The following is a 144179-nucleotide window of genomic DNA, read 5'->3' as shown; positions in this document are numbered from 1 at the left end:
CGGGAATTGAACCCGGGACTCCCGCACGCCAGGCCGACGCTCCACCACTGACCCAACCGGCCAGGGCCTAAACACCTTTTCTTTTGAGAAACACCTTTTCACAGCTGAGAAACAGAGGCTTGGAGATGAGTGACACAGCTAATGGCCTTCCGTTCAGAAGCGCTCGTGCTAAGACTCAGGTGCACATCTGTCTCATACCAAACTGAGGTTGGTGATCAAATCTGACGTTAAAAGGAAGAGAGGAAGGAAGAGGGGCAAGCCATATAGACCTGGGAAACATTTAAAGCCATAACGTACATCAAATAAATAGAATATAGAATAAGCAAGCATGTAAAATAGGTATAGAGAATGTGCGTGCCGCCAGCATCTTCTCCCTCGCTGATGGACCCAGGCGAGAACTGAATAACTAACACTGGAGAAAGTTGCAGAAGAGATTTCTTTGTCCTGGGGGAGGGGGTGCTCTTAGGTGATACCAGGTCCTGTCCAACTTTGTTTCTTATACTGTTTTATTAGGGCCAGTCACCAGATTTTCTAATAAAGGCCCAGGTGATTTTGGGGAGACGGTCTCTCGTTTCCATCCTCTTACGTCCTCTCTTATTTGGCAGCAATGCTTCCCAGTGGGACACAAATAAAGCAACAATCAGAGGAGATCCAGCAGCGGTGATGGAACGAATGAATCATGGGAGAGGCCACTGGTCGCGCTGCATTACTGAAAATCACGGGTGTAAATGCAGTCCCACAGGTTTCCTGCAGTTCTTTTAATAATTAAAAGTTATGCCATTAGTAATACCTCCAAGGCATTCTGCTAGCTATTAACGACAGCTTTGATTAAAGAAGGTATACCCATAGGTAAATGCTGGGGTATACTCAGAAAGTAGGACAGGCTCAGGCTATCCAAAACGTTGATGCAGTAGTTGATTTGTTCTCTGGGACTTACATGTAGAATAAGTTGGATAAAACCAGCTGCTAAGTAATTCAGGAATGTGGATATAAACTAGAGAGATCTAACAACTGTTGCAATTTAGAGCTACATAGTGTCTAAGTGCAGCCATCTTTGCCCTTACTTTGAGTTAAATCCTAAGGAATGAAGGTTGGAATGAAAAGTGAGAGAATCCACCTTGCTCAGTCTTTGACTATTTCTCAGGCCCATAGCTAAAGAAAATTGTTCCATTCTAAAAACAGAACTTGATCTTTTATTCCTACATAGTGAATCCCATGGGCACTAATGTTAGAAATACTACCTGTAGTATTTAATAAGGAGAAATACAATTATGTGATGACTGTTAGTAAGTTTTGGCATTCCAGAGTAAAACAAATATCTTGGATCCTCATAATATACATCTATAAAAAACAGTCTTTCTTTTCACCTATTTTATTTTTTTACCTACTGTCGCATTTCTTATCTAGACCTGCAAAGCCTTTACTCCTACGAGCAGCACAAAGTAAATACGTCAGACAGAATGTAAGGTATCAAGTTTAGAAAGTTCTGGCAAAAAAAGACAGAGAGGCAATTCCTCCTGAGAAGTCTCTTGGGAGACAGTAATAAGGATTGATTAAACTGATACTCCAGGCACTCTGCACACAAAGATGAATAAATAGCTCTGATCACAAAGAACTTATCTTTTATGGAGAATATAGACCTATAAATAGATAAGTTTTATGCCCATAAGTAAAACTTTGAAATAAGCACACTGATGGAGACCACGCTGGGTGTCGTGGGTGCACTGGGAAGCGACCCCCACCTCAGGCCATTGGGGGAATGGGAGGGCTTCCTGAATATCTACTTCAGCTAAGAGCCAGGCATGTGGGTGTTATCCAGGCAAAAGGGTGGAGCTGAGTGAACTAGAGGAGGGCGGGGCATCCAGGCAGGAGTGGTAACACAAGGAAGAGCAAAACAGGGAGAAGGTACAGTGGGAACCATGACTAGCTCTAAATTGCCAGACAGTAAATTATAAAGCCGAGAATGGAGAGCTCTAGAGCCATGGAGTTACTCCAGGAAAAGATCAAAGATGAGAATATTTGCACATAAAAGAGTTTTCCCTTGGAGAATTACTGAAGGATAGAAAGCAATCAAGTGGTATTTGCAAACCCGAATTTTACATGGATCCTTTCGCTAGTCACATGGAGAATACGTTACAGGCTAAGAGTTGCAGATTGAGGGTTGGGAAGTAGGAATTTGTTTAAAGAAGTGCAAAAAGAAGAACCCCAAAGAAGGCAAAGGGACTAGGCAGAGTATTGAAAGAAACTACCAACTGTGTTGCTATGTCAAATAAGTAGAATATTGCTTTGAAAAGTCAAAAAGGGCTCTGACTGGTTGGCTCAGTAGTAGAGCGTCGGCCTGGTATGTGGATGTCCCATTCCAGTCAGGGTACTCAGGAGAAGCAACCATCTGGTTCACCATCCCTCCCTCTCCCTTCTCGCTCTCTCTTTCCCTCCAGCAGCCATGGCTCAATTGGTTTGAGCAAATGGCCCCAGGCAGTGAGGATGGCTCCATGGAGCCCTCACCTCAGGCACTAAAATAGCTCTGTTGTAAGCTTGGTGTCAGATGGGCAGAGCATCGGCCCCAGATGGGCATTTCCAGATGGATCCTGGTTGGGGCACATGTAGGAGTCTGCCTCTCTCACTCTCACTTGGATAAAGGAGAGTCCCCTACTCTCACTTGGACAGAGAAGAAAAAAGAAAGAAAAATCAAAAAGATCAACAGTAGCAAAGGAAAGCAATCCAGGAAGGCAATCACTGGGAAATGTCCAATAGCTTTCTAATCAGGAAGTCAGTAATGCCTATAACAAGAGCAGTTCGTTTGAGCAGTAAGGGCAGAAGCAGAGCACCATGGGATATGGCATGAATGAGGGGTGAGGAAGAACTGAAGAGAGAGGGTGAGTATGATTCAGAGAAGCTTGGATAAGAAGGGAAGAACTATTGGGTGGCAGGAAATGGATCTGTTAGAAAAAGCAAGAATCCTGGCCACATGAAACAAACCAGAAGACAGGGAGAGGCTGAGAACACAGAAGAGAGAAGCCATGTGTTAAAAGGTAATGCCCCAGGGCACATGTGGAAAAATGAGATCTTAAAAGGTAGAAGAGGTGACACATATCAAAGCCCTGACCTCATGTCGACGATAACTTTGTACTGCTCCTTCTTTATAGAACAAAATATAGACTGCATGAGAAAGTTTTGTGAACGGTTTCAAAGATCATCAACTTCTTCATCACTAATGTGACATGTCTTTATCTGAAAGGTTTGAATATGCACCTTCTCTAGGGAAATGTACTCACCAAACCCAATGCAAACGCATGCCTTTCGTCACTGGATTTTTGTGAGTGCTCAGAACATCTGTGCAGTCATCTCTTGTAGTGAGCTTGACATGCTGTCAGCAAGTCTCGTGACAAAGGGCAATATCAGGTTTTCCTTCCCCAGGGGGACCATTAGAAAGAACAGTCTGTTCTTGTTTAATCGGCATTGATTTTCTTGAAACTATTACTCTCAAGCCAAAATATCTGTTAATTGCTTGAGATGAAAAAGCACTTTATTTGGTGAGTTTTGTAAAAGGACCACTCTTCCTAACACCTTCTGATAGTTGAAAAAAAATTTCTTTTACAGAGACAGAGTCAGAGAGAGGGATAGATAGGGACAGACAGACAGGAACGGAGAGAGATGAGAAGCATCAATCATCAGTTTTTTTTGCGACACCTTAGTTGTTCATTGATTGCTTTCTCATGTGTGCCTTGACCATGGGCCTTCAGCAGACCGAGTAACCCCTTGCTAAAGCCAGTGACCTTGGGTTCAAACTGGTGAGCTTTGCTCAAACCAGATGAGCCCACGCTCAAGCTGGCAACCTCGAGGTCTCGAACCTGGGTCCTTTGCATCCCAGTCCAACGCTCTATCCACTGTGTCACTGCCTGGTCAGGCTAGTTGAAGATTTTGCTGCCTGTTTGTACCTCATTCATTTTGTTTTCAGCTCTGAATTGTTTTTCTCATTAAGAAAAAACACTGATGAGTGATATCCAATTTGTAATAGGCATGAAAGCGTAATGTTATTAAAATCTCAAGTCTTTCAGACTGGTAGGTTCACAATCATGTTGCATTCCTCCCCTAGCATTACAAGAAAGAAAAAGATAATAGCATCCTTACCATAGTTGCATTCAACCAGATACCTCCCATCTCACTCAGTTACAGGATATGGGTAGTAACGAACACACAACCGTGGATATATAGAATACAAATGGCTCTAAATCATATACGATGAAACGGGCCATTTCTAGATACAAACATTCTCTCCACAGACGACAACCTCTCACCGCTCTGCCTGGAGCCAGGTACTGTGAATACTAACTGTACGTCCTTCTTACACGGACGAGGCAACACCACCTCACTCTGCAGTAGCGCAGGGTGGATCCTCAGGGAGACTTCGGGGAGGCTGACGATGATTGGATTTTGGATACTAGTAATAAGTAGTTTTCACGTATGTTTTTCCTATTCCAGTATCATAACTTTGGGGAGATCTGTACTTGTTTGAGACCTTTTTTTCTGGGTTACAAACATTGTCCTAAAGGATTTGCATAAATTATCGCATTCAATCCTCACATCAGGCCTCTGATATAGTGAACATTGGTCGCATTTTTTCAGAAAAAAATGAACCAAGAAGGTTTACATTTTTACCCCAGTATCCATAACTAGCTGGAGGCAAAGGAGACCCATGGAGTCCAGACGACCAGCTGATTCAAGGCGAAGCCAGACATGCAAGTCGAGTTCCTGACTCGCACAATAGTGCCACTGCAGTGGGCAAATCCCTTCAGAGACGGACAAAGTTTAAATCTCCAAAGAGCATCCCTGGCATTGACTGAAACTGACATTTCCAATACTGGAATGAACTGTCTTCCTTCTCTGGAGACCGATCGCTCTGAAGTGCGGTAATGATCCCGCTCCAAGTATGTCTGGTGAAGCGGAGGACTGAGGCCCAGCACCGCTCTGTTCCAGGCTCTGTCACTGATGAATACCCCGGCCTGCCCTGCTGAAACAATACATTCGTCCCCTTTGTAGGGTTTCCCTTCCAAACATTTTCAGTCACCTCAGGAAGGCTAACATCTAAAACCTGGAGAACACGCAAGTCCCAGCAGCTTTGCCTGTAGCTTACGGCCCCTTCCCGCCGAGATTCCTCTGCATGCATTTCTACGCCAATATCAGCTTTGGCTCTGCAGACCTCAGGATGGGGCCGGCCACTCTTTGGCTGTTGACCCCTGTCCTGTGTCCCCCTCCCTGGCTTCATCTTTCTGTCCCTCCCTGTTTCTATCTCTACATCTTCTGCCACAGGGAACCTCAGAGGTCACTGAGTCCTTACTGATGGGTCTCACCGTTTTTCTTTTCTCCTCCCGCAGGTCTAGGGAGGTGATGCGCACATAGGTGTCAGACTTTCCAGCAGATGCTGCTCACACCAGGTGTTCTTTTCAGTTATGGTGACTTTTTTCTCATTTTCCCCATAATTCACCCTTCTGTTGTGGCTGAATCTGGGGTCTGCATCATTTAGGGATCTTTCAGGTGCAAACAAATAAATAAATGCATGCAACAGATATAAGCAAATGAACAGACCGTGTGGTTCACGTGCACATGTCTGACCTCTGACCTCAGGCACCAGCTTGAATTCAGAAGCCACGCCCAGAATCTGCCGCTTTCTCTTTTCTCTGATCAGGCTCCATTTTAGGGTTCCACCTTCTACCCCACCGCCAACAACTCCAGGCTCCTCCCCATGTGATTGCAGCAGTTCTAAGCTCCTGAACACCAAAAGAATCTCATTCCCATCATTTCAAACAATATTCCTCAGATTTACTCTTATTGGATCCTTGTCAATCACTTACACGATCGCTCATTGCCAATCTGTGTAACTCTGCACAGGGCTCTTCCGGTCTGTCTGAATCAACCGGAATTCACTCCTGAAACCACAAGTGTGAGGACCAGGGATGGGAAGTAAAGGTTTTTGTCCAAAAGATACCCCAAGATGGGGAAATCAATGGTGGACAATAAAGTGTCTACCGCCAAATCCCAGCTCTCTGCAGACACCATTGTGCATATCCAACCCCTCAGTACATTCAGCCCCTGGTACTATTTTTTTTCTTTTTTTGCAATTCTAATTCAAATATTTAGATGTGACCCTTGTTCTCCTTGTAGCTGTTCCTGATAACAACATCTATATAATCCAATCAAAGGTCAGTTAAATTCCTAGATCCCTAATATCAACACTCCTCTAAGCTATTGTTAAATGCTTACGTAAAATTTGTATCTACTAGTGATGAGAACATCTTTCCAATACTTTAAAATTTGTTAAAGGCAGACATCTCTGGCCTGAAAGAAATGAGGGTCAGCAACTCATGTATACATGTGTTCTCTGGACATCACTGCCTCATTGATCAGACTAACACCACCGGGGAGACAGGACATTGTACCTAGAGCATTTAAATAGCGACGCATGGGCAGTCCTCCCACATTCATTCCCGCCCCGTAAAACCTCTCACTCAGAGGAATGACTTGGCATGAGCAAATTATAAGGCTAGGTCCCTCCCGACATTTCAATTGCTTAGCAAAATTCAAGATCAAATCTAAAGAATTTCACCTATTTATGGGAACTGCGTATGATGTCTAAACATGATGTTGGCTCACTTCAGCCTGTGTGCATTTCATCTGTATGACCAGCTGCAATTCAGAAAGGAGATCCCACTGAGACTGTGTGAGTGTGAGGTACATACACCCTTATCAGCCAGTGTCTCGGGGTAACAGAGGCAGCTGAGTCCACTGACAAAGAAGCCACACGTTTCCTGCTCAACTTATCAAAGGGCATATCACACAACATCTGTAATTCTACTCAGATAGATCTTGAGTCCAACCAGCACTGGAGATCTTGCCCAATTACAAGGGAGACAAACGGGTACGGTAGAAGGAAAAGTTCTTGTGTTAGACCTGAGTCTTCTGAATACTACGTCTGCATTTTACCACTGGGTGGGGAGGATTTCAGCCTCTCAATATTAATTCCATCACCTACAGAAGGGCGCTGATGAAAACATGATTACAGTGATCGTTAGCGTTAAATGAGGTAAGAAGTAAAATGGGCCAGGCTAGATGCGGACTGAATGCCGATTCCCTTGCCATCCCCTCTTCATGGTGCTTGCGTCCTCGACATCAACATTGATGTCACGCTAATAATATGTATTCTTGACATGATGTGACGAGAATGATACTTCTGTAGCATTCCTCCCGGCAACATACAACCCAGCGCAATCATGAGGAAAACATCAGACAAATCCCAATTGAGGGACATTCTTCAAAATATCTGAAGTGTGATCCTTAAAAGTGTCAAGTAAGTCAAAAATAAGAAAAGTTTAAGAAACTGTCCCAGTCAAGAGGAACCTAAGAAGCCTGGATAATGAATGTAACGTTGTAACTGGATGGGATCCCAGAAGAGAAAAAAAGCACTCAGTGAAAACTAATGAGATAGGAATAAAATATGGATTTTTGTTAATAGTTATGTATCCGTATTTGTTCATCAATTGTAGCAAATGTACCATAGAAGGTAAGGTGTTAATAATAGAGGGAATTTGTGAAAGCTTCACAGGATCATCTCATTTTTTCTATAAATCTAAAACTGTTCTAAATTTTAAACAATATTTAAAAGATACATTTAAATAGTCTGACCGGCCTGACCTGTGGTGACGCAGTGGATAAAGCTTCAACCTGGAATGCTGAGGTCACCGGTTCAAAACCCGGCACTTGCCTGATTAAGGCACATGTGGGAGTTGATGCTTCCTGCTCCTCCCCCCTTCTCTCTCTTTCTCTTTCTCTCTTTCCCCTCTCTAAAATGAATAAAAATAAAATCTTCAAATAGTCAGACCTCTGGTGGTGCCGTGGATAGAGCATTGACCTGGAATGTTGAGGTCCCAGGTTCAAAACCCAGAGGTTGTCCACTTGAGCCTGGGGTCATCGAATTTGAGCGCAGGCTCACCAGCTTGAGCATGGGATCATAGACATGACCCCATGGTTATATATATAAACTAAATATCTAGTATATTTAAATAAAACACCTGCAATTTTGAAACAGAGACACTAAGCAATTTCTCTGAAACAACCTTTCTCTACTGGTCTCTTTCTTCCTTCTTTCTTTTTCTCTCTCTCTCTTCCTCCAAATTTAATTGCTGAGACTATTGCCCCATAGGGGCCATAGGCCAGGATATGAGAGCATTACGAGGTCCACTGAGGAGGACCTATGAATGTTGGACACGCCAAGTTCATATCCAAGAAGAAGCATAGTATCCATCACAGACCGTCCATTCCCAGCAAAGCTGTAAGTGGCCAGCACACCATGTTCTGGGTACTGTACGAGGCACCACAGACATTAGCTTTCTTTACTTGTTCTCACAGTCACTGTACAGATACAGATACTCCTCTCAACTTGCAGAGAGGCTTAGTTGATCCTGACCCCACAGCTCACAGGAACCAGAGTTAAGCTCCACACTCCAGATCCCCTGTTCTTAACCACGGCAACACTGCCGCCTGGGGCCACAGTCAGATGACCAACCTGCCTGCAGGGACCTGCCACTCCCATTTTGTATACCTCTTTCTGTCTCGGTGTTCAACAGCCTCGGATGCCCACTCATGCTCCCGGCCTGCCTCTCCCTTTCTCCAGAACGCACGATGAGAGCAAGGGAGTGTGGAAGGGCGTGAGAAAACGAGAAGGGAGAAACAGAGCGAAGGGTTGCTAACAGCTGCTGCACACCAGGACACTTAGAAGGCACTGTACCCACTTGCGTGACTGAAGCCCTCCTGAGAGCCTCCTAAGGACGTAATTCCGTTTTTAGGCCCATGGTTACTCGGCACTCTTACCTCCAGCTGTCATAAGGGAAAAGCCTTTCCTTTCTATCCCTCTCCCACTATTCCGTGTGTGGGCCCACCCATCCACACTCGCCTCCCCTGAGTCCTCCCCACGCCTGCTGGCTCCCTACTGCAGCCCGATCTAATTGCCCCGAGTTTCATGCTCCGCTGGCCGATTTCCAAGTGTCCACTGTGTAGAGGGAGATTCGTCTGTCTGTGTGCCTTCTCCTCCAAGCTGGAGCCAGGACTGCTGCCTCTGCTCTGCCGGGCGTGGGCCAGCCAACTCCTCCGTGGTGTTGGCTCTTCACTTACACATCTGTTTGACAGGGAGGCCTTTCCTCACATCACCCCTGGGTACAGCATTCTGTCTCCTTGACGTGGGGCTGACCCACACACTGCAACTCCGTGTGCGACAGTGGTCTCAGGCACTTACTTTCTGTGCCCGGTCGTTTCTGTCACCTTCATGAGGAATGCCTGGCACGTGATATAACTCAATAAATATGTACTGGATATAATTTTTAAATTAATAGATATAGTCATAAAGTTTCTTTTCCTTTCAGATATATCCCTTTAGTTTTCTCAAGGACTGTGCCCCCGTGTGCCTTCCATTGAAGTTATTTCTGCACAAGCATTACTTTCTGAACTAGACTTGAAGCTCTAAAGCGGGAGAGTTCTGGAAAAGAAAGCTACTAAGGCTGCAAAGCAAACTGCTGCACCCCTGTCGAGGGGAGTCAGAGGGGAGCCCGGCGGAGTCGGCGCGGGGACTCGATCTCACGGTCCCTTCGGCCACCAGGACCAAGCTACACAGGACATCCCAGCGGGTTCCCGCGGTGAGTCCGGGGCACTTGTTCTGTTTAACACTGGAGTCCTGCTCCGGCCTAGTGTGGTGCTTCCTGTGGGCTTGTCTCCTCCAAAGGGCTGCACACACGTCGCTGAATCCAACTGAGGGAGCGTGTGCCTCCATCCCTGATAAACTGAGTGTAAAACTCTCTCTTCCTCTGGGACCCACCTCCCTGCAGGCGGCTTCGCTGCCTCCTGAATGACTCACTTCGGAAGGTCGGCGGCCCTCTAAGAGGAGAACCGCATTTCCCTTCTTCAATGCTGAGTGTTGGGACAAAGGGCTCCAAACGGGCCTGGTTCGTCTCTGGAATCATCGATGACATTATCTTTCTACACTAGGGTTTGCTTTTCTCTCCTGCTACAGTTAGATTCTGGCTTGTAGAGCCAATCCAAGTTTTTGAGGGTTTTCTTATTTGTTTGTTTGTTTGCTTGTTTATGCTTCCTTCTGAAGATATTAATAAAGTTTTTCATCTTCTTTAAGCTCCTAAACATTGATCATTTTTACCTAAAAATTATTACCTGAATGGTTTTTGCTAACGTTCTCTGATTCAGTGGAAGTGAAAGATGTCTCATCAATGGAGTGATATTTTTTTTCCTCCGGTCACTTAGTCGGATACCTCCTTCTCCCTATCCTAGAGAAATAAAGTGAGATCCGTGACCTCATCCTGCAGGAAAGAATGCTGCAACAGCTGTAAGGAAAAGGAGGGGTGAGAGAAGAACAGCTCTGCTAAAAGATTGGACGTGGGAAGAGTGGTTAGATTTGGATGTCCACAAGTTCTTTCTCCCAAGCCACATACTCAGAGGTAAAACCTTAATGTGCGTTGTTCCTGATTTATTATACCTACTCTCGTATCAAGCAGCCACCTCAGGCATGCCCACCAGGAACCCTCATCCAACATCACTGGCTAACCTGTGTAGGGTTGATGAACAATAATCGCCACAACTATAATAACAATAACATCACCAACAATAATTCGAGAGGCTGGGTTCCAGGCACCAGTTCTGAGCACTTCAAATTTAACATCTACTGAATGTCAAGGGGTAGAAATGAATCAGAGCCCACCCATTTCTCTTCAAGTTTGCCATTTCAGTGAAGAACAAAAAATAAAAAATAAATGAAAATCTCGTTCTGAAACAAAATATTCCATAGATCTTAGGAAAAACACAGCCCACAGAAATGAAGAGCTTTGTACCTCCTATTGCAAGTGATTAATTTACATTGGGATGACACGCCGGAAGACAAAACACCAAGAGAAGAAACTAATAGAATTTATAAGTGTCTCCCAAATAACAAATAACCTCAACTAAAATTACATGCGCATGAATTGGTATTAGTACTTGACAATACCCCTTTATATGAAAAGCTATTTTTAAAGATGAAATTGTAAAACCTCATTACAGATCAGCAGTAACAGATGAACATTTGAAACTGATTTTTATTATACAGAATACTTGTCATATTAACTTTATCTCACTATATATTTATCTATGCTGAATCATTTGCAAGTAAATTGCAAACATCAAACCACTTTATGCCTAAATATTGCTGTGTGCATATTCCCCAAACAAATCATTCTCATGCATACCTAAGAAAACTAGCAATATTTCTTTAATAGCAGCAAAATATTGTTCATCGTCCAATTTCCTTTTTAGTTTTATTTCATCTGGAATAGTCCCTGACCTTTCTTTTCCTTTTTCTTTTAAATGGCATTGACATGTGAAGAGACCTGGCTAGTTGTCAGGTGAAACGTCTCCATTCTCGACCAGTCCCTCTGTTTTCCCATGGTGTAAACTTGTCTCTACCCTGTCTTTCTGATAAGTTTAATTAAGGTTAAATGAGAGTCTAAGAGTGGGGCCCCAATCTAATAGGACTGCCGTCCTTACAGGAAGAGGAGGAGACACCAGGAGAGTGCCTACACAAAGGGCCACTTGGGAGCACAGAAAAGATGGCCCTCTGTCAGCCAAGGAGAGCCTCTCCCCGGAAACCAACACTGCTGGCACCTTGACCTGGGACTTGTAGCCTCCTGAACTGTGAGAAATAAATGCCTGTTATTTAAGCCAAAAGAGAAAAGAAAGCCATGAAGAGCTTTGTGGTAGCCCACAGGAAGTTAGCACGTTTGAACAAAAGACCACCACACTGAAAAACAGAATGTACAGTATCAAGAATAAACAATGGCATACCATTCCCTCTTTTAAAAAAAAATATTTTTTTAGCATTTTGATCAATCAACAAATATTTTCAAGCATTTATTGCACTTGGTTTCACATGTTTTAACTGTTCCAAAAGGCCCATGCGATGTGTTAACCATGAAACATTTACTAAGTTAAGGGTAGATTAGGAATGTCTCAAACTAGATGACATAGACCTTTAAGTAAAAGAATTAAATATATACAGTCAGCCCTTTGTATCTATGGGTTCCATATTGGTGGATTCAGCCAACCACAGGTCAAAAACATTTTTTTAAAAGTTACATTGTCACTGATGTCTATGCTGGTGATGGTTGCCTCAGTACTGAACATGTATAGACTTTCTTCTTGTCATTACTCCCTAAACAATACAGTGTAACAACTATGTAGACAGTGGTTACATTGTATTAGGTATTATAAGTAATCTAGAAATTATTTAAAGTAGAGGGAGAATGTGTGTAAGTAACATGCAAATACTGTGCCGTTTCTTTTGAGGGGAGTAAGCATCAGTGAAGTTTGTATTTGCAGGGGTCCTGGAACCAGTGCCCCCATGGATATCGAAGGATGGCTCTGTATACTTAATTTTTGATGACTTTCATAGGTGATCTTTCATTTCCAAAAATTGGATTTTTATTTTATTTTTTTTAGTGAGAGGAGGGGAGGCAGAGACAGTCTCCCATATGGACCCCAACCAGGATCCACCTGGCCAGCCCACTACGGGGTGATGCTCTGCCCATCTGGGGCCTTGCTCCCTTACAACTGGAGCCATTTCTTAGCTCCTGAGGCAGAGGTCATGAATCCATCCTCAGTGCCCGGGACCAATCAAGCCATGGCTGCAGGAGGGGAGGAGAAGAAAGAAAGAGAGAGAGAGAGAGAGAGAAGCAAGAGGGGAGGGGTGGAGAAGCAGATGGGCGCTTCTCCTGTGTGTCCTGGCCAGGAATCGAACCCGGGACTTCCACACATCAGGCCAATGCTCTACCACTGAGCCAAGCAGCCAGGGCCTTGGAGAATGTATTTTAAAAACAAAATGTTTTAACAGTCTGCTGCAGTTTAAATGATGGCAAGACATAGAAAAGATTTAAGATTTCACTGAAAGACAAATTATTTTAAATAATTTTTGCATAAATATTTAGTTGCTGACATAAAGACTGTAAGTACCAGAAGTCAAGAGAAGGAAACTGTCACAATTATAAAGGCAACAATAGGCTCAAAATAAAAAAGGACCAATTCAGCTGGTTTTAAAAAGGAAAGCGCAGTAGCACACCAGAAAGTTCACCTATCCCATAATTACAGGTTTTGCATAAATATAAATACATGTGCAGACAAGCAGACAGCAGGAAACCTCTAAGAAATTCAGAAACCGTGGCAGGTCCGTGCAGGGGGGCTGTGACGCTGGTACCCGCGACAAAAGGAAGCAGGCTGCAGCGAGAGCAGGACACAGAGTCTGGCCTCCGTGTGCTCAGCAGCGCTTTGCGGCAAAACTGGGAGACGAGGGGAGAATGGAAAGGACTCGAGAATTCGGGCAGAGAGCGCGGGTCACAAAAGGAAAACACAAAAACGACGCTGTCAGTCACAGACTTTTCCAGACAGTGTTTTTGCCTTCGCTTATGAGGACAACTCACTTGAGATCCTTTAAGAACTTCCGAGACAGGAATTTCAGAAACCAAGCTCTCTAGCAGAAGGCGCAGGCGCAGACGGACTGAACTGGGTTTAGGCCGTGACGCCGTGGTGTTATGTACAATTCACATGTAGGTGTGTTTCATACTCGAAAGCGGCTCAGGCTGGACTGCGGTTGTGGGAACCGATGCCCCAGACTTCTGAAATCTATTGCCAGTTGGTTTCCCCTGCTGAGCACGCTTGCCTTGTTCTCCGCGCAGTGTTTACTTAGGATGTAAGGAGCCCAAAGAATAGTCAGCCCGGCAAGTCCATGTCTGGGTATAAACCCAGAGAATTAAAAGTAGCCTAACCAGGCGGTGGTGCAGAGGATAGAACGTCAGACTGGGATGCTGAGGACCCAGGTTTGAGACCCCAAGGTCGCCAGCTTGAGCGCGGGCTCCTCTGGTTTGAGCAAAAGCTCACCAGCTTGGACCCAAGGTCGCTGGCTCGAGCAAGGGGTCACTCTGTCTGCTGTAGCCCCCCGGTCAAGGCACATATGAGAAAGCAATCAGTGAACAACTAAGGTGTTGCAATAAAAAACTGATGATTGATGCTTCTCATCTCTCCTGTCCTGTCTGTCTATCCCTCTCTCTGACTCTCTCTCTGTGTCTGTAAAAAAAATAAAAGAATTAAAAGTAGGAAATTAAAAAAAAAAAGTAAGCACATAAATAAAATGGGAAAGGTCTGTGATTTTCCTGTGGGTTTACTATTTCACGCACACGAGAAAATCCTGTGCGGCCGACGCCACGTGATGACGAGAAGTGCGGGGAAAGCAGGTGTTTGAAGTGAGGAGGAGAAAAGCTGACCCCGATTTCCCGTATTTTCTTCCCCAGGACGGTCTGAACTTGAAAAGAACATTACTGCAGAGCTACGCCCGAAACCCAGAAAATGGTTCTGAGTGCAGAATCATTAAGGATAAACTAACAGGGTTTCACAGACGTCAGAAACCTTTTTTTCAAATCCCATTCTGTAAATAGGCTCCTATCGGCCTGAAAGAGAATGTGGCTCTGCTTGGGGAAAAAGAAAAAGAACTGTAAATGACCTTTAGAGGGTTCCCAGGCTCCCACCTCCCTAGTCTTCAGAATGTGACAATGCCCATAAATCCCACCCCTTGTCCCCAGAGGCTCAGTGTCTTGACCAACATCTCTCAGACCACGAGCAGCTTCCTGGCTCAGTCCTGACCCCTGACCCCTGTTCCATCCTGGTGATGACATCCATGTCTGAGGTCCCTCCGACAAGGTTCAGAAGCATTTCCTCTGTCAAATAAACAATTATCGGATCATTTTAAGTTCGTTTCCAAGGAGGGCAAAAAAATGCAGGATTTAATTTAAAATTGGAGCGTGTTTATCTTGCATCCCTCTGTCATCAGAGATGAGCTCATCCACTCCAAATAGCACACTGGGAGACAGGCGGGATGCTAAGTAACATCGTGCTGTCACGGAAAGATTAATGTGCCCAATTATCAGCAACACCTTGCCCTCGGCAGAGCTAAACTGAAGGGTAGCAGAGGAGAGCTCCTTGGTGCCAGGGCTGAGGGTTTTGTGACCTGAACTCAAAAGCGCATTCTGCTCTGCGCAGCACGGATGTTCTGCTCTTTCCCCAGTGCTCTGGGAAGCCCGGAGCAGAAGATAATCACAGAGCTGTAGAGAATCAGTTCACAAGCCTTCATGAAGCCACGCCACCGTGACTCTCGCTGTGCTCAGGACTGGTGCTCCCTTCCCTCTGACGCATCTTCCGGTCCCAGGCCAGGCTGGCAAGTCTCCACACTTGCCTTGCCAGTGCACGTGGGTGTATGTGTTGAGAGTGGAAAGATGGTGTGAAGAGGAAGAATTAATAAATACAGAAGCATGAGAGCCCTGGCCGGTTGGCTCAGTAGTACAGCATCAGCCCACATGTGGATGTCCTGGGTTTGATTTGCAATCAAAAGTGACCCTCTGCATCCCCACCCCTCCCCCTCTCCTCTCCCTCTTCCTCTCTCTTTCTCTTTCTTCTCCTCCAGTAGCCATGGCTCAATTGGTTCTCAAGCACATCGGCCCAGGCACTGAGGATGGCTCCATGGAGCCTCCACCTCAGGTGCTAAAAATAGCTCAGTTGCAAGCATGGCCCCAGGAGGGCAGAGCATCAGCTCCAGAGGGTGGATCCCGGTTGAGGCACATGTGGGAGTCTGTCTCTCTATCTCCCCTACTCCCAGGAAGAAGAAGAAGAAGAAGAAGAAGAAGAAGAAGAAGAAGAAGAAGAAGAAGGAGGAGGAGGAGGAGGGAAGGGGGGAGGGGAGGGGAAGAAGAGGAGAAGGAGAAGAAAAGGAGGAGAAGGAAAAGGAGGAAGAGGAATAAGAAGAAGGAGAAGGAGGAGGAGGGGAAGGAGAAGGAGAAGAAGAAGAAAGCATGAGAACTGAATGGGAATGAAAAAGGGCCATGGACCTTCCTGAGGTGGGGTGTCACCATGTTCGCCCACAAGCTGGCCATGGCTCTGAGAATTCAAGTAGAGAGAATGGCTCTTTAGTACTGAAAATAGATTCATTTTACCAAAAAATCACCCCACATGCTACCATTGCCATCTGTGCTTTAGGAAGTGAACCTCTCCCAACAGCGACAGGGTTAGCCCAGAGGCACCGAGAGGCTGCACATCAAAGCGAAAATGCAAAACAGGGTATGATTCACTCGCCTTATGAAATAAAATGAAGCCGACCTTTCATAGTGTTATACTCTATGCTTATACATAAGAAAACAAATGTATACCACAAAATAATGACTTCCAAAATGTGGATGTTTGTATGGAATGCTATGCTGAACACTGTCATTTCTTGAATATCTAGTATGCACATGTTTTTCTATTTGAGGGGTATCTCAAAGAAGAAGTGGGGTCCCATCTCTTACAATCTAAAAAACAATAAGACTGTCTTTCCAAATCTTTTGGCAGCAAGAGCATGGCTGTCAGGCATAGTATCAGCAACAGATATCCCTGCTGAGAAGTTGAGCCTTTAGGCCTTGAGAAACTAATACAAAAAATTAAAGGGAAAGTTAAGACCTCAGTAAAATGGCGGCCAACAGAACCCACCAAATACAAAAACAACTGTAAACCACGACCAAGGACGTTAGCATCTGAAAAATCAATGTAATGTATTGTATCAGTAGAATAAAGGCCCAAAACCACATGATGATCTCAGCAGACGCAGAAAAAAACATTTCACAAAATCCAATACCCCCTCTTGATAAAAACACTCAACGAACCAGAATAGAAGGCAACTTTCTCAAGCTGATCAATGGCATCTAGGGAAAGATGAAACTAATATCGTACTTCGTGGTGAAAGGCTTAATGCTCTTTCCCTAAGACCAGGAAAAGGATAAGTATATCCACTCTGGTCACTTCTAGTCAACATTGTATTGGAGATTCCAGTTAGGGCCATTAGGCAAGAAAATAGCATAAAAATCAACCAGACCGGAAAAGAATGAGTAAAGCTTTCTCCATTTCAGACAACATGATCTTGCATATAGAAAATCCTAAGGAATCCACTAAAAATCTAATACATGCAATCCAGCAGATTTGCAAGTCACAATATTAATATACAGAGAGCAATTGTATCTCTATACACTAACAATGAACAATCCGAAAATGAAATTAAGAAAACAGTTCATTTACAATGGCATCATAAAATAAGGTGCAGAAGAATAAATTTAACATAAATATAAAATGTAACCTCTATAAAGTATAAAACATTATTGAAAGACATTAAAAAATTAGTGCTTGCTCCAAGCAGCTGCAGGGAAGTTGAAAGCTAAGCAGTGGCCGAGTGTCTAAAGATGAAGATGCTGGTGATAACAGGGACCGATGTCCCGGCAGCCGGTTTCCAGTAATAATGGGGCAAGAGACTTCACCAGCAAACTCATCGTAGGATGGGATTTTGGCTGCGTCATAGTTCCAAATTTTGGTTCACCCACTAAGTCCACTTCCTCCGCCCTCCCTTAAACTCAGAGATTGATGTATTCTCTTCTCAATAAATTCCACTGTCAGAGTTGGTTTCTTCTGTAACCAAGAACCCCGGCTGAGGCAGGTGTTACTACTTTGGCTCACCCCAAGTCTACTGATTTTCGTTAGAAAAGGAAAAATCCTTAAATTCCTATAATACATTTTTTAGAATGTTCTAAGTGCCATTGTTTTCCCAATGTCTAATTCATTTCTCCCACAACTTTATAACTTGATAACAGTAACCTTACAAAGTATATATTATTAATCTATTTTTTTAGAAAATTAAATTGAATGGGATGACATTGATCAATAAGAGTACATAGGTTTCAGGTGAACGTTTCTATGATATTTGAACTGTTGACTATGTTGTGTGCCCATCAACCTAATCGTTTTTTTTATATGTGAGGAAACTGAAGCTGGAGGAGGAGACAGAAGTGCCTAGGACAAGGTAGACTACAGGTGGAAACCCAGACCCTGGGCAATTTCCACTCTGCTAAACTGCTTCCTTGATTTTCTGTCCTCAAAACACAGGAAGGCTTGCCTCTGCCTATGGAGGAGGCGCCCGAGGCCAAGTAGGCACAACTCTAAACAACATAAAAGCTCAACCATTACTCACGAATTGCTTATAGCCAGTCAATGGAAGAGGATGCAGTCATTAACAGTTCTGTTTTCCAAGAGTATTTAAGGGCATACAAAATGCATGATATTGGAAATTTTAGGATAAACACTGTTCAGAATCAAATATAATCATGTTATATGCATGCCTGAGTATGTGTGTATCGGTTTTATGTGTGTGTGTATCAGAAGACACACATAAATATTGTCTAAATTGTGAATCATTAATAACAAAAAGATAAGATAAGAAAATATTAAAAATTTCAAGGAGAAATAGAGGTCGTAGGAGATAGACAGTTATAAAGAAAGTTAAGTAGCCCTGGTCTTGGCCATGGAGGAAAAGACAGGGCCTAGAGAAATCTTACCATACTATACTTAAAAGCCTATTGCATTCTCAAGTCCCTGAGAGAAAAACACTTTTCTTGTCTGTGTCAGAGATTCCTATCACTTTTAATTGCGTGTGACTCTCATCGCTTTCACAAATAGCCAAGTAATACTGTCATATCTTCCTGAATGCTGACCTCTCCTGGCCATTTCTGGAATTACAACTCTTCTCACTAGCACACATATAACACTGAGGCAGTTGTCAACCTGTTCTTTTCACTATTACAAGATGAACTGAAATGACCAGAGGTGCTTGAGAGGCTAACACTGCTTGGGAACCACTACAACAATCTTAAATCCTCTTGATATCAGTGTTGCCAGTATCCAAATCCAAGTTCACAATGGGTGGGCACTCTTTTTTTGAGCGAAAGAGAGAGAAAGACAGGAAGGGAAAGAGATGAAGAAGCATCAACTCACAGTTGCAACACTTTAGTTGTTTATTGATTGCTTTTCATAGATGCCTTGACCAGGGAACTCCAACAGAGCCAGTGACCCCTTGCTTACGCCAGTGATCTTGGGCTCAAGCCAGCGACCTTAAGCCAGCAACCACAGGGTCACATCTATGATCCCACACTCAAGCCAGAGAGCTCAGGTTTTGAACCTAGGTCCTCAGCATCCCAGGTCAACATTCTATCCACTGTGCCACCACCAGTCAGGCATGGGTGGGCACTCTTTTTTTCTTTTTTAAAGAGATGGAGTTTTGGGTTTTTTTGTTTTGTTTTGTTTTTATTTTATTTATTAATTTTAGAAAGGAGAGAGAGGGGGGGGGGGAGGAGCAGGAAGCATCAACTCCTTATGTGCCTTGACCAGGCAAGCCCAGGGTTTAGAACCAGCAACTTCAGTATTTCCAGGTCAACGCTTTATCCACTGCGCCAAACAGGTCAGGCATGGGTGGGCACTCTTAAGAGCTCTCTCCCCACCCAACCCTAGACACTGCAGATTTCTCAGTTGTGGACACTTTTCTGATTCAGGCAGTTCTTGCAGACTGGGTTTCCATCACAAATTTGAATTTTATCATCTCTGTTCCCTGTTTTCATACCTTTCTAATCACACCTGTGTCCCCCTCTGCCTAACTGAACAGCATGACTCACCTTAATAATTATGAGTCTCCACATGAGACGGTAAAACTACTGAATTTGGCAGCAATATTAATGATAAGAGAAGGAAAACGGGGCCCTTGGATGTCTGAAATTCCATCTGTTGCTTTGGGGAACTTTCCTTGTTAGAGGCTCTGTTCTAACATCTGGAAGGAAGTTCCAGAGGTCTCCTGCTATGGTTGAAAACAGAGCCTTCATTTGAGGCAGTTCCTGTGGCCAGTCACTACATTACTAAGCAATTTCATGGTCATACATTATTGGAGCCACTAGTGACCAGCTAGGTCCCCTGCTAGCAATGCAACCAGCCTAGTACCATCATGGGATAAGGACATCTGTCAGTCATTGAAGCAAAATTTTCTCTTCATGCTAAGAGTTGATTGCTGGTTAGGATAGAGATACCAAAGCTTTAACAATGAAGATTATTCAACTGGTAAAATGTATTTGATGTAATTTATATTATGGTTGTAGCCTGATAAAAAAAAAATTTTAGATGGATTACTTTATAGGTGATACCGGTTTTTGATAATAGCCATAGGATTTTCTAAAAGCAATCCCCTTAGAAAACACACGCTCTATTTTGAGTCTTTCTGAGCATATGTGTAGCAAGTCTTTCTGAATTTAAACTATCATGTAGCCCATTAAATTACATAACTTTGATCCAGAAATGAGAAAGAGGAGGAGAAAGAAGTAGAGAAGAACTGAGCAGTTTCCACAATGAAGCGGGGGCCGTTCCAGCAAGAGCCTGTGAAGCGGAGCACTTCAGTCTGCAGGCCCCGGTCCGAAACCCTGTCCCAGGCCGTGGTTCCCATTTTCACTGAATCTTTGTGTCTTATCTACAGCATGTCTGCTCTCAATTAAGTCTACTTTGTCTTTGTTTTTCCTTGAGCACATTTTCTTCGCTTTTGCAAAGAGTCTGAGAACGTGAGTACCCATTTCACAAAAATATGCGATGAAGATAAGTGTAATTCTAATCAAACAGAACGTATTTAGGGACCTAAATTTGGTCTTGACTCTGCGAAAGATACAATAGAAGAAGTATATAGCATTAGTTAGAATTCATTGGATGCAAAGAACATGTTCTATGCAGCTAAAACTGATGCAATTGGTAAGAGCAGTTCTCTCCCCCACCCCCCACCCCCGTAACAAAAGTTCTGGAGGCGAGGCTGTTCCCGGTTGATGCAGTCACTCAATAGAATCAGAGATCCATGCTCCTTAGCTTTCCACTCTGCCACCTTGAGATTACCGGCTTTCATCCTCGGCTTTTCTTCTTTGGGCGGCAAGATAGACATCAAAGTTCCCAGCAAGCACAGCGAGATGGAAAACGGGGGAATTTATTTTCGTGCACTTTTGTTTTTTAATCAAGGAGCTAAATATTTCCCAGAAACCATAGAGCCTGCTTCCATTCAAGTCTCACTGGCCAGAGTTGGGCTCACTCCCCATGTCCTGGCTGGCAGAGATGTGGCCAAGACAGGGTTTAGGTATTTTCAGTCAAGAAAGCACAGAGGAGCTTGCACGGTGCAGGTAGCTGGGACATGAGCAATCAACACAAGCTGTCGCATAGTAATAGGCACATTCCACAAAGAGCTTATAATTAACTATTAATACCATCCTTTGGTGTGGCGATTGACAGTTCACAAAGCACCTTCTCATGAATTACTTCACTTGATCTTCACATTACCTTGCAAAATAGATGAAATCACTCCATATTTTTAATGAGGAAAGTGAACCTCAGTAGGGAAAAGACTGGTTGAGACCGTACAAATTAAGCCTCCTTCAACATTATGAGTTTCGTAGTATACAAACTTAAAAAATCACGGCCGTCAGTTAGAACTGGAATGGAAACTTCAAAACCAGAAACTGAGTCAGGGAAACTAAAGCACAACATAGATCACTAGCGAAACTTAACTCATAGTCTAGGAAGACAGGAAATCAGCAAATAAGGAAAAATTAGCAGCAATAAGTGGATAGATTCTAAGACAGGGGCCATGAATGCAAAATTAACTGAGAATTTTAATTCTCCAGCGTTAATTGAGCACCTACTTACACTCTCTTTAGAGTCAGACTATGGAGAAAATCGATGTGAGTTAAACTTAGTCCCTACCTTCTACGAGCAGAGTCAGGTAACACCAACTACTAAACGTTCTAGCAGAGCAGAAGCTCAATGTCCTGTGAACACTTGGGGAAAGATCCAACTATAGACAGATATTAGGGAGGAGGCAGCGTCTTCCCTTACTCTGGGAGAAAAGGGATCCATCAAGGAAACATGTCGCCTGACCAGGCGGTGGCGCAGTGGATAGAGCATCGGACTGGGATGCAGAGGACCCGGGTTCAAGACTCCGAGGTCGCCAGCTTGAGCGCGGACTCATCTGGTTTGAGCAAAGCTCACCAGCTTGGACCCAAGGTCACTGGCTTGAGCAAGGGGTCACTCGGTCTGCTGTAGCCCCACGGTCAAGGCACACATGAGGAAGCAATCAATGAACAACTAAGGTGTGGCAACGAAAAACTAATGATTGATGCTTCTCATCTCTCTCCCTTCCCGTCTGTCTGTCCCTATCTGTCCCTCTCTCTGACTCTCTCTCTGTCCCTGTAAAAAAAAAAAAAAAAGGGAAACGAGTCAGAGGTGGAGGCACCGTGTTAGCAGAGATAATAGGGACGGGGCGTATGGAAGAACGGAGCGGATACGCTGACGGACAGTGTTTGGCGAGGTAGGAACGAAAGGAGGATAGAGGGAGAATGACGTCGTGTGTGTGTGTGTGTGTGTCATCATAAACATCCGTTAATAATTTCCTTGAAACAAAAACACACAAAAGAGGCAGCCAAACAGGAATGGGGTGTTTAAATACCCTTGAGGCGCCCCCACCCCCCTCCTGAGAGCAGACTCCGCGGAGTTGGACCCGCTGGGCTGCGGCCCGCTCCGCCCTGCAGGCCTCCATCCATCTGCTTAAACCGTGAGCCCCTCCCCTTGCATCCCCTGTCTGAACGGTGCTTCTTAGGAAATACAAGTCCAGAACAGGCTCCAAGTGTCACGCGCCAGTCGTCTTGGCGTATGGGGAAGTGTCTGGCCAAACCCCAGAAACACTAGACTCGCTCAGTTCTGTCGGTCTTGCTGCTTCGCTGGTTTGCCCAGGAAGGCAGGAGGTGAAGGAGGCAGAACCCCCGAAGACAGAGAGCTAGCCAAAGCGCTTTTCCAAAACAATCCCTTTTGGTTTCCAACTCCAGGTAACAGTAAGGAGAGGCCTACGACCAGGAAGTTTCTCTTGCACTTGGAAGTTGTGGGCAGTAGAGCTTCTAACCTCTCTCAGGGGAGGTGGGCACAGAAGGGATTCAAGGACATCCCCTGGGCCCCGCCCACCCGGACCGAGGCCCCTCACTCCCTCCGTTATGACCGAGATGAATGGCCGGGCTGGCACACATGACAGCTCTCCCCTTCCAAGTTTGAGCACTGAGGGGAGGCTTCCCTTAGTTAACAGAACGATAAGTATTATTGCTAAAAGGCACCGGACCAGCAATCCTGGGAGCCAATTCGAAGTTAACATGAAGATAGGTGCACAGGTGGAAGCAACCCAAGCGTTTGTCAGTAGAGGGGGTGTTCTATAATCATAGTTTTGGAATGCCATGGAGAATTTTTTTAATGGAGTAACCTGGCCTGTGGTGGCACAATGGACCTGGACTACTGAGGTCGCCGGTTTGAAACCCCAGGTTTGCCCGGTGAAGGTACATACAATAAGCAATCAGTGAACAAGTAAGGTAAAGCAACTGAGTTAATACTTCCCATTCCTTCCCACCCCCTCCTCTCTCTGTAAAATCCATTAAAAATAAAGACATAAATAAAAATGGGGTAGATCCATGTATACTGACCCAACACACAGTAAATTTTTATAAAAGGCTTTGTATTCAAAGAACCACACATACAGAATGATCTGTTTATATAAAACATATAAATCATATACATATAATGTTTTATAGTGACTATATCTGGAGACAGGGATGAAGAAGGACTTTTCAACTTTTTAATAAACATTTCTATATTCTTTGCATTTTATATAGTGTGTCCATCACCTGTGTGACTTGAGAGAAAGGTTTTGCTCCTGTACATAAGTGGTGACCCAGCAGGACTGGCCCAGAGAGCCAGGCCTGGGAGTTGCTTATCTGACAATAGGTAGAACAGCCTGAAGTGGAGGACGAGGGAGATGGAAGAGAAACCGCGGAGAATTTCCCAGGGTAAGTGTGAGACGGGGTGAGTTCTGGCCCCAGGGCAGTGCAGACACTGTCGACATTTTGTCCTGCTCTACACTGTCAGCTTATTACAGGCCACTGAGGGCTCAGTCATTGCTTCACAGCAATTAGCCTGTGGAACTTTCAGAAAGTTACCTCTAAGTGTCGGTTTTCTCATCTGTTAGAAAAGGAGAGGGGCCTGACCAGGTGGTGGCGCAGTGGATAGAGCATCGGACTGGGATGTGGAGGACCCAGGTTCAAGACTCCAAGATCTCCAGCTTGAGCGTGGGCTCATCTGGTTTGAGCAAAAAAAAAGCTCACCAGCTTGGACCCAAGGTCGCTGGCTCAAACAAGGGGTTACTCGGTCTGCTGTAGCCCCACGGTCAAAGCACATATGAGAAAACAGTCAATGAACAACTAAGGTGTCGCAACAAAAAAACTGATGACTGATGCTTCTCATAATCTCCATTCCTGCCTGTCTGTCCCTATCTATCCCTTTCTCTGATTCTCTGTCTCTGTAAAAAAAAAAAAAAAAAAAAAAAAGGTGTTATGTATAGAAATAGATCATAGTACACAAACTACCAAAACTGACTCAAGAAGAAATAGAAAGAAAAAAAAAAAGAAAGAAAAGGAGAGAGGAGAGGACCAACCATGGGAAGATGTCACATACCCGGTATGGTGGAACGTGAGGGAGCAGTGCTCCTCCGTTTCAGCTCCTTGGCGCCCCCTGCCGCTGTTGTCCCCAATCCACAGCTCCCTGCATAAGCAACTAGATTTTGCTGTATTCTAAGGCTGGTCCGAGTATCCTAGGCTTTCTTCACTGTGTTTCAGTCAGTTCCCTGTATCTTCTGGACTATCCTTCTGCTAGAGGACGTGACCCCAGTTGACCCTCAAACTGGACCCAGGCAATGGAGGCCCTCCGCCCTCTCCTGTGTCCTTGAAACGGAGGTCCTGCCCACTGTCCCCACAGCTGAAGCTGCTTCAAGGGCTCAGCCTTCAGAGAGTCTGAAGTTACTGAGACCATCAAACAGTCCGCGTGACTGAACCCAGTGAAGGCCTCTCTAAAATTCTAGTGGGCAGGTGTGCAGAACTAACTTGTCTTGTGACTGCCCAGGAAAAGCCTCGTGAGTCAGTTCCCTGGCTTATTAAATCGGCCACCTTCCCATCGGAAGTGGTCTGCCTCTTCCTTCCATCTCTGCCTGCCCTCGCAGGCGTCCCCAAACTATGGCCCGCGGGCCGCATGTGACCCCCTGAGGCCATTTATCCGGCCCCTGCCGCACTTCCAGAAGGGGCACCTCTTTCACTGGTGCTCAGTGAGAGGAGCACTGTATGTGGCGGCCCTCCAACGGTCTGAGGGACAATGAACTGGCTCCCTGTGTAAAAAGTTTGGGGACCCCTACAGGGGTCCAATTCCAGGTTTCACCTGCGAAGCTCCCGATCTCTAACCAACACTGTGTAACCTTCAGGCAAATAGAGCAGATCCAGATCTGTGGTCCCGTGAACTATGCCGTGCACGTGGCATTTCAGCAAATATATATTTCAAGGCAGACAGTCCTCTGAGTCTCGTTGAGTATCTCACGCAACACTGATGGGCGATTGCCTATCAAGGTGAAATGGTTGTTGCCATGTGTGCGGCTGATGGAGAATAGCAGCAGCCTCCTCGGGAGCTAATAAAAGGCCATCTGGAGGCACCCTTCAACACCGACGTTACATTTCATTTTTTTAATGCACTAGAGATGGCATGGGAAATTAGGTTTTGTGAATGCCCGCAAAGTGGCATGTCTGTTGCCTTTCCTTGAGACTTTGTCTTTTATATTTATGATATTGTTTTTAAACTGACAAGGTGACTCAAATCAAATCCATTTGCAGAGCCTACTTTGGGTATGTGCTTCTGTAAATTTCTATATATCACAAATCCACACCTTGGCAACGGACTAAATAAATATCATACCTTATGTGCTAGCGTCCTCAGATCGCTTTAGTTGTCAAGGTAAAGGAGACAATCATTTTTGGGTTTTTTTTACTTGTCTTAACTGAGTGAAAAATCTTGTTCACTGTCTCATTGGATAACCCACATATTTTTCCCATCTCCCTAAGGGAAGTGAAACTAATAGTCTTCAGTGTTTACTCTGACACATACATTCAAATAAAAACATTCAAGGTTATTAAAGTATTAAGACATCTGAGCCTCCGCAGAACAAATAGATAAGTCGCCCAGAATCCAACATCTGGTAAGAGACCGAAACTGAACTTGGCCTTCGATCAGTCTCATGCGCAAGTCCTTGCTCTTCCCACCGTTGAGCGTGGTTCCCTGAGATGGAGAAGAGAGGCTACGTCCTGGGTACACAACCACAAAAGCCCGGAGCGGAAGCTTGATCAAGTGGACAGGAAGCAGGAAAGGGAAATATATTTCCAAATTGGAGTCAGCGTCTTAGAAACAGAAAGCCTTATACCCATCAACACCCATAATCAGGTTACTTCTGTACCACCTGCACCTCTGCTCTACCATTTAGTGGACGCCTCGTGAAGATTTAAAGTAAAAAAAACACACATGCGTCCACACACAAATACACATCTGTCAAAAATACTCAAATTATGGAATGCAGATAAAGAATTGCCCCGCAGAAGCACGTCTATACAGAGGAGGTACACATGCTGTATTCCGTAGCGTACCGTTCCCCCCCTCCCTCTTCTGGTTCCTTGTGGAGAGCACAGTCCCGGTTGACGTTCTCTTTAGGAAGTGTCCTATGGTACCTATGTTGGGCTCTCGTTGTTCCTGAACCAAATTTGGGCTCAGTAAAGCCCTAATGGGGCAAATGAAAGCATAAGCTGCACACAGGTGATTTAAATAACTTTGCTGCCAATTTCACACTGTTCAGAAAAAAAAAAAAAAACACTTCTTTCTCTGTGCCTTAATTTTCCCTTGTTCTCTGTCCCCTTCCCCTGGTTCTATTATCCACATGTATCCATTTCACACCCTTAGCTCTTTTATAAACTCTCTCAGGGCAAAATGTATGTGTGTAAAAAAAACCTAGTAAGAATTGTCAACACCTCTCCCAGAGTTATTTGCAGTCTACTCTCAGTTCTGACTGGGATTGAGGGTGCTGTCTACTGTTAAAGGAATTTCCAGCAGAAATGTATATTTTAAGACAGCATTTTTGAAATCATACTAAGTGGGTCATTTCTCCTCTCAGTCTGTAAATTTATTGTCCAACCAAATATAGACTTCGATGAGTCATAAAATTTGACTGAATAAAAAACTGTTTTTTATCAAGTAAATCGTGGTCGTCCAATTAGCCACATTCTCATAATAATGATGGAGGAAAGACATTTCACAAAACCATTTTCACTCCACTGAAGAATGAGTCACACCCACCAACTGGCTAACAACTGGATATTCAAAGAACCCGTGGCTGGATTCTTAGCAAATGGAAATCTAGAATTATCTCCAATGTCTTCTTCTATAAGAAGGGCTGGCATTTTAGAGAACAGAAAGGTCACTTAGAATTTTGAAACCAACAGCAAAACAACAAAAAGTCTCTTTCTCTCCTGGTTCTTTGCTAGATGATCATAATAAATCCTCCCATCTGTCATATTTTGGGGGGAGGCATGTCTCTTTGTTTGGGTGAGCCAGTAAAGCAAGTGCTTGAACTCTCTCACCTAAAAAGGCAGTGAACACAGCTTGCCTTAATTATTTGGCCTATTGCAGACACCTTCTCTGAATCATTTTATATGAATGAGGCTGCCAATTCAAGTACAGCAGGTCTTCAAATAACATCCTTTCATTCAATGTTATTTCGTTATAACACTGATGAGAAAAGCAAACCAATTCCCGGCCACGGCTACTGTCCGTGTGAAGTTTGCACGCTGTCCTGTGTCTTTTCTCCAGAGAGTCTGATTTCCTCCCACATCCCAGAGATGCTTGCGTTTGGTGAAGGGGCGTGTCCGAATTGTCCCATCTGACTGCGTGTGAGGGTGTGGGTGGGTGGCCCTGCGATGGAAGGGTGTCCTGTCCAGGGTGCCCAGCCTGGTGCCCTGAGCTGCCAAGTTAGGGTCTGCCACCCAGGCCCTGAACTGCAATAGCAGGTGGGAAAGTATTTTGTTTTATATTAATCTTTTTTAAATGTATGTATAGCTCATATTTATTTCAATGTTTAATATTAGAAGTGTTTTGGGCCTGACCTGTGGTGGCACAGTGAATAAAGTGTTGACCTGGAACGCTGAGGTCGCCAGTTCGAAACCCCATGCTTGCCTGGTCAAGGCACAAAGGGGAGTTGATGCTTCCTACCTGCCCTCCTCTAAAAAATGAATAAATAAAATCTTGGTAGAAAATCTTTGTTTGGGGTTTCTATTGAGAAGTTTGGCGTTAAGTTAGTGACCAGAAATATACCACAGTAACTTATTCTTTATATCAATTAGCCTGTGGCAAAACTGGTTTCATTATACATTGTTTCACTTAAAGTTACAGTTTTCAAGATTTTTTCTGCTGATGTTAAGTGAGGTCTTACTGTGTACATAAGGCTCATAGCTAAAAAGTTTGTTTCTCCCCCAAACAATGGAATGGTTTTCCAGTGATCCAGTTAAGAGATTCCTCTGTAACCAGTAACACACTTAGTAGGACAACCCTGGTTTTGAGTGTGGGGTTTACAAAATGAATTGAAAGTAAGAGGCCTACTCTGAACTAAACTGCATCTTTGGTAAGCAATGTTCGAGTGGGCCGTCAGCCCCAGTCTGAGAAATACCTCCCTAATTGCGGAAGCCGTGGCCAGCCTTAGGCAAAAAGGAAATGGCAAAACCTCTCCGTGTCCCCTACTTCACTGGCCTCTAAGAAAGCTATTATCCATCACAAAGGCCTTCGTTATAGGAACCACGTCAGAGAAAAAAATCTTACAGCTCAGACTTTTCAAAAAGGAAATAATATAATTTCTACTTTAGTCACATACAAAAATATCTTCTACCTGAAATCAGCAAGCTCCCTGGAGGAAATCAATTTTTTAAAAAGGATTCACAAGGAGATGTTCATAAATGATAACATCCAGTATCCTGGAGTTCAACCTTCTCGTGAATTTCATGCTTCAACCTCATCAGCTGCTCCCGTTTCCCTGATGCTGTCTCCTCATAGCTCTGTTAGGTATCCTCAGCCCTCTCCCTATTTAAGCTCCCTCACTGTTTCGGGCTCCACATGCTGTCTCCTCTTTGTGGCTTTCATTCCTCCCATAGGAAAAACTTAGCAACTTCATGTGCTCTCACAGCACTATGCAGAGACCTCCTTTACAAAACGCTACAGTCAGTCTCCTTACAAGTTCATCTTCTGCAAAATGGCTACCAGCTTCTTGAGAAGAACCATGTCATAGGCATATATTACTTTTATTTCCAAGGGCTCTCAGTGAGGTTAGCATAACTACTATAGAAAACATTTATTGGTGTCCTCATGTATGCACACAGTTCAAAGCAAGTTATATGCAGTTTGGTTTGTTGTTGTTTTTTTCAGTGAGAGGAGGGGAGATAGTGAGGCAGATTCCTGCATGTGCCTGGACTGGGATCCACCTAGCAATCCCATCTGGAGCCAACGCTCAAGTACCAAGCTATTTTTAGTGCCTGAAGCTGATGATGCACTCCAACAGAGCTATCTATCCTCAGCACCCAGGGTCAACACTGAACAAGTTGAGCCACTGGCTGCAGGAGAGGATGGAGAGAAGGGGAACAGAGGAGAAGCAGATGGTCACTTCCCCTGTGTTCCCTGACTGGGGATCAAACCCAGGATGTCCATACGCTGGGCCAACGCTCTATCCACTGAGCCACAGACCAGGGCCTGCATTATTTCATTTAATCTTTAAAATTAGCATTTTATGCAGACTCTGTCCTCGCCCTCTTTTAAGATATAAAGCTGCAGCATACAGCAAGCAGAGCTGTGGCAGTGCCCGCCTGGCATGGCAACGGCTCTCCGGGAGTGGGCAGCACACATCCGGCACAAGCAGCAATGCACCTCTCTGTAGTGCCTTTAGAGTAACTTTAAATGTTCGACTTAACATTAGGCTTTTAGCAGATATGTTTACACCTTTAAAGAATATTTTTACAGGTCTTGGTGCCTCACACCAAAAAACATGTTAGGAGCAAAGGGGGCCATCTGTCTAGTGTCCTTCAAATATTACTGTCTAGATAAGCACCCACTCTGGCAGAAAATTGTTATCAACATTGGTCTGATGACTGCATGGTCTAATGAGAATGACAAAACTAAGGGAGACAATAGTTCTGGCTGACGTGTAGTAGGGACAGTCTAGAAAAGTGTACGATGTCATCACTGTTACTCTTCTACCCCCTGAGAAGCTTCAGTCTAAGCCTCCCGACCCCTGGAAGAATGGAACAGGAAACTGTCCTTTTGCTGTAGACATCTGTAACGCTGACTGGCTAGGGGAGGCCCTGCGAAAACAATAAAATCTTGCATGTTTTTATTTTCCAAAAGTAATAGCATATTAGAATTTAACAAATGACATCCAACCCACAAAAATTCTATATTACATCATTTCATAGCATTTATCTAAATTAATATTTTGTCCATGATCTCAGAATCAAATGATTAGAATAATCCTGGAAGAAGTCAGAGTCTGCATTTCTCTTTTAAAGGACTCCGGGGACCATGTGCATCCTGTTGTGTGTAAATTACTTTTATCATGCTGAACTTCGTGGTCAGTGGTAAGAGAAGGTCACTATAACAATAAGAGGTCTGAGTGCAGAGGGAGGAAATAGGCCATGAAGAATTAGTAACTTACCATGAGTCAGTGTGAATTACAGCTGGGCTTCCTGAATAAAATTCAATAATCATCTCGTATCCAAGGTCATATTCTAGATTCATTGCTAATGAACTAACCATTTTAACACAAATGCAGCACGGTTTGTGAACAACGATCACCATTGGATTTTACTGACTATAGATCACAATCACAAAGGACATTAGGGGCGTCTAAGCAGATTATTAAAGAGAGGCGCTTCTCCTGAGCATGTTTATAGCACCTATGGTCTCTAGGGTGGGCATCAGTTCAGTGTTTCAAGCATATAGAATAATCCTGGACTTAGAGAGACACCTACAGGTACAACAGAAAAAAACGAAAATGAGAATCTGAGAACTAGAAAATCATACATTATAACAATATTTAATCAGGAAAATCAAATGATTTTTCTTCAAAAGTATTTTTAAATGCTGAGCATTTTCCATCATGATAAGCATAAATTACCAGGCGTCCCCAAACTACGGCCCCGCGGGCCGCAATGTGGCCCCCTGAGGCCATTTATCCAGCCCCCACTGTACTTCTGGAAGGGGCACCTCTTTCATTGGTGGTCAGTGAGAGGACCACTATATTTGGCAGCCCTCCAATGGTCTAAGGGACAGTGAACTGGCCCCCTGTGTAAAAAGTTTGGAGACCCCTGAATTAGACAATACCTTAGTAACAAATACATACAGAACTATGTAGATTTCTAAAAATTTTATCTCCCACCTTTAGGCTACTTACAAAATCAAACTTTGCCTAATGGCCTTAACAATGATCCATAATTCTTTTAAAATGAGGCAGAATTTACCTATTAGTAGAAATAATATTAGCTGTTATCATTGTTAAGCCTAATCCGGAAGGACCCGAAACATTGAAGACACGAATAAAGTCCGTTGATTACACACCAAAGCTTTACTGTCTAGCTTGGCCAAGCGGCAGCAACTCCTACAGAAATCTGAAGGAGAGCGCGCCGGCCCTTTGTTCTACCTAGTTTTGTAAGTGGGAAGTGCAGAAGCAAAAATTGTAATTAGGAGCCTCTTACCACTACTGGTTATAGTCATAGGTCCTTTAACATGATAGGACCATGTTCAATTTGCAAGCCATACATCCTTTTGAAGAAAACAAAATTTAGAAGTCAACACAATGGCAGAAAGATATCTTTTTACATATTAAAAGGCATTCCCATATTATCTAGTGTTCATCTGCTATCTCTCTGTCCTGAGTCACACGTGTTAACTACACGCATTTATATAGGAGAGGTAGTTTCTGTGGGGACAAATGTCAGTAAATGGTTCATTGCTATAAGAAAAGGTTTATTTTGGCTTTTCTCTTCCTGCACCTGGCTAGCCATTCACCCCTTTCCCCACAGTGGTGGAATGTCTGGGGATCCATGTTTTCCTCCCCTTTGCATTTACAATACAATCACACAGTACAGAGACTATTCTCACAATTTCTCTGCACACCTTAACCCAAATTAATAAAATGTTCTCCAAGCCTCTTAAAATATTAATATTAATTCTGTAGCTTTTGGTACTTTACAACACCTGCGGGTGAAGTGGCTCAGTGGCTCCTCAATCATCATCATTTTTTTTTTTTTTTACTGAGTAGCTACCAAATTGTAACTAGTATATTTAATTATTCATTATTTCAATAAGTTTTTTTCTTCACTTAAAATATAATATTCCTGCCTGACCAGGCGGTGGCACAGTTAATGGAACATCAGACTGGGATGCAGAGGACCCAGGTTCGAGACCCCGAGGTCACCAGCTTGAGCGCGGGCTCCTCTGGTTTGAGCAAAAAAGGCTCATCAGCTTGCACCCAAGGTCGCTGGCTCGAGCAAGGGGTCACTCAGTCTGCTGAAGCCCCCCGGTCAAGGCACATATGAGAAAGCAGTCAATGAACAACTAAGGTGCCGTAACGAAAAACTGATGATTGATGCTTCTGATCTCTCTCCCTTCCTGTCTGTCTGTCCCTCTCTATCCCTCTCTCTGACTCTCGCTCTGTCTCTGTAAAAATAATAATAATAATAATAAAACAAAATATGTATATTAATATTCCTGGTAAAATGAACAGTCTACATCAGCAGACATTTATGCCTTAACCTAAGCGGTTTTATTAGGCCGCTTTTTCATTTGTTACTGCTTGACAAAGGTGTTTGAGTATGAAGCAGACAGAAGTGTAAGTACAAGTGGAGGGTGATGCTGGCAGATGGCATCATTTTGTCTGGACAGATCTAGAGTTCTTCAGTCCGCCCTCATCTCTCCTCTCCCCTCCCTGACCTGGAGACCAGAGGAAGGACTCGTGTGTCTCCTTTGGTTTGGTCACTGTCTCTCCCCCAGCCCTGTAGGATCTGCTCAGAAAGAGTCCCTCCCCAAGCCCCTCCTCCACTTCCTACACTGCTATTACAATATTTGCTTAGCACGTAAATTTCCAGTAAGATGCAGGGAAAGGACTCGGATGCCTTCAGAGAACCTTAAAGATGTTATTCCAGGGTACTTGCAAAGCCAGTAAAGCTTCCAAAGCCCTAGTACGGACAAAAAGATCATTAGGAAACAAATCCCGTAATTTTGCCTTTTCCTGCTTTTGACATTATTCCTGTGTATCCAGTCATGAAATCACTGCACATCAAATGAGATCCACTGACCGCCACCACCACCAAGACCAGGGCGGCTGGGAGACTCTCGCCTTCCTCAAGCATGTCTGGGTCGAGGAGAAGGTGTTGCTGCGACCTTCCCCATCTGGGGTCTCGCTTTCATTCCACCCACCTTTGGCCCCCACACTGAGTACACCGCCATGATCGCCCAGGTCACGCCCTACAACTACCCAGTGCCCGGCCAAGATGAGGGAACACGCGGGACCTGCCCAGCTGCCCCCAGGCCAAAGCTTGGAGCGGCTGGGAAAACTGTGAACACCTCCACTGATGGGGAGGACGTCCCCGCTCCTGTGGCCCCCAATAAAAATGTAAAAACAAAAAAAGTCCACAGAACAACCAAAATAGGTGAGAGAGCATAGCAGATTCCACAGAGCAAATATTGTACCTAAAAATCAAAAGCCTGGTTTTTTTAAGATAAAGCCAGATTCTGTCATTTCCATCCCCCAAAATAAGATCACATCCTCCCCATCTTTGCCATCGCTGAGCAGCACCTGAGCAGGTAAGCGGAACACATAGAATTTCTGTTACATTACTATAACAGTCTCTTAACTCTTATCCGGTCTTGCCCCCACTCAAAGGCATCTTCCACACAGCTCCCGTGCTAACAACACAAATCTCATCAGATTATTTCTGTGGTTAAAATCCTTATATGGGGCCCTGGCCGGTTGGCTCAGTGGTAGAGCATCGGCCTGGCGTGCGGGAGTCCCAGGTTCGATTCCCGGCCAGGGCACACAGGAGAAGCGCCCATCTGCTTCTCCACCCCTCCCCCTCTCCTTCCTCTCTCTGTCTCTCTCTTCCCCTCCCGCAGCCAAGGCTCCATTGGAGCAAAGATGGCCCGGGCGCTGAGGATGGCTCCACGGCCTCTGCCTCAGGTGCTAGAATGGCTCTGGTCGCAACAGAGCAATGCCCTGGATGGGCAGAGCATCGCCCCCTGGTGGGCATGCTGGATGGATCCTGGTCGGGCTCATGCAGGAGTCTGTCTGACTGCCTCCCCGTTTCCAGCTTCGGAAAAATACAAAATACAGACAAACAAATAAACAAAAATCTTTATATGGTTCTCTGGCTTTATCTACAGGATCAAGTCCAAATCCCTTAACTGCACAAGGCTCTATTGTGATCTGGCCCATCTACCTTCCCAGTTTTATGCCTTACCATTCATTCTTTTTAAGTAATAATAGTAGTAATATAATAACAATAATATAAACAATTAACATTCATAAAAGATGTACCGTGTCGACTGTCCTAAATACTCTTTATTGTGGTAAAATGTAGGTAACATGAGATTTACCTCACGAACCATCTTTAATGTTTCAGCACAGTCACACTGCTGTGCACCCGTCACCACCGTCCATCATCTCTGGGACTTCTTCATCTTCCCTGAAACTCTACAACCCATTCAACACCGAGTCCTCAGTCCCTCCTCGCCCCAGGCTCTGGCCACCACCATTCTACTTGTCTCTACAAAGTTAACTATTCTAGGTACCTCGTAAAATTGAAACCACATATTTGTCCTTTGTAACTGAAATCACGTATCTGTCCCTTTGTGACTGGCATATTCTACTGCAATGTCTGTAAGGCTGATCTGTGGTGCCGTGCATGTGTTGGAATGTCCTTCCATTTTAAGGCTAAATAGTATTCTTATTTTGAGTATACACCACCTTTTATTTGTCCATTCATCTGTCAATGGAGAGGGAGTATTCATAAATCCCCACTCTCCCAGGTCCTGAGCCCCGCCCAGCAATAAGGTCACGTGTCCTGCCCAGGAAGAGAGCAGTCAGACTGGAAGTGCTCTGCCGCCTCCCTCCTGCTCCAACCCTGGGTCTGACTTAACACTCTGACCGCTAAGCCCAACAGAACTTGGCTGAGAACCATAACCACAATATATGTCCCTACATAAATAAGCTCCCAGTATCTTTTCCAAGATAGATGTAACTATTTTATTCATATACAGATTTTATTTTCTGGTGCACAAGTCAGTATAACACTACACTAAAAAAAGAACTAGTCAGATTTTTTAAGGTAAAATTTAATTCTTAAAATAGAAAGTAAATAGATTTATAAGGAACAGTTCAAAAAATTATAATTTTATTATTTTTCTTTCTTCTTCTCCAAGTGAGAGGAGGGGAGACAGACTCTCGCATGCACCCCAACTGGGATCCACCCAGTGACCCCCATCTGGGGCCAATGCTCTGCCCATCTGGGGCCATGCTCGCAACAGAGCTATTTTTAGCTCCTGAAACGGAGGCTGCAAGGAGTCATCCTCAGCGCCCAGAGCCAATGTGCTGGAACCAATCCAGCCATGGCTGTGAGATGGGGTGGGGGCGGGGGGAGAGGAGGAGGGGAGGGGTGGAGAAGCAGATGGGCGCCTCTCCTGTGTGCCCTGGCCAGGAATTTAACCCGGGACTTCCACATGCTGGGCTGACGCTCTACAGCTGAGCCAATCAGCCAGGGCCATGGTTTTTTAACAAGCGAACTTGACTTGAAGGAACTGCTGAGCTAAAGCCAGCCCGAGGGTCATGATTTTTTAAACGAATACCTTTCTCTAGAGTTTCTGGTAAAGTAATGAGCATGTGTTATTGAGAGTTTTTGAGGACAATTTTTTTAAAGTGAAACTATACATACACACTATAGCATGACAACATTCTTATAAGTCAGGTATTTTAAAGTCAAGCCTTCAGGAAAGCATACACCAGGTGCTGAATTTACTGGGAAATATCTTCCTTGATCATCACTGAGAGACTATTTTAGAAAAAAGCTCAAACAAAAACAAGATGTTACATAGACTGTTGCTTCCTTTCCAAGCACTTCTCAATATCATCAAGCACTTGGACAGCAGCCTTTGGAATTCGAGTCCCAGGACCAAAGACATTGGAAACACCAACTTCAAACAGAAATTCATAATCCTGTTGAAAAAAAAATGTTTAATTAATACAAACAATATTTTTAATTTCAAGGAAACAAAAAAAAAGACCAATATTTGCCTTTTTTTCCTTCTTTGTCCCCAATGCCCCAAATTTTCTTATCTGGTCCACAACTGGCATTTGGGGATGAAAAACTCGTCCCTGACTGGGACCAACAGCCACCAGCACCACCTTTCCACTCCGTCACTGAAAGAACAGAACACATTCCGCCACTTTCCAAACTCCCCGAGGCGGCGTCTGTGGTGAGAGCTACAGGGCCACTGCTTGGGAACACTGGAGCCCCAAATCACAATCTCCTCCCACCTAAGCTCCCACTACTTGTCATTATTTGTGTTAAATTTAGTGTCACAGTATAGCTTTGAGTTTACAAGGCTATTTATTTTCTCCAAGGCATTTGTCTGCAGCTAGTGAATGGTGGTACTTTGAATTTGGCTTCATGATGGAATTATCGCTAGTTTTCGTGCTATAAAACGCCCCTGGCCAGCCCTGGCCGGTTGGCTCAGCGGTAGAGCGTCGGCCTAGCGTGCGGAGGACCCGGGTTCGATTCCCGGTCAGGGCACACAGGAGAAGCACCCATTTGCTTCTCCACCCCTCCGCCGCGCTTTCCTCTCTGTCTCTCTCTTCCCCTCCCGCAGCCAAGGCTCCATTGGAGCAAAGATGGCCCGGGCGCTGGGGATGGCTCTGTGGCCTCTGCCTCAGGCGCCCAGGATGGGCAGAGCATCACCCACTGGTGGGCAGAGCTTCGCCCCTGGTGGGCGTGCCGGGTGGATCCCGGTCAGGCGCATGCGGGAGTCTGTCTCACTGTCTCTCCCTGTTTCCAGCTTCAGAAAAATGAAAAAAAAAAAAAAAAAAAAAAAACGCCCCTGGTCATAAGACACACCTGGGGTTTTAAGGAGGAAAATAAGAAAAAAGATATTCTGAACAAAATGGTGTGTTAAAATATTTAATAAGATACCATTTTTTTTTTTTTTTTTTTGCTCCAATAAGACACACAGGCATTTTCGCCTCCACTTTTGAGGGGAAAAAAGTATGTCTTGAGCGAAAAATGTAGGTTTTTATAAATGAAGATTAGCTCACTTTTGAAAAATTCTCTTATTATAGATGGACCTTGAGAATATTATGTTAAGCAAAGTAAGTAAATCAGAAAAAGCTAAGAACTATATAATCTCACATCATGTGGGATATAAAACTGAGACCCAGGGACATAGACAAAAGTGAAGTGGTTATCAACAGGGGGAGGCAGGGAGGACTATCAGGGGCCAAATACATGGGGGGGGCAAGTGGTTTAACTCTGGGTGCCGGGTACACACACAATAGATAGTTCATCTGCCATGGAAATGTACACCTGAAGCCTATGTGTTCCTCTGGACCAATCTCACCCCATTAATTTTAATTTCTAAATTAAAAAAAAATTCTATTGTTGATGCTGCTGTTCATTAGTTTATTTTTAACAAAGTCAAAATTTGAGTAAAAACATTCCCAGGACATAAATACTCATCCAAGCTTTAGGCTGGTTCAATGTTGGAATGTTTATAGCTAGAATATCAAGATTAGGGCACACTCTAGAGCCCTGACCCTCAATTGCTGAGCAATTGTTATTCCAGGGCATTCTGGCTTGCCTGCGTCAGCTGCAGCACCCTTTTCTATTCTCATGAGCCATTTTCTTGTTGAGTCAGGTATAACTGACATATAACATTAGTTTCAGGTGCATAACATAATGATTTGACATTTATAAATTCTATGAAATGACTACCGTGATAGTTCCAGCTAACACCCATCACCACACAGAGTTACTCAATTGTGTGTGTGTCTTGAGAACTTCACTTTCAAATATGCAGACAGTACTATTTACAGTCACCCTGCCATACGTCACATCACCATGACCTACTTATTTTAGAACTGGAAGTTTGTACCTTTTGACTCCCTTCACCTATTTATTTCAGCATCCTCAACTGTGGCAATCACCAATCTGTCCTTCCACATAGAAGTGAGATCATAAGGTACTTGGCTTTCTCTGTCTGACGTATTTCAGTTAGCATAACACCCTCAAGTGTTGTCGCAATTCTTTGTGACTGAGTAATATTCCACTGTGTATTTATACCACATTGTCATGGAGGTGCCTGTTTGCGTTTTCTTCAGATTAATGCCCAGAAGTGGACTTAATGAATCATATGGTAGTTCTATGTTTAATTTTTTGAGGAACCTCCATACTGTTTTCTATAGTGCCTGCACCAATTTCTAGTCCTGCCAACAGTGCACAAAGATTCCCTGTTCTCTACATCTTGCCAACATTTGTCATTTCTTGTCTTTTTGATGACATTCTAACGGGTGTGAGGTGACACATCCTTCTAGTTTTGAATTGCACTTCATTGATGATTAGTGATGGTGAGCATCTTTTCATATGCCTATTGGCCACCTGTATATTTTCTTTGGAAACATGTCTGTTCAGATAATGGACCCATTTTTAAATCAGACTCTCTGGTTTTTGCAGAATCCTTTTTAATGGCAACAATTTTCATTCTCAAAGTCACTATATCTGGATGATAAATTACACGGTCATGCTTATTATCCCCTATTTCTTTTCTGTCTCTATTATTTCCTTATAATATTCTTGTAATACTATAATTCTGCAATGGCACTTAACACATCTTTCTGAACTTTTCTCCATCTACTCTGTGAACTACTAAAGACAGAGATCATGTCTAATCATCTCTGTCTCTTTAGCATGTGGTACGTAAAGTCACTCAAAATGTCATTATTCTCGGGCAATGCTATAGATTTAAAAGTTCACAAGAAAACTTGATAAAACTGTAATTAACAATTATCTTCAAAGTGGGGATGGTCAAATCGATACGTTATCTTCTTCTATCCTTCCTAATAATGCTGGGTACCATTGTTCTGGCATCTGAGTTATGGATTTAGAATGGAGGACTCTACTAAGGGAGGACTGTGAAACTGCAACTGGAGAAAGGGTCCTTGACTTATCCTAAACCTTTCGTGAGCCTGTAAAATGTATTTTAATGAGAGGATAAAATGTCAGAAACAAGGGAATCTGAGGAAAGGGTATACCGGTGTTCTTTGTACTATTTTCATTTTGTACTTTATCTATTAGTTTGTAACTATTTCTAAATAAAAAGTTATTATTGGCCCTGGCCAGATGGCTCGGTTGGTTAGAGCATCTTCCCAAAGCAGAGGTTGCCAGTTCGATCCCGGTCAGGACACATACAGGAACAGTTCGATATTCCTGTCTCTCTCTCTCCCTTCTTTCCTCTCTCTAAAATTAATAGAATAAGCATTTAAAAATTTTTTAAGTTATTATAAAATGCCCTCCACTGAGCTCAGCCAAGCATATCCCATTGCCTGTGTCAGATGAAAGTAAGCACCATGAGGCTGTTAATGTTGCCTAGAATTCTTGGAAGCCACTGTTGTTAAAGGGTTAGAAGATCCTGATGGTGGTTACACATTAACTTAACCAGGCTGCAAAAACTAAGCTCCACAATGGCAGTGGCTAAATGTTTGATTAACCACCATATTAGCAGAGCTATCTAATTTAAAATCTAAGCATCTTTCAATCAAGTAATAACATTTTATATATTTACTGCAAACAAATAAGAAAAATGCATGGGAGTCGACTGCTGTATCATCAAGGATACACATATTAACACCCAGGTGTGTCATGACTGAAAATGATCCTCAGTCTTTAAACTCATGGGAATAAAATACAGCAAACACCTATAGATATTCCAAAGAATTCCAGTACCCAGAGAGCTAATACTACTGGTGTAAAATATATTTCTTGAAAATGTCAGCTTACTCATGTTAACAGGCCTGTGTTTTTTCTCAACTCATAATTCAATTTCATACTTTGTGCTAACTAATTATTTTGGTTCTAGAATTTTAACATCATGCCCAAGAGCTTAAATATTACAGTCTCTAAAACGGCAATGTGGATAGAATTATTCCATTGATAGATAGCAATAAAGAATAAAAGCTCTTCATATTCCCAAACAGTAAACTATATTTATGAAAAAATAGGTAAGTATGTTAACAAAAAGTGTTAAGTTTACTATCTCACCTTTAAGTGATGTTGTTAAGAAAGAATAAATAATATATACTTTGTTTGCTATTACTAATCTCATAACCTCATACATATGTATTTTCTCATTTCATTATTAGTATGTAAAGTCACTATATTATACTCCTAGTTGTAATAGCGATAAAAAACTGTAGACCTGGACACAGATCACATTTCAATGAGAGGTTCCTGCTATATTGGTGAGGATTCTGTAGCATCTATAAATCATTTACTTAGAGCAATCTCATTCACAGTTCTTCTACCTCAATATTTTTTCCATTCTCAGTAAAAAACTTTACATAATTAAAAATTGGATTAGAGGCCCTGGCCGGTTGGCTCAGCGGTAGAGCGTCGGCCTAGCGTGCGGAGGACCCGGGTTCGATTGCCGGCCAGGGCACACAGGAGAAGCGCCCATTTGCTTCTCCACCCCTCCGCCGCGCTTTCCTCTCTGTCTCTCTCGTCCCCTCCCGCAGCCAAGGCTCCATTGGAGCAAAGATGGCCCGGGCGCTGGGGATGGCTCTGTGGCCTCTGCCCCAGGCGCTAGAGTGGCTCTGGTCGCAACATGGCGACGCCCAGGATGGGCAGAGCATCGCCCCCTGGTGGGCAGAGCGTCGCCCATGGTGGGCATGCCGGGTGGATCCCGGTCGGGCGCATGCAGGAGTCTGTCTGACTGTCTCTCCCTATTTCCAGCTTCAGAAAAATGAAAAAAAAAAAAAAAAAAAATTGGATTAGAAATAGACCCAATTTATGTCTTAACTAATTATTTTAAGTGCTAGGTAAGGTAATATGTGGAAGGTATCCCCATTAGTAAATTAACTGTCATCACTGATTGTTACCTAGCATTCATTTCTCCTTTGCTAAGACGGTCCCCATTTTGGTTCAAGAATCTACCTCTTCCCCAGTCAATAATTTTCAAGACAGGCTGATTCCATTCACATCTGAAATATGATATTTTTGGTTCGAAGAAAACTGTACCCCCATCAAATTATCTTTAGTAAAAAGGGGTTAATCAGACCATGTAACTGATACAGCCCTGAGTGAGGGCAGCATGTAGGGATGGGAACACGGAAGAAATGGACAAGGTAGCTACACTAAAACCAACGACAGGACTCACTTTACTCTGGTTACACGGAGTGGGCACTACGTCTCTGGTGACAGATCAGTGTGTTTACCATTCTCCTCCATTCCAGCTGTGAGATTTTATTACTTTACTCTGCTCCTCCATCACTGTTTACTGACTATAAAGTAAGTGGATCTCTATTTGGGTTACTAGTCTGCAAGGAGGTAATTCTCTCATAGAAGCTCTGTAAGTTATTAAATTAAATTACACATGAGTTAATAATATATAGCTTGCATAGAGAACAACATTGCCGACTTTTGGACTTTTTAGAACTTAGCAAAATCACCAGAAAATAATTTGGCTCAAAATCTACAACAGCTTTCCCTTCAGGAAAGGGGTAAAGAACGACATGAGCGACTGTCACTAAGGGTTCCCCTCCCAGCACGAGAACACGTAGATGACGATACCTGCGGGGGGATCACGCCCCCACACATGACGAGGATGTCTGGCCGTCCGAGCGACTGCAGCTGCTTGATGAGCTCAGGAACCAGGGTCTTATGGCCGGCAGCGAGTGTGCTCACGCCCACGGCGTGCACGTCTGCGTCCACAGCCTGCTGGGCCACCTCCAGGGGAGTCTGAACAATTAGGGAGAGAGACCATCACTTACTCCCAAAAGTGTCTTAACAGTTATCTTCTTAATTGACCTTCCAAGTTTTACTCATTAAAAGTCTTGAAGTAAACAGAGCTTCGTATTGCATCATTCTCAAACCATAAACACTAACTCATCCCACTGAGGCGAGAAACACCAGCGTTGTATTTGCCTCTAGCACTAGAATTGATTGGATTTAAGTTACACCAAAATATATTATCTCTTCATTATGATTTTTTAAAAAATGTATCTGTTGTCTTTCGTATCAACATTTATTGAGTTGTGCAATGCAAGGCAACCTGTTAAAGTATCTATGAAGAAGTAAAAGATTAAATATAAAATGTAGTTTTAAAAGTGAATCTTAGATTGTCAAATAGACGGGAAGAGTGATGTTAGCGAGAGGGCAGGCTATGAAGCTCCCGGTTCTCCCAGGGAGACACTAAATTAACAGCACTATGTGGACCAAAATGATGAAGGACTTAGGCCCTGGCCGGTTGGCTCAGTGGTAGAACGTTGGCCTGGCGTGCAGAAGTCCTGGGTTCGATTCCCGGCAAGCGCCCATTTGCTTCTCCACCCGGGCGCTGGGGATGGCTCCTTGGCCTCTGCCCCAGGCGCTAGAGTGGCTCTGGTCGCGGCAGAGCGACCCCCCCCCCCCCGGAGGGGCAGAACATCGCCCTCTGGTGGGCGTGCTGGGTGGATCCCAGTAGGGCGCATGCAGGAGTCTGTCTGTCTCTCCCTGTTTCTAGCTTCGGAAAAATACAAAAAAAAAAAAAAAAGAAACAAAATGATGAAGGACTTCAGTGTTAACCAGATTAGGATACAGCAATCATAAGGGACATTTTCAAGTACTCAGTTCTGAACTGAGCTACTTTCCGTCACTGTTATCCCACAGTCCGGGAGCACGGCAGAGTCCCTGTCGCAGACTAAGGTGATGCAGGGGATGCTCTTACACCAAGCGCGCTACACAGACAGGGTCCAAATGCGCCAAAAGCTGGTGAAAGGGACAGGGCCCTAGCAGCCAAAAGCCAGAAACATGACTAGACAGAACCCCAGAGACCCAAAAGCTAGTAAGGTATCTGGACAGGGACAATACCCTCCTTTCCCCATCCCTGTAACAACCGCGGGCTCGAGGTCCCGGCCGGCTGGCTCAGTGGTGGAGCATCAGCTTGCCGTGTGGATGTCCGGGATTGATTCCCAGTCAGGGCACACAGAAGCACCCATCTGCTTCTCTGCCCCTCTCCCTCCTTCTTCTTTCTCTCTCCCTCTCTCTCTTCCCCTCCTGCAGTCATGGCTCAATTGATTTGAGCACATGGCCAGGCACTGAGGGTGGCTCCGTGAAGCCTCCGCCTCAGGTGTTAAAAATAGCTCTGTTGCCCTGGCCGGTTGGCTCAGCGGTAGAGCATCGGCCTAGCGTGCGGAGGACCCGGGTTCAATTCCCGGCCAGGGCACACAGGAGAAACGCCCATTTGCTTCTCCACCCCTCCGCCGCGCTTTCCTCTCTGTCTCTCTCTTCCCCTCCCGCAGCCAAGGCTCCATTGGAGCAAAGATGGCCCGGGCGCTGGGGATGGCTCTGTGGCCTCTACCTCAGGCGCTAGAGTGGCTCTGGTCGCAACATGGCGACGCCCAGGATGGGCAGAGCATCGCCCCCTGGTGGGCAGAGCGTCGCCCCTGGTGGGCGTGCCGGGTGGATCCCGGTCGGGCGCATGCGGGAGTCTGTCTGACTGTCTCTCCCTGTTTCCAGCTTCAGAAAAATGAAAAAAAAAAAAAAAAAAAAAAAAAATAGCTCTGTTGCGAGCATGGGCCCAGATGGGCAGAGCATCGGCCTCAGACAGGGGTTGCCAAGTGGATCCCAGTCGAGAACATGAGGGAATCTATCTCTGCCTCCCCTCCTATCACTGATTTAAAAACAAATAAACAAACAAAAAAGAAACGTGAGTTATGACATACTTTTTGAAATTCCCAATTTTCAGTACCTGAAAAAGAGGACCAATGTCCACATCAAAACCAAGATCAGCAAACCCTGTAGCTATAACTTTTGCTCCTCTGTCGTGTCCATCTTGCCCCATTTTTGCAACAAGAAGACGAGGTCTGCGACCTTCACGTTCCATGAATTGATGAACCCTAAGCGACATTTTAAAATATAAGTTAAATATTAATTGTTCAAAGGTAGGATACAAAACCTGTAATTTATTTACAGCAAATCTTTCAAGTTTATTTTACAACACCCAATCTGTTTACTCAGTTTGTTAACATCCCTATTTTACATTGAGAACTCCAGGAGAGCCTGGGCGTGTCCACCATCTCTGCCTTGAAGGAGTGTGAAAGACGGCTCAGCCTGTAGCCCACCACACTGAGAGCATCACAGCGGAGCAGGGTGAGGAAATGACTACTCTCTACCTTCCTAAGCCCGTCTCCGGAGTACAGGATGTGGAAATATTTAGATAGAAACTTAAAAAGTGCCTTTCAGAGTTATACATGTATGTGACTCAGCAGCTGTTTTGAACTGTCCAAATACCTTTCACAAGGGTCAACTCCCCGAAGCTGACTGTGATGCGGTGTCTTATAATAACATGCAGTCAGAATACCTGTTCACGTAAACCAATAAACTTATACCCCACAAGATACAGCACTATATTTACTTCTGACAAAAGAAAAATAAATATTCCATTTTAATGACTTTTACTTTAGCTGTTTTGGTATTTATCTCATTTATAAGTAGTGACATAAAAAAATTAATTTATCTATCACAAAGATTGAGAAAGCCAATTATCAAGAAGCTATTTCTTTGTGTGTGTGTGTATGTGACAGAGAGAGAAGGACAGATAAGGACAGACAGAAAGGAAGAAAGAGAGATAAAAAGCATCAATTCATCACTGAACTTTAGTTGCTCATTGATTGCTTTTTCATGTGTGCCTTGACTGGGGGGCTACAGCAAACCAAGTGACCCATTGCTCAAACCAGTAACCTTGGGCTCAAGCTGGTGAGCCTTGCTCAAATCAGATGAGCCCACGCTCAAGCTGGTGACCTCAGGGTTTCAAACCAGGGTCCTCTGCATCCCAATCTGACTCTCTATCCACTGCGCCATGGCCTGGTGAGGTAAGAAGCTATTTCTTATACTTGAGAAGTATGATCAATTTATATTATATTTCTAAATCGTATTTGACAGTGTATCACTGTCAGTTCAGTGAGGACTGAGTTTAATAAATGCATAAAAGTGGCAACCAAATATTTACTTTCAAATAGAAAAATTAAGATTTTATAATTATCTGAGCAATTAGACAATGAAAATATAAAAGTGTACTTTAGTGAGGAGAATGAAATTCAACACCTGGAGGACATGAAGCAGTATCAGTGTTAGTTAAACAAACATTTGTTTGAAACGAGAAGCTACTAAAGCTGACTATGGTGAAAGTTCACGATGTTATTTTAGTAAAGTTAGGAACTCATACGCTGCTCTCTAAAATTATGGGATCAGGGAACGTGCAGATATTCCAGTGTGTTCAGCCATTTGTACAGTGCATTTTCATCAATGAAATAAAAGTTGGTTTTGCATCTCATTTGCATAATCAAACAACTATCTTTGATTTGCTGTCTGCTTTTCTGATGTTCTGGTTTAATAAAAAAATAAATCTTGCAAAACTGACACAATTTGAGCTTGCTATTGTAACAAAGTCTAACCTATTTGGGTACTCTCTCTTCCATGAGACAAACCTTTATATAGACTTAGACCATGTAAAAAATAAAATAAAAATAAACCAACTGGCCCTGGCCGGTTGGCTCAGTGGTAGAGCGTCGGCCTGGCGTGCAGGGGTCCCGGGTTCGATTCCCAGACAGGGCACACAGGAGAGGCGCCCATCTGCTTCTCCACCCCTCCCCCTCTCCTTCCTCTCTGTCTCTCTCTTCCCCTCCCGCAGCCGAGGCTCCATTGGAGCAGAGATGGCCCAGGCAGGCGCTGGGGATGGCTCCTTGGCCTCTGCCCCAGGCGCTAGAGTGGCTCTGGTCGCGACAGAGCGACACCCGGAGGGGCAGAGCGTCGCCCCTGGTGGGTGTGCCGGGTGGATCCCGGTCGGGCGCATGCGGGAGTCTGTCTGACTGTCTCTCCCCGTTTACAGCCTCAGAAAAATACAAAAAAATTAAAAAATAAAAAATAAACCAACTGTTTTTTTTATCACTTCATATTCACTTTGAAATATTCCCTAATTTTTGTGAGCAGTATGTTTAGACTAACAGGAACCAATTTAAATAATATACAAGAGGTTTGTGAAAAATTAAGCCTGCAGTAGATTACAGGGATTGCTTTAACGGAAAAGATGGTACGCTGGTTTCAGCGATCTCATATATTACCTCTTGACGGCAAACGCTATCTCTTTACTCTCTCCAAATTCCTGGCGGTAGGCTCCACTCACCATGCGATCATTGGCTTTATGTTCACCAAATACCTTTTTCATGGCATCTGTGATTTCTCCAACTGTACATCTAAAATATTACAAGGATGATTAGTTAACATCATTATTTGAGGTAAAAATATTTAGTTACCTTAATAGTCAATGTAAATAGACAGAGTTTATTACCTAAGTAAAAACCAGATTGTCAAAAATCTAAAGAATTTTTTTACTGCATCATGAAAGTATCTTTCCTTAGAATGCTTAGAAAAAATTATCTTAGATGCCTTTATAAGCTCTTTTCAACATTAGTCAACCAAAAAAGTAACTGACCTAAAACTTATAAATAGATCATCTAAAGGCTACTGGATAATTGATCACAATAATATGAATGTGCAAAGAGCAAGATTCCCCATGACATTTTCTTTAAAAAGTCAATCTTGGCCCCGGCCCATTGGCTCAGTGGATAGAGCATCAGCCCAGTGTGTGGAGGTCCTGGGTTCAATTCCCAGTCAGCACACACAAGAGAAGTGACCATCTGCTTCTCTCCCCCACCCTTTCCCCCTTCTCTCCCTCTCCCCCTCCTGCAGCCAGAGGCTTGACTGGTTTAAGCATCGGCCTGGGAGCTGAGGATGGCTTTGTTGATTTGAGCATCGGCCCCAGACAGGGCTTGTCAGGTGGATCCCGATTGGGACATATACGGGAGTCTGTCTCACTGTCTACCTTCCTCCCACTTAAAAAAAACAATTCAATCTTTTAGCATATCCCATCCATTTGTTTATTAATTCATTCAATATGCACGAGTACCTAATATGGGCCAAGTACTAGTAAGGACTAGAAATACACTGATACAAAGACCGAAATAAAAATAAAAAAGTACCTGTTCATATGTGCTTATCATCTCATCAATATACAAGCAAATAAATAATAAGATAATTTCATACAGTAATAAGACACTACAATATTACAAAGACACTAAAAGAGGCAAAATGGAATGGGGTGACTGGGAAAGCAATTTTAAAGCTACTGAGGATATGAGGACATAACTTTTGAATTAGGACCTAAATGATGAGGAAGAGATCATAGGGGAAGTGTATTTGAAAAGGGAAATGCTACATGCAAAGGCTCTGAGAAGCAGAAAACACATTTTCTATTCTAAAAACAAAGGACACTGAGGATCCAGCAAAGTGACGAAAGTAGGATAAGGTCATAGAGATAGGCAAGAGTCATACCCAGAATGACCTTGCAAACCTAGGTAAGATAGGTTTAATAATAGGAAACCATTGGCCCTGGCCGGTTGGCTCAGCGGGAGAGCATCGGCCCAGTGTGTGGAAGTCCCAGGTTCGATTCCCAGCCAGGGCACACAGGAGAAGTGCCCATCTGCTTCTCCACCCTCTCCTCTCTCCTTTCTCTCTGTCTCTCTCTCCCCCTCCTGTAGCCAAGGCTCCATTGGAGCAAAGTTGGCCCCGGCGCTGAGGATGGCTCCATGGCCTCCACCTCAGGCGCTAGAATGACTCCCACTATAGCAGAGCAACGCCCCAGATGGGCAGAGCATCGCCCCCTGGTGGGCAATGCCGGTGGATCCCAGTTGGGCGCATGCAGGAGTCTGTCTGTCTGCCTCCTCCCCTAACCCACCCCCACTTCTCACTTCAGAAAAATACAATCAATCAATAAATGTAATAGGATTTTAAGCAGAGAAGTCATCTTACTTCTTTTAAGATATTAAAACTGGAAGAAGAAAAAAAATACCAACCCACATACTCTTTACCTCTTGAACCAGTGACTTTCAACCAGTGTGCCACAAGAATTTTTAAAACATGCAATACCAGACTATTCAGTCGGGGCAATGACCTCTTTTTCCTTAGATTATCAAATACAAAAATGACAACAGCCAACACAACAATAGCTATCCACTGTGAATGAATCAAAATTATATCTATTTTTCATCAGATCAGCAAAAAATATATTTTTTGGTGTGTTGCAGAATTTTAGTAGTTTATGTGTGCCATGAGATGAAAAAATTGAAAATTGCTGCCTTAAGCACTTAAAACAACATGTTAAAAAAAGTTAATTATCTTTTCTTTTTCATTATTAAGTGAGAGGTGGAGAGGCAGAGAGAGACAGACTCCCTCATGTGCCCTGACCAGGATCCACCCAGCAAGCTCCCTAAGGGGTGATGCTCCGCCTATCTGGGAGGTTGCTCCGTTGCTCAGCAACCTAGCTCTTCTTAGCACCTGAGGCAAAGGCCATGGAGCCATCCCCAGCACCTGAGGTCAACTCGCTCCAATTGAGCTGTGGCTGCAGGAGGAGGAGAGAGAGAGAGGGAGAGGGAGAGAGAAGTGAGAAGGGGAAGGTGGAAAAGCAGATGGTCGCTTCTCCTGTGTGCACTAACTGGAAACCGAACCCAGCACGTCCACACTCCGGGGCAATGCTCTATCACTGAGCCAACCCGCCAGGACCAGAAGTTCATTATCTTAAGCAATAAATTATAAAAGCAAAAATGATCTATTCAGTGACATGATCACATATTGAGAGAAAAGTTTCTGAGTCACTCCATGTCCTGGGAGGCACAGCGCTGAGTGCCCTTTGTTCGGGCCCATCTTTTCAAAGATGTCTGAATGAACAGCCTTGGAAGCAGACACATAGTCAGCCCCTGGACGAGCGGCAAGTTTTCTCACTGTCCAGCATACCCGTGTCTCCCTGCAAGTGAAAGTCCATCAAACTTCCCCTTGCAAATCAGTGACATGCATTCATTCCAACAGTGTCAAATGTCCCGAGTCACAGGAAAATACACAAGTATTCATATTCTCTATTCAAAATTTATGAATGTTTTAAATACATAGATGTTTAAGAAAAACAAGAATTGATTTTGGTCTCCAATATTTTCTATTACGCTCACATGGTTTATACACTGTGAAAAGCCGACTGGTCAACCTTACTCTTTGGGACTCTCAACAGTTAATGTCCTCACCTGGCACGAGCGGCATCCACTGCCAGAGCCAGAATGTTCCCGTCTCCACTGGCAGCACACTCAGTCAGCGCGGCAAGACACCGCTCGGCCAAAGCAGGGTCCCTGCTAGACTTCACCTTGTGGGAAAGGCCAGGGAAAGGGAGGATTTCAGTGAGCAGAGAATAACAGAGATCAGGAGATTAGACCCTGCTATACAGGATAGGCAAAAATAGGCTTACAGTTGGGAGTATGCAAAACAATTCATTCTCGTATTATTATTTATTAATCCCTGTATTCTGTTCCATATGAACTGTAAACCTACTTTTGCCCTACCCTATTTTTCCATAATCTTAACCTCAAAAAAAAAAAAAGATAATTATGCAATCAATATTACTGGACAAAGTCTGATTCTAGAAGAAATTTGAAATGGGGGGGGGAGTTATAACTTAACCAATCAGAGGGAAAAAGAACAGAGAAAAGCATTAAGGAATTCCAAGTTATCTTAGACATAGCAGTAATTACAACAGCCAGAGATTAGAGACCACAGTAGCTTCCTACAATAGAAATATATAAATCACAACAGTAAAAATTAATGTTTTATCTAGTTTAGAATTTTGTATATTTTGGGTCTCAGTGAGAACGTAGAAATAAAAAGGAAAACAGTACTTTAGTTTCAATCAAAATAAATACAGTTCATTATAAATTGTAGCTTACCAAAGCACTACCAAATATATTTTAATTAAAGAAAAAGAAGAAAAATAGTATCAGGAACCATGGTCTAGAAGAAATAAATTACAGTGAGAAATCCAGAGTTCAGCTGAATCTGAACTTTATTTTATTTTTAATTCGAAGTTACATAATCATCTATGCCTTAGTTCTAATCTGTAAATAACAGGCAGTACTATTATGATGTGGTTTTTAATACTAACATATAAGTTCTCAGAGATAGATACCATGATATAAAATATGAGTTTTTGGTGTCAACAGACTTAGATTTGAGTCTTGGCTGTTCACTTACCTATTCAAGTTTCTCAATATCCCTTATCTTTAAACTACTAGGAAACAATACCCACCTCCTGAGGTTATTGTTAGGATTAAGCAGGACAATGTAAGGGCTTAGCCAGTGCCCAGAACACAGAAAGCACTCAACGCATTATAGGCATTCTTACCTTCTTAAGTTTCTCAATCTGCTTGTGACGCACTGAAGTATTATCAATGGACATCACATCCACAGGTTCTTCTTTTTCCAGCTGGTACTTATTTACTCCAACAATTACTTCGGAACCTGTTAATTTCCCAGAGATAAATAATATGTAGATTCTATTCACAAATAAATCCATAACAGGGATAATCTGATCATCATGCACTTCCCTTTAAGTTTATATTTTTAAGTAGCCTCCTTAATTTTTTTTTAAGTGAGAGGAGGGGACACAGAGAGATAGACTCGCATGCGCCCCAACAGGGATCCACCCAGTAACCCCTTTCTGGGACTGGTGCTTGAATCAACTGAGCTATCCTCAGCACCAGAGGCCAACACTTGGGCCACCCGAACCACTGGCTGCAGGAGGGAGAGAGGGGGAGAGGGAGGGAGAGTGAAGCAGACGGTTGCTTCTCCTGTGTGCCCTGGCTGGGGACTGAACCCAGGACATCCACATGCTGGGCTGATGCTCTATTCACTAAGCAAACTGGCCGGAGCCACCTTCTTAATTATTAATGAAAAACCTCAATATAGATGAGCAAGTCCCAATATGGGATCAGGTGGGAGGGGAAACAACAGGTATATATCAGGAATTCAGTAAAGGATTAATTTTATTATTATCCCAAACAATATACTTTCCCAGAGTTTCTAATAAACCCTCTTCTAACACTTTTACAAAATCAAACCAGTCATATCAGCTACCATCTAAGATTTATAAGGTAGAGAATTAACATCCAATACGTTTTCTAGTATTTTCTTAAATTCTCTTTTGGCAAATAGCATTAAAACAAAAAATATTTTTCAGTTTATAAATGATAAACCAGAATTACAAAGACAATTCCTTAACATGACGAAGAATGTATTTTGCCTCAAACTACCAGATTATTAGTCTATCAAAAGCCATCCTGTCACCCCTACTCCAGTGTAGCCCTTATTTCCCTCAGAGAACTTGTATCACAAATTATAATTATTTTTTTACTTGCTTATCTGTTAATTTTCTCTTCCTTGCTAAAATGTAACCTCTGTGGGTACAGAGACCATGTCTGTCCTGTTTACAGTGTGTGCCCAGACACAGCAGTGTCTCAAATACTAAAACTGAAAAGTGCTCATTGACTGAAAGTGAATGAAAACTCCAAGGAGGAGCACAGTGACCAATAATGACGCCACTGCCCCATGCTGAAGGCACCTGCACGCAGTGGGCACACCCCTCTCATACTGTGCACTCTGCACACATGCTTGTCCACGTGCATCCATGGTGCACAGATACAAACACAGGCACACAGACTGACGGACGAATTCATGAGAAACATGTGACCCGAGTCCCCATCTTGAAATTAGTTTTGTTTTATTAACTAGAGATATTATCCTCAAACAGATGTTGCTATTTCCCTTTAAACACTGGACTCCACACACAGACTGAGCTGCTCTCCCTCACCGGAGTCTATTCGGGCTTGTCTCCGGGCAGCGCACTCTTCGATCCGGAGTTTGGGTATTCCCTCTGCTACAGCTTTGGCCATTCCACCCATTTCTTCAATTTCATTAATGAGCTAATAAGAAAAACAGATTAATAAAATGAGAAGAGATGACAAAAATAGTTTTTAAAACTATTCAAATCTATGTTACATAAATACTGATATTCCATTGTTTTAGTGGTAACTTAATGATTCATAAGGAAAGAATTAACATCGAGAGCAATTAGTTAGAAATTCTGCAGAGTATATTACTGTATTTATATTTGAAAGTTCTAAGAGAGTAGATCTTCAAAGATCTCTTCACAGAAAAATTTGGAACCAGGTGAGGTGATACATGTTAACTAAACTTATTCTGGTGATCATTTCACAATATATACATGTATCAAATCATTACTCTGTACACCAAGAATTAATGCAATGTTATATGGAAATTATATCTTAATTTAAAGAAAAAGAAATTCTGTATTTAAAGTGGCTTCAACAACAAGACTATACTTTCAGGGATCATTTCTATAATTTGTTAAAGTGGCTTCAACAAGTAAATTCTGGAAAATAAAACCTCTCTCTTAGGTCTTGGGAGAAAACTAAAGATAACATCAATTCTTTAATCTTTATTTTTAATTACATAAATAAAGTTTTCATAGTTACTTAAAGACTTTAAAGATATTTCAAGATGCAATTTTATTTTTGAATTGAGCAGCTGAGCAATGCTCTAACTCCATCTTTATTGACACTGGGAACCATCTAATCCTTCAATCACAGCCTAATATATAAATGAAATGAAGCATGAGTGGTAGAAGAGTAGAGAACTTAGCAGAAAGGAGCAAGGTCAAACGTGCTTTCTTCTGAGGAATTCCGGAGGAATTTGTACTGGATCCGACAGAAGCCAAAGGGAAGACAGGAAGCTGAAAAGAGGGGGGCTTGAGAATTGGCAGCTACCCCTCTCGCATTCTGTCAGGAGAAGCAGTTCCCTGTCCGAATCTGAACTAGAGAGGCAATGCACTATCAGACACCAAGTACAGAGAGAGGCCAGGATAAGATGTTTTACTAAAATAAAAACCTTCATTCTGAATAATAAGAATAAAGACAAAAGGCAGGAAACAGACAATACAGGACATAAAAGAAAACTTAAATAAAAAGAAAGAGACTATGCATTAATAAAACAAAGTTGTATGACATAAAAGAGGGGAAAATTAGAAAATAAAAATGAGCTCTATGACCCTGGCCAGTTGGCTCAGTGGTAGAGCACTGGCCTGGCGTGTGGAAGTCCTGGGTTTGATTCCTAGCCAGGGCGCACAAAAGAAGCGCCCATCTACTTCTCCCCCCTCCCCTTTCTATTTCTCTCTTCCCATCCCGCAGCCAAGGCTCCACTGGAGCAAAGTTGGCCCCAGCACTGAAGATGGCTCCATGGCCCCCACTTCAGGTGCTAGAATGGCTCCAGTTGCAATGAAGCAACAGCCCAGATGGGCAGAGCATCGCCCCCTAGTGGGCATGTCGGGTGGACCCAGGTCAGGTGCATGTGGGAGTCTGTCTCTGCCTCCCTGCTTCTCACTTCAGAAAAATACAAAAAAAAAAGAAAAAGAGCTCTTGCAAATTAAAAATATGAGATACAAGTTTCAAAGTATTTAAGTAGGAACGTCAAGTTGACAACTCTCGAACAAAACAGAAGAAAAACTTAAAGATGCCCTGACCAGGCAGTGGCACAGTGGATGGAGGGTCGGACTGGGACGTGGAGGACTCATCTGTTTTAAGCAAAGTTCACCAGCTTGAGCCCAAGGTCACTGGTTTGAGCAAGGGGTCACTCACTCTGCTGTAGACTCCTGGTCAAGGCACATATGAGAAATCAATCAATGAACAACTAAGGTGCTGCAATGAAGAATTAATGCTTCTCATATCTCTCCCTTTCTGTCTGTCTGTCCTTATCTGTCCCTCTCTCTGTCTCTGTCTCTATCACACACAAAAAAAACCTCAAAGATCGATTATATAACAGATAAGAGTATCAGAGTATCACCTAGGAAGGAATTTAACTGATAACAAGGATTTAAGAAAGAGAAACCACAGAAACATGGCAAGGAGGAAATTATCAAAAAATTAATACAAGACCACCTCCCAGAGCTATAAGGTCATGAAAAAAAAGGGCCAGATGAAAGAGGTCCACCAAAATCCCAGTCCAGTGGAGGAATTATGCAGACAAAAGACACATCAACACAAGCTTTCAGAAAGAAAGATCCTGAATGGGAATGGCATTCGATTTCTAAACGGAAATATTGAAAGCTAGAATAAAAAACTTAAAAGTGGATCAATGCTTACAAATTTGCTTACAAACTCCCAAATGAAAATAATTTCAACCTAGTCAGACCATCAATCAAATATGAGAGTAGAATAAATGCTTTTTCAAACATCCAAACTTTCAGATAATTCACTTCTTGTGCACCATTTTTAGTTTACCATGAGATGTGATTTAATAACCAGGAATAGATCAACAGAGACAGACACAGGATTTAGCAGAGCAGAGGGGAGGGAACTGCCAGGACACTGGCAAGGGGAAGTGAAGGACAGCAGTGGTCTGGAGAGAAACCAGTCTAAACCCAGTAACACCGAGGACGTCTGGAAAAACTGATATGGAGATATAATTACATTGGTAGTGTGGGACGAGGGGAAACTGTATGAATCAGCTAAAACACTAAATAATGTCTAAAATTGATGGAATTAAAAGAAGCAGTATAGACAAGCACAGCTGACACTTGAACAGCGTGGGGATTAGAGGGATGCCAACGCCAGCGCAGTTGAAAATCCACTGCGTGTAACTGCTGACTCCCCCAAAACTTAACTATTGTCATCCCTCGGTATCCGCCAGGTGGGGAGAGTCATTCCAGGACCACGCACAGACACCAACATCCTCAGGTGTTTAAGTTCCTCATATAAAATGGCACTGAACAATGCATAGAGTCGACCCTCTGCATTCTCAGATTCCTAACTGGGGATGCAAACCCTGGGAGTATGGAAGGCCGACTGCATATTTACTTTTAAAAACCCATGTAGGAGTGGACCACTGTGGTTCAAGCCTGCGCTATTCAAGGGACAACTCTAATTCTAAAATATGGAAATAAAAACAGAAGATGTAGCTAACTCAAGGAAGCAGGACAAAAGCTAGGGGAAGACAGGACTACTGGGTTTGTTTCGTCATCAGATTTTCAGTATCAGTTACCTTTTTAACCCTTTGGATAAAATACTCTAATATAAATACATAGGTATTTTTAAATCAAGTTTCAGTTTCAAATACTAGAAAATTAAATCTAAGATTCCCCTTTTCCATCATTTCATTAATTGTGATATAAATCTGTAAGTGATTTTATTTATAAATCAAAACATCTATAAATCTTTATAAACCTGTCATTCTTGAAAGCGGTTTCAAAGGGAAGAGACTCACCTTCAAAGCAGCACCATAAACATCACTTGTGAGAGATTCCATCATGTATGAACCTCCCCAAGGATCAGCCACTTTGGGAATCCCAGATTCTTCCTGAATGATGATTTGTGTGTTCCTGGCAATTCGAGCACTTTTCACAGTGGGCAAACCCAAGGCTTCATCGAAAGAGTTTGTGTGCAGAGACTGAGTCCCTCCGAAGACGGCTGCCATCGCTTCTACTGTGGTGCGGATGATGTTATTGTAAGGGTCCTAAGGTATTTGATGGGAAAGAAAAAGACAACAGTTGACTATATATATGACAGCTATAAAAGGTGTTATGATTGAACAGTGCCTGCTGCATACTTTTCTGCCAATATCCACATTAGGCTTCAGAATACCAAATAATATCCCTGAAATAGTATTTGTTTTTACTTGTTTTCCGTACTCTTCTGTAAATGTATCATAAATGTATATACCTTGTCTACTTAGTTTATAAGCAGATATGTAATTCACTGTCTCCTAATTATTTTGTATACTTTGAAGTTTCTACCACAAGATGTACACAAAACAGGCACTCAATAAATGAGTTATTGTGTTCCTAACTGTGATTTGGGAAAGTCATTGAACCTTTCTGAACTTCCATTTTCTTAGCTGTAAAAATGAGGAGGTTAAGACATAAACAATTATTAAAGTTTCTTCCAATCCAGAAATCTGTATTTCCCCGTTTATAAGGACATAAAGTTATATTAATATGGTGTATATTAGTTTTATTCAGTTACAAATGTATAAAAGCAATCTAACTTTGAAGTTATCAATTATTTTTAAGTTAATCAAAATAATTTAATATATAAAGAAAATACTTATAAAAAAATCACCATAAAATTTTAATAGAATGAAATGAAATTAAAATAAATTACCCAAGTGACAATAGTTTTTTAAATGGTCTGTTTGCATGAATGCTTATTTAAATATTTAACTATAATAAAATATATATAAAACCAAATTAATTAAGCAGTCTTATATTATGAATTTTAACTATTAAAATTAGTTAAAATAATAGTTATTAAGTTATGATTTGTACTTCTTCCTCACCACCTACATGGTGACAGAGACTTGACTTGGGGTGGTGAGCAGACAGTGCAGTGTAGATGAAGTGTTGTAGAATTGTGCACCTGAAACCAGTATAATTTTGTTATCCAATGTCACCCCAATGAATTCAACTAAAAAATTTTTTTAAAAACAAAAAAAGTAAAACATGTAAACTAAGATATAAATAATTTTATATTGTTAACCACTAGAGGGAGCCAATTTTACTTATTATAATATGTGTAAAAACGAACAAGTATAAATCATGCTTCAGAATAATTATGATTTTCAAATATTAGCATATAGGTTCTTTTCTTTTTTTAAGTGAGAGGAGGAAAGATAGACTCCCACATATGCCCCAACCAGGATCCACCTAGGAACCTCCATCTGAGACTGATGTCTGAATCAACCGAGCTATCCTCAGTGCCTAAGGCCAACACTTGGACCAACCTAGCTATCCTCAGTGCCCAGGCCAACGCTCAGACCAATCCACCCATCGGCTACAAGAGGGGAAGAGAGAGAGAAAGGGAAGAGAAGCAGATAGTAGCTTCTCATGTGTGCCCTAACCGAAGATCGAACCCAGGATGTTCTCATGCCGGGCCAACGCTCTATCCACTGCACCATCCAGCCAGGAAATATCTATTCCCTGACCATATAATGTTGCTTACAAATTCGACATTGTGAATTATACACATACCTGCTCAGTCAGTGACCATCCTGATGTCTGACAATGTGCTCTCAGAAGAAGGGATTTCGAGTTTTTAGGCTGAAAGATTTTCTCTATTAAGTGAGCCCAGAGTCTTCTCCCCGCTCTCATTTTTGCTATTTCCATATAGAAGTTCATCCCAATTCCCCAGAAAAAAGACAACCTAAAATAGCAAAGTCCAGATTTCGATCATGTTTAACAATATAAAATGAAAAATAAAATTGTATTACACACTAAAAACAATGTCAGACTTTAACTTCAAATAAATTAAAATCAAGCATATATACTTCAGTAATATTAAGCTAATACGTATATAGAAAGTTTTATGCATATAGATAAGCTGTGATTATTTGCTTCAAGTAAGAAATAATTCACCTTATAATTGTCTTTTGTTTTTAAGAAAAAAGGTCCCCAGTCTGACCAGGCTGTGGCGCAGTGGATAGAGCGTCGGACTGGGATGCGGAAGGACCCAGGTTCAAGACCCCAAGCTCACCAGCTTGAGTGTGGGCTCATCTAGTTTGAGCAAAGCTCACCAGCTTGGACCCAAGGTCGCTGGCTTGAGCAAGGGATTACTCAGTCTGCTGAAGGCCACGGTCAAGGCACATATGAGAAAGCAATCAATGAACAACTAAGGTGTTGCAATGCGCAACGAAAAACTGATGATTGATGCTTCTCATCTCTCTTCATTCCTGTCTGTCTGTCCCTGTCTATTCCTCTCTCTGTCTGAAAAAAAAATGAAAAGAAAAAAGGTCCTCTGTGTCCTTAAAGAATTATTAACTACAGGGCCCTGGCCGTTTGGCTCAGCGGTAGAGCGTCGACCTGGCGTGTGGGGGACCCGGGTTCAATTCCCGGCCAGGGCACATAGGAGAGATGCCCATCTGCTTCTACATCCCCCCTCCTCCTTCCTCTCTGTCTCTCTCTTCCCCTCCCGCAGCCAAGGCTCCATTGGAGCAAAGATGGCCCGGGCGCTGGGGATGGCTCCTTGGCCTCTGTTCCAGGCGCTGGAGTGGCTCTGGTCACGGCAGAGAGACACCCCGGAGGGGCAGAGCACCGCCCCCTGGTGGGCAGAGCGTTGCCCCTGGTGGGCGTGCCGGGTGGATCCCGGTCGGGCGCATGCGGGAGTCTGTCTGACTGTCTCTCCCCGTTTCCAGCTTCGGAAAAGTGCAAAAAAAAAAAAAGAATTATTCACTACAGATATAGATATAGATATAAATATAGATATAGATGATACAGATGTAGATAGATATAGATACAGATATCCTTTTAAATAATACCCAAAGGTTAGAAACATTTTCTCAATCCATTGAGATTTTGTTTTCCAGAAATTGTTGTCAGTTTGGCTCAAATAAACTCATAAAACTTCTAAAACAAAAAAATACACAAAAGCAAGTGCCACATACTAAGGTAATAAAACTACAAGCTTACTTTGTTTGAATAGCAATTAAGTTTTTGTAAGACAATGTATTTGGTCTAGGCATACGTATCCCAACTGTTCCTAACCCATTACCCTTCTTTATCTTATATCTTACACACATTTAGGTCACTTGCCCGACTTTAAAGGCACAAAGTTTGAGAATCACCATATAAAACAAGGTAAACCTTAAGACACTAAAATATAATAAAAGTTCTTGACATGCACTTGGACGTTCTATTTTCTGGCTTTGGTTTTATTTACATTTTGTTTTGTTTTGTTTACATTTTTATTTATTGAGTTTACTGGGGTAACACTGGTTAATAAAATTATTTAGGTGTCAGGTGTACAGACTACATCGTGCTCCCCACCCCAAGTCAAGTCTCCTCCCATCGCCATTCATCCCCTTCACCCTCCTCTGCCTCCCTCCACCCCCTTCCCTCTGGTGGTCACCATGCTGTTGTTTGTGTCTATGAGGGGTTTTTTGTTTGGGGTGTTTTTTTTAATTTTTTTATTTTATTTATTCATTTTAGAGAGGAGAGAGAGAGAGAAGAGAGAGACAGGGGGGAGGAGCTGGAAGCATCAACTCCCATTAGTGCCTTGACCAGGCAAGCCCAGGGTTTTAAACTGGCAACCTCAGCATTTCCAGGTCGACACTTTATCCACTGCGCCACCACAGGTCAGGCCTGTTTTGTTTTTGTTTTTGGCCTAATCCTTTCACCTTTTTCACCCAGCTGCAAGTTCTTTTCTTTCTTTTTCCTTTTTTAAACTTATCGGGGTGACACTGGTTAACATTATACAGGTTTCAGGTGCCCAATTCTACAACACATCATCTGTTCACTGTACTGAGTGTTCACGGCCCCCAGTCAAACTCTGTCCTCAGCATTTCTCCTCCTGTGCCCACCTCACCCTCCCAACTCCCGGCCAGCAGTCACCGCCCGGCTGTCCATGTCTGAGCTTTCCCTTCTTTTCTCCTGTTTGCTCAATCCCTCCGCACACTCGCCCAGCCCGCCCCCGACAGCTGTCAGCCTGTTTTCTATCTCTGAGTCTGTCTCTACTTTGCGTGTTAGTTCATTTGTTCATTAGATTCCACATATGAGAGAAATTATGGTACCTTTCTTTCTCTGGCTGGCTTATTTCACTTTAGCATGATGTTCTCTAGGTTCATCCATGCTGTTACAAAAGGAAAGATTTCCTTTTTTATGGCTGAGTATATACCATTGTGTAAATGTATAGTGGCTTTTTCTTTTCTTCTTTTTTTTTTTTTTTTTTTTTTTTTTTTTATTTTTCTGAAGCTGGAAACAGGGAAAGACAGTCAGACAGACTCCCGCATGCGCCTGACCGGGATCCACCCGGCACGCCCACCAGGGGCGACGCTCTGCCCACCAGGGGGCGATGCTCTGCCCATCCTGGGCGTCGCCATGTTGCGACCAGAGCCACTCTAGCGCCTGGGGCAGAGGCCACAGAGCCATCCCCAGTGCCCGGGCCATCTTTGCTCTAATGGAGCCTTGGCTGCGGGAGGGGAAGAGAGAGACAGAGAGGGAAAGCGCGGCGGAGGGGTGGAGAAGCAAATGGGCGCTTCTCCTGTGTGCCCTGGCCGGGAATCGAACCCGGGTCCTCTGCACACTAGGCCGACGCTCTACCGCTGAGCCAACCGGCCAGGGCGCTTTTTCTTTTCTTAATTGAATTTATTAGGGTGACACTTGTTAACATAACATACAGGATTCAGGGGACCAATTCTACAACCACGTTGTGCTACTTCTAAATCTTGGCTATTGTAACTAATGCTGCAATGAACACAAGGGTGCACATGTTCTTTCAAATTAGTGTTTCAGGTTTCTTTGGATATATTCCCAGAAGTGGAAGTGCTAGGTCATAGGCAATTAGTTCCATTTTAAGTTTTTTTAAGATAGCTCCATACTGCTTTCCACAGTGGCTGCACCAATCTGCAATCCCACCAACAGTGCATAAGGGTTCCCTTTTCTCCACATCCTTGCCAACACCTGTTGATTTATTGATGACAGCTATTCTGACTGGTGTGAGGTGATATCTCATTGTGGTTTTAATTTGAATTTCTCTGATGATTAGTGATGTTGAGCACCTTTTCATGTCTACTGGCCACCTGTATGTCCTTGGAAAAGTGTCTATTCAGGTCCTTTTTTAATTGGACTGTTTGTTTGTTTTTTGGTGTTGGGTTTTATAAGTTCTTTATAAATTTTGTATATTAATCCCTTAGCAAATGTATTCTCCCATTCAGTGGACTGTCCTTTCATTTTGTTGATGGTTTCCTTTGCTGCACATAAGCTTTTTGTTTGATGTAGTCCCATTTGTTTATATTTTTTCTTTCATTTCCCTTGCCCGAGGACATATATCAGAAAAAAATATTACTACAAGAAATGTCTAAGATTTTAGTGCCTATGTTTTCTTCTAGGATTTTTATGATTTCAAGTATAATATTTAAGTCTTTAATCCAATTTGAGTTTATTCTTGTGTATGGTATAAGAAGGTGGTCCAGTGTCATTTTTTTTTTGCATGTATCTGTCCAATTTTCCCCATACCATTTATTGAAAAGACTATCTTTACCACAATGTACATTTTTACCTACTTTGTCAAATATTAATTGACTATAAAGGCATGGGTTTATTTCTGGGCTCTCTGTTCTGTTTCATTGATCTATATGTCTGTTTCTTGCCAGTATCATGCTGTTTTGATTACTAAGGCTTTGTAGTATAGTTTGATATTAGGTAGTGTTATTCCTCTGGGAGTTCTTAACACAGCAGCTCTCAAATATTTTGGTCTTCAGGCTCCCTTTCACTCTTAAAAAATACTAAAGAAAAACTTTTCATTTGGGTATAATTGATTTAGAAATAACAAATCTATAATATGTTAACATAATTTATAAAATACTTTTCTAAAACTACAATAAATAATTTCTAAAATTATTCTTATTGGAATTTCTAGTTACAATAAGAGTAATTGTTTTATATTTTTGCAAATTTCTTTAATGTATAGCTAAAGGAAATAGCTGGAGACACATACCTGCTTCTGCATTCAACCTGTTACATCACATATCATGTAGTCTGAAAATACCACTGCACACTCAAGAGAATGAAAGTGAAATGGCAAAGTCTTAATATAATCATGAAAACTGTTTTGACCTCTAAGACCCAGAAAATGGTTTCAGTGACTCCTAGGCACCCTGAGCTGCACTCCAAGACCTGCTGTCATAACCCCTGGGATAAACAGCACTCACTAGTCCACGGGTCGGCAAACTGCGGCTCGCGAGCCACATGCGGCTCTTTGGCCCCTGAGTGTGGCTCTTCCACAAAATACCACGTGCGGGCGCAAAGGCCAGCTTAGGAGAACCCTAATTAAGTTAATAACAATGCCTACCTATAGTTTCAGTTTAAAAAAATGTGGCTCTCAAAATAAATTTCAATCATTGTGCTGTTATTTGGCTCTGCTGACTAACGAGTTTGCCGACCACTGCACTAGTCTGTAACTCCCTGAGGGCAGAAGCCATGTTTCTCACATGCTACGATCCTAATGCTTGGCCTAGAGTAAACCTTAGTAAGTCATTGCTCTTCAGAATGATTCTGACCTCCAAATTTATAATAAATATTTCATAAACTTCATTTAAGTTCTTCTCACGTTTTTCATACAATTTTATTAACAAGCTATTTGAAACAAAAATGTTCTTAGGTGCTGGCCAGTGGCTCAGCAGGAGAACGTCAGCCCAGCATGTGGAAGTTCCAGGTTCGATACACGGTCAGGGCACACAGGAGAAGCAACCATGTTTCTCCACCCCTCCCCCTTCCTCTTCTCTCTCTCTCTCCCTCTCCTGCAGCCATGGCTTGAATAGTTTGAGCAGGTTGGCCCTGGCTGCTAAGGATGGCTCCATGGCCTCGCTTAAGGCACTGAAATAGCTCGGTTGCTGAGCAACAGAGCAGCAGCCCCAGGTGGGCAGAGCACCCTTTGTAGAGGGCTTGCCTGTTGGATCCCAGTCAGGACACAGGCAGGAGTCTGTCTCTCTGCCTCCCTGCCTCTCACTTTAAAAAAAAATGTTTTTAATAGCACTGTGCATTCCAAAACATTTATAAGTACAACAGATGAAAAAATAAAATGTAATAGGTGATTTCTGTATTTTAAAATAAAAAATATTTTAAAATAAAAGCAAATCTGTCTTAAATATTACATTCACATTTCAGTATTATTCATCAAAATGTGCAAATTAGTTGTGTCCTCTGAATATCAGAAGACCAGGTCCCTCCTATTTACCAAGAAGTACAGTCAAATTCAATTAATTTTTAAATATAAACAGTATTGGCTTATCCCCTCATTAACACTCAGATAGACATAATAGAATCTAGTATAACACTTAAATATACAAGTTCATTTTATCAGTATATGTTGCTGTGCACTCATAAACTTGTCCTATGCGTTTTCCCAGTGTTGCGGGAACAGCCACATTGAATTTACTGACCTTGGTGCAAATTCATCAATTGTCAGGCCAGCCTGGAGCCCTGTCCGGCAGTACTCCAGCCCGTCGGCGATGGTGTAGGCCAGCTCCAAGATGGCGTCCGCTCCTGCTTCCTGCATGTGGTATCCACTGATTGAAATGGAATTAAATTTTGGCATGTGCTATATAAAATAAATTATTAAAAATCACAATAGGGAATAAAAATATAAATAGGTTCTATTAAACCTATTTTCTAAAAGACAATATTATTTTTAAATGATGTTCAACTCAGGAATAGTAAATAGTTTATATTAACTAAAAGTATTTGATGCTTATTTTGTTACATTTAATTCACTTCCCAATTTAAATGACTGATGCAATGAATGATCATAAGAACTGTCCCTGTTTTATGTTTTTAGTGAAAAGGAATTTGCACCAACCAACCTTTAGCACCAAAAGTTTAAACTTCAAAATTAGCTGGCTGAGTTCGGGAATGGAAGCTTTGCCCTGAGAACTGAATGAAGACATCTTTCATTCAAAACCAATGACTTCGTCCTCCTAACTTTGGGCTACTCTGCTGAAGATGTATAAATTTAATTATTACGTACTTGTTATTAATTCTCTTATTTGAATTAAGTCATTGAACACGAATAAGTAGTTAATGCAGGAAAAAATTCAAAAATGACTCAATCCTAAGTACTATATATCAAAACAAAACAGGATAAAACTCATGGCTTAAAAATCAAAGATTTCAGTTTGATATACTGAGATTTTTAGTGCTAAACGTATCTCAGACAGATATCTACCATAACCACTAAGAAAAGAGCATTTCCACGATTCCCCTTAAGTAGAGTACATATCACACATATTCTAAAGAGCCAAAAAATTATTATCCTTCCCAAGAATTAACCAAACATAAAATAATAAAAACTAAATGACAGAAATTCAGTGCAGTGGTTAAGAACATGGGTACTGAAATCATGGCCAGTTAAGGGACAGTTTAAATTCCATGGCTAGTCCCTTAACTAGCCATGAGACTGACTGTAGGCAAGTTTCTCAGCCTTATTATTCCTGAGCTTCCTAAAGTATAAAATACAGATAATAACTGAACCTTCTTCGTGGAGTTGTTGTAGCATTAAATTAAATGATTCAGCTAAACCACTCAGTATTACATCAGTATACAGTAAGTACACACAAAAACATCAATGGCTCTAGCACATGGTATGGGTAGTCTTGGCAACTATTTTATGTATAACTAACCAAAAGCTCTTTAAAAAATGGTTCCCTCACAAAAGAAGTAAGGGGATTGAATTACATGGAACTGAGATACTACTTGAGGATATCTGGAGTTTACAAATAAGAAGGAAACAAACAGGTGCTTCTCCACCAAGAGGAGTTTAATAGAATTTCTTTAAAAATAATAAAAATACTAGAATATTGAAATGTTATTCAGCTTTGAAAAGGAAAGTCTGACACATGCTACGACATGGACGTACCTTGAGGACATTACGCTAAGTGAAATACACCTGTCAAATACTATATGATTCCATCTATAAGAGGTGCTTACAGTAGTCCAGTCATAAAGCTAGAAAGTAGAAGGGTGGTTGTGGAGAAGGTCAGAAAGGTGAGAATGGAAAGTTGTTATTTAACTGGCACAGAGTTTCAGTTTTGCAAGGTTAATAGTTCCGCAGATGAACAGTGGTGATGGTTGCACAACCATGTGAGTGTACTTCATTCCGCTGACTACATACTTAAAAATACTTAAGGTGGTAAATTTTATGCTATGTGTATTTTTACAACTAAAAAATTTAAGGAGTAATACAAAAATTTACAAAGTACTTTAATGCAGCATTATTTGATCCATATCTGAAACTGGCACTTTCATCACTTATATGAAGTACTGTATACAGCACTTCTGAACTCGTACATGACATGAGGATCTTTTACAAGGTGAATGTCTTAAGTAGGTGACAGCACAGACTGCTGTATTCTCCACTCTTCTGCAGTACCTGAACCATACATCCAGAGTGTCGATGTGCAAGAGCTACATTTCCCATCGGCTCCCACTACTGCGTGTGCCCAGTGAGATACACAAGGAGAAGATAGGTTTATCAGAGGAGCTGGGCACTCTCCTCACACAGACACACCTGGCCCACTTGCTTCCTAAACCGCGAGCTGGCACGCTAACAGAGAAGCCAGGTGGGAGGAGCCTGGAATCCTGATGACTGCTGGATCCTGACAGCCCACCCTACCACTCTTCTACATGAAAGAACTGCCTCCTGGTTAGCTTACGCTCTGCTACTTGTGTATCTGTGTCTGTCATGTGCTGCTGAATGCAATCCTCCTCAGCATATGTTCTTGAAATTGAAGGCGGTGATAGAAATGTACAGTTCTATACGATACACTTCACGTGGGCAGAATGGACTTGATGACAATAAATAAAATTGCAAAGTGTGAAGGCTAAATATCAAGAGGAGAGTAAGCAATGCTTACGAAGTTCTGAGATAATAGCAATTATAAGAGGTGAAGAGATCAAGATTTGATGGTCGAGGAGAGATTTGCCCTTTGCTATGAAACAACAGTCTAATTTGAAGGTTCAGAAGGACAGAATTCCATCAAGAAGCAAAGTGTGACTAAAGGGTGGAAATGTACATGAATTACTCAGAGGAAAGTGAAGAAACTTTGGGTTTCCTGTGGAGGGACTGCTTCTAATACAAGAACACTCTAAGCCTCTTCTTTTCCCACCGCTCTGACTGGGAAAGGTGAACCCAGGTCAGGGTGAAATATTAGGAACCTCATCGTGGCTGCAGATATAAGTGATATCTTCTAATACAATTATTAGCCGAAATAAAGCTGATATTTGATCCCCATCTGTCTGACAGCAGTGTCTATTCACAGCTGAATCTGAACTCTAGAGAGAAATGAAGAAGTAAAAATTATGACCGTACTCAGATTAGAACAATTATCAGAGAATAAAAATTTTATTCAGTAGAGAAAATATAGTAAATGTCTAGTGTTCAGATTCCTACAGGTAATGTCAGACCATAAAATTAGTACACTAAACACAAAACAAAAAACCCTTACTTTGTACAACTATTACTCAGACTCACTTACCAAATTCAAATTCGGTTATGGTATTGTATAAAACTTCCTACAAAGAACCACTGCAATACCTATAACAACCAAGAAGGATACCTTTGCTGTATACTGGAAGATGTCAGCAATAATTTTCATGGATGGTTCAGGAGGAAAGATGTAAGTGTTTCTGACCATGAACTCCTTGAGTATATCATTCTGGATTGTCCCAGTAAGTTTCTCTTTAGGTACACCTTGCTCTTCTCCAGTTACTATAAAAGTTGCAAGAACAGGAATAACTGCTCCATTCATGGTCATGGAAACTGACATTTTTTCTAAAGGAATCCCATCAAAAAGAATTTTGGTATCTTCTACAGTGTCAATGGCAACTCCAGCCATTCCAACGTCACCACGAACTCGAGGGTTGTCAGAATCATAGCCACGGTGTGTTGCCAGATCAAAGGCAACTGATAATCCCTGTTGACCAGCTAAATAGATAAAAAAAAAAATGTAGGATTAAAGAGTGTGGCATATAAATAAGCTGATTTGCCTATCACTAATAAGTGCTAATTCATCTTATAGTATACTTCTAAAACAAACATTATTATGCTCCTAAATGTCAAAACAAATTTAAATAGATATTTTATTTCCTAAGAATTGTTCCCATGTCCTAAAATGCACAACTTCCAGACCTCGCGGTAAGAATGAAACAAAACAGCCTGACCAGGTGGTGGCGCAGTGAATAGAGCGTCGGACTGGGATGCAGAAGGACCCAGGTTCGAGACCCTGAGATTGCCAGCTTGAGCCAAAAAAAGCTCACCAGCTTGGACCCAAGGTCGCTGGCTTGAGCAAGGGGTTACTCGGTCTGCTGAAGGCCCATGGTCAAGGCACATATGAGAAAACAATCAATGAACAACTAAGGAGTCCCAACAAAAAACTGATGATTGATGCTTCTCATCTCTCTCCTTTCCTGTCTGTCTGTCCCTATCTATCCCTCTCTCTGACTCTCTCTCTGTCCCTGTAAAAAAAATAATAAATAAAAATTAAAAAAAAATAATAATAATGAAACAAAACATTACCTCACTTACCTCATGTCCATCTGAGGACTTTTTTTTCCAATCATACCAGTTTTTAATAAAAATACTTTTAAGATTTACGTAAAGATCTGGCTGTTCATACATAGTTAACAGTATTTAGTACTTGTATGCTTGCTTACTTATTTTTGCTTTTATTTAATATGGTCATTACAAGATGTCTTGGCTAGTCAAAAATTCTGGGAAACAGCTATGAAAATCATGCAAAAAACTAAAATATTCTACACGAAGTAAGTTCAGTCCTCCGTGACCAATACAAACTTAAAGACCCTCAAGTTTAGCAAACAGTATGATTTTATTATAGATCAGAAAGAAGAAACAGTAAATATGACTTTCAGAGAATGAATGCCAGATTGCACTGCCTATATTTGTACCACGGTATTATTTGTTTATTACTTTCTTTAGGCATCACTTAAACCATTTCCCCTCCTATTCCTACCCTAAAATGTTTATTAAAAGCTTTTCAAAGGCAAAGCCAATATCTCTTTTCTGCTTACTTTACTTTACCTAATTCCTTTTACACAATATGCATGTAAGTTGTTTGCTTTCAAAAATTTAATATTTTATTCTGGCTCACTTGTCTGTTGCCCATGGAAGTTGAAAACCTTTCATTTTTTCAGAGTATAATCTAAACTACATAATTAAAAAATCACTATTATCTTTGTAGAAATCAATCAGCCTCTCCTCAGAAAAAGCCAAGATTATAAAGTATAAAACGCCCCAGCCGGGTTGTTCAGCTGATCAACACCAATGCCGGTTTGATCCCCAGTCAGGGCAGATACAAGAATCAAGCAATGAATGCATGAATGAGTGGAACAGCAAATCAATGTTTCTCTTTCTTTCTCTCTCTCTCTCCCCCCTTCCTCTCTCTCTAAAATCCGCCAATAAATTAAAATTATTCAAAAAAGAAAGTGTATGTTTGCTCATAAATATTGTATCTCACATTAAAAGCTCACCCTTAATGTTGTCCTTATAGAACCTATTGCTCTCTTCCACGGTGCTAAAGCCAGCGTACTGGCGGATGGTCCAGGGCCTGAAGGTGTACATGGTGGGATACGGTCCACGTGTGAATGGCTTCACCCCTGGCAGTTCCTCAGGTAAGTCCCTGGTGTCCCTGCTGGAATATAGGGGCTTGATGGAGATCCCTTCGGGGGTGTGCCATATTAGGTCTTCTGGATTCTTGCCTTTCAGCTGCTTTTTAGCCAGGGCAGCCCATTCTGGGTGAAGGGGTGCTTGCTGGTGCAGAAGTCGCTGCCATAAAAGCCCGGAGCCCGATGACTCTTTTAGCTGCTTCAGGTGATGAGGTGAAAGCAAAAAAAGCCGAGTCTTAGCCCTCAACATGATGGAGCACGGAAAACACCCGACAGAAACAAAAACTGACCTAGGAAAAAAAGCACAATGCATATTTACTTATGAGAGAAGCAAAATGGGAGCCACTGGTGAGGAAGAGGCTGTATTAGTATGATTTCCTCTCATGTCCTTTTCTGCTTCCTGTCCCTGATATTTTATAACTTCGATCCCTCTTCTCCACAACTACTTTTATTGTTCCAGTCTTCCTCCTCAATAGCCTCTTAGCAGGTTTTACTGATCAATCTTAGCCCCCTCTAATCCATTCTACACACTAACATCAATGCCAATCTGATGTCGCACTTAAGGTTTTTCTTTCTCCTTTTTTTATGTGAGAAGAGGGGAGATAGTGAGACAGACTTCCACATGCACCCTGACCGGATCCACTCAGCAAACCCATCTGGGGCCATTGCTCAAACCAATCGAGCCACTAGCTGCAAGAGCATAAGAGAGAGATAAGGAGGAGACGGAGGGGAAGAGAAGCAGAGGGTCACTTCTCAGGTGTGCCCTGACCGGGGATCAAACCCAAGCTGTCCGCACACCAGGCCAACGTTCTATCCACTGAGCAACCAGCCAGGACCACTCTTAAGATTTTCCAGACTCTACAGCATATATATCGTATATAGCCTCTTAATTTTTTTTTCATTCAAAAGGTTTTCATTTAACACTTACTTCATGAGAGGCATTGTGTTGGCTATCAGACAAAAATGTTGTAAGGAAGGCAAAAGGGCATTCCAGCCCTTCATGACCTGCTCACCTCTCGGATTCATCTCTGCCCTTGTCTTCTTCACATTTTGTGTTCTCTAAATACTGGATTACCCACAGTTGTCAAAGTTCTCTGACTTAATCTTTGTCTTCCACTTACCTACAGTGTTCTCTGGCTAAGTCAGCTAGGGCATCATCTCAGATATGTAAAGCAGTACCAGGCACTGCTCTAAGAACTTTATACATAGAGTAGCAATGTTAATTTTCACAACAGCAAGTTATAGGTACTAATATTATCCCATTTACAGACAAGAAAACTGAGGCACAAAAGAGCCAGCATTTAAACCTGGGCAGTCTCATTTCAAAGTCCTTGAATTTCATTAATACCGTTATTTCTCCATGCATAAAACACTCCCATGTATAAGATGCACCTTAATTTTGGGGCCCGAAATTTGAAAAAAAATATTACATAAAATTATTGAACTCAAGTTTTATTCATTATATAATTCATTCAACTCCTCATCACTGTCAAAACTCCCATCCATTAGCTTGTCCTCATTGGTCCTTCATTATTGCCTCGTCCTCAGTTCCATCTATGGCATCTGAAATACCATGACTGTATAAGACGCACCCAGCTTTTACACCCAAATTTTTCGGCAGAGGGTGCATCTTATACATGGGGAAATACAGCTTCTCCTTGAATGCACAAGCTGGGCTAAATGGCCTCTTCAGCAATCTACCAAACTCTGTTTCCCTATTTATACATCCATCGTGTCCCATATGACAACATGTTAGAATATATTTTATGCTTATATTAAAATACATTTATGTAGGATACAATTTATGTTTATGTAAAATCACATATACATCTCTCTATATATGTATTTATGTCTTCTCTGATAGTCTATATACTGTACTACTCTAACATTAAAGCTATATATACCCTATAACTAGCACAGAGTAGAACAATAAGTATCTAAGTTCCATTGAGTCCAATTTCATCATTTTATATATGTAGAAATTAAGGTCCAGAGAAATAAAGAAATAAAATACCTTGATCAAAATTGCACACAGCAAAGCAGTAAACTGTTCATCTGCATTACTACCTGTTAGAGCCTAGTATTTTAAAAGATTTTGGGATGCAAATCTTATTAACATAGTCATCGTGCCATATTGTTTTACAGTGGATAAGTCAAGAAGTAATATGAGATTAAAATTCTATTTTCCATACCATTTCTTACCTATCAATTTAAAAAAGCTCAAAATAAGAATACCCAACTTTTGTTAGGGGGTTGTGAAACAAAAGACATAAACCACTGGTGGGAGTATTAACTGCTTTAAATACTTTAGAAGACAAATATGTACATGAAGTCTCAGAAACGATATGCCATTCCACTGAGAACATCACTCTTGGGAAATTTACTGCAAAAATACATGTTCCCTATAGTTTTACTTATAATAAAGAAAAGTTAGAAACATCATCAACACCCTGGCTCAGTGGTAGAGCGGCGGCCCGGTGTGTGGATGTCCCAGTTTCAATTCCCATTCAGGGAACACAGGAGAAGCGGCCCATCTGCTTCTCCACCCTCCCCCTCTCCTTTTTCTCTATCTCTCTCTTCCCCTCCTGCAGCTAAGGCTCCATTGGAGCAAAGTTGGCCTGGGTGCTGAGGATGGCTCCATGGCCTCCGCCTCAGACGCTACAATGGCTCTGGTTGCAATGGAGCAACAGCCCAGATGGGCAGAGCATCACCTCCTAGTGGGCATGCCAGGTGGGTCCCAGTCTGGCACATGTAGGAGTCTGTCTGTCTCCCCGCTTCTCCAGAAAAATAAAAAAAAAAGTAAATACAATATGCTCAAATAGGTAAAAAAAAAAAGTATGGAATAAAGTCTAAAGTAAATACAACAAAAACAATTCCTATTATTCTTTAAAAGCTACTATGATTTTTATTCTATTAAATCCCCAGGGTCCTTGTCATTCATCATCTTGCAAGACATACACTACATGTACTAGCTTCAAAAGTGGATGACAAAAATAATTAAATTATAATTGAAAAGATATAAAAGGTAATTTGAAAACTGTCTGAGACTAGATTGCAGACAGGAAACATTACATTTATTTCACACAAAATACTCATGGGCCTTTCCTAAACCTGGACAAACGACTGGAAAGGCCCTATATAAATGACTTCCTGAAAATCATATGACAAATTGGTACAGGCTGAAACAGACATCGTTCTTAGATAAAAACACAACTACTGCTGATGGCAACAGGACTTCCAAATTTTCTCAGAAAATCCATCAAGAGAGATTTCAAGCATTCAAAGAAGTAACATGAAAAGCAAATAACTTTCTGGTTTGGGCTGTTTACATGTAGCTCCACATTAATACTTCAAGAACTAGCCCCGCCAGTGTTCAGCCAGTGTGGGTTGGAGATGACCAAACAGCTTACTAATTAAATATTGTAGTAGCATGAATAAGTCATTAAACACGGAACATACTGGGCGAAAATCATCAAGTGATCTAAATCTTGACACACATACACTACCAGGGTTTCGAGCTTCTGACAGACTGCCCCCCCCATCTAACTGAAACAAGTTAGTTAATTTACAGTTTTATGTCAGTTTAGACCTCTTTCCTGTTCCACCCCTCACCGCTCCCTGCACCTGTAGACAGAAAGTCGTTTAGAGTACCGCCACCTCTAACAAAAAAACCCTCACAGTACCATGTGGAACCACGCACCCTTCTGGGATCGTCCAAGAAGTGACCTCTGCCTGCAGAAACCTCGGGGTGCTCGGGTGGCCAGGGGAAATGGCGGCACGGCCCCCGGGGCGTTAAAAACACCTTCTTCCCAGCGGTACCTCCGAACTGCCAAAGGGCTCAATGAAAGTGAGGGGTCGGTGGAGAAGCTAAACCTCAGGCTAGGGGAAGAGGAGAGCGGGATCCCGTCACAGCAGGACGGTGAAGGAGGACGTTGCGGGGTGGGAAGGACAGAGGCTCAGAGGACAGGGGTAAGGAGAGAGGACATTAGAATGGAGGGATTGGAAAGGCTGACGTGCCCCCCACGGCGCACAGTCTTACTCACTGGCCGGTCTATCTCCGACCTCGGCTTTGCAAGAGTGCGGCTCAACCTCGGAACCCTCCGCCCTACCAGTCAGAAGTCCCCATAGCTGGACCCCACCAAGCAAAAGCAGAAGCCAGCCGGAGTCGGGGGGCGTGTATCGACTCCGCCCCCCTTCCAGCCAATCCCATCGCGCTCTCGCGGGCGCGCTTTGACGTCATGAGCGCGGCTGGCGGCTGGCGGCTGGCGGCTGGCGCCTGCTTCCCACTACAGGCGTTTCCGGTCCCTACCAGACCGCTTCCGGGTTCCTTTGGCTTTTGATTGTTTGGGCGCGAATTGTTCTGCGCGCGGCTTCTGAAAGGTTCCTGAGGTTGGTGAGTAGGGAGAGCGCTGACCCTGCCAGTGGGGCCAGGCGGGAATAGGTTTTGTGACACGTCTTTGTGGTAAACTCTGCGGTTTGCATTTGAGAAGGGGGAGGTGACTTTTCCAAAGGGAGGGAAATCCGAACAGGGCAGCCCTGCGGGACCAGAGATGGAATTGATTCGCGAGAAGGGGGTGAAGCCACGCATGGTTCTTCTCTCCTTTCCCCGAACCTTCCTCACTCCCGTCCTCCTTTCTAAATCTCGCCCCCAGCCAGTCGTGGGACGCAGTGCAGCCTTAGAGGTTGGTGTCTCTGGCCTTGAGATCTCTGCGGTCTGCGGCGTCGCCCTGCGTTGGCGTCACTTGCCAGGAGGTAAACATTGTATATTTGTGTTTTGCTAGACGTGGTGCTGCTCACTTCTTCCACCCACCCAAAGGTGTAGATTGAAACTTGGTTTCCACTAGTTTCAAGGCGGTAAGGACACAAGACAACCTAGGATGCCTCCCTGTTTCCTACACGATAAAGCATACAATTCTAATTCTTTAAATTGATTTTAGAGAGGAAAGAGGAAGAGGGGGTCGGGGGGGGAGAGAGAGAAGCATCCATTTGTTGTTCCACTTAGTCCTGCATTCACTGGTCGCTTCCCGTTGTATGTGCCTGGGGCTGGTATCGAACCCGCAACCTTGGCATTCCAGTTATTTCTGTCCATTCCTCCCATGCATGGTAAAGTGTTGCTGAACTTTTCCTGTCCCTGAACACACCAGTCTCTTTCAAGCTGTCCTGCCACTAAGATTTTGCTGATTTCTGTCGAAGATTTTATCCTCCTTCCTTCTGGCTCAGAATTTCACAATGTAATTCAAATATTCTTTGCTGTGGATATTGTATATTTACTCTCACACACCATTTTGAGATGGCCATTCACTCATTTGTTTCATACATTTGTCACAATGTATATAATTATGTATATTAACTGTTTTTGTATCTGTCTCTACCCACTACCACTAGACTGGTTTCCTGGGGATCTAAAATTTCTCCTTTTTGTATGAGCTGCAACTAGCTCAGTAGTGATAGGAAATTATGGCTTTTATTTATTAAGTTTTTACTATGTCCCAGATGTTTTTTTAGGTACTTTATATATTCCTTACAAAGTTTTAGCTTTACAAAAGCCCTTGATGTTAGTACTTTTATTAACCTATTTTACCAGTGAGTGAGTACTGTAAATGTATTTGGCCAAGGCTATACAGCTAGTTAAATGGCAGAGACAGGATTTGAAACCCGGACAGTTTCTCCTCACCCCTGGCTCACTCTTGGCAATGGTTCTCAATCTTCGGCGATTTCACTACTGAGGACATCTGATAATGTCTAGAGACAATTTTGGTTGTCACAACCAGGGAAGGGGCTACTTACTCTAAGAGGGGTGCTACTAAGCATCCTATAGTGCACAGGACAGCAACTACAACAAAGAATTACCTGTTTCAAATGTTAATAGGGCCTGACTGGGCAGTGGCACAGTGGAAAGAGCGTTGGACTGGGATGCGGAAGACCCAGGTTCAAGACCCCGAGGTCGCCAGCTTGAGCAAGGGCTCATCTGGTTTGAGCAAAAACTCACCAGCTTGAGCCCAAGGTCACTGGCTCGAGCAAGGGGTTACTCAGTCTGCTGAAGGCCCGCGGTCAAGGCACGTATGAGAAGACAATGAACAATTAAGGTGTTGCAACAAAAAACTGATGATTGATGCTTCTCATCTCTCCGTTCCTGTCTGTCTATCCCTGTCTGCCCGTCTCTCTGACTCTCTGTCTCTGTTTAAAAAAAAAAAATGTTAATAGGACCAAAGTGGAGAAACTTTTTGCATTATGGCTTACTGCTTCAAGTAGGTATAGATAAAAACAGTGTTTCTCAAACTGTGATAAAAGACCAATATTTGGTTTTGGGTTTTTTTTGCTTTTTTTTTTGCTTTTTAATTTTTGGGGGGAGGGAGGGGTTGTATTTTTCTGAAGTTGGAAACGTAGAGGCAGTCGGACAGACTCCTGCATGCGCCCAACCAGGATCCACCCGGCATGCCCACCAGGGGGCAATGCTCTGCCCATCTGGGGCGTTGCTCTTGCAACCAGAGCCATTGTAGTGCCTGAGGCAGAGGCTATAGAGCCATCCTCAGCGCCCAGGCCAATTTTGCTCCAATGGAGCCTTGGCTGCGGGAGGGGAAGAGAGAGACAGAGAGGAAGGAGGGGGAGAGGGGAGGGAGAAGCAGATGGGCGCTTTTCCTGTGTGCCCTGGCTGAGAATCGAACCCAGGACTCCTGCACACCAGGCTGATGCTCTACCACTGAGCCAATGGCCAGGGCCTGCTTTTTAATTTTTAATCAGTCACAACTAACACTTTTGTAAAATTAAAAATGAATTACTAGTCAAACTCATAAAATGAATAACACCAGAAGTTAACTGAAATGTGAACTCTAGATTTGGGTGGTGTGATGTATTTAAGTAGGTTCGTTGATTATAGCAATGTGCCACTGTGATGTGGGGTGTTGGCAGTGGGGAGGGTAGTGGTGGAAGGAGGCACAGGGTACACCGGAACTCGATCCTTTCTGCTCACTTTGCTGTAAACCTGAAAATGCTCTAAAATAGAAAGTCTGCTTATTAGAAAAAAATAATTCTACACAAATGAAGGGTCTAGCTAATGCATGGACGTTCCAGATTCAATTCCTGGTCAGGGCAAACAGGAGAAGTGACCATCTGCCTGTCTCCCCTTCCCTCTCCCTGTTCTCTCTCTCTTCCCTTCCCACAGCCCATGGCTCAATTGGTTCAAGCATTGCCCCAGGTGCTGAAGATAGCTTGGTTGGTCTGACAGCCTCAGGTGCTAAAAATAGCTTCATTGATAAATGAGCATAAACCCCAGATGCGTCACGGGGGAGTCTATCTCACCATTTCTCGTCCTCTCACTTATAAAGAAAGAAAAATGAAATTTTTTAAAAAGCCAATTATTTTATTATCAGATTCAATATACACAAAACTGTTGTCAAGTTACTACAAAAGTTTCTAAATGAATACTTGCAATTTCTGAATCCAACTTGGAGTAGTACTGAATTATGTTATTGAATAAATATCAGGAAAAAGTGATTAAAAACTAAACTATAAATGACGGCTGAAAGCTAGAGACCATCAGGACCTACAGACTTAAGAGAACAATGAAGTGAATGATCAGGAAGGCTTTGAGAAGCAGGTGGCTCCTGGGCAGGGAGGATGGGCAGAGACTCAGGAGAGAGTAGCTCTGGTAGAGGACACAGTGTGTTCATTACTCAGAGTGTGCTCAGGAAGTCATCAAATCTAGCCAGAAGGGCGATTCAAAAGGAGCAGTAGGAGAGAAGAATGGAAGCTAGGCAGGGCTAGACCGCTAAGGACGGGAATGGCATGGCAAAGAGTTTGGATATTATAAGGCAGGTATCGGGAAGGATTTCTTTTTTTTTAAGTCACTTATTGGGTTCCAGAATTTGAGACTGGAAACAACTTGGTAGGACTGACTCTTACCTCTTCTGCGCTGTGTCAGCCGCAGCATATTGGCTCAGGTCCATGCAGCAGCCTGGCAGGTTGATGCGCACTCTTGGTGGGGGTGCAGCTGGCCTGGGGCTTCAGTTCCTCTCCGTGCTGGCCTTCCTCATAGCGTGGTCCTTGGGCTCAGAGAGAAAATACTCCAAGCAAAAGGAAGGTGCAGCTGCCGGTCTCTTCATGTTTAGGCCAGTAGACTGGTACAGAATCATCTCCACCCTGTTCTGCTCAAACAGCTGCAGAGTCTGCCAAGATTTAAGACAAGGGGACATGGACTTCACGTGTCAATCATAGGAGTGAAAAGGAATCTGTACCGTTTTTAAGCTGCCAAGTGGAGTGAGGACTACAGGTGGCCCTCATTTGCTTCCTGACCTGGGTACTCTTTCTCAGTGAACAGCCTGCACTGCTGTCTGGCAGCCCTCCCAGGATAGGTCCACAGGTGAAACGTTCACATGGTGTTTTTTAGTGGGGGAGGTATAAAGCATGGATGTCAGTTGAGAGACTCGGGCATTTCAGGAATGGAACATAGCCGACTGGCTGTAGAGTAAGGTACCACATTTTTCAAGACCGAGGTAAAGTCCATTTTAGCTCCGCCACTTTTTATAACTGATCTCGCATGTAGTCCACAAGTGAAATCTGTGGTCTTGGAACCAATTCTTTCCCACTATTTCTGTCAGTCTTACTGGGGAGGGGGGTGATAAATTTATCCAGAGTACCCCTTGTATTGTCTGTCCAAATCTACATATGTATTTAAACTGTATTAATATAATTAAGTCTGAAGTTTAAAAATAGAATGGTGACTGATTTATCTATATATCTAACTTATGTATATGCCTAAAAATACATATAATGTATATATCACATATGTATGTATGTATGTATGTACATCTCTAGGTATACTGTACCTAACTTCTGGCTATCTACTCCTTATGGCCAAATGCAAGAATAAATATCCTATTCCTCTGTTCCTATTAGCAGAAATGAGTTTGGTGATAAAGGGATAAAGATAGAGAAAAGGAGTTGTAAATTTTGTCATTGACATCCCCAACCCAACTCTATGCCTCTTTCTTAATTTGTGAGAGGAATCAGTATGCTTCTGTGCTCTTGTTAACATGCACATACCCCTGAGTTATAGCTTAAATCTTTATGAGTGAATTTACCACGTGAATCTGACCAACATAGATTCATGGTGTAATTCTAAAAATTATCTCCTTCCATCTTTGGGATAAGTTGAATGATGAATCCACTAGGCTTAAATAAGAAGACCTGAGTGATATCAGTGAGATAATATACTGCTCACAAAAATTAGAAGATATTTCAAAATGAATATGAAGCGATAAAATATCCCCTAATTTTTGTGAACAGGGTAGATATTGGTTATCTGTGACCAGAGTAAGATAATTGAACAATCTATGTTTCTATTTCTTGGATTTAAACAGGAGATAATGTTATTGTATGGGGGAGTATAAAGTTAGAGATACAAAAGCATCTTAAAATGATTTTTAAAAGCCATTCAAGTGGAAGAACTTCCTAGAAGTGAAATTGAGTTAGACATCCCTACTCAAATAAGAACAAATGTTATTTCTTTTTAAATGTTTAAAAGGAACATTTATAGGTATCCTTTTGAACAAAATATGCAAGTCTTAAGCATCTTTTTGTGTCCTTTTCATCCTTACAGATTTTTTTGAAGCACTGTTAGAATTGTCCTATTTAGATCAAGATGTCTAGTAAAGCAAATGCTTCTAAGAAGAGGTCTCAACAGTTAAAAAGAAAACCAAAAAGAAAAATGGATGATGAGGAAGTGGAGTTATCAGAGGAAGAGGTAATGAAAATATCTAGTTTACCATCCAGAACTCTTGATTAGACATACCATCTGTTTCCTGTAAAGGAGTGTCTGAAGACTAGAGGTCACTATTACTGCAAATGATAGGAATTCATATTGTTATGTGGGAGCTGTTACAGCACGGTTTGTAAAAGGTCTCAGATAAAAAACTTTTACTTCAATTCTGAAGATGTTGATCAGAGAATTCTTTAGGGAGGAGCGGGTCATAGGACATTTGGTGAGATGTTTAAATGGAAAGGCTAGGAATAAAGTGTACAAATTCTATGGCATTCGTATGTTAAAAGACAAAAATCTGTCAGATGGTGGAGGAGATTTTTATTAAGATAAAGAAAAATTAGTTTGGTGGGAATTAGCTTTTTCCTACCGTGATTTTACCCATCTCTTCTAAAAGAATAAATGACTAAATAATCAATTTTTTTCTGTGTTTTACCCTGTAGTAGGCAGGGCCTCTGTTTTGCAGGTAAAGTATGTAACACTATTTCACTGGCAAAATGAATAATGATTCCTTTTATTTTTTTTCCTTAAGTGAGAAGCGGGGAGGCAGAGAGACAGACTCTCACATGTGCCCCACCTGGATCCACCCAGCAAGTCCCCTATGGGGCAATACTCTGCCCATCTGAGGCCATTACTCTGTTGCTCAGCAACCAAGCTATTTTTAGCACCTGAGGCAAGACCATGTAGCCATCCTCAGTGCCTGGGGCCAACTTGCTCCAGCTGAGCCATGGCTGCGGGAGGAAAAGAGAGAGAGGGGTGAGGAGTGGAGAAGCAGATGGTTGCTTTTCCTGTGTGCCCTGACCAGAAATTTAACCCAGGACATCCACATGCTGGCCAGTGCTCTACCACAAAGCCAGTCAGCCAGGGTCGAATAATGATTTCTTTAAAACATTTTTTGATACCATATGAAACTCCATTATACATTATCACCACTGTCTAGAAATTGCTTTAGTATATTTTGTGCCTGTGACAAATATACACCTTTTTTTCTGTAGAAATGGCAATATACTTTTTCTGCCCAGCCAGAAGGTATATGAATATTCTTCAACACACATGAACAAACCTTTTGTGAAAGCAATATATTTTTACCTAATGTTTAATTCTTTGTGTATGTGCCCGTGTTCTCCCCACCAGGTTAGAAACACAGTGAAAAGAAATAAAAATCATCTGTCTAATGAAGGTATTTCTTTTCTATATCTTGTTTAACCTATCTTTCTCAAGCTACCTATTTTTTTTTTTCATGAGAAAATTATAGCATCTTATGTATGAATGAGTTCTGCAAAATATACTAATAAACAGTAGCATTCTCATTTCTGCAAGAACAGCTAGTATTGGTTAGTCAATTATTTTGGTCAACTGAAATTTTATTTACCATCTCTAGCAAAATATCGTGTAGGTTTCTAAAATTAGTAAGAGCTAGAGAAGAAGTGCCCCACAGTCTGAATTATTACTGATCCGCGATACATAGAAACACCAGTTTCTTTTCGGGACAAACAGGCCGCTGTTCTGCCCGCGCTGCGTGAATGAGTTTGGTCCACTGGTTTTATTCAGAGTGAATTCATTTGGAGTATTCACCTTTACTTAACTATCGCCTTTTCCTGGAAGAATCCCCTGCCTTTCCTCACCCAAGACCAGGTTACATCATCTGGTTTTATACTTCCAGAGTGCCCAGTATTTCTGCTTTTGTGACACTTTGCGTTCTTATAGTTATTTGTTTAATCTCTCCTCTCCAAAACAAATCTTCACTTGAGCCGATCGTATATCCTCTTTGTTCACTCTCTGTTATCCCGTGTAAGTGGGACTGTCCACAGTCTGCTGACCACTGACTGTCTGCTTCGGGTTTGGTCAGTCTCTTGGTCCAGTTGCCATCCAAAATTTAATAGAAATGGTTTTTCTAGTCTTTTCTCTTTTTAATCATTTTTTACTTTTCAGTTACAGTTAAATAAATATTGTGTTATATTTATTTTGAAATACTATATTAGTTGAAGGTGTACAACCCAGTGATTAACAGACTCTTTAATTCAAGTCATTTCTGAGAACCATATATTTATGTTGAATCCTAATAATTGCAGCTTGCCTCTTCATTTAAAATTATCAGGTTCGTTTACATCTGTAGTATCAGTTAATATTAGTTTAGTTAAACTAGTTTACTTTATTTAACACTAGATGCCATATTCATATTCGGCGCCTGGCATGTTATGGGGGTGCAATAAAAAGGAACTTAAGCAGTTTCTAAAGCTTTATAATATTTTGATTCTCATACTTCCATTAGCTTTTTTAGAGAAATTTATATTTCAGTCACTTTTTAGTAAAAACACAGAAATTCTCAGTTGACCGGAGTCTCTTCTGTCACCAGAGACAGGACAGACGGAGCAGACTCGGCTTAGACGGGTGAAGACGGCGTCCAGCGGGAGGAAAGCCTGGCGGCCTCTCTCCTCCGGGAGCAGAAAGCAGCTGCAAACTGTGATGGAAACGGTAATACTGTGAGTATGAAACGTTTCCGCTTACTCTGGATCTCTACTTACGTTTCCTATAGACAGTCTTCTTTTAAGTGTTATTATGTACTTTATGGTGATTGGCTTCTTTTTCTCTTTCAGAAGATAGAGTTAATGTCTTTTAATGGCATTAGCTTTAGCAAAAAGTCTTCATTAACTTCAGAAACTTAGAATTCCATCAGGAAATAGAAATGAAGCCATGTGGCCTGATCCGTACACTTTTTTTTTTTTTTTTTTTTTTGGCATAGACAGAGAAAGCAGATAAGGACAGACAGACAGGAAGGAAGAGAGATGAGAACCACCAGTTCTTTGTTGAGGCTCCTTAGTCTCCTTAGTTGTTCATTAATTGCTTTCTCATACGTGCCTTCACTGGGGGCTACAGCAGAGCGAGTGGCCCCTTGCTCAAGCCAGCAACATTTGGGCTCAAGCCATGGACCAGGAGGTCATGTCTATGATCCCACGCTCAAGCCAGAGACCCTGCACTCAAGCTGCTGAGCCCGCGCGTAAGCCAGTGACCTCAGGTTTCGAGCCTGGGTCCTTTGTGTCCCAGTCCAACACTATCCACTGTGCCACCACCTGGTCAGGCTGATCTGTACACTTTAACGTGTGCTGTCAATAGGATGCTTTAGGAAGAAGTCGAGTCGAAATGGACACGTTAGATGGAAGTTACTATGTCAGAAGGGATACAAAGAAAATAAGGATTCTGCCATCAAGGAGCTGAAATCCATCAGAAGAGTCTGAAATATAAATAAAATACATTATAATATGATTAAAAGAATTTTGATTATACCTCTGCTTAAAATGAGTGTAAAAGAAGTGATGGATTGTGCCTGGCTAGTAAGGAGAGGCACTTGAGAGAAATTGTAAAGAAAAAGTAAACAGATTCTATTAGTTGTGTTACAAACTAATATTTATTTGATCCCTTTTTCTAGAGCAATTTTGAGTAACAAAGGTAGAAAATATGAAGAAATTCAGTATCATCTCAACTGTCTGAAGAAAAGGTAATATAGTTATGCGATGGAAATGGTTAAAACATATCTACTAAAAGTTGAATCTGTCTTTGTTGCCAGAATAGACATTTGTGGAATATAAGTTTTTTATTTGGAGTTTTTGTTCATTTGTTTGTTTGTTTTGTATTTTTCCTAAGTGACAAACTGGGGGAGGCAGACAGACAGACTCCCACATGTACCTGACCAGGATCCACACGGCATGCCCACCAGGGGGGCGATGCTTGGCCCATCTGGGGTGTTGCTCCACTGTGAACGGAGCCATTCTAGCACCTGAGGCAGAGGCCATAGAGCCATCCCCAGCACCCGGGCCAACTTTGTTCCAGTTGAGCCTTGGCTGCGGGAGGGGAAGAGAGAGACAGAGAGGAAGGAGAGGGGGAGGGGTAGAGAAGCAGATGGGTGCTTCTCCTGTGTGCCCTGGCCAGGAATCGAACCCAGGACTTCCACACACCGGGCCAGCGCTCTACCCCTGAGCCAACCGGCCAGGGCCTCATTTGGGGTTTTTGTTGTTATTTTAAAAAGAGGAACAATTTAGTAATGTAATTCTATCCTAAACTGGTAATTCTATCCTAACTATGCAACTCTGAGTTCTTTAAGAGAATTTATAAAGGAAGAATCTGAAAGTGACAAAATACCTGCTTCCATAATTCACTTTTCTGCATTGAGATTTGAAAAATATTTTGATATCTTAAACTCCCTTCAACTTCATTTGAACAATCTGAAGTTAACAGTTCACCACTCTTATTTATCCTGTAGGATAGTTAGCCTATCACTGTGTTTTTCTTTGACTTCATATTGCATTCCATTATTTGCACAGGCAACAAGTGTCATTTTCTGGGATATTACTGTTCATCTGCGGCAAGTCACAAATGGTGGTTTCTTCCCATGAGTTCTTATAAAGCCATGCCACTGTCAACAGTTTTCAGTGACTACTTTTCCCAGTATTTGCACGTGTTTTCTTTTCATACTGTAGAAGGATATTAGTTACTAGTGTGCTTAGAGATGTTATGACCCAGTACCTCAGGCTTGGGAAGACGGGACACATTCTGCATACTTGAAGTGTAATTCTCAAGGATAGTCACCAAGTGGAAAGGGTGGGACAGATTGGGCCGGGGTGGGAGTTTGTGGAAAGAGGGGGCAGAGAAGAAAAAAAGACTGCTAGAAGCAGGCCTGCAAATGGCTTATCGGAACGACGGCCTAATGTGGAAGGAGTGCACTAGAAAAGCTAATGCATAAATAATACTTAATAAAGGTGTGGCTCCTTATGCTCATTTTAGTGTAGGATAAGTAATCGTGTTTGACGTGTGAATGAGAATATTACAGTGCCTAATATCTGCTCTTCACTGTGATCACCCTGGGTCATCAGAAAAGACTGAATTCTCTTCAGCATACAGCTGTGTCCCCAGTGTTAGCAGCCGCGGAGATTTATTTCAAAGGCTGCCTATTTTCGCTTCATTTTTGCTCACAGCTCACTTTCTTTCATTCCCCAAATAACAATACTCAAAATATACTTTCCCTTTTACTAACATAGCAGTGTATACAGCCTCAGCAAATTGATATTAATTGGATCTCTAAATAAATTTTCCTATAGGAACATTTTTCAAAGTATTTGGAATACTCATTCTTAAAGATGCTGTGTGAATAAAAGTGATGTTTAGTGAATTATGTTTTGGTACATTAGCATATTAAAAGTCCGGCAGTAAATTAATCCATTGCATTTTTTTAGCCTAGCATCTCCCAAATTGGTATTGACCACAGGAACTCTTTATTTCATATTTTATTAGTCTCATCTCTGCTTCTGTCTGCATTTTGGCTTCATTCTTTTAGACACGTTGTACTCAATAGATTAGAATCATAGTCCCTACATCTCTCATCCTTGTGAAGAAAGAGGAGAAAGGAAATGCTTATCCTCTTAGCCTAAGTTAGAAAAGTCTGGGAGATGGACTCTGATTGGCCCAGCTTAGGTGATACACCTGTCTTTGGGATGGTCTTGTGGCAACACTGTTAGGATGGATACAGTCTGTGTCAATTAATAGCCTCGTGATCAGACAAACAGGGTTGCTGATTAGGTGCTATTGCTATTATAGGTTGTATTCGTGCTGTACTTTTCGTTTAATTAGATTTTCAAAGAATCTTGAAATTCTGACCACTATTTAGAATATTTGGAACAGTGGAATACCCTCCCACAGAACTGACTTAATAAACTTTTAGAAGAAACTGTTCATAAATTGAAACTTTATTTTAGTTAAGAAATCAAAAACTTGCCTGACCAAGTGGTGGCACAAAAATAATACTAATGTTACTCAAAAATAACTAATAATTGGAGTTTTTTTGTTTTGTTTTGGTGACAGAGAGACAGATAGGAACAAACAGACAGGAAAGGAGAGAGATGAGAAGCATCAATTCTTCATTGTGGCACCACAGTTGTTCACTGATTGCTTTCTTATATGTGCCTTGACGGGGGGGGGGGCTACAGCTGAGCCAGTGACCCCTTGCTCGAGCCAGCGACCATGGGGTCATGTCTATGATCTCACACTCAAGCTGGTGACCTTGGGGCTTCAAACCTGTGTCCTGTGCGTCCCAGTCTGATGCTCTTATCTACTGCACCACTGCCTGGTCAGGCTAATAATTTGTTTTTTTATTCTATCCTTAAGATTGCTACAACGGTGTGAAACCCTAAAAGTCCCTCCCCGAGAGCTGAAAGACTTAACTGACGTGTCAAGTCTCCTGCAGACGGAAAGGGAGCGTCACAGAGCTAATGAGGAAGGCCTGGCGTTACTGCAGGTGTGAGATTTTTTTTTTTTTTTTTTTTTATTCATTTTAGAGAGGAGAGGGAGAGACAGAGAGAGAGAGAGAGAGAGAGAGAGAGGAGAGACAGAGAGAGAGAAGGGAGGGAGGAGCTGGAAGCATCAACTCCCATATGTGCCTTGACCAGGCAAGCCCAGGGTTTCGAACCGGCGACCTCAGCATTTCCAGGTCAATGCTTTATCCACTGCGCCACCACAGGTCAGGCCAGGTGTGAGATTTGAACAGGGAGTCAGTAATTGGGACAGGAAAAGACCAAAAAGTTTTTTTAATTATGATATTCTCCTGATAATAAATACTAGATCTTGAATTAGATTTTTTCATTATTTTTTTTTAATCTAAGCAAAAACTTTACCTAAACTTTGGGCATCTCAAGTTAAAAGTATTTCTATATATTAGATATTAAGTAGTTTTTCTTTTTTACTAGACTTTTTTTTTTAACTTTTAATTTTATTTTATTTATTCATTTTTAGAGAGGAGAGAGAGAGGGAGAGAGAGAGAGAGAGACAGAGAGCGAGAAGGGGGGAGGAGCTGGAAGCATCAACTCCCATCTGTGCCTTGACCAGGCAAGCCCAGGGTTTCAAACTGGCGACCTCAGCATTTCCAGGTCGACGCTTTATCCACTGTGCCACCACAGGTCAGACTTTACTAGACTTTTTACTTGAACTATCTTAGTATCTTTGATTATCAAATTATAGGAACTCACCACTAAGTGCTACAGAACTTGTAAACATTAGTTTTTCCATCCTGTATATGGTACTTTATTGTTAGGAACACAATCATCGTCCTTGTTATCATCATAGCTAACCTGTAATGAGGGCTCTCTCTGTTCTAGACTCTGTTCTACGCTCCTATAGTTATATCCCTCAATATTCACAATGACTTCAGAGAGATCCACAGTATCCTCATTCTGCAAATGAAAAAGAGACATACAGACATTTCTGGCCGAACCTTAGGCAAACTGCATGAAGTAGTAGTGCAAACCCAGCCAATCCGACATCAGAGCATGGTCCTTAACCAGGACTCTGTAGAAGCTTATGGGAGATAACATTAGCTGACATCAATGGCAGCCTTTGAATTAGTTGATAGTCGAACAGTTAAGAAAAGCATCTTATTGGGAGATCATCAGTCATGTAAATATCTAACCACTTTACTATACATGTATAACTACTATAATATTTCATGTCACTTGTAATTTAAAAATATTTTAAATAGTGCAGGCAAACTAGAAAGAGAGAAACAGCCTTAAGGGGTATTAAATAATCATAAACGAAAGCATAATGGACCATATATCCCTTAGTCATTTTGGAAGTGTTTGTAGACGTGGTGCTTAAGTCTCCGTTAGCAATTCAGTAAGTACAAGGTGGTAGGAGTTTATGCAAGGAATGCATTCCCAAAGATTTCTAATATTTCCGAATTCACAAATAATTGTTTCCATATAATTTAGATAACGTTGAAAGGACTAGTTTCTGAGCAACAAATCTATATATTGTAAATTAATAGGGTGGTCTATTTTAGTGATTGTGTGACTTTCTTCGTGGGGTGAGGTTCTTGATAGGTCGCCGAAGGAAGGATGAACAGACGGCTGAGACGCTGGCAGCGTCAGGCCCAACAGGAGAAAAGCCTCGGCCTACGCAGGACTGAGCTGGGCTGTTATTTCTCGCTGCACAGGGAAACTTCTGTAACCTGCGGGGGTTGAACACTGGAAGGGTTAAACAGCAGAGGGTTAGTGGCTAATGGCCAAGCAACAGAACATTCTGTAAGTGAAGGAGGGGTGACTAGCTGGCAGAATGTCGGCAGTCAGGTGGAGGAGAGACATCAGTCAGGACTGTCGGGTGGAGAGCTCCGGGAACTCCCCGACTGCCATCTAAACTTCAGCCTGGCTGCTTGAGGCTTTCACTTTTAGGAAGGGGCCCTGGGGCTGAACCTAACAATCATGTTTCATTTTCTCCCAGTGTCTTTTAAATTTCAGCTTTATTGAGATATAACTGACAAACAAAATGGTAAGATATCTGAATGTGGGGACTTCATGTATGTATGCACTGAGTGTGAAAGGATTCCCCATCTAGTTAGTTAACATATCCATTGTCTCATATATCTCTCTTGGGAAAGGTGTAGATAAGATCATTTAAGTTCTGCACTTAGCAAATTACACAATATGGTGTTTTCACTTATAATCACCATGTTTCCCATTAGCTCATTAGACCTTATTATAACTAAAAGTCTGTTTTCTTAATATCCCTTCCCTATTTCTTCCACCTCCCAGACCCTGGTAATCACTTTCCTACTCTGTTTCTATGAGTTTGACTTTTCTTAACATTATTTTACAGTATAATAATGGTGCCCTGGCCATGAAGCTCAGTTAGTTAGAGCATGGTCCCCATACGTCAAGGTTGCAGGTTCGATCCCCAGTCAGGGCACATACAAGAATCAACCAGTGAATGCACATACAAGTGGAACAGCAAATGAATGTTTCTTTCTCTCATCAATAAATAAAACTTTAAAAATGATAAAAGCTGAAACTTGCTGCCCTGGCCAGGTAGAGCGTCATGCCTATACACAAGGGTTGCAGGTTCAATCCCAGCCAATGAAAGCATAAATAAGTGAAACAACAAATAGCTAGCTGTTTCTCTCTCTCTTTCTCCTTCCCTTTCTCCCCTTTCCCTCTCTCTCTAAAATCAATAAATTTTAAAAATTAAAGTATAATAATGGTGTTAGCTTAACATTTAACATTTCTATAAATTACTTAAAAATGATCAGAGATAGTAAATGATAGTGTGACTTTTGTAATATTGGGAGACATTTCTGTTTTAAAGCTAAAGTTGGACCTCCATGTGCCAAAAGCATAAATACCATTAAATGGGGGGAAAAAAACTTTTTCTATACTTCTGACACCCATCAAATATGTGAATTTTCCAAACGAAGCAACTCTCCATTTCTCTGCTTGTCCTACATTTTAATTCCATTCTGCCACTATCTGCAGTTAGTACAGACCCCACAGGTTAAAGGCTGAGTTCCACAAGACTGCCCCCCCCCCCACTTCAGACCCCAGATCCTCGCTGCAAGCCTAAGCCTCCTGGACCTCTGACTAACCAAGTGTAAATCAGGGTTCCTGGCCCTGGCCAGCTGGCTCAGTGGTAGAGCATCAGCCCAGCGTTTGGCTCTGAGAGAACTAGGTACCCTATGATTACAACTGTGCGACAATCTGGAAAAGGCAAAATGAGATACTAAGAGGATCAGATATTGCTGGGGGGGGGGGAGCAGACAGGACATGGCAGGGTTAGGCCATCAGTCCCTGGGTTCTGCTGGATTTACGTGGGTCTTCCAGAATCTGATGCTGCCGGGGCGGGGAGGGGGGGGGATGAGCAGACAGGACATGGCAGGGTTAGGCCATCACTCCCTGGGCTCTGCTGGATTTACGTGGGTCTTCCAGAATCTGATGCTGGGGGGTGGGGGGTGAGCAGGCAGGACATGGGAGGGTGAGGCCATCAGTCCCTGGGCTCTGCTGGATTTACGTGGGTCTTCCAGAATCTGATGCTAGCATCTTTGGTGAGTTTTTGGGGAAACATTCTGGTACATGGGCTATATCTTTTTATTTCAGGAAATTGTTTCCTTATAATGTATTACTTCAATGATAGATTTGATTTTTTGAAAGAAAAACAAAAATGTATTTACCAGTTTCTTCTAGTAGTGCTTTAATACATGAGATGTTTTAAAAGTATGTATATGTATATTAACTATCTTTGTAGGTTTTACATTATAAAATATTTAACTTGAAACTTTCTCTTTCTGACTCAGGAGGAAGTGGATAAAATAGCAGAGACCACAGAGTCAGTGACTGAGAGTATTCAGAGCCTAAAGGACAGAATTCACCTTCTGACCAGGGAGGTGGGGGAAGCAGAGGAGAAGGCGAAGCAGGTGCTTGTGGAGGGCCGCGTTGCTGTCGCTGCGCCCTGGGGGTTGCGGTAGTGCCTACATTTTAGCAAGACAACTTTGGAGTGTAATAACAGATTGGTCTTTTGAAATGATCTGTACCTTTCTTTGTCTACTTTAGATGTTTCAAACAGATAGTGGGGTACTCTCCCTTCCAGAACTTTCTCAGAAGAGTCTGAAAGCACCCATACTTCAGGTAAGTACCGACTTAACTATATTAATTGTATCATCAGTTGTGAATGGCATAGTATAATAAAAAATGGAATTTGTGGTGTAAACTTACACACATTTATTTCTCATTTGACACTATATTTTGAACATCCATCTTTGTCAATTTATGTAGATGGGTCTTGTTTTCCTCAGTAGCTGTATAATATTCCATTGTATGGATGTACATAATATAAATTATGAATTACTGATGGAAATCATTTTTGCAGTTACAGATAATATGAGTATGCCCTTATACATATATTTTTACACATTTTTGTAGTAACTTTAAGATATATTTCTGCAAATAAATTCTGAGAGTTGCTTTTGTTTATGCTTCTAACAATGGCTACTCTTCATAAATTAGTATTATGTCTTACTAGTAGTGGATTATACACTAACTTATCTCTCTTCAAAGGACTTTAATAGATTTTATAGTATAAATGTTTAAAGTGGTAGAAAATCTTTGTTTTTCTCAAAAAGTAATTTGAATTTTTTTTTTAATTAAGTGAGAGGTGGGGAGGCAGAGAGACAGACTCCTACATGTGCCACGACTGGGATCCACCCAGCAAGCCCACTAGGGGGTGATGCTCTGCCCATATGGAGCTGTTGCTCTGTTGTTTGGCAACCAAGCTGTTTTAGTGCCTGAGGTGAGGCCATGGTGCCATCCTCAGTGCCCATGACCAACTTACTCAAATGAGCCATGGCTGTGGGAGGGGAGGTGAGTGGAGATGGTTGGAGAAGCAGGTGGTTGTTTTTCCTGTTTGCCCTGACTGGGAATCGAACCTGGGACTTCCACACCCCAGGCCAATGTTCTACCACCGAGCCAACCAGCCAGGGCCTGAAATTTTCTATCTATAATTCACCTAGGGTGTAAGGAGTGGAAATGGGCAGAGGGAAAACGAATAATACAGATTTGAAAGAGGAACAGCAGTGAGTTGATGGTTATTGAAATTGAGTGGTGGTTACAGGAGATTTATTATACCATTCCAGAACATACAGCTGATGTTTTTCATAATAAGATTAAAAACTAATTCTATGAGTGAAGGTGGTCAAAAGGTACAAACTTCCAATTATAAAATAAGTCATGAGGATGTACAGTATGGTGACTAGTTTAGTAATAACGTATTTTTGAAAGTTAGAGAAAGATAAATCTTTTAAAGTTCTCATCACTAGAAAATAATTTTGTCACTGTGATGTTAAGGGGTATACTGAATCACCTAAAACTGTTACATGTCAGTTTATGTCTATAAAAATATTTTTAACTAATTATTCTCTTTTACCCACAGGAAGAAATTTTGGCGCAAATTCCGAACCCAAATTCTCTTCTGAAAGACTTTGATGTTCTCCATAATTCATCTCAGACGAAGAACTTGCTCAATTTCATTGAAGAAGCCTATAAGAGACTGGATGCCTTTTAAAGAATGTTACTTAGATTATTTGTTAAAAATTTAATATTTATAAATTTCTGAAACTGTTAACCTACAAAGAGACTGAGGCTTCTTCAGGATTTATTATTTCCTAATAGGGAATTTAAAATTAGCCTCTGTTGGTCTACATTAGCATTTAATGTAGTCCTGAAAACTACTGTTAGCAGTTGCCAAATCTAGGAACTCACATTTATGTTTCTGTATTTCCGATTATTTGCCTGAAATCATAAAATAAGAACAACAGCCCTGGCCGGTTGGCTCAGTGGTACAGCGTTAGCCCAGCATGTGGATGTCCTGGGTTCAATTCCCAGCCAGAGCACAGAGGAGAAGCGACCATCTGCTTCTCCACCCTTCCCCATCTCCTTTCTCTCTCTCTCTTCCCCTCCCACAGCCAAGGTTCCATTGGAGCAAAGTTGACCCAGGCACTGAGGATGGCTGCATGGCCTCTGCCTAAGGCACTAGAATGACCCCGGTTGCAACAGAGCAACGGCCCAGATGGGAAGAGCATCGCCCCCTGGTGGGCATGCCCAGTCGGGCACATGTGGGAGTCTGTCTCTGCCTCCCCATTTCTCACTTCAGAAAAATACAAAAAAAAAAAATAAGAAGAAGAACCATAATCGAATGATCTATCCTGACTAAGTAGAGCTCATTTATTGGTTAGTGCAGAGGAAATTTGATACTGTACCTTTATATAAAGTATATGAATGCCTCGTTCATAAAAACATCAGGTATTCTTTAGCTGATAACTTGCATCTGGAACTTGAGAAATCCCCAAATGTCTTTAATTCTTTACATAACTCTCTAGACCAGTGGTTCTCAACCTTTCTAATGCCGTGACCCCGCAATACAGTTCCTCATGTTGTGGTGACCCCAAACCAAAAAATAATTTTGGTGGCTACTTCATAACTGTAATTTTGCTACAGTCATGATTCGGAACGTAAATACCTGATATGCATTATGTATTTTCCGATGGCTTTAGGCGACCCCACCGGGGTCGCGACCCACAGATTGAGAACCGCTGCTCTAGACTCTGGTGTAATGAAGATTTGCCATGTTGTCTTCAGCTTTAGAGGGAGCATGAACATTTTATATCTGGCTGGTTTAGTGAATAGATGTTCAATAATTTTCCCCTGTAATCAAATCATACTTTTATTTCATAAAAATTATTAAAAAGGAACATAAGCACATTATTTCTTTAAACAAAAACCAAACCAAAAACTTTCTAAACCTTTCCCCATTGTAATAATATGTATATACATGTGACTAAATGATCACTAAAATATATCAGAAATTATTTCTAACCAGCTACCGTACGTTGTCTGGGTTGCTTTTATCTTTTTGTAAAATAAAATAACAAATGTAATTATCTCTCTATCTAACCTAGAATACTTTGTCAGTTAATTTAGAAGTGCAGGTAATTCTGTCAGCATCCTCCAGGCAGAGACCACCTGGAACACAGCTTTCATTAAACAAGTTCAGTTTAATGCTCACTGCAGTGAGGGAGACCACACACCATGGGCAGCCAACCCTGGGCAGCTCAGTAGAAGGTCAGAAGCAATATCCTCCTGGGAAGTAATGGCCAAACAGGACATGAGTGGATCAGAGGGACAGAAAGTCTTCAATAAAAGAAACTAGTGCAGTAATCTAAGAAAACATGTTTGTATATTCCGGGCTGCCTGCTACACGTCCAGCAAAGCAACTAAAAGATTTTACAAAATACCTTAAAAGTTAAAAACTCTTCACTTGGAAACACAGCTTCATGGTTTTAGAGTGACTGACAGAGTCCCAGCTCACTGATTTTTATCATTAATCATGACGTTTACAATAGCTTTGGTGGAAGGGGATGCTAAAAGTCTCTTTCTCTAAGAACATCTGTTGAACAGATTAGTGAACATCAACTGGAAATTTTACATGCCATTGTTGCTGAGTGGTAGTTCATGCATGAACTGGTCATACTACCATCTGGTGGCTTTGAAAAGTATGTGATGTAATTTTGAGAGATCTTCTGACAGGCAGCAGGCAATTCAAACATAGTTTCTTTAAAGCAGGGGTCCCCAAACTACAGCCCGCGGGCCACATGCAGCCCCCTGAGGCCATTTATCTGGCCCCTGCCACACTTCCAGAAGGGGCACGCACCTCTTTCATTGGTGGTCAGTGAGAGGAGCATAGTTCCCATTGAAATACTGGTCAGTTTGTTGATTTAAATTTACTTGTTCTTTATTTTAAATATTGTATTTGTTCCCGTTTTGTTTTGGGTTTTTTTACTTTAAAATATGTGCAGTGTGCATAGGGATAGGTTCAGTTTTTTTTTATAGTCCGGCCATCCAACGGTCTGAGGGACAGTGAACTGGCCCCCTGTGTAAAAAGTTTGGGGACCCCTGCTTTACAGGCTGCATTTTGGCATACTCATGATGAATAGCGTAACAGTTCATTACAGACCCAAATAAAATGAGGCCTCAACTGCACATGGCCCCAGTAATCCAATGGCCGTCTTCCCAGGTGGTGTCCACACCCACCTGAGTTCTCCCATGTGCGGGCTATGCCAACTATGGTAGACCCCTGCAGGGAGGAGGGGGAAGTGCCGATGCCAGGAGCTTTAAATCCTAGAAATACATATTTTGGGAATGGAAGATAATGTAGAAATGTAGCGTATGATACAGTATTTCCAAAAAAAAAATGCAGAAAAATAATAAATGGCCTTGAAAAAACTGCTAACCACACCAGAGAGGGGAATGGAGGAGCAGCGGTTAGTATTCCTACTTTATGCCAAAAAAAGATTCCAAACAAGGTTAAATATAAAAATAAAAACATATCAGTAACAGGCCTGACCTGTGGTGGCGCAGTGGATAAAGTGTCGACCTGGAAATGCTGAGGTTGCCAGTTCGAAACCCTGGGCTTGCCTGGTCAAGGCACATATGGGAGTTGATGTTTCCAGCTCCTCCCCCCTGTCTCTCTCTCTCTCTCTCTCTCTGTCTCTCTCTCTCTCTCTAAAATGAATAAATAAAATAAAAATTAAAAAAATAAATAAATAAATAAAAATTATTTTAAAAAAAACATATCAGTAACAAATAGATAAAAGTACCAATAGGAAAGTGACATTCTCAAAGATACATAAATGGCCAATAAGTATTTAAAAGATGTTCAACCTTATAATAATCACTTAAAGGCAGAATGCTGTCACCTATTGGATTGAAAAAGGCAAAAAAGTAAAGTTGCTGAACATACAAGAAAATGCCCAATAATGCTGCCAAAGGAAGGAAGGTAAACTGGTGTAATGTGGAGGCGGGGGGGGGGGGGGGGGGGCAGCCTGCATTGTGCACATACGTGGCTGAACTTCGTATACTGTCCGTCGTTTAAAATTCTTGCTCTATTTGAGCCCTTCTATTTCCCCCAAATCCCAGGTGGCCACACATTTAACAAACAGGCTTTGTTTAAATAGGACCTGCACTGGAACCTAAAATGAAAGGATTTACTTTCTTTTATTTGGTTGAATAGAATTTCCTGGCAGTTCTCTTATTTACCAAAAATAAATGCAGGTGCACCTGTCGAAATTAGGATTTGAATCACACAGTTTGGCTTAGTTTCCAAACATAAGTCTTAATCCTCTCATGTTTCATTCATTGTCAAGAAATATTCAGCTTTAAGGAAGAGGGGACGGGGAAGCAAAAGCAGAGAGAATTCGAATTTCCCATTCAGACGTTATGTTGAAAGTGAGCCCTTTTTGTGTTATAGCTTTTCTTTTTCTTTTTTTTTTTTTTGTCTTTTTCTTATTTTTTCTTTTTAAATGTTTTAAATTTATTGTATTGACATGATTTCAAATGTTCTGCTTAAGAGTCGCTGCCACCTGACCAGGCAGTGGCGCAGTGGATAGGGCATCGACCTGGGACACTAAGGACCCAGGCCAGCTTGAGCGCAGGCTCACCAGCTTGAGCACAGCGTCACCAGCTTGAGCATGGCATCATAGAGACATGACCCCATGGTTGTTGGTATTCCGGGTTTCATGAAGAGGAGCCGCAAAGGAATGAGGCAGCAACAATACTGCAAGTGGAGGACCCCAATCTCTCCAGAATTGAGGTGCCTTAGAGAGATCAGTTATCCAATTTATTAAAGCAGAAACATGGTATCATGCGTAAGAAACTAACAAGCAGAATACAGTGTACAATTTTATTATTTAGTTTTGCAAAACTGATTAGATTTCTCTTGCTCTTTCTGAGACATAACACCACACCATCTGCTGTCTGATTCCATCTGCAGAAAGCTCCAGCAGGGCCTAGCATCGCATCCTGAGGCCTTCCCTGGATGCAACTGCCTTCAGTCATGTATGCTTGGTCTCAGCCTTCACTTTCTCAGGATGGGAACAGAAAGTCACTCGGTGCTTTGGCTTTCCTCCAACACCCCATGGTTGCTGGTTAGAGCCCAAAGGTCACTGGCTTGAAGCCCAAGTTTGCTGGCTGGAGTCCAAGGTCGCTGGCTTGAGCAAGGGGTCACTAGTTCAGCTGGAGGCCCCCAGTCAAGGCACGTATGAGGAAGCAATCAACCAACAAGTAAAATGTCGCAACTACAAGTTGATGCTTCTCATCTCTCCCTTACTGTCTGTCTCTCTCACTAAAAAAATAATAATAATAATAATAATAATAAAGACAGTCACTGCCATCGCATGTAATCTTTCACTACTAAACCACCACAGAACTACTTGCTCTTGCCTTTGGTGTTTGCAGTCATTAAGGTGGCCTCTGCTGCTATCAAGGCTATGAAATTGCAGTAGCAGCTATATCAAAAGATCAGTTATAGTTATTAAAATGGGGCAAAGAGGAAGGAGGGATGTTTTTCAAATTCCATAAAACTACTATTAACTACATTTTAAAAATAAAATTGTTCATTTTTTAACTAATAGAAACAAATGTGCCTTAGATGATTTCACCATTTTATATTCCCCAAGGAGGTCCTTAAACTAATGTAGGTTTTCAATGGAACAACAGGACTATATAATAATAACAGTAATTAAAAATGGCCGACAGCCTGACCTGTGGTGGTGCAGTGGATAAAGCGTCGACCTGGAAATGCTGAGCTCGCCGGTTCGAAACCCTGGGCTTGCCTGGTCAAGGCACATATGGGAGTTGATGCTTCCAGCTCCTCCCCCCTTCTCTCTCTCTGTCTCTCCTCTCTCTCCATCTCTGTCTCTCTCCCTCTCTCTCTCCTCTCTAAAAATGAATAAATAAAATTTAAAAAAAATTTTTTTTTAATGGCCGACATTTACTGATGTACGCTATATGCCAGGCACCATTCTAAGCCCATTACATGTCTACATACATTTACGCCTATGTTCAATCCTAATAACATTTATGGGGACTAAACCCCGTAACAATCATTATTATCCCCATCCTTCAGGTAATGAATCTGAGGCACAGGGAGACTGTCTTAAGATCCTCAAATAGTAAGTGATAGAACTAGGAAGAGAAAAAAAAAACTATGACTTTGACTTTTCAGGAATTTGCTGATAAACTACAAATACAAGGGAACCTCTGAAGCTGATGAGTAAATCCTATTACAACGATGTACCAATCCATCTACTTTTCCAGGTATAATGATATATGTATTACGGATTTTGTTCACCTAGGTTTATAGAAGAAAATCTCTAGATTTCTCTTGTATGAGCAACCTCCTTCCCCACCTCCACTTCTTTCTCCTTTTAATCTCAGAGTTCAAAGGTTAGCTTAGCTTAATGGATATATTTCAAATTATGAAATTAATTCAATATTAAAACAATGAAGTTTGCCAACAAAAGTAGTAAGTTCTGCCTTATTGATTACTTTTCCTAATGGCACAAAGCAACTATTTCAATTAGTTCTGATGTTTTATAGAGAGCAAAGGACTTTAGTTTTCTAAAATAATAGAAGCTTCTGTTTGGGACGCACCGGGGACGAGGAGGCAGCCTAAATCTGGGAAGACATTTCTATTTCTCTCTGAATCCATAAATAATTAGACTTCCTAACTTAAAGGTCTCTATGGTATTGTATTTTATATCTAAAACAGATATTGTTCGACAAATAACAGCTTCTGTTCGTTTTTAAAATCAATTCTCCTCAAATAATATTTAGAAAAAGACGAGATTTATATAAGATCCTCAGGAACACGCCCAGGTATATGTTGCCATCAGTAACATCTTAAAGAAAAAAGAAAAGCAGCAACCAAGATCAAAAACACTCTTATTTTGACATCTAGTAATTGTCATCTAATACAGTTTTTCCCCCCTGTCACTTTCAACTACCAATTACTCATTGCATTATTTTAACACCAGCATCTTCAAGTAAAGAATGCCCTAAGCGACCCCTTCATTTGAATTTGGCTTTATGAGACACACAGTGGTAGTAAACAGCACCCTCCCAGGTGACCACATTCAGACTGAAGCACTTGATGCCTTTGGGACACTTGTACTTGTCCTACCCAAAGGCTGGGGATGGCACTGTGTGCGAAGATTCCCGTGTACACACCTGCGCGGCGCTCCAGACGGCAGTCATTTGAGGGACGTGAGGAATCTCTGAAGGACTTTTCATTGAAAAGAATAAGGGTGAAAGAATTAAAAATCTCAGAAATACTCTCCATTTTACAAGCATCCTTTTTAGACACTACCCACTTTCAGCCTTGGAAGCTTAGGAAAGGTGAGCAAAATCTTTTTTTTTTTTTTTTTCAGAAAAGGTAAAATTATATAAAAGGCCATTATCTGTATTGTTTTATGGTGCCCCACTTGCCGAGGTTCTGCTTTGAGAGGGGGTGTTTGTTTGTGTGCTGGTTTTGTTTTTTATTCTCTCCCATGAGATCATGTAGATAGGTTTTGTATCTACAAAGAGTTCATCTCTAGGTCAAGATTAGTATTCCTCAACATTGACACTATAAGATTAAATGTGACAGAAAGGAAATACTTGTGTTGTATTGTGATAAATTTCACCTGACATCAGAAACTCCTCCCTTCCTACAGGTGTGAGTGCTTCTCTGTCTCTCTCTCTCTCTCTCTCTCTCTCCCTCCCTCCCTTCCTCCCTCCTTCCTCTTTCTACTAAGAACTAATCAGGGAAGCAGGCTTAAGGAATAAACTCACCACTTTGGGAGAAAGAGCCACTACACAGTGGAAGGCCTCAGTTTCAGGCTAAACTCTCAACAGCAGGTAAGCATTAATTCATTAAAATAATAAATTTCAAATCAGCGGTTATAATGCAAGACCAAATGGGAAAACAGAAAGAGAAGAAATAAAATTCAACATTGTATAGGAAGAATAAATTTCATTAGGTTCAGAGGTAAAGATGTTTTTGTATTTTGGTGTTTGGGGGGTTCCCTTAAATATTGATTATGGGGGAAATAAGCATTGAAAAATAGAAACATTTTTGCATTATGATATTGGCACAACTAAAGAAACAGGAAGACAGGAAACTTTCTGAGCAGAAAATCTATCATCTAAAAATATAATTACTAGCATTGGATTGCGGTGCTTTAAAAGAAATTTTCTCTCCTCATTAACAGATATTCACCGTTGTACTGCAAATGGCGTTATTACGCCATAAAAGCAGAAATCTTCTGTTTTGTTTATTCATCAGAATTAAAAGTCTCCCAAGAGAGTATCAAGCTTTTATTGTCTCGTTAATATAAATAAAATATTTTAGGAGCTTGCTGCATGTTGATGGACCCTACCCCAAAGAAACTTCAGTTTCTAAAAGTGATGTGAGCAGGATTAATTTTCCTTCACAAAAACTTCAGTTAGTGAGTCTGTTGATAGTTTGGCTAAAGGATTAACCTTTCCATTCTAGAACACATTCATTACAGGGAATTTATAAGTAAGTGGTAAGGATATTCTGATCTGGTAGCTTTCGGAATTGTCATTATGACTTTCAAATAAAATTCAATAATGTGTAAAAAAACATTTTCTGCACCTAAAAGAACTTTTGTATTTCCTTTGTGGCCTTTAAAAATTATCTTTTCAATAAAAAAAAGATCTTTATAAAATTCATCACTGTTTACTGAACAGTATCCTCCAATGTTGTTCATTAATTATAGTATCTTCTCTCTGTGCGAACCTCTGAGAGAAATGTCTCTGATTTTAATGTCATCAATATTTGTTTCCCTGAGTCTGTGTGTGTGTGTTTGTGTGTGTGTGTGTGTGTGTGTGTGTGTGACAGAGACAGAGAGAGAGACAGGGACAGACAGACAAGAAGGGAGAGAAATGAGAAGCATCAATTCTTTGTTGCATCACCTTAGTTGCTCATTGATTGTTTTCTCATATGTGCCTTGACCGGAGGCTCCAGCAGAGCAAGTGATCCCTTGCTTAAGCCAGTGACTTTGAGCTTAAGCCAGAGATCTTGCGCTTCCAGCCAGTGACCTCTGGGCTCAAGCCAGCGACCATGGGGTCATGTCCCTGGGTCATTTTTGAATTGAAATAGCTGATTAGTCTAGAAAGTATATTAAAGCCAGAGGAAGGAGGTTTTGAATACTTAGTTAGAGAACTGGACTTCATTTAGCGATGGTACAAGTGAAAAGTTAAGCAAATGCTGTGTTAGAGATATTAGGGATCATTTTATGGGAGACTGAACATGTAACTCATCATGTTTATTTCTCTCTGTGTTAGTTGCCGGAAAGCTTAGAATAAAACATGGGCTCTCACCCTCTGCAAGTAGTTGATTCTCATTGTTCATGGTCCTTGTGTTCAATAAAGTCACAGGGAACAACACTGTCTTCGCAATTTTGAACGTTTGCTCCTTGGGTAAATATAGGCAGGGTTAGGTTCCTACAAACCTCAGGTCACTACATTTTTATCAGCAGATCAACATATAACCTTGTTTGATGTATCTTTATTTTTAAAGACACATGAGTTAGGCTGACTGGTAGTGGCACAGTGGATAGAGAATCAACCTGGGATACTGAGGTCCCAGATTGGAAACCCCCAGATTGCTGGCTTGAGCGTAGGCTCATCCAGCTTGAGCATGGGGTCACCAGCTTGAGCATAGTATCATCAACACGATCCCATGGTCACTGGCTTGAGCAAGGGGGTCACTGGCTCAGCTTGAACCCACCAGTCAAGGCATGTATGAGAAGCAATCAATGAACAACTAAATTGACACAATTACAAGCTGATGCTTCTCATCTCTCTCCTTCCCTTCCTGTCTGTGTGTCTGTCTCTCTCTCCATCTCTCTCTGCCCCTCTCTTGCCAAATAAATAAATAATAAAAATAAAGGCACATGGTTTAATATATATTGCTGACTTATTATCATTGAACTCACAGTCAAGAGTATTATTACTCATGCCTAATAGAGGAAGCTTATTTAATACATGTATTTTCTCCGTAAGACACATTATAGTCTTTTTACACTTAGGAATACTAACCAGTACTTAAGCGCTATGCTTCGGGGCCATTTTAAACAGAAATTACCAACAAAAAGCAAAAAAAAATTTTTAATTGAAAAAAAAAATACCTTGCCACCAAATAGACCACATAAAGGACTTTTTTATTGTATGAGAGCTGGCACAAAAAGTCACCTTCTTCAACTTTAGCTGAAAATGTGAATTATCGGGAGTCTCAGATTTTTCACTGCTCTGCACATGTTCACAAATGGCTACAAAAGCACTGTCAGGATTGCTTTGGGGGCATACACACGCCATCGCAGGCAGTGAACTTACAAACGTGGAATCCACAGATGAAGAGGCTCGTCTCTGTGCGTTGGGCTCTTCTCGCCGTGCTTTGCCTGCCCACCTCACTCTGGTACCTCTGTTTCCCCTCTTGCCTGAATTAGAATTTAAACTTAATTTTTCTTGCTCTATTTTACCTATGTCTGTAAGTGGTTTTAGATCCTTTGGGAACAAACCAGGAAATAAATAAGCAAATCGTCAACAAGTACTTAGAATTCCTCCTCTTCCCATTAGCTGCTGCGCTGTGTATTAGGACATAAAAAGATCTCTAGACATCAAAACTAGTAACAGAAACGTGATCAACTTCCCTTTGAAATAACTTTATTTCACACTCTCCCAAAAGATATTGCATTAGATTAAATGAATGTATTTTACATGAGGCTTTACTAAGAAGTTAGTTTTATTTAGAGATCACAGCACTGAGTGAAATGAGCGGAGACCAGGGTAAGAGGGAATGGCTACACTTCTCCTTTCTCTGTTCAACCTGAGCTCTGGAAACTTGGTCTTCGCAAAGTTTCTAATATGGCCCAGGCTGCGAGTACTAGGGTCCAGAAGCCTGAGTTCCTGATGCTGCCTTGTCCCTTAGTTCTCCTCTGACTCCTGGAGAGATTGCACACACCTCGCATTGTTGTAAGGTACCAAAAAGCTGAAAAATTAATATTGATATTCTAGGAGGAAAGGTTAGGCTTTCCTGTCTCGTCCTTCCTGTGGGGAGGGGAGGGAGAAGAATGTATAAGTTTCTGGCTTGCAAGAACAATGGGTCATTTAGTTTTAAGTCTAAAATAAAGGTTAACCGAGAAACTTCTCTTTCAATGGGAGACATAATTTACATACCACCTTACATTGATTGTAGTTCCTCCCCTTTCCTAGAATCTTGAGGGTAAAATACCTCTAGACAAAGGAACCCTAAAAGATTTGTAAACATCTTTGATTGTGTTACCTTGAAAGTCTTAATGTTTCTGTGTATCCCCTAAACAAATGTTGTCAGCTTGTGCCATATGTCATGCTCTCCCCCGCCCGTGTGTGATCAAGGGTATATAAGCAGCCTGAAATATTTTGGGGGCACACGATTTGGGTCTGCTGCCCCGTGTAAGCTATATGCAGCGGCATATTTAATAAATCTCCTCCTTTAATAAAACTCTTCAAAATTCATCTGGACAGGGTGTCTCTGCGTGAACCCGCGGAACTGAGGTACTGGTACTTTACAACAGCATGTCTCATTCATTGAACTGGAGCTCACACGGCTCAGTCATCAGAAAGTCTTCTGATGCCTCTTAAAAGTTCAGACCCACATAAAACCTATGCTAAGAGCTTTACAGTGGATCTTAAGTAAGTCACAATCAAACACTCTGAACTCTTACAGCCGTACGGAGATGCCACACTGGAAAACTAACTAACTTTCTCTGTCTGTAAAATGGGTCGTAACCAATCCTAAGAGCACCGGGTTCTCGTGTCTAGCTGCCTAACCGCAAAGATTAGGTGGGAAAGCTCTGTTACGTTGAATATAGAAAAAAATGGTTTTTCTTTAATTTAGTTAAGACCTGATTGGAATGTTGGGGAAAAAGTTTTCTTGGGGAAAAGATCAGGGGAGATGGAGCTCCCAAATCTAGAAAATATAACTGCGTCAAAATAGATGAAGTTGCATACATTATAAGCAGGCTTTTGTTGTCGTAGTTCCTAAATTTTGTCTGTTACTACAATGACCCTCCACCTTTGCTCACATATGATTCTTCATCTCCAATCTACCGTATTTCCCCTTATATAAGACACACCTTAATTTGGGGGCCTGATTTGAAAAACAATGTATTAAATAAAGATTACATAAAGTTATTGAATTCAAATTTTATTCATCATAAAATTCATACAACTCCTCATTACTGTCAAAAAAGCAGAAAAAGCAAGTAAAAAAATCTACAACCACTGTGTAAGATGCACCCAGTTTTAAGACCCCGATTTTTTTTTTGAAACGGGGGGGCGTCTTATACATGGGGAAATACGGTAGCTGTTTCTTTTCTTTTCTTTTTTTGATTAATTTTAATGGGATGACATTGGTAAATCAGGGTACATATGTTCAGAGAAAACATCTCTAGGTTATTTTGACATTTGATTATGCTGCATTCCCATCGCCCAAAGTCCAATTGTCTTCTGTCATCTTCTAACTGATTTTCTTTGTGTCCCTCCCCTCCCCCAGCCTCCTCCCTCTCTCCCCCCCCCACCCTGTAACCCCCACACTCTTGTCCATGTCTCTGAGTCTCATTTTTATGTCCCACTTATGTATGGAATCATATAGTTCTTAGTTTTTTCTGATTTACTTATTTCGCTCAGTATAATGTTATCAAGCTGTTTCTTTTCAAGTTGTTCCTCAGAACCACCCAATAGCTGAGCCACTCAAGTCTTTCATCTTTGTCCCACATTGTGAAGATTCTCACTCTGAGCTTCCCGGCAGGCTTTTGACAACCATCTCTAGAATGTCCCTGTTGGGCAGACAGAATATATTGTGCTCACTTTGTTAAAGATGGCGCTGCCCATGTGGAAGCCTGTCACCCAGGTGATAACACCTTTCTTGCTTGGGATGGGTGTGATTATATTAATGTGTGTTGGGGGACAGGCTGTAAGCAGGCAAGATCCTTATAGCCTTAAAACTAAGCCTTTCCCACCCTTTTTGATGTGGGGTGGTGCACTCTCATGAGGAATCCCATTATGCCTCAGATAAGTGACTTTGTATCAGAGACTTCCTTGTTTGTATATTGGATTAAAGGTTTGGATTTCTGCACTATAAAGTGGGGCAGATGGGAGCTTGCTCTCTCTCGGTTCCTGAGATTAGCATTAGAGGAGAGGGCAGAGAGGAGATCCTGAGATTAGCATTAGAGGAGAGGGCAGAGAGGAGAGCAGAGAGGCCACATGGAGGAGAGGAGAGGCAGCCAAGGTGGCAGAGTGCTGAGGGAGAAGCCAGTTTGTGCAGAGTTTGTGCAGAGAGAAGGAGATGGGGAACAGAGGTGAATAAGGCTGGTGAGCTAGAAACCTTTGATTCTAGGAAACTCATTTAAATCAGTAGCTTTGTGAGCACTGAATGAGTGGGTTTTGGAGTCCAGTGTGTGTTTTTACTTGCCCACCAGGTGCAAGATAGAATTAAAGCTAATGGTCCACCAGTTCTTGGCTCCATTGTTTCATTACCGTCTGTTTGAATCTAATGAGAACCTACATGGGCCAGGCAGCTGTGATGGTGGCCGTGCCTGCTGGCTCTACAGTCCCTTACTGTGTGTCAGCCCCTGTGGTAGGCCCTGGAAAAGACAGAGTAGACTGGGCCCTTCCCTCAGGCATCCCACAGTCTACAAACATAAACACATAACCCATAGATACAGACAGCAGGGCGGCTTCTGCCAGAGGGGAAGGGGGAGTGGAGGTCGGGGGAGGAGGAAGCTGAGGACAGAAAGAGACTCTGCTTGAGTGGACGGAGCGTGATGCGGTGCGTAGATGGTGTTATATTAGTTACACGCTTGAAACCTGTATGGTTTGGCGAACCGTGTCATCCAAATAAATTAACTAGGCCCTGGCCAGTTAGCTCAGTTGGCTAAGCGTGTCTTCCCAAAACGACAAGGTTGGAGGCTCCACCCCTGGTCAGGGCACACAGGGGAAGCAACCAAAAGAATGCGTGGCTGAGCAGAACAACAACTGAGTGCTTCCCTCCCCCCCTCCAGTCTCTCTCCCTTCCTCTCTCTGTCTCTCTGAAAAAGCAATGAAAGTTAAACCCTGGACGGATATCTCAGTTGGTTGGAACGTCGATTCCGGAGTATGAAGGTTGGCAGTTCAATTCCCTGGTCAGGGCACATACAGGGACAGCTCAATGTTCCTGTCTGTCTCTCTCCCTGCCTCTCTCAATAACAATAATAAGAATAAGAATAACTAATTAATTTAAAAGGAAAAAAAAGAAAGCACAAATAAATGTAAATCTACAGCTGCTACTGTACCCTGAAGGAGGAGTTCAGAGTACAATGAACGTGTGTAAAGGGAAGACTTCACCCGGTGGGGATACTCATCTTCCCAAGATAGGGTCATTACACTTTCCGTTTCCAGGTTTTCCCTGATTTACCTATCCCAGTGCCTCTGAGAGAGCAGTGACATTCAGAGTGACAGCCAGGGAACATAGGACATCAAGGATGTTACTAGGTGGATTCAAATATTAACAGGCAAAGTTAAAAGTGTAACTTCGTTTTCAATTAGGTGTGAAGTGCTAGAGCTCCGGAGAAGATGTTGGTGCTCAACTGCGCTAAGAAATTACTGACCCTGGAAACAATGCTGAAGAGCCACTTTCCGGAGTCCCTCAAGGTACTGACATTAAGAGTCTTACTGTATTTCCTTCTGGCAGAGATCTGTGAGAATCACATCAGACTGGTGGCCGTTTCCCAGTGTGTTCTGGTGATCGACTCTGGGAGCATGTGTTACACACATAGCTTCCCGGACCCCCGTTGCTGAAGACTGAGTCACTGGACTGTGGATACAGCCCAGACAACTGCACTCACTCTAGATGACTCCTAGGAACGTTTAGGTAATGCTGGACTAGATTATTTCTAAGATAAGTTCCAGTTATACATGTTTTTAAACGGCAGAAATGTACGGACTGGGTGGCATTCCTGCTAAGAACGCAACCTATGTACACAGTGGAACTGAAATTTTAAGGGTTGTTATAAAAAAAAATTTTTTTTTCTGTTTATTTCAAAACCTTTATTTTTGAAGTTTTTTTCAGCAAACCTTTGTGTTGGTTAGCAAACCTACGTGTTGAAGACTTCTAAGAGTCCATGAGGGCATGCTGATAACTCAGTTACTGTGGATGACAATCAAAGATTACAGCTAAATATAAGATTAGAAATCTTTCAGCTCTCAGAGAAAAACATGTTGCCTGCACCAAGATGGTCTTTGAGAGCTGAGTTCTGGGACCACAATGGTGTGAGCCGCATGCTAATAACCTAGAAGAGATACAATGAATCGAGTTTCTAAAGCTAGAGACCAGGGACTGTATTCTCGACAAACACCTTGGATTATTCTTATTTACACCACGGTTTGAACAAAAATAATCTAAAGGAAGTCCTAGTGCACTGTACTGGGCTGGTTAACTCTATTCATCTCGTCCTGTGATGGTACTTCACCTATATGTGGTAGGGAAAATCAGATTGATAACTGGGGAGCACGCAGCTAAAAAAGAATCCAAGCAGACAGTCTGACTAAATTTTCCCATTTTGAATGCCGGCCCTGAGCTGAATAAAATGGAGTGACATGACCGGCTACATTTCTTTGACAACGTTTGGCTAACTCTTTTACCAGAGAAACTAAAAAGGTTTCAGTGACCTTCACAAGGTCATGAAAGGTGTTATAACCATCAAAACAAGATGATGGACCCTTAAATTATAATTTTTGGGCCCTGACCGGTTGGCTCAGTGGTAGAGCGTCGGCCCGGTGTGCAGAAGTCTCGGGTTCGATTCCCGGCCAGGGCACACAGGAGAAGCGCCCATCTGCTTCTCCACCCTTCCCCCTCTCCTTCCTCTCTGTCTCTCTCTTCCCCTCCCACAGCCAGGGCTCCATTGGAGCAAAGATGGCCCGGGCACTGGGGATGGCTCCTTGGCCTCTGCCCCAGGCTCTGGAGTGGCTCTGGTCGCAACAGAGCCACACGGCCCGGAGGGGCAGAGCATCGCCCACCTGGGCGTGCCGGGTGGATCCCAGTTGGGCGCATGCGGGAGTCTGTCTGACTGTCTCTCCCCATTTCCAGCTTCAGAAAAATACAAAAAAAAAATTATAATTATTGTATTTGCATAGTACTTTAGCATACGGTTTTTATCCTTCCAACAACTTCATAAGATGTTTATTAACCCATTTTATACATGAATAAACTGACGCTCCAGGAAGGTAACACAGCAACCAAAGCAGAATCAAATCTTAGTTCCTTCGATTTCATGTCTATTGCTTTTCCCACAGCAGCCCAGCTACCCGGTACCTAGGTGTACATGTTGATGTTTTTCCTTTTTCCCCCCTCATATAGTGCCTGACCTGCAGCTTTGCCCATAATAACCACTCAATAAACTGTTGTTGATTGGTTACTGGACACTTCATCAATTACTTAGTAATTGCTTATGTGTTCAAATCTTTTAATTTTTCCATTGATTTGAGAGAGAGAAAGAGAGAGAGAGAAAAAAAAACAGGAAGGGAGAGACACAAGAAGCATCAACTTGTAGTTGCATTATTCTAGTTGTTCATTGATTGCTTCTCATATGTGTCTTAACCGGGGGGCTCAAGCCAAACCACTGACCCCTTGCTCAAGCCAGCAGCCATAGGATCGATCATAGTGATGATCCACGCTCAAGTTGGCAAGCTTGCACTCAATCCGACGACCTCAGGGTTTTGAATCTGGGTCCTCTGGGTCCTCTGGGTCCCAGGTCAATGCTCTACCCACTGCAGAACCACCAGTCAGGCTAGCATGTATCATTTTTTAAAATAGCTTTCATATCATCTCATTTGAGCTTCATAGAAACTAACATTAGGTACCTCTGTAATATTAATACTTCTGAATAGGCAAATATTTATCATTTTAGAGATGATATTACATCACTTTTCCATCTCTAAGTGCTAGAGCTCCAATATAGCTCTAGGTTTTTAGATTCCAAACTGAGTGTACTTTGAAATATTTGTCCCTCATAACCCCATTTGAAATAAGAATTAAAGGAATGAAGCATGTCGGCATAAATCAATGCCTTCCTTGCATGATCTTCTCTCTCTCTTTTTTTTTTTTTTGACATTGTATTTTATTTATTTATTTATCTTTTTACAGGGACAGAGAGTCAGAGAGAGGGATAGACAGACAGGAATGGAGAGAGATGAGAAGCATCAATCATCACTTTTTTGTTGCGACACCTTAGTTGTTCATTGATTGCTTTCTCATATGTGCCTTGACCACGGGCCTACAGCAGACCAAGTGACCCCTTACTCGAGCCAGCGACCTTAGGTCCAAGCTGGTGAGCTTTTTTATTTTATTTTTATTTCTTGGCTCAAGCCAGATGAGCCCACGCTCAAGCTGGCGACCTCAGTGTCTCGAACCTGGGTCTTCTGCATCCCACTCTAATGCTCTATGCACTGTACCACACCGCCTGGTCAGGCTGATCTTCTCTTTAACAGCTGCTTAGCATGACACCCTCAATCTCTCCTTTTCCTTACACTGAGTCTCTTTATCCCTGGATCTCCTTATCCTGCTTCAACTAGTGCACTGTTATGTCATGCCTGACTTTGGTTCTTTAACAATACTTTCAAAATATCCCTTTGTCATTTAGAGAATGAAATAGATAAAGATAGTTTTGTCATTCACTCTTCTTCTATGCATTTTATAATCTCAGATTAGTGTTAAAGTAATTAAATATCTCATCTGACCAGTGGTGCACAGTGGTTAGAGTGTCAACCCGGAATGCTGAGGTCCACAGTTTGAAACCCTGAGATCGTCAGCTTGCATGCAGGATCACCAACACGATCCCAAGGTTGCTGGCTTGGCCCAAGGTCACTGGCTTGAGCCTAAGGTCACTGGCTCAGCTTAGTGCCCCAGTCAAGGCTTGTATGAGAAGCAATCCAAGAACAACTCAAGTGCTGCAACTATGAACTGATGCTTCTCATTTCTCTCTCTCTCTCTCTCTCTCTCTCTCTCTGAAAATCAATCCAAAAAATGCATTAAAAAATTAACTCTCTCTCAAAATTCCTTCTCTCTGCCCATTCGTCCAGCACCTTTACTGTCACCTAGCCACTTCCTACCTCCTCTCTGTTCTCCCCCTTTGAATAAATGACTTTTAGAAGGCGTTGCTTGTTTTCAATGTGAAATCTCTCGGTTGGTTAGTTGTAAATCATTGACAAAAAGGTATGCTGGGGGGGGGGGTTTCTTTTCTTTCAGAATCTGAATATTGGAAAGAGTTTTTTCTTTTACCCTCTGAAGCTTCCAATCACATGTAAGCTCCCTTCCTGAATAAGGATGTTTGGTTTCCTCGGATGAAACCATTTTGATAATCGTACTACTCTGTCGTATGTGGAAGGTCAGCGGCGCCAGCATATAATGATTAACAGAACAAGTCAGGTCAAACAATGATTAGCAGAACAAACCACTAACCTTCCAGTTTACCTTAGTTCTTGGGTTTTCTCTAAGTGTGATCCATGTCAGATATTAGTATCAGCCAGGCTAAACTGAGAAAAATACATTCTATGGCAGGTTCGAGTGAGGTCTCAGATTGGATAAAAAGATAGTTGGAAAAGGTTGTAGGCATTGAGGTGAGTGATTTGAATTGAGTAATGAAGGAGGTAAAATGTAGGTACTAATGCCTCTTTTATTTAATTCTTTTCATTGAAGTATAGCATATACTAGAAAGTGTACACGACATACTCATGCAGCTCAGTGAATTTTCACAAAGTGATCACCTTCCCTCCAAGAAAGAACGTTACTTCAGAGGCTGTTCCTCCCCACCCAGCCTTCCTTTCCAATCACTGCCTTGCCCTGCTCCCTCAAAGAAACCACTAGCCTGACTTCTAAAGCCATGATTCAGTTTTGTATGATTTTGAATATAATATACATTGTATCACAGAAGTATCTCTTTGTATCTAACTTCTTTTGCTCAACATTGTGTTGCTATTTTATAATCCAGAGTATAAATATGCCACAGTTGACTTATTTCTTCCACTTTGGTTAGACATTTAGATTGTTTCCTGTTTTTATCTATTACAAAAAAATGCTGCTGTGAACATTCGCCTAGGGCTTAGCTCTCCTCATTACCAGCACAGCTTTCTCTACTCTGAAGCACACTGCTAGCCTGCCTAGGCAGTGGTGCAGTGGATAGAGCGTCGGACTGGGATGAGGAAGACCCAGGTTTGAGACCCCAACGTTGCCAGCTTAAGCGTGGTCTCATCTGGTTTGAGCAAAAGTTCACCAGCTTGGACCCAAGGTCGCTGGCTCAAGCAAGGAGTTACTCAGTCTGCTGAAGGCCCACGGTCAAGGCACATATGAGAAAGCAATCAATGAACAACTAAGGTGTCGAAACGAAAAACTGATGATTGATGCTTCTCATCTCTCTTCGTTCCTGTCTGTCTGTCCCTATCTATCCCTCTCTCTGACTCTCTCTCTGTCTCTGTAAAAAAAAAAAAAATTAGAAGCACACCGATAAAATATGAAAGTTGTTTTGTAAGACAGACATCTTTAATTCTTAATACAGAAAAATATTTGAAAGGCCACAGAGAATTCTAAAGCACTTTAGTATTGTTTAGTCAAAAAGCATTTGATTGGCTATGTCAGGCTCTACAGATATACCGTAATAATGAATGAGACATACTTACAACCCTCCGAGAATACTTATAGAGCCTTGGTTGGTATAATCATACCTGAAATGCAGGTGTTTGGGGCTTATTTGGGGGGGGGGGGGGTAATTCACCATCAAATGATGTTTCATTCTAATTCAGGGTTGAAGGAGTAGCTGAAATTCACAGGTTATTTGTGGACAGTATAATCAACTTCAAAAGCAGGTGAGCATCGAAATTGTCTGTGGAACTTCTGAAAGATGCTTGAGCCATAAATCCATACAAGAGGTTCCGATTCACTCAGTATTTATTGCTGACCCACGTGCCTTGCACCCATCTATTGATTCAGTGCCTCTCACAGCTGTACTGTACAAAACTGAGTGTAAGCAGACTTTTCTTAGGCTTTCATAGACTTTCTTTTCTTAAATCTGTTTTCATGTACACTGATGGAATAACAAGAGAGAAGTTTGTGTGTGTGTGGTGTATATATTTATAATTTCCCCTCTGGTGGCCATAGTTCTACGGTAGAACAAGAGGTAAGGCATGTGATACACAGCTGAGACAGCGGGCGATGCCCCTGGCTGGTCTCTCCGGGTTCTCTGCTCAGGTTTATGGAGCAGTGATGAACATCAATCGTGGGAATCCCTTTCAAAAGGAAGTGGTACTGGATTCGTGGCCAGACTTCAAAGCTGTTATCACTCGGCGGCAGAAAGAGGTACAGTTTTTTCATTATTATTATTATCAATATTATTGATTTTTAGAGAGAGGAAGGAAGAGAGAGAGAGAGATAGGAAAGCATCAATTTGTTGTTCCACTCATTCATGCCATCATTGGTTGATTCTAGTATGTGCCCTGACTGGGCATAGAACCTGCAACCTCAATGTGTCAGGAGGATGTTTCTGCCAACTGAGCTACCCAGCCAGGGCCGAGGTGCAGTTTTGAAAGGAAAAAAAAAAAAAAGAGAGAGAGAGAGAGAAAGTTGGCATCAACTATTATAGAAAGAAAGGATTAGATAAAGGGGATATTATAACCATCATAGCCATATACTTTAGCTTACAAAGCTGCATATTTCATGATCAGCTTCTAGTTTGTCTTTAGAGAATCATATGGAAAACCTCTAGTCTAAATGCATTCAATAAACATCATCTGTAGTGTTTGATGACCTCTAGAAGCATAAAGCATACATTCTCGAACATACCAGTTTTTCAACTGGGTTGATGATTCCTTAGGATGGATGACTTTGGTCATGACGATGAATATGGAAGAACATTGAAAAAGACAGGATCTGCCTGCTCTGCCTCTGAGACCAGAGAGAGAGAGGCTCAGTTAACGAAAGATGTGCTGCCCTGGCCCCATTAGGAAAGTTCCGAGGGTTCTATTTAATTCTTCTAAGTGGGTCCACTGAGTTACACCCTTTACATTTTTATAAATAAACAAACCCCTAGAAACCTATGAAATAAACGTCTTAACGCCTCCCTAACACTAAATGAAATAAGCAGGTAAAGGCTCCAAAACCTCTGCACTCTCCCTCACAGCAGTGCATGGGCCACATTCCCTCCTGGCCATTGTTCATAGGTGACCAGTTTTGCAAATGGAAATTGTCTAGACCTGCGCAGCTAATGGTACTGGCTAAGATGTCTAGGATTTCGGTTACATAGAGCACCGTTTTTCAACTTCTGGTTCGTGGGCCGATGCCAGTTGCCAGAAATTTTGTGCTGGTTAGCGGAAGAGTTAACCACCCTGCTGTTGTGTGAAGATTATAGACGCAGTGACCTTAGTCAAATTCACTGATGCTTAGGGTGATTTCTACCTTAGTGATCCCTGAAACAATTCTCCAATTTTCACTGGCCCCCAAATGTAAAAAGGTTGAAAACCACTGCTCTAGAACATACGTTTCTGTGTGTATGATTGTGTCTTCTGACCTAGGCTGAGATAGATAACCTGGACCATTATACGAATGCCTATGCTGTGTTCTACAAGGATGTCAAAACTTACCAACGGCTGTTGGAAGAATCTGACGTTATCAACTGGGACCAAGTTTTTCAAATACAAGGTGAGGTCAAGTGCAAGACACTAGGTTGTCATTAAATCCTTTTTGTCATATATATCAGCTATGACATATATTTCACATATATGATATATATACATGGTTGCACAAATATATATCCATACATTTTATATATTTACAATTTATGTATTACAGAATTTTACTCCTGATGAGGCTTGGCTTTGAGGGTAGGTAGAGGCCATTTAAATGGGACTATTTTTAAGTGATTTTTTTTTTTACAGAGACAGAGAGAGAGAGTCAGAGAGAGAGATAGATAGGGACAGACAGACAGAAATGGAGAGAGATGAGAAGCATCAATCATTAGTTTTTCATTGTGCATTGCGACACCTTAGTTGTTCATTGATTGCTTTCTCATCTGTGCCTTGACTGTGAGCCTTCAGCAGACTGAGTAACCCCTTGCTCGAGCCAGCGACCTTGGGTTCAAGCTGGTGAGCTTTTTGCTCAAACCAGATGAGCCCATGCTCAAGCTGGCAACCTCGGGGTCTCGAACCTGGGTCCTCCACATCTCAGCCCGACGCTCTATCCACTGTGCCACTGCCTGGTCAGGCTAAGTGATTTTTTTCTTTAATGTTACTATAATATGGATAATAGTGAATATTGGCCTATTTTTCCTTACTACTTTTAACCCTTTGCTATTAGTCTTTTAAAATAATTCTAGTTTAAGTATAAGCCAAGATGTAAGCTTTTCTTTTCTCTAAAGCAAATAATTCTAGGAAGAAATAATCAGCTGATTTGCATAGTATATCCTGAAATGATTTTATAAGGAAAGAATATACGTGAACTCCAAGGAGATAGCTGTATGGCCATCAATGCTAGTGGAAGGACTTTAGGCCAAGTTAGGGGCGGACTGAGAGTTTCCGGGCCCTGGCTGGGTTGCTCAGTGGATAGAGCATCTTCCTGGCACGTTCATACCATTCCAGGGAGACACCTTCCTTGACCATCTGACACGAAGGCAGGAATTCCCATGTTAGAAATATAAAGTTGGGTGATTTTTTTTCAGCCACCGACAACTGAAGCCCTCTCACAAGGACAACCTTGTGTCCATCTACAGACAATGACCAATACATATTCATAACCTAAAGCCTTGGGGTGTTGTATAAAACCCACTTGCAAATGCTCAGAAAGACCTTACGGAGGATGCTCTAAACTGTCCCTGCCCGTCACAGAATTACCCCTTTTGTGTGGTGAGCAGTGAGAGACATGGCGCTACCACTTGCTCGGCCAGCTCAGGAAAGTCTCCTGAGCAGTATCACTCTAACGTGGAGATGAGTACACCTCTTCCTTGATGTGCAAAACCGTGGCGGTAACTGGGTGGGTACTGGTGCGGCATGTCTACTGTCTTCAAATCACCTGAGTCCATCATTACGGAGAGGACATCCCCGTAAATGCCAATATTCTTTTTTCAAAAGGCTAAGCTGATAGCCATGAGCCAGGTATAGTCATTGAAGTGGACTCATTCACCCTTCCTGAAGGCCTGGTGGTGACAGATGTGAATTAGTAGCATCTAACAGAGCTGCAGTGGTAAAGGCGCCCCTCACTGAGCACAGAAGTCAGTGCCGGTATTTCCTGTGTCTTCTGACGTCACCTCTCGGCAATAGGCCTCAGTGGTAATAACTATAATCTGCTTTGGATATTGACTATTGACTAGGGATATTATAAGAGGTCATCAGTATCTTTATTATTCTTAATCAGAGCACCTAGAATGGTGCTGTTTTCATCACATTCCCAAATCCTATCCAAAAGCCTATCTACTGCGATATGTGTTCAATCTTTGCCACAGTGCAGGCTCTAGTCAGAGCTACTAGTTGGGCCACCTGCATAGATCAAGCATTAGTTTAGTGGAGCTACTTCAGTGCTGGATGTTCAGAACAACAGCACACCCTGAACAGAAATGTCTTTGCCATTTTTAATCTAAGAGCCATTCATAAACAATATTTAAATCAGGGTTAATCTACTAACCTACTCAGAGGAGCCAAACTGTTGTGTTTGTCATGTGAGGGCAAGAAATGAAAAGGTATACAAGCCCTAGATTGTTGGTTCAGTGGTAGAGTGTTAGCCCAGCGTGTGGATGTCCCAGGTTTGATTCCCAGTCAGGGCACACAGAAGAAGCGACCATCTGCTTTTCTATCCCTCTGCCTTCCCCTTCTCTCTTATATTCTCTCTTTTCCTCCTACAGCTATGCCTCAATTGGAGTGCATCAGCCCCAGGTGCTGAGGATGGCTCCTTGGAGCCTTTACCCCAGGCACTAAAAATAGTTCAGTTGCCAAGCAATGGCCCAGATGGGCAGTGCACTGCCCAGTAGGGGGCTTGCTGGGTGGACCCCAGTTGGGGCATATGCAGGAGTCTGTCTCTCTGTCTCCCCTCCCCTCACTACCCAGGCAGGCCAGGTGTTTTTGCTCACTGTCTGTTAAACGAACTAGAGAGAGCTTGTCTACATGAGCACTAACCTGAAAGTTTCAGGAGCCTGCCCCATAACTGTGGTACAATAAATGTCCTGAATCTGGCTTATCCAATTAGCAATTCTTCCTGTTCTAAGGAGGTAGGGTGGACAAAGGCAGAACAGTAAGTGGAAGTTCCTTTCTTCTGTGAGAAAGAAAATCATTTGTTAAAAGTGGTAACGTACGCAATGAACAGAAGAACATGGTCAACAACACGGTGGAGAGATAATTGGCAAAATGCATACTATGGAAATGCTACCCAGCAAACAACTGGATTCTTTAACAAATAAATTGAAAGGATTTTTTAAAGGGGAGGTGGGAATTAAAAGAAACCCTGTAGATCAATAGATTTACAAGACAAAAAATGGATAAAATCAAACTATAGAGCTTAATGATGCACACTTACATAATAACATTTTAAAGAAAACAAGTAAGTGGTTATTATAAAAATTATGAGAGTGGTTATTTTTAAAGGAGAGAGAAGGAATTGTGATTGGGAAAGTGTCTAAATAAAAGGTGGCTAATAACTTTCTATTTTGAGGCGTTAGTAGTATATAGTTAAAATATATAATTATTGATTAAGATACGCATTTGTTTTATGCAGTTTTCTATATCTGTTACATCTTATAATTTAAAATATATTTTAGGCCCTGGCTAGATGGCTCAGTGGATAAAGTGTTGACCCAGCATGCCAGAGGTCATGGGTTCGATTCCCAGTCGGGGCACGTATGAAAAGCAATCAATGAGTGCACGACTAAACGAAACAACTAAGTGAAATGACAAGTTGATGCTTTCTTTCTCTCTTCTCTTCTCTTCTCTTCTCTCTCTCTCTCTCTCTCTCTCTTAAAACAAGGAAAAATAAAAGTTAAAAAAAAAGTTTTTTAGAGAAATGTTAAACTGACTTTTAGGAAGAACTGGTTCAGTCTAACTGAGAGAGAGGAATTCTGTTTGAACTATCCCCCATACCTTTGGTATGCACTGCCTATTTTTTCCCCATAGACATTACTTAGATCTAATTCAGTATTATAATATGGGATGCCAGCCACAAACTCTATCATTTTAATAGCATTTACTTAAAGACCTATTTATGTTTTCTTAAACCTAACTCCCTGAGGGTAGAGCTTAGGCTCAGCTATCAGACTGAGTGCAACATGGCTTCACACGCACATATTTTACACATGGGGGTAACTTACCGGGAGGAAGAAACAGCCAGTAGCTAAGGAAGGAAGCAGGAAAGTCCATTTCCAGAGGCCTCCATCCATGAGGACCCAGACGGGGACCTGGAGAAGCAGAGCAGGTCAGTCCTGAGCCCTCAGAAGCTAAGCGGCAATGCTGCAAGCTGTCAGAACAGAGCCACGCCGTTCCTACGTCCCACTGGGCAGCACGCGCAGGACAGGGCTTTATATACAAGCAAGGAACAAAGATGTAGATAATACAGTCTAGCTCTGATAAATGAGTGGGATCTGGCTGAGTTACACTCGGGATGAATCTCGCCAACACTAAATTTATACCTCGATAGTTCTGTAAAGAGTGTTAAGCAAGAGGTTGAAACAGACTTTCTTAAAGAAAGAATTCCATGCCAAATAAATCTAAGCTCTTACACACTTCTAGCTGCACGGCAGCTCACCAACTTTAGAGCTGTAAAATGTCTCTTACCTAGCCACGTCTGAGAAGTCAGAAAAATCTAAATTCCCACAAGAAATTCCCAGTTCCTAGGATAGTCTCAACAGGATCATGATTGAAAATCCCTTCAAAGTTTCAGAATCAGCTAGGGAGTAGTTCTAATAATCCGTATGTAAACACACAGCAGTTAGGATAATACACGGGCCTGACCAGGCAGTGGCGCAGTGGATAGAGCGCCGGACTGGGATGTGGAGGACCCAGGTTCGAGATCCCAAGGTCATCAGCTTGAGCGCGGGCTCATCTGGTTTGAGCAAGGCTCACCAGCTTGAGCCCAAGGTCGCTGGCTCGAGCAAGGGGTCACTCAGTCTGCTGTAGCCCCACAGTCAAGGCGCATATGAGAAAGCAATCAATGAAAAACTATGGAACCGCAATGAAGAATTGATGTTTCTCATCTCTCTCCCTTCCTGCCTGTCCCTCTCTCTGACTCTCTCCATCTCTGCCAAACACACACACACACACACACACAAAAAAAAAAGGATAATGCACGGTGGCAAGCTGGTGGTATTAAAGATAGGAAGTTCAAAAACACTGCAACAAATGTCCTTCTTTGCCTTTTCAAATAAAATGACCCCATTCTTATGTCTCTCCATACCCAGGGCTGCAGAGTAATTTATATGATGTTTCCAAAGCTGTTGCCAACTCAAAGCAACTGGATGTAAAGCTAAGTTCCTTCAAGGCGACTCTTTTAGCTCCTGTTTCAACTCCACCAGACACCAGCTTCCTGTATGTAAATCAAGTTCCTGCCTTTGGGATAGGACTTACTGCTATAGGAGCACACAGAGCGGTACCTGGGGTGCTTAGTACCATTAAGGGATATGTAGGTACCTTGTCTGGGCTACTACATCTGAATTTGAGTGTGTGTGTGTGTGTGTGTGTGAATGTGTGAATGTAAGTGCGTGTGTTTGTGTTGTGTGTGTGTGTGTGTGTACACATGCTCATGTGTGTTTACTCTTCTCCTTTCTGCTCATAATTTCCTGCAAAGTCAAATCAGTGTGCTTGTCCATAGTAATAAATGAACTCAGGAGTCCTGCATTTTCAGTGTACACAGAAAAATCAGTCTTTGGTATCCTCCCTCCCCAAACAATTCTAAGTAACCTCTGTTGTCTGAGCCCAAGACTGTCATTTCAGGGAGAAGGGTGTGTAACTGACTCACGTGGGGTTGTTACAGACCAGGCACTAAAACGTTTTAAATATATGACCACTGGAATCCTTTCTCCAACCCTGTAAAGCAGTACTAGTATCATTCCCTTTTTGAACAAAGTAACACACACAAGTAAATTGCAGAGCCAGGAAATAAATCCCACCAGGTCTGATTCCAGAATCCGCTCCTTCCAAACATTTGCTGACTCCTATCTGCCTTCTTCTCTTCTTGCTATAGAGTTCCTGTTTTGTCACCTACTAGTGTTAGGTCAGCCACAGGAGAGACGCACAGGCCTGATGAGTTTTATAAGAAGTTTATTTGTGTGTCTGCAAAACAGACGGGCTGAGACTCTCGCGGCATCAGCGGAGAGCTGCGGGAAGTGGTGTCTGATACAGGGGCTACTGCAGGCATTTGCTGGCATGGGGTTGGTGCACCTGGACACGCTCAGAGTAGCATCTCCTGGTTTGTGGCCTTGGTCACAGACTGTCTCCCTTTCCCAACCCCTCAGGCCCCTCCCAAAGGCCTTGTCCCAAGGACTTCTCCCGGAACCATCCCAGGTTGGGGGGAGTTCCTTAAGGAGGGGGGGGCAGGTCAGGTGAGGGAGATGCATACTGAGAAGCTGCCTGCCCCCACCTCCCGTGGGAGGTTGGGGGAGGGGAGTTTGAGTTTACAGGGGCCCTGGATTGAAAGGCGCCCTGGACCCAAACCTAACAACTAGTTCCTTCCCCTCTGCTTAGTCTTTCTGAGCTTCACTCAGTTTCTTCTTCTTGAAAATTAATCTATAATATCCTCTTAGCTATTTTTCACAAGCAAATGAAACATGGTATTTGAAAAATACCCACCTGTAAAGGTTAGTTTTCTTTACATCTATGGAATATGTTGAACCAAACCTAAAGAAAAATGAATACTTTCAATTACATAAAGCAAATGGACTTTATTTTTATTTTATATTTTTCAGTTATAAAGATTTACAAACACATACAAACGCTTGGGAGAATAATATAATGAACCTTCCCATCAAAATATGGGTTGTTTTAGTCACACCCCTATCCACTCTTCCCATACCCTGGATTCTTCTGAAGGAAATTTACCAAACATTACCCCATTATTCTTAAACACTCTAATATATACTGCTCACAAAATTTAGGGGATATTTCAAAATGAACATGAAGCGATAAAATATCCCCTAATTATTGTGAGCAGTGTAGATCTCCAAAAGATAAGAATTCTTAAAAATGTACTAATACCACTTCTGTGGGCAGGGGTCCCTGAGACCACCCAGAGGCTCAGTGAGTGGCTAGGAAGACTCACGGGATTCAATGCATAGGGTCATGGCTGTGATTTTGTTACAGTGAAAGGATACAAATCAAAATCAGCAAAAGGAAAAGGGTGCACTGGCTAAGCCCAGAGGAGACCAGGCACAAGCTTCCCAGAGCCCTGTCCCCACGGAGGCACAGGACGCAGTTCATCTCCCCAGCAACGAGCTGTAACAACCTGAGCTAGGACTTTTCTAGGAGGCCCCCTCTGCCCAGCCGATGCCGGTTTCCTAGACTCCCAGAAGGAGCGCAGGTGTTCAGCAGGAACCACGCCGCTTGGACAAACAGGCACAGTGAGCCACTCATGTCCGTTCCGGGAATGGCAGGACCCCTCCAGAAATTCAAAGTGCCAGACACCAGCCAAGGGGTAACCTGGACAGCAGGCTGTTGTAAAGATAATGGCCTCAAGCCTGCTGTGTTAACTCTTTTCTGCACAACCCCTTAAAATATTAACAATATCCCTTAGCCCGACCTGGTAGTGGCACAGTGGAGAGAGCGTTGACCTGGGATGCTGAGGACCCAGGTTTGAAATACTGAAGTCGTTGGTTTGACCAAGGGGTCACTGGCTTGGCTTGAGTGTCCTCCCTCCCAAGGCACGTAGAGAGGCAATCAATGAACAATAAAGTGACGCAACTACGAGTTGATGCTTCTTATCTCTCTCCCTTCCTGTCTGTCTGCCCTTGTCTTTCTCTCTCCTTGAACAAAACAATATTTCCATAAAGTAAAATAACCAGTTAGTAGTCACAGTTCCCAAATTATCATATTTTAGCAATTTATTTGTTTTGAATAAACATCTAAATAAAGTTCATACATTGCAACTGGTTAATATCTCTCTTAGGTTTCTTTTGACATATAGGTTCCCATTCCATCTTTTAAATTCCTCACATGGCTTTCTGTTAGAGCAGCTAGGTTTGTCCGTTAAGAGTTTTCCGCAGTGTTCGGAGCCATGTCCCCGGGGTGTTATTTTAAAATGTCCTCTATCCCCAGCCAGGCCATTTCAAATCAGTTTTCGACTTGAATTGCTCCCTTCTGCATAGGAAGTTAGACAATTTGTCTTTAACAAAGTTGTTACCCAAATATGTACATGCTTTATTTTGGGATATCCTGCCCTTCAGATACAAGGTCAGAGCCTCTAGTATAACTTCTGAAACACTTGGTTTGCTTTAGCAATCAATGTTTCTATTTGCAATGAAATTTCTGCCTGAGGCTTCTTTGCCATGTTTATAGTTCATTTTCAAAAATTAAATTAAAAATTCTGGTATGCCAGTTATTGCCTGTGTTTATTTTTTTTACCCCTGCTTCATGGTTCGGTGATTGTCCCAGTACCCGGTCCCCAGGATGCCTAGAACAGGAGCTAACACTACAGAACCACTAATGAAAAGAAAACACGCACCTGTGCTTCACAAAGGTCACAGCTAGAATGACACTCCTGGTCTCTTACCAGTCACTCGGGGTGGTCTTCCAACATGGATAACTGAAAAGAACTAGAGCAAATTCTGAAGCACAGCCAGCCCCCCCGGCTTTCAAACAAGCAACCCACCTCGGCTCTTAGAAATGGCACCAATTCTTACCTTTATTTTAATCTAAACACCATGGATGTTAGACCTTCTCCCACAACTTTTAGGAGAAGGTCTGGAAGAACTAGCGTTTTTGTTTTTTTTTTAGCATCTGCCTATGCCTGAAATGTTAAGCACTTTGTATTTACTTTCTGGGCACGGATGCATAAAGATAGACGTTCTATCCAAACACATCTTTTCTTTTTTAAACCAAGAGAAGGTTAGGGGTTCCAGAATCTGGTCTGTACAAGGCTTCAGGGCCGGTGTCAATAAAATCAGGACTTAGAAGAAGTCTGTGAATTGTTTTACTTGCCTTAATCTAGACTGAGGACAAGAGGAAATGGGCATAAAATCGGAAGGAAAGACTTAAACTTGAAATGAGTATTTTTTTTCCTGTCAGAAATGAAATCCTAGGAGATGTTTGTAAATGGGGATAAATGGAATCAAAGTCATAGAAAATGTCTTTGTATCCCTGGCGTGGTTTCTCAATCAGTCTAAAAAGATAAGTCAGTGTCGGCAGTCATGGGATCCTGAGTTCATATTCCTTCTCCTGTCGTTTCTTCTAGAAGGTGCTCTCCCCCGCGGCTCACTTACCTGAGCGTGGCTGATGCCGACCTGCTCAACCGCACGTGGGCGCGGGGCGGCAACGCGCAGTGTCTCCGGTACATCGCCAGCCTCATCTCCTGCTTCCCCAGCGTGTGTGTCCGCGATGAGAAGGGACACCCAGTCTCTTGGTCGATCACAGACCAGTTTGCCACCATGTGCCATAACTACACCCTGCCAGAGCACCGCAGGAAGGGTTACAGCCGGCTGGTGGTCCTCACACTGGCCAGGAAGTTGCAAAGCCGGGGGTTCCCCACTCAGGGCAACGTCCTTGATGACAACACGGCCTCCATCAGCCTCCTGAAGAACATCCATGCTGAGTTCTTGCCTTGTCGGTTCCACCGGCTCATTCTCACCCCCGTGGCTCTCTCTGGCCAGGTTCACCTGTAGCCCAGTGGCGCTCTGGGAATTAACTTCCTTTCCCTGAAGACACACATAATACCCCTTAACTGCCAGCGAAGAGAAAATTAAACCTGGGATCAGGCCTTGGCTGGGTAGCTCAGTTGGTTAGAGCGTCATCCCTGTACACCAAGGTTGTGGGTTCGATCTCCAGTCAGGGCGCATACAAGAATCCGCCAATGAATGCATAAAGAAGTAGCACAAGTCAGGCGCGCTCGCTCTCTCTCTCTCTCTCTCTCTCTCGTTTTCCCTCTTGCTCTAAAATTAAAAAATAAAAATAATTTTAAAAAACTGGGGTCAGAAGAATCTTGGTTGTTGAAAAGGCCTGGAGAAAACATGCAAGATCAGCCTGAGAAGCCGTAACTCTCCCTGTCTCAGGCCTCTACAGTCAGAGGTCGCTGTGGTCGTAAGAGAAGGAATTGTCCTCCATCAGCATCCACTGCTGGAAAAAGGTTCTGAAGCCTGCAGGTCTCAGCATCGCAGCGGAAATGACAGCTTGAGGACAAATGATTTGACACAGGGGCTTACTGCTTTATCTTCAGTGCTTGGGCTTCGGCTCCGTAGTCTCACAACCACACCAGACCCCTAGCACCGTGTGTACCACGAACCGGCGCCCACACTGCCATGTCTCCCCAAACTCGGTGCCACCACCTCTGACCCAAGTTCTCTGTAGACCAGGGGTCCCCAAACTACGGCCCCGCGGGCCGCATGTGGCCCCTGAGGCCATTTATCCGGCCCCCGCCGCACTTCCGGAAGGAGCACCTCTTTCATTGGTGGTCAGTGAGAGGAGCATAGTTCCCATTGAAATACTGGTCAGTTTGTTGATTTAAATTTACTTGTTCTTTATTTTAAATATTGTATTTGTTCCCGTTTTGTTTTTTTACTTTAAAATAAGATATGTGGCCCTGGCCGGTTGGCTCAGCGGTGGAGCGTCGGCCTAGCGTGCGGAGGACCCGGGTTCGATTCCCGGCCAGGGCACACAGGAGAAGCGCCCATTTGCTTCTCCACCCCTCCGCCGCGCTTTCCCTCTCTGTCTCTCTCTTCCCCTCCCGCAGCCGAGGCTCCATTGGAGCAAAGATGGCCCGGGCGCTGGGGATGGCTCTGTGGCCTCTGCCCCAGGCGCTAGAGTGGCTCTGGTCACAACATGGCGATGCCCAGGATGGGCAGAGCATTGCTCCCTGGTGGGCAGAGCATCGCCCCTGGGGGGCGTGCCGGGTGGATCCCGGTCGGGCGCATGCGGGAGTCTGTCTGACTGTCTCTCCCTGTTTCCAGCTTCAGAAAAATGAAAAAAAAAAAAAAAAAAAAGAAAAGAAATATAGAAAAGAAAGGGGTTTTTTAAGCAATCAGTAACTTTAAAGGCTCTTAGCATAAGTAAACTCATTTAACTTCTCTTCTATCTTAAACTCTAAAAAACCTCAGAACTTACCTAGGTCTAAAACTCCCTACCCCCGGCCTTGAAGTTAGTTTTGCCAAATTGCAGGGGAGTCAGGGGTGGGTAGTAAATCCTAGGATGTTTAGAAATGTTTTGTTAGGCGTGTGAAACATTTATCTCTACTGTGTTATCATCTTCACAGCTTACAGTCTTAGTAGGTAGAAATATTATTTTCTTTAAATTGATCCTATAGATAGACATTGTAACTAGACAGTAAAAGTTAATGAGCTTGTTAGTGAGATTAATGAGTATGTTTTATTGCTTTTGTACCATGCTTCACTGAGCTCCCCTTCCTTCCCACCCCAATCAGCATGTGATTTTGTCTTTAAAAGCTGGCCCCAAACTGTGTTCAGGGCCGCATGATCTGACTAACTTAGGCCTCCGTGTGGTCGCCGGCTTTTAATAAAAGACTGCTTTAAATTTGTACTTTAGTGTGGAGAACGTCTGTATACTTTCACTGGATTCGCTATATGAATTCAAGATTACATAGATAGATAATAATCTGTGCTGGAGTCTGAGCCACAATGTTGTCATTTTGATTTCAATCTTTTTTTTTTTCTTCACTACATCATGTATCTTTTTCATCAAGAAAATTTAAATGTTTAAATGATTAAATCAGTATATTCATTAGTCTTTTATCCTTGTCAGTATTATTTTTTAATGTGGGTTCCAGTTGTTTGGGCACATGCATCTTCCAAGGAGAGAGATGCATGTCCCCTGGCCGGGTTCTCCATGCGCCCTGGAAGCAGACCCAAGTCCCGGGGCTGGAGTCATCTGGTCTGGATAAAAGTGACTTAGCCTTAGAAAATGTTGGGGGTTTTTCTTATCCCAGAGAGGTTCACAAAATTCCACCTACAAAGATAAAGGGACATCCAAACTTTGGGTGTTTATTCCGAGAAAAGTAAACACACTGGTTGAAGGAGAGCACCATCTTGATACAAAACAAGACTCCCTGGGAGTGAATATCTGCTTATGTCATCCTGAGCACCTGGTTTCCTAGAAACTTCTCTTTGGTGCGGAGGGACGAGCACCAAGTAACCAGAGTCCATAAAGCTCTTGGGAGGATATCGTCTAGTTTCTGCCCCAGGGCTGCTCATTATCTTTGGCATTAATTAAGCATTGATTGCTCCTACCTGATATATGGCAATACTATAGCCTTGTTTTCTTCCTAATAATAATATGCCTATTGTTTGTTTGACATTTACTTATGTGCTGATAATTGTGGCAAAGAGTAGAGATACTTAATCCCTGTGAAGGAGAAGGTATTATCTTATTGTGGGAATTCTGGCTGAGGTATTATGACTCACCAAAAGTTATGCAGGTTTTAAAAGTGGCTGAGTCATGATCAGAACCTGGGTTCGTTAGATCCGGAAGCTGGTACTATTAGTCATTATGCTAATCAGCCTTTTAAGCAGCTTGGAACTCTTTGGAGGCAATTAGTCCTTTTTCTCATTACTTCCTAAATTTTCCACTTCTACATCATCCCAACAATGTACTCCATACTTTGAAAGAGAACTTTTTTTTTTTTTACTAAATGGCACCTATAACTTTGTTTTTTCACTTTTATCTTCCAGATAACTATGTTAGATATACATAATTGCTCAAATTTCGACCCTGTTTCTGATGTGTGGAGCCAATTCAGAGTAAGGAGAAGGGCAAGGAGAAGAGAGAGAGCCTCAAGGAGTGGGAAGGGGCTAGACTAGCATAGGGTCTGATTTAATGCTGATTTAAGTAAACTTTTCAATATAATATGTAACCAGTGAAAAGTTTTAAGCACAGTAGTCATCTGTTTGGAAATCAGTTTGGGGAGACTACCGCAATAGTCTAAGCAAGAGATGATACAAGTTGACCTTGGATTTGATTGCTGGCAATGATGATGAGAAGTGAACCATTTACCAGAACTGTTTAGGAGGAAAAGCTGTCAGAACTTAGTGGCTGTAGGGTATGTCGAGAGAAATGGCAAGGATGATTCCTAGGTTTTAATGTTGTGAATCTATGGCTGAGGGTATTTTTCACTGATAGGAAATGCTGGAAAAGTGCCAGGTCTGGGGCATTCAGACACAGAAGAAATTGTTCCATTTTGGGTTGTTGAGTTTTAAAATATACAAATGAGATCCAGTTGGATATTTGAATCTCAGAAAAGTTGTTCGCAATAGAGATATAAATGCAGGGGCCCCGGGCATATAGATGGTAACCAAGCCGTGTACGTACCTGGCTGAAATCGCCTAGGACTGGAACTTGAGTGCACACAGATTTGAGGTAGACTGAAGAGGAAGGCTCTGGAGTAGGAGAAGGAGCAGCAGGAAGACAAGAGGAAAGCCAGAAGATTACTTACTGTCATAGAAGAGAAGGGAGAAAAAATTCAAGATGGTGGGATGGTCCAGTGTCAAATTACACCGAGGCCAAGAATATATAAGGAATGAAAAATTTCCAATGCACTATCAAATATATTTAAGACATGTACCGAAAAGAAGCTAGAAACAAGAACACACTGTACAATTTCATTTATATGAAGTTCAAAACCAGGCAAAAAGAATCTATAGCCTGAGACGTCATAGTTACCCTTCAGAAGGATAGCAAGTAGAAGAATGCAAGAGCAGTGGCTTCTGGTTTCTGGTAATAGTCTGATTCTTGACCCAGGTGGGTTGTGCAGGTGTGTTCACTTGTGAAAGATCACGAAGATATATAATTATGATTTATGTACTTTTCGGTATGGAATAGAAAATATCCATGAACAGAAAACAGGCCTGGAATCTGGAGTGGGGAAACTGGATTTTGATCCAACAATTCCATATCTCAAAGTGTTATCTATCCTACTGGTATAAAAGCAAGTGTACTCACTGTAAAGACTGAAAAATGAACTAAATATTTGTAAGTAATTCACTGATTAAATATAGTACAACAGTTCAATGAAGCTGCGGGACACGAGAAAACCACAACTGTTGCCATGGAAAATATATATGTATGTGAGAATATTAAATGCGAAGCAACTCAAAACAATTATGGAAAAGATATGTGTCATCTATGTAAAAGTCAACTGTGACAGTAAGGAGGAAGCAAGCAGATAGGCAAATAGAAAGTTATGTATCATCTATTTAAAATTCAACTGTGAAGGAACAAGTCAGTAGAGGGGCAAATACTTCTGAAAGCAGGAGCCCTTGCTAAGAGGTAGTGCGTATTTCATGGCGCGGTCATGAAGGAGTTAGTCTGATTAACTTGCTCAGCTCTGGGTGGATGCTGACCAGGGTTTGCAAGTGTCTGTGTTGTTTTCTAGCAAGAATGGCAACTCACTCTGCCGAAGACCCACTAAGGGAGAAGACGCAGGAACAACTGAGAACTCAACCTGCTCAAATTTTGGAAGCAAGAGCAGGCAGTGCAACGTGGGGGGATTGGAGTCTCTTCATTTTGCCTTTTCAATCACGAATTTGTTTGATTTGAATTTTGAGAAAGAACATGAAATCACTATGAATTAAATTTCCTTAAGCTGTCCATAGCGATATCTCAAGTTGTTTTTTTCTACTCAACCAATATTTATTTATATTTATTTATTTATTTATTTTTAGACTTTGGGTGAGGTGGGGATTATCCCTCACCTCAGTAAACACCAGGGGCAGGGAGACTAAAACAAAGTAAAACAGCAGATGGAATAGCAGATCACTAACTGCAATTATTTCTTCCTTCTAGCCTGGGACATGTGCATTAAAATTATTTCAGTGGGGATAATGAAAATAATAAAGGTATAAAATATGGAAGGGGGTATTTAAATTTTTTTGATTGATTTATTTTAGAGAGAGGAAGGGATAGAGAAAAAGAGACAAAAAGATCAATCTGTTTCTGTACATGCCCGCCTGGCGATCGAACCAGTAACATCTGTGTATCAGGACGATACTTGAATCAACTGAGTTATCCAGCCAGGGCCCTGTTCCAATTTTGCTCACTTGTTAAGTGAACTTTATCCCTCTAGAGTGAACATATGTTCACTTCCCCTTATTCCTGTCCTGGTGATTTAAAGAATTACAAATAAGAACACCTAACATCCAGGCATTCCTTGCGTTAAATTATGTGCACTTTGCTCTTCTACTAACAAATTGACGTATTTCTATGGCAAAATGTGATCTGGGTTTTAAACACCATTAAAAGAATTACTTATTATAAGACTGTCGACATTATTTAGTACAATGTAATTATTGCAATGAACACCAGATGTCAGATTTTAGTTCTAGATTATTTCCCAAAGAGGGTGCTTGAGTTGTTTCTTGTTGTTTCATTAGAATTGTTGCTATATTTTGCATTTATTTTCCCCAGCAGATTCTTGGACCTAGACAAGTTTAATCTAGGGACTACGAGGTAATAAATATGCAAGGATAGCAATACAAATTCTGTGAAAACAGGACAAAAGGAGAAATTAACCCCCACCAATATTAAAACATATTGCGTACTGCAAGGATTACATCATTTAAAGTATAGCAATGCTACATGATTAGGCAAGCAATGAGACAGGAAAAATGGTCCCAAATAACAGCAAGTACCTAGGAGAGTTTAAAATCAAAACAGCATTTCAAATCCCTGGGGTAAAGATGGCATTTTAAATAAATGGCAATGAGATGAATTGGTAACAAGTTGGAAAAGGTAAAATAAAATTGGATTCATACCTCATATATAACAGAATAACTTCCAAACTGATCCAAGGTACACAGACAGACAGACATACTTTAAAAAATCATACAAATACTAGAAGAAAACACAGTTTAGTTCAGGGGTCGGGAAACTTTTTGGCTGAGAGAGCCATGAACGCCACATATTTTTAAATGTAATTCCATGAGAGCCATACAATGATCCGTGTATGTTATGCATTATCCAATAAAAATTTGGTGTTGTCCCAGAGGACAGTTCTGATTGGCTCCAGCCACCCGCAAACATGAACATGAGCGGTAGGAAATGATGGATTGTAATACATGAGAATGTTTTCTATTTTTAACGTTATTTCTTTTTATTAAAGATTTGTCTGTGAGCCAGATGCAGCCATCAAAAGAGCCACATCTGGCTCGCGAGCCATAGGTTCCTGACCCCTGGTTTAGTTCCTTTATAACCCGGACACCAGAAATACATTTTTAAATTCAGAAATTCCAAATTCAAAAGTAATAAAAGAAGAAATTTTAACTTCGTGGATTAGTCTGCGGGCCACACAAAATTGTTTCAATGAATTTTTTTAAGTGAGGAGAGGAGATAGTGAGACAGACTCCTGCATGCAGCCCAACCAGATCCACCCAGCATACCCACTCTGGGACCGATGCTCAATCAACCAAGCTAGCCTCAGCACCCAAGGTCAATGCTTAAACCAACTGAGCCACTGGCTGCCAGAGGGAAAGAAGGAGAGAAGGGGGAGTGGGAGGGGGAGAGAAGCAGATGTTCTCTTCTCCTGTGTGCCCTGACTGGGAATTGAACCAGGACATCAATACGCCGGGCCGATGCTCTATAAACTGAGCCAACTGGCCAGGGCCAAGCTTAATGAATTAAATATGCATCTATGTATGTATTCCTTTGTGTGAGTTTTCAATGGCAAAACACCACATCTTGAGACAAAATACAAATAACAAAGTAGGAAAAACCATTTGCAACTTATATCACAAATATATGACTATTTTCTGCAATATATAAAGAACCCTAAAAACTGAGAGAGAGAAAAAAATGATATTCAAACCCAATAGAAAAATGAGCAAGAGATATGGTTAGTTCACAGAAAAACAAAATGGCCGTTAAACATATGAAAAGATGCTTAACTTTACTTTAAAAATTGCCATTAAACTATTATGTGATACTGTTTCTCACCTATCAGACCGGCGAACCAAAAAAACTTATTCAAGACACAAGTCTGAGGTAGCTGTAGAAAACAGACATTGAGAGTGGGAGTAGGAAATGCTACTACTCCAGAGAGGGGGAGATCTAATAAAATACATAGGCACTTATTCAAGCAATTGTACTTTTAGGAATTTATCCTGACTATTCCTCCATAATTATAAAACAAGTGTTGGCACACATATTATTTGTAATAGCAAACTCTGGGAAACCATCTAACTTCTCACCCTAAAGAATCTAGTTGAATGAATTGTAATATAGCCACACAATGGAGCACTTATAGTAGTAAGGAAGTTCTCTATGGGATAAATTGGAATCATTTGCATGATTATTTAAAAAAAAAAAAGTACCCTGGCCAGTTGGCTCAGTGGTAGAGTGTCAGCCTGGTGTATGGATGTTCCAGGTTCGATTCCCAGTCAGGGCACACAGGAGAAGTGACCACCTGCTTTCCCACCCTTCCCCCTCTCATTTCTCTCTCTCTCTCTCTTCTCCACCCCTCCTGCAGCCATGGCTCGATTAGAGCAAGTTGGCTCCGGGTGCTGAGGATGCCTCCATGGCCTCCACCTCAGGTGCTAAAAAAAATGGCTAAAAAATTACTCCAGTTGCAATGGAGCAGATAGGCAAAGCATCACCCTCTGGTGGTCTTGCCAGGTGGATCTTGGTCTGGGTGCATGTGGGAATCTATCTCTGCCTCCCCTCCTTTCACTAAATAAAAAAATAAATTAATTTCTAAAAAAAGCTAGTTGACAAGAGTTTGTAAGAAAGAATGTGAAAAATTGTGTCTATCAACAAAAATCTGTATTTTTTCAAAATGAAACAGGAAAATTAAACCAGAATGCAATTGGCCTGACCTGTGGTGGCGCAGTGGATAAAGCGTCGACCTGGAAATGCTGAGGTCGCCGGTTCAAAACCCTGGGCTTGCCTGGTCAAGGCACATATGGGAGTTGATGCTTCCAGCTCCTCCCCCCTTCTCTCTCTGTCTCTCCCTCTCCTCTCTAAAATGAATAAATAAAAAAATTTACAAAAAAAAATTTTTTTTTAAACTGGAAACGGGGAGAGACAATCAGACAGACTCCCACATGCGCCCGACTGGGATCCACCCAGCACGCCCACCAGGGGCGATGCTCTGCCCACCAGGGGGCAATGCTCTGCCCCTCCGGGGTGTCACTCTGCCGCGACCAGAGCCACTCTAGCGCCTGGGGCAGAGGCCAAGGAGCCATCCCCAGCGCCCAGGCCATCTTTGCTCCAATGGAGCCTCGGCTGTGGGAGGGGAAGAGAGAGACAGAGAGGAAGGGGGGGGGTGGAGAAGCAAATGGGCGCCTCTCCTATGTGCCCTGGCCAGGAATCAAACCCCGGTCCCCCGCACGCCAGGCCGACGCTCTACCGCTGAGCCAACCGGCCAGGGCCAAAAAAAATTTTAAACCAGAATGCAATTGTTTTAAACTTAAAAAAGTATTCAATTACAATATTATATTAGTTTCAGGAGTACAACATAGTGACTTAGAAACTTATGTAACTTATAATCACCCTGATAAGCCTAGTACCTACCTGAAACCATACATAGATATTACAATATTATTGACTTATATTCTTTATACATACTGTAATTTACATCCCTGTGACTATTTTTATAATTGGCAATTTGTTCTTCCTTTTACTTTTTTGGTCCATCCTTCAAACCCCCTCCCATCTGGTGACCATCAGTTTCTTCTCTGTATCTATGAGTTTGTTTCTGTTTTGTTCATTTATTTTGTTGTTTAGATTCCACATACAGGAGAAATCATATGGTAGTTCTCATTCTCTGACTTATTTTACTTGGCATAATACTACCCTTTAAGTCCATCCATGTTGGCACAAATGGTAAGGTTTCATTTTTTATGGTTGAGTAATATTCCATTAAATATATATATAAGTACCACATTTTCTTTAATTTTTTAAAATTTATTGATTTGAGAGAGAAAGAAAGAGAAACAATGATCTATTGTTTCACTTAGCTGTGCATTCATTGGTTGCATCTGGTATGTGCCCTGGCTGGGGATTGAACCCAGAACTTTGGCATACTGGGACTACACTCTAAACAACTGAGCTACCCAGCCAGGCCTGTATTTTATTTATTTTTATTTTTTCCGTGGATTTGAGAGAGAGGGAGAGAGAGAAGCATCAAATTGCTGTTCCACTTAGTCATGCCCTCACTGATTGCTCCTTATACATGCCTTGACTTGGGGTAGAACTTGCTACCATGATGTGCCAGAATGATGCTTTAGCCACTGAGCCATCCGGCCAGGGCCCACATTGTCATTATCCGTTTGTCTGTCCATGGACATTTAGGTTGCTTCCAAATCTTGGCTCTTGGTAGAATTGTGAATTGGTGCAATCACTATGAAAAACAGTAGGAAAGTTCTTCAAAAAATTAAAAATAGAACTACCACATGACCCAGCAATTGTACTTCTGGGTATTTAACTGAAGAAATCCAAAACACTACAGTAATTTGAAAAGATACATTCACCCCTATGTTCACTGCAGCATTATTTACAATAGCCCAGATATGGAAGAAACTAATGTTTTTTAAGTGATCTTTAAGTAGTGGAGGTAGGACAGGGTTAAGACTTCTCTGAACATATAGCCTATATCTAGTTTTGACTTTTGAACAATGCATGATGCTAGGGTTAAAAAATGATAATATCTTGTCTCTAGCTCTGTCGACTGAAAAAGCCTACAAGTAACACCACCCAATGAACATTTTTAATACTCAGATCTTTGTTTCTAAGTACCTTTCAGGAAAAATAGGACTCTTGGGGAGAAGGCTGATTCTAGGTCTGTGGCAAGGGAGGAACATGTTGGTCAGTCGAGTAAGGAAATGCTCAAAGACTAAATGTGGTTATGTCAAAAGGAAACAGGCCCTGGCTGGGTAGCTCAGTTGGTTAGAGCATCATCCTGATACGCTAAGGTTGCGGGTTTGATCCCTGGTCAGGGCACACGCAAGAATCAATCAATGAATGCACAAATAAGTGGAACAACACATACACATCTCTCTCCCTCTCTCTCTCTCTCTCCAGTCCTCTCCCTCTAAAATCAATAAAAATAAATAATAAGGAAACAGAACTGGTATGACAAACCTCCTACTTGCCAAATTTTGGTATCAACTATAACAGCATCAAATATAACAATACGCAAATAGATTACAATACATGGATTTTTTTAAATCTTATTTTTATTCATTTTAATGCAGTGACATTGATAAATCAGGGTACATATGTTCCGAGAAAACATTGCTGCATACCCCTCACTCAAAGTCAAATCATCCTCCGTCACCTTCTATCTGGTTTTCTTTGTGCCCCTACCTCCCCCCACTCCCTCCCTCTCCTTCCTCGTCCCTTTCCCACCCCTCCACCCCACTCCCTGTTACCATCACATTCTTGTCCATGTCTCTGAGTCTCATTTTTATGCCCCATCTATGCACTGGTTCATATAGTTCTTAGTTTTTTTTTCTGATTTACTTATTTCACTCTGTATAATGTTATCAAGGTCCATCCATACCATACATGGATTTTTTGTTTGTTTGTTTGTTTGTTTTGTTTTGTTTTCTGAAGCTCGAAATGGGGATCGACAGTCAGACAGACTCCCACATGCGCCCGACCAGGATGCACCCCAGCACGCCCACCAGGGGGCGACGCTCTGCCCCTCCGGGGAGTGGCTCTGTCGCAACCAGAGCCACTCTAGCACCTGGGGCAGAGGCCAAGGAGCCATCCCCAGCGCCCTGGCCATCTTTGTTCTAATGGAGCCTCACTGCGGGAGGGGAAGAGAGAGACAGAGAGGAAGGAGAGGGGGAGGGGTGGAGAAGCAGATGGGCGCCTCTCCTGTGTGCCTTGGCCAGGAATCGAACCCAGGACTTCTGCATGCCAGGCTGACGCTCTACCACTGAGCCAACCGGCCAGGGCTCAACATGGATATTTTAAAATCCTTGTTTCCACAAGGATATGGGGGAAGGGAGGTAGCTGGCCAGTGAGTGTCCTTCTTTTTTTTTTTTTTTTTTTGTATTTTTTTGAAGCTGGAAACGGGGAGAGACAGTCAGACAGACTCCTGCATGTGCCCGACCGGGATCCACCTGGCATGCCCACCAGGGGCGATGCTCTGCCCACCAGGGGGCGATGCTCTGCCCCTCCGAGGCGTCGCTCTGGTCCGACGCCGCGACCAGAGCCACTCTAGCGCCTGGGGCAGAGGCCAAGGAGCCATCCCCAGCGCCCGGGCCATCTTTGCTCCGGGAGGGGAAGAGAGAGACAGAGAGGAAGGGGGGGGTGGAGAAGCAGATGGGCGCTTCTCCTATGTGCCCTGGCCGGGAATCGAACCTGGGTCCTCCGCACGCCAGGCCGACGCTCTACCGCTGAGCCAACTGGCCAGGGCCTGAATGTCCTTCTTCACATTAGAATACCTACTAAGGAATGCAGAATGAATGATAAAATTAAAGTTTTCCTGTTTTGTAATTGATAACAATCAGTTCACACTGAGATCATGAATAGATAATAAAGTCCAGAAATGAATGACTGTTGGGAAACAAGATAATAACACAGTGTCAAATTTTCATTCCATAGTTTACTTATTAATTATAAAAGGTAAACGGTGCCTTTACAGTGCAGATGTGTAGGGGTCAGCCTCTTAACCAAGTGATCAATCAACCTCCGCAGGAGCAACAATGAAACACCTAACACTCTAAGCCTTCTGAGAGGATACAGTGCAAAGTGCAATACATCACCCATGTAGAATTTTTGCCAAAACTATCTAACCCGAACTTAATCATAAGAAAACAATCAGAAAAATTCAAATTTTTAACACTTTATCAGACAATTGTCCTGAAATCTTAAAAAAAAAAAATCAATCTCATGGAGGAAAAAGGAAAGATATGAGTGCTTCATTCTAGATTATAAGAGACTTAAGCAACTGCAAGACATGAACATTTATTGAATTCTGGATCTGGGAATAAAATCTAAAATACACATTTTGGGGACCTTTTCAAAAAGTTTCTAGTGAGAAGATATATACCACAGTACGCGTTTGTGTGTATGTGTAGAGATATCAAATACAATAAAATATTAATATTAGTGAATCTAGGTGAAGGGTACAGCATCTATTTATTATACTCTGTGTTCAACTATTTGTATGTTTGAATCAAAATAAAACTATTGCACAGGCAGCTCAAACTGTGTACAAATGACAAACATAAGTCACCACAAATATAAAATATTTTATTTAAAATGTTATTTTATTTTCCTGTGCTAGGGAGTTATGCTTTCTGTTTCCATTGGTAACCTCATGACTAATAATTATTTTAATTTTTTTTGTTGTTTTTAAAAAAAAAAAATTTTTTTTTTCTTTTTAAAAGTTAAGTTGGAAACAGGGAGGCAGTCAGACAGACTTCCGCATGCGCCCGACCGGGATCCACCCAGCATGCCCACCAGGGGGCGATGCTCTGTCCATCTGGGGCGTCATTCTGCCACAATCAGAGCCATTCTAGCGCCTGAGGCAGAGGCCACAGAGCCATCCTCAGCTCCTGGGCCAACTTTGCTCCAATGGAGCCTTGGCTGCAGGAGGGGAAGAGAGAGACAGAGAGGAAGGAGAGGGGGAGGGGTGGAGAAGCAGATGGGTGCTTCTCCTGTGTGCCGGCCTGGCCAGGAATCGAACCCGGGACTTCCAAATGCCAGGCCGACGCTCTACCACTGAGCTAACCGGCCAGGGCCAATAATTATTAATAAGTATTGAAGTGCTATGTTTTTTTTTTGGTTTTTTTTTTCATTTTTCTGAAGCTGGAAACAGGGAGAGACAGTCAGACAGACTCCCACATGCGCCCGACCGGGATCCACCCGGCACGCCCACCAGGGGCGGTGCTCTGCCCCCCAGGGGGGGGTGCTCTGCCCATCCTGGGCGTCGCCATATTGCGACCAGAGCCACTCTAGCGCCTGAGGCAGAGGCCACAGAGCCATCCCCAGCGCCCAGGCCATCTTTGCTCCAATGGAACCTCGGCTGCGGGAGGGGAAGAGAGAGACAGAGAGGAAAGCGCGGCGGAGGGGTGGAGAAGCAAATGGGCGCTTCTCCTATGTGCCCTGGCCGGGAATCGAACCCGGGTCCTCCGCACGCTAGGCCGACGCTCTACCGCTGAGCCAACCGGCCAGGGCCCTATGTTTTACTCCAGTCAATAACTTTAAACCCAGACATAGGAGACAATTTAGGTCAGCAATAGATTATGAAAACCCGAGAGGCAAAGAATGCAGAAGCAAAGAGGTCTCAAGGAAGAAAGAGGACGCAGTCTCCAAAGAAAAAAAACACGAAAGATAAACATAGAAATAGAAATTTGAGTAATTCAACAATGGATTAACTAACAGGTGTTAGGCACTGTTCCAGGTATATTCCAGTGCTAGTTACATTGTAACAAACAAAATAACAATCCTGCCTTGAGGAAATAGGTAGTAGGCAGCAGGCACTGTTCTAGGGACTGTGCCTATATTAACTCCAACCCAACAAACTATGGCATTGGGTCTATGCTTTCCCTCACGTTAGAGAAGAAAGGGTAAGTGTGCCGCCTAAAGTCATGCAGCTAATAATGGCAGGGGGAGGGAGTAAATCCAGGGAGTTTGGCTCCACCACTCACACTCTTCAATTCTGCACTACATCACATAAGAAAGAAAGGAACTTGCCCAAAAATAAAAAAGGAAAATAATTTCAGAGAAAAGGTAAAATAGACACAAAGCGTGGTCAGAGGCAAGGCTCGCTATCAGGTTATTAAACTAAAGGTGGGCCCCTGGGCTCGCCTGATCAAGGTACATACGACAAGCAATCAATGAACAAGTAAAGTGAAGCAACTATGAGTTGATGCTTCTCACTCTCTCCCGCCTCTTCTCTGTAAAATCAATAAATAAAATCTAAAAAGTAAAAATGAACTAAAGAAGGGTTATCTTCCATTCATTTCTTAATGAATTTATAGTATGGAAAATAAGAAAACAATGTGAGAGGCCCTGGCCGGTTGGCTCAGCGGTGGAGCGTCGGCCTGGCGTGAGGGGGACCCGGGTTCGATTCCCGGCCAGGGCACATAGGAGAAGCGCCCATTTGCTTCTCCACACCCCCCCCCTCCTTCCTCTCTGTCTCTCTCTTCCCCTCCTGCAGCCAAGGCTCCATTGGAGCAAAGATGGCCCGGGCGCTCGGGATGGCTCCTTAGCCTCTGCCCCAGGTGCTGGGGTGGCTCTGGTCGCGGTAGAGCGACGTCCTGGAGGGGCAGAGCATCGCCCCCTGGTGGGCAGAGCGTCGCCCCTGGTGGGCGAGCCGGGTGGATCCCGGGTCGGGCGCATGCAGGAGTCTGTCTGACTGTCTCTCCCTGTTTCCAGCTTGAGAAAAGATTTTTAAAAAAAAGAAAAAAGAAAAAGAAAACAATGTGAGAGTATCTTTGATATACAAGTTGAGAAGGACGGGAGAGTCGAGAGAAACAATGGGATTACTAATGACCAATTTGACTTATTATACCATTGGGGCCAAGCCTTGCCTTTGAGGAGTGAATTATGAAGTATGTGTAAGAGATAAGAAGGGATTATTACTAACAGTTTCTTTGAGTTCATGGGCATTCCAGATCAACTTGTTTGCAAACTTGCTAAACAAGAGACTCAGTCTTCTCCACCCACTGTTCCCTTTGCTGATACAACCCAGTGCATTATAACAGCCAGCCACTTGGGGAACGAAGCCTCTCTGCATGTCAAGTATTACTGAACCCCTCACCTGATCACATGTACACTGATTCATATAATAAGGTAATGGGAAGAAAAACTGCCTTGCCCCTTAAAAAAATTTAATTATCACCTAATCAAAATTGGGTGTTATGGTCATTACCTTTATTTTTACTGACCCAAGTGATTATTTTATTTAACATTTGTAGTAAATATTAAATCACCCATGTTGAGTCAAAGATAAAATTATCTCTAGACTGACATTATATGCGGCTGTTGAACTTCTGTTTATTCTCAGAATGGATGTCAGGTAAAGAACATTAGGTTCTTCGTTATCACTAAATGCTGACTCAATCACTAATGATGCCATTTCTTGTTTAATGAGCCGCTTACTCATACCCAGTGAGAGAGCCGGGTCTTGCATCCTGGTCTCTGGCAGGAGGGGATGACGATGAGTATACTTGAAAGCTCTGGATAAGGCAGACAGCTGACACTGAATTACAATTTTAAACCCTCATTAAAGCAGCTACTACTGAGAGTGCTACATGACTCATCCATTGCAGTCGGCCGGGCGGAAAAAGAAAAATTTCTCCCACCCTCGTAAGTTCTTCTGGCAGAAATAGTAATCAAATTAATGTGAGACAGACATGGTACTTGCTAGTACCCCACGCCATCCTCCAGGCCAAACAGAATGAATCGCAATCTCTTAGAGTGGGCCAGATACTACTTTGTTTTTAATACTCTCCAGAACCAACGTGCACATAAGAATATGCAACCCCAGGACACAATGGGCAGGTGAAGCTTATATTCTGTTCCGAGGTAAGGAGAGCTAGGCAGGGGTCCAGGGTTCAGAGGGAAAGTAGGCACATCCTAGGTAGATGAGGAAGAGCGAACGTGGTAAACAAATTCTTGCTGGGCCACCCAGAAACAATGGGGCACAGAGAGGAGTCCAACAAACAGGCTTTGCTAGATTTCTCCCTGTCTGCCACACAATTCATAAATGCTAGATGAATATGCTAGTGAAGAGCTAAAGCCAATAATAGCTCCCTTCTTTTAAGCAGGTATTCCTTTAGGTAGGTAAGGTTCCTTCTGAGTTTTTTGTTTCTTAAAAATAATCAGCTTGGGCCCTGGCCGGTTGGCTCAGTGGTAGAGCGTCGGCCTGGTGTGCAGAAGTCCCGGGTTCAATTACCGGCCAGGGCACACAGGAGAAGCGCCCATCTGCTTCTCCACCCCTACCCCTCTCCTTCCTCTCTGTCTCTCTCTTCCCCTCCCGCAGCGAGGCTCCATTGGAGCAAGGATGGCCCGGGCGCTGGGGATGGCTCCTTGGCCTCTGCCCCAGGCGCTAGAGTGGCTCTGGTCGCAACAGAGCGACGCCGCGGAGGGGCAGAGCATCGCCCCCTGGTGGGCAGAGCGTCGCCCCCTGGTGGGCGTGCCGGGTGGATCCCGGTCGGGCACATGCAGGAGTCTGTCTGACTGTCTCTCCCCGTTTCCAGCTTCAGAAAAATACAAAGTAAAAAAATAAAAAAATAATCAGCTTGGGCCCTGGCCGGTTTGCTCAGTGGTAGAGCGTAGGCCTGGCGTGCAGGAGTCCTGGGTTTGATTCCCAGCCAGGAGGGCACACAGGAGAAGCACTCATCTGCTTCTCCACCCCTCCCCTTCTCCTCTCTGTCTCTCTCTTCCCCTCCCGCAGCCAAGGCTCCATTGGAGCAAAGTTGGCCTGGGCACTGAGGATGGCTCCATGGCCTCTGCCTCAGGCGCTAGAATGGCTCTGGTTGCAACAGAGTGACACCCTAGATGGGCAGAGCATCGCCCCCTGGTGGGCGTGCCGGGTGGATCCCAGTCAGGCGCATGCGGGAGTCTGTCTGACTGCCTCTCCGTTTCCAACTTCAGAAAAATACAAAAAATTAAAAAACAAAATCAGTTTGGTAGCTTAGTTGGTTAGAGCACCATCCCTATACACCACGGCTGTGGGTTCGATCCCTGGTCAGGGTACATACAAGAATCAGCCAATGAATGCACAAGTAAGTGGAATAACAAATCAATGTTTCTCTCCCCTTTCTTCTCTAAAATGAATTAAAAAATAATAATCAACATCCCCAAAAGGCCCAGTTTGGGGTAGTGAACTCTGGTCCCCCTCACAGTTAACTGGCAAACTTAGTATTCTTTGTCTTTTAACCCAACATATGTCCACAGCTTCTAACCAGAGTAACTATGCAAACCGACACAGATAGAAGTCCACTCGTTCCACAGAGCTTTTTTTTTTTTTCTGAAGCTGGAAACGGAGAGAGACAGGCTCCCGCATGCGCCCGACCGGGATCCACCCGGCATGCCCACCAGGGGGCGATGCTCTGCCCACCAGGGGGCGATGCTCTGCCCCTCCGGGGCGTCGCTCTGCCGCGACCAGAGCCACTCCAGCGCCTGGGGCAGAGGCCAAGGAGCCATCCCCAGCGCCCGAGCCATCCTTGCTCCAATGGAGCCTCACTGCGGGAGGGGAAGAGAGAGACAGAGAGGAAGGAAAGGGGGCGGGGTGGAGAAGCATATGGGCGCTTCTCCTGTGTGCCCTGGCCAGGAATCGAACCCGGGACCCCTGCACGCCAGGCCGACGCTCTACCACTGAGCCAACCGGCCAGGGCCATAGAGCTTTTCTTAACTACCCTAGCTCTCACCCACTTTCTTCCCTTTACCAGATTTTTTTTTTTTTCAAGGTGAAAGTGAGAGTAGGTTTAGTAAAGCTTGGGACAGTGAGGAAAAGGAAGGGCCCCGGAAGACTTCTTTTTACTAACTGCCTAATAGACATACATTCTTAATTTGTTTGCGAGCATCATAGCCTTATAGATAATCCACTTCAGTGGTCCTCCTACTTGGTGGCATGTTAGAATCATCTGGGAAAGTATTAACAAACTTGCTAGTACCCCAAGCTATCCCCCAGGCCAAACTGAATGAATCACAATCTCTTAGAGTGGGCCAGATACTACTTTGTTTTTAATACTCTCCAGGACCAATGTGCAATCAAGTCTAAAAAGTAACGAGGCAATTCAATCTCATTCAAACTGAAAATTTTGGCTGTTTCATGACTATAAGTTTTGTTCCCCCAAAGTGACTGTACATTTCTAGAAACAGAAATTCCTGCATTTACTTAGCAAGAATAAGTTATTTGTGGTGGATGGATATCTAGCAAACAAATCGACTCCTTTACTTAGTGATCCATTAATCCTTTTAGTCAAGATGACTTGAAAAAAAATACTCCTGCCAGCACTTCTCTTGGTCTGATTTATTAGTATCGGGAGAGACCTGATGTAATGCCGGTGGCCAAGGCCAGGCAGGTTCACGCTGGATTCCGGCAGACGGTAGAAGAACTGCGGCAGGAAAGTGTTGGGCCACTCCCATTTCTTAGATTCTCCCAGTGGCGGGCCAGCACACAGGCTGGGCATAACCACTTCTCACGGTAGCAGGCGATGGGCCCTCACAGTGGCGGGCAAGTGATCCCCACCAAGGGCAAGCACCCACAGCCTTACAAAGGCTGTACACACGTGACTCAGCCACGTGCTCACATGCTAATCATGCAAAGTGCAAAAGAGCAAGCCTAACACAGCTGTTTTCCCTACAATGTACATTAAAGTTAACTTATTATTTCATATTTTTGGACAGGGCATTTGATGTATATGTTACTATACATAAAGAAGAAAAAACTTCAAGAGGATAAGCAAATTGGTTTGTCTCCCCTGCCCCTCCCTCAGATGTCCCCATCACCTAGATTAGTGGCTGACATTTAGCACACACTCAGTAATTACTGGTTAAGTAATTGAACAGGAAAGAACCTGAAGTCATAGGTTTAAAATAGGAACAGGCATTTAAACGTTAGAATTCTGGCTCTTGTTTATCAGTACTTGACCTTGAACAAATACTCAACCTCCTTGTTCTTCAACGTTCTTAAGGAGACTATAGTACTTCTACTTCCTTAATTTTTTTTTAAAGAACAAATGAGTTTAAATATATAGAGTGCTTAGAACAATCTCTGACTACAACACTCAAAAACTGTACTGAGTTGTGACTTAGCAGAAACCAGCCCAAGGTCAGGCATCTAACCAGCCAGATCTCACCCACTTTTCTCACTCCTACCACATTGTTTTGTTGTTGTTGTTCTATGATGAGACAGACATCAGAAAAGCCTCTTTTCCCAAATATCTCCTTCACCATATGTTGGGCAGATAAAATATATTATACTCACTTTGTTAAATATGGCGCTGCCCACGTGGAAGCCCGTCGCCCAGGTGATAATATTAGTTGCCCTTCTTGCTTGGGATGGGCGTGATTATATTAATGTGTGTTGGGGAAGGGCTTTTGCACCAAAAAGTTTTAAAAAGAAGAGAGATAACGTTGTTCCGGGAGAAGAGTGATTGCGCTCTAGGAGGACAGAGAGCAGGGTAAGGCCACGTGGAGGAGAGGAGAAGCAGCCAAGATGACAGAGTGCTGAAGGAGAAGCCAGTTTGTGCAGAGAGAAGGAGATGGGGAACAGAGGTAAATAAGGCTAGTGAGCTAGAAACCTTTGATTCTAGAAAACTTGGATAAGTCAGTGGCTTTGTGAGCACTGAATGAGTGGGTTTTGGAGCCTAGTGTGTGTTTTTACTTGCCCAGCGGGAGTAAACTAGGATTAAAGCTAATGGCCCACCAGTTCTTGGCTCCATTGTTTCATTACTGTCTGTTCGAACCAGATGCGAAATTGCACGGGCCAGGCGGCTGTGATGGTGGCCATGGCTACTGTTTTACACCATATTACTTGGTGCTTCATATGTGGGCACAAATTTCTACCATGGCAGTAATTTTTCTAAAGCAGACAGGAAAACTGAATATATTCTAATAAAACAAGTGCCTGTTAGCAAGAATGGATTGGAAATCAAACACAACCTAAACTCCCCATTTCCTGACAGCTAGCTTTCCCCCTTAACATCTGGCAAAGATTAGTGCCACAGAGGGCCCGGCTTACCCAGGGATACATACATTTTTAACCTCTGGGGTTAAAGAGAAGGGGAGCAAGGGAGGAGGGGTTGAACGAGGACATTTACAAAACGACATGCATTGCAAAATTTTAAATCCTGAAGTTCGTTTAGTCTGACCAGGCGGTGTGGCGCAGTGGATAGCACCTAGGGCTGGGATGCAGAGGACCCAGGTTTGAGACCCCAGGGTCGCCAGCTTGAGCGCGGGGCTCATCTGGTTTGAGCAAAGCTCACCAGCTTGAGCCCAAGGTCTCCGGCTAGAGGAAGGGATCACTGGGTCTGCTGTAGCACTCCCTGCCCAAGGCACATATGAGAAATCAATCAATGAACAACTAAGGAACTGCAACGAAGAATTGATGTTTCTCATCTCTCTCTCTTCCTGTCTGACTCTCTATCTCTGCCACACACACACACACACACACACACACACACACACACACACAAGTTCATTTAGCGTTTTTTTGTGGTGCTTCCATTTGATCAGAGGCACTAAGCCCCTTCCCGGGATAAACATTGATTATAGCCAAATGGAGACAGGTGAGAGGACTGACCAACCCAGCCTGCCATTCCAAAGGAAGAACAGCAAATCAAAAGCCGTTTTCTCAAAGGCTTCAACTTGACCAATCTGATCATTTGATTCCATTGTCTTAGTAGCACCGATATGGTGGATTCGGACTGGGCAGCAAGCCCTTTTTCAGAAGAATGTGATAAAGGCTGGTAATTTTTTAAAAGTAAACTTCCTTGTTCCTTCACTTGGAGGAGCGTCCGGGGAAGGCACACTGTTGGGCAATTCCAGGCGCGCAGCAGGAGGGCGTCTGCGCCTCCGCTCTGGAGAAACGCGGACTGTGGAAACTAATATCGAGGTGAGAAGCAAGAGGAGATACGACCAGAAGAAATACGACACACGCAGCAGGGTTACGGTCCCGGGCAAGAGGAGGAGGAGCAATCGGGGCGGGGCAGAGGGAGGAATGTCAGGTTTTTGCCTTTAAACGGCTAAAAGCGGCGGGTGGGAGGTGAGAGGAGAGCGGAGGGAGGGAACGCGGTTCTGCCCCGAGGTGGCCGAGGGCTGCTGGCAGCCCCAGCTCTGGAGGGCGGGGCGCGGGGGTCAGCGTGACCACACCTAGGGCTGCGTGTCCCGCGCTTTCCAGAGCTCAGCCGGAGTTGGCTGTTTGGACCCGGACAGGAACCAACAAATGAATGATCCTCCGACCAAGATGGGGGCCCTTGGTCTCCGTAGAGCTACGCACGTCGCAGACTTGCCCCGCGGCCTGGGGCGAGTGGGGTCCTTCCCGCGCGCCTCCCCGGCCGCCGCGGACGCCTGGAGTCCCGCGGGGACGAGCGGAAGCCCGGGCGGCCCCCACGAGGACTGCGGAGCCGAGGAGAATCTGGACTCTCTGTCCTGGGTCAGGGAGAAAGTGCTTTTTCTTCTCCACCCAGAGAGAGGTTTGGGGACTTACGGGGACACTGCGCAGGAAGAGGCGGCGGGTGCGGAGGACTGTTCGCAGGCGGGCGGAGACGACCCGGAGTGCCTTTCTCCTCACTTACCCGGAGAAGAGCGGGTTTCTGGCAGCCGTGTAGACGCTCACCCCGGGGCCCCGCCGCGGGACACCGCAGCCCCACCCAGATCCGTGCTCGTGCGGGTAGTGGATTTTCAGGCGACACAAGAAGTCCTGTGGACCGCGTGGAGGAAGGGCTGCATGACCGCGCGGACGGAGGAGCGCTCCACCACCGTGCTCACGTTTCGCACCAACAAGGAGTGAAGCCGGTTGTGGGGCGCAGGGACCCCTGGAAACCCCGCACTCTCTTGGCACAGAGAGAGGCACCCCAAGTCCATGCTGCGGATCTCTTCACGGCCCCAAGGACCTGATTCCCGCGGAGATTGAACGGGAAGGTGGAGCCCGAGGTAGGTTCAGGGCTGGTGAATAATGGATACTCCTCAAGAGAGGAAAATGCGTTTCCAGGAACCCCAATCTGCAATTAACCAGCAGCAAGGACTTTGAAGAAGCTGGTACGATGCTTCGGGAAGCAGTTGATGGAACCCAGTACAGATCCAAGAAGAGCTGTAAACAACACAATACCTCTTTTGTGGCTTAAATATTGTGAGGCTCTGGGAGACCCACGCCATTCAGGAGAGGGAAGGAAAAGGTATTTTGAAACTAACAGAATGCGGGAATTTTGAAACAAGGAAATCTGTTGTTAATCCTCCTTTTGCAGTTACCTCTCACTTGACCTCTTCTTTGTCACCCACTTTCTCTTTAAGACTTAACAGCGTAAATGAAGTCTGAGGTCATTTAAGTGTTAGGAAGAAAAAGGAGAAGCCAGGAAAAGAAGGTATGGAAGGGAAAACGGAGCTCTGACAGTGAAATACTATTTTAAAGGGATTTACCCCAAAGTGACTACTTTAGTTCAGTAAAAATACTTGTAATCTGAATTTTTTAATGTTTAAAATACTGCAGCTATATCGTCTGGTCTAAAGGTAGAAATGTAGTTTGCCATAAAATGACTATATATCATATTCTTGTCCATGGTTGTTTTATTAATAAGATATGTAGTCAAGACTATTGAAAATACATCTCTCCTGATGCTGTTGAAAATTTTTTTTTTCTGGTGCTATGGGAAGAACTCATTTATAAAAATTTTCTTTATTTCTCTTTTTATTAAATACCGTCTTGGGCCCTGGCCAGTTGGCTCAGCGGTAGAGTGTCGGCCTAGCGTGCGGAGGACCCGGGTTCGATTCCCGGCCAGGGCACACAGGAGAAGCGCTCATTTGCTTCTCCACCCCTCCGCCGCACTTTCCTCTCTGTCTCTCCCTTCTCCTCCCGCAGCCAAGGCTCCATTGGAGCAAAGATGGCCCCGGCGCTGGGGATGGCTCTGTGGCCTCTGCCTCAGGCGCTAGAGTGGCTCTGGTCGCAACATGGCGACACCCAGGATGGGCAGAGCATCGCCCCCTGGTGGGCAGAGCATCGCCCCTGGTGGGCGTGCCGGGTGGATCCTGGTCGGGCGCATGCGGGAGTCTGTCTGACTGTCTCTCCCTGTTTCCAGCTTCAGAAAAATGAAAAAAAAAAAAAAAAAAGAAGTCATTAAATACCATCTTTAGTAACCCTTGAGCAGCGTGGCCTGGTTTGGAAATCTGTGAGGAGCCAAGCACTGCCGCTGGAGAAGGACAGTTTGGCTAGCCCGCTGAAGGGTGGTGTTTGGTTACTGCAAGAACGAACAAGACCAACGGGTCCTGGCTTTTGAGGCGGAAACTGTTCAGCAGTGTCCCCGACCCCACACCTCCCACTTTGCCCTTGTTTTCAGTTTAGAGCTTGATGTGCCCTCAGAGATCCTCTGATCCACTTTTTGCCTCCTGGCAGACAAGTAAAGTACTTATGTCCCCATTCTGTAGATGAGCCAGCCTGGGCCTAGAGGTCATGTGGCTTGTGTAGGTTACACAGCAAGGAATGCACCTGCTTACCAAATAACGCAGGTGCCTGTGCTCCAATAAAACTGTTTATGGGCACTAAAATTTGACCTGCATATAATTCTCCAGTGTTAAGAAATATTATTCTTATCATTTTCGTCTGTTTAAAAATGTAAATATCATTCTTAGCACACAGTGGATACGAAATAGGTGATGGGCATGATTTGATCTCTGGGCCATAGTTGACTGAACCTTTTGTTATTAAGACTAAAATTCAGCCTGACCAGGTGGTGGCGTAGTGGATAGAGCGTTGGACTGGGATGTGGAGGACCCAGGTTCAAGACCCCGAGGTTGCCAGCTTGAGTGCAGGCTCATCTGGTTTGAGCAAAGCTCACCAGCTTGGACCCAAGGTTGCTGGCTCGAGCAAGGGGTTACTCGATCTGCAGTAGCCCCCCTGTCAAGGCACAGATGAGAAAGCAATCAATGAACAACTAAGGTGCTGCAATGAAGAATTGATGTTTCTCATCTCTCTCCCTTCCTGTCTGTCCCTATCTGTCCCTCTCTCTGACTCTCCCTGTCTCTGCCAAAAAAAAAAAAAAAAAGAATAAAATTCAAAGTGTAATCAATTAATCGGGGATGCAAAAGCAGAGTAGATATAGTCTCTCATCTAAAAGACGGCTGGAACTAAAAGACAGCTGGGATCT

The 144179-nt window shown here is 42.7% G+C and overlaps 4 protein-coding genes and 1 pseudogene across 11 annotated transcripts; 4 read left to right on the top strand and 1 right to left on the bottom strand.

Annotated features, from left to right (window-relative positions):
- Positions 1-35287: 35287 nt before the first annotated feature.
- MMUT (methylmalonyl-CoA mutase) lies at positions 35288-72465 on the bottom strand. 3 transcript variants are annotated; one of them, XM_066252352.1, is made up of 13 exons: positions 72315-72465; positions 68137-68561; positions 66207-66574; positions 63036-63193; positions 57133-57304; positions 55371-55619; positions 51904-52015; positions 50440-50555; positions 49292-49407; positions 46283-46414; positions 43912-44059; positions 41757-41924; positions 35288-36136 (listed from the first exon to the last, which is right to left on the bottom strand). In XM_066252352.1, the coding sequence occupies exons 2-13, from the start codon at positions 68519-68521 to the stop codon at positions 36008-36010; spliced, it is 2253 nt and encodes a 750-aa protein (XP_066108449.1). In that variant the 5' UTR covers positions 68522-68561; positions 72315-72465; the 3' UTR covers positions 35288-36007. The 3 variants fall into 3 exon arrangements, with proteins under 3 accessions (XP_066108449.1, XP_066108463.1, XP_066108456.1); XM_066252366.1 differs by lacking the exon at positions 72315-72465 and adding an exon at positions 71955-72308; XM_066252359.1 differs by lacking the exon at positions 72315-72465 and adding an exon at positions 71972-72308.
- Positions 45561-45670, top strand: LOC136321201 (small nucleolar RNA SNORA28; annotated as a pseudogene).
- A 114-nt stretch (positions 72466-72579) lies between the features above and the next one.
- On the top strand, positions 72580-89968 carry CENPQ (centromere protein Q). 4 transcript variants are annotated; one of them, XM_066252304.1, is made up of 10 exons: positions 72580-72660; positions 72924-73023; positions 77870-78013; positions 79163-79208; positions 80385-80511; positions 81456-81524; positions 84185-84314; positions 88134-88253; positions 88390-88464; positions 89765-89968. In XM_066252304.1, the coding sequence occupies exons 3-10, from the start codon at positions 77912-77914 to the stop codon at positions 89894-89896; spliced, it is 801 nt and encodes a 266-aa protein (XP_066108401.1). In that variant the 5' UTR covers positions 72580-72660; positions 72924-73023; positions 77870-77911; the 3' UTR covers positions 89897-89968. The 4 variants fall into 4 exon arrangements, with proteins under 4 accessions (XP_066108401.1, XP_066108422.1, XP_066108404.1 ...); XM_066252325.1 differs by having other exon boundaries at positions 72596-72660; positions 72928-73023; XM_066252307.1 differs by having other exon boundaries at positions 72618-72664; positions 72928-73023.
- Positions 89969-96886: 6918 nt separating this feature from the next.
- GLYATL3 (glycine-N-acyltransferase like 3) lies at positions 96887-121944 on the top strand. 3 transcript variants are annotated; one of them, XM_066252270.1, is made up of 6 exons: positions 96887-97065; positions 103798-103902; positions 109490-109597; positions 110809-110935; positions 115668-115794; positions 119651-121944. In XM_066252270.1, the coding sequence occupies exons 2-6, from the start codon at positions 103825-103827 to the stop codon at positions 120075-120077; spliced, it is 867 nt and encodes a 288-aa protein (XP_066108367.1). In that variant the 5' UTR covers positions 96887-97065; positions 103798-103824; the 3' UTR covers positions 120078-121944. The 3 variants fall into 3 exon arrangements, with proteins under 3 accessions (XP_066108367.1, XP_066108375.1, XP_066108387.1); XM_066252278.1 differs by lacking the exon at positions 96887-97065 and adding an exon at positions 103350-103374; XM_066252290.1 differs by lacking the exon at positions 96887-97065 and adding an exon at positions 109045-109107 and having other exon boundaries at positions 103809-103902.
- Positions 121945-140846: 18902 nt separating this feature from the next.
- On the top strand, positions 140847-142716 carry C1H6orf141 (chromosome 1 C6orf141 homolog). Its single transcript, XM_066252340.1, has 2 exons — positions 140847-140935; positions 141221-142716. The coding sequence occupies exon 2, from the start codon at positions 141266-141268 to the stop codon at positions 141830-141832; it is 567 nt and encodes a 188-aa protein (XP_066108437.1). The 5' UTR covers positions 140847-140935; positions 141221-141265; the 3' UTR covers positions 141833-142716.
- Positions 142717-144179: the final 1463 nt, after the last annotated feature.

The sequence above is a fragment of the Saccopteryx bilineata genome, chromosome 1 (assembly GCF_036850765.1).
Source record: "Saccopteryx bilineata isolate mSacBil1 chromosome 1, mSacBil1_pri_phased_curated, whole genome shotgun sequence".
In the NCBI taxonomy this organism is placed as follows: Eukaryota; Metazoa; Chordata; class Mammalia; order Chiroptera; family Emballonuridae; genus Saccopteryx; species Saccopteryx bilineata.
This window is presented reverse-complemented; position numbering and strand designations above follow the sequence as displayed.

Excerpts from the sequence above, each read along its gene's own strand:
- MMUT (XM_066252352.1), bottom strand. The coding sequence starts at position 68,521 with ATGTTGAGGGCTAAGACTCGGCTTTTTTTGCTTTCACCTCATCACCTG. Across the intron at positions 50,556-51,903 it reads ACAAGCCCGAATAGACTCCG|GTTCCGAAGTAATTGTTGGA; the intron begins GTGAGGGAGAGC and ends GGAAATTAACAG. Across the intron at positions 46,415-49,291 it reads GTGGATGCCGCTCGTGCCAG|ATGTACAGTTGGAGAAATCA; the intron begins GTGAGGACATTA and ends GTAATATTTTAG.
- CENPQ (XM_066252304.1), top strand. The coding sequence starts at position 77,912 with ATGTCTAGTAAAGCAAATGCTTCTAAGAAGAGGTCTCAACAGTTAAAA. Across the intron at positions 80,512-81,455 it reads GTGATGGAAACGGTAATACT|AGCAATTTTGAGTAACAAAG; the intron begins GTGAGTATGAAA and ends CCCTTTTTCTAG. Across the intron at positions 84,315-88,133 it reads AAGGCCTGGCGTTACTGCAG|GAGGAAGTGGATAAAATAGC; the intron begins GTGTGAGATTTT and ends TTTCTGACTCAG.
- GLYATL3 (XM_066252270.1), top strand. The coding sequence starts at position 103,825 with ATGTTGGTGCTCAACTGCGCTAAGAAATTACTGACCCTGGAAACAATG. Across the intron at positions 110,936-115,667 it reads CCAAGTTTTTCAAATACAAG|GGCTGCAGAGTAATTTATAT; the intron begins GTGAGGTCAAGT and ends CTCCATACCCAG. Across the intron at positions 115,795-119,650 it reads CCACCAGACACCAGCTTCCT|AAGGTGCTCTCCCCCGCGGC; the intron begins GTATGTAAATCA and ends CGTTTCTTCTAG.
- C1H6orf141 (XM_066252340.1), top strand. The coding sequence starts at position 141,266 with ATGAATGATCCTCCGACCAAGATGGGGGCCCTTGGTCTCCGTAGAGCT.